The sequence below is a fragment of the Protopterus annectens genome, chromosome 2.part1, assembly GCF_019279795.1.
Source record: "Protopterus annectens isolate FY-2018-M chromosome 2.part1, PAN1.0, whole genome shotgun sequence".
In the NCBI taxonomy this organism is placed as follows: domain Eukaryota; kingdom Metazoa; phylum Chordata; order Ceratodontiformes; family Protopteridae; genus Protopterus; species Protopterus annectens.
This window is the reverse complement of record NC_056729.1, coordinates 894,490,935-894,635,113: the sequence shown is the minus strand read 5'-3', so window position 1 is coordinate 894,635,113 and position 144,179 is coordinate 894,490,935.

Genomic DNA, 144,179 nt, shown 5'->3' with positions numbered 1-144,179 from the left:
GTGTGTTGGATCTTTTTGAATGAAAAATGCAAAATGATTACATGTGACAAAATTAGCAAGATGTACATAAAGTAAAGGGAATTTATCTGTTTAAGCAAAGTGGTCAATTTCAGTAGAACATGTTCCTCTAGAACATGTATAACCAAATCTAGGTCCTAAGGTTAACTTCCTTATCTTAAGAATATCTCAAAAGAAAAAAAATGTATATCAGAGGAAATCTTCCCTCTCCCTTTATGTAAATGACAATTCATATCACCTGCTAAGATAATATCTAAAGTCAATACAATATAAATTCCAAATGTATCATATAATTCCAAATATCCCTTACACCTTGTAGGGGCATAACTAGAAATTAAACAGACAAGGACAAACCTTTACAAAAATCACACACAATTAACCAACCTGGCAATGGTACGGAAACATCTAATAGTTGCAAATAATGTACATAAAAATAGTAACACCATTACAAAGCTCCAAGGGAAAAAAAACAAAAACATTGTTGTTTCCATAAAACTTCTACTTGCATTTGTTGTAAATGAGTCAGTAATCTAATATCAAGTAAAATCAAGCAACGGAGTTCTGAAATCCAAGCCAACTATGAAAAGTACTCTGACATTTTCTTCAAAATATGAAAACATTATGTTGAGAGTGTCCAATGTCCCTGCATTGGGAACATGTATTTCTGGCACAGGATTGAACTAAATGTTGCAAAGACCCAAAATAAAAAGATGTCATTGGTTGCCCAAAATAATGTACATATGCGTGAATATTGTTCATATTTAGAACATGGTATATGTATAAAAAATCCACAGAAGTTATCAAAATTGCCACTACTTCTCAAGCTCCATTCCAAATTTTTCTGTCATCATAGACTTTCTTAACATTCAAAAGAGTATGACATAATTTAGAAAAATAATATTTAACCTGCATTGCATCAATACCTGCAGTACTTACATACAGGTAGTATATTTTGACCAATAATGTGATAATTTGCCAGTGACACACACATTTTTAATTCACATTGTAACATGAAGTGTACAACATATGTAAGAGATCCAAAAGACACTTGACAAAACAGTTATTTTCTGCAATGGATAAGTGAATGGACTTCCTTAGTAGAAAAGCCATGAGGTGAGATTGTATTGCCTTTACATCATACCTACTAATAGTTTATGTTTTTTTTTTTTTTGCAGAAAATTTCAAGTCCATGAAACAGAAAATTTCCATACTGAAACATTTTTGCTACATGAGTCACATAGGAAAACCATTGTGAAGATGCAGCATCAATCACTGATGCAAGAACAGCCAAAGACACAGCAGTTTGGAAAAAGAGTATAAGGATACTTCATGATATTTAATATCTATTGCCATTAGTTGATCAAAACAAACTATTTTGTACATATAGGAATTCACAATATTGCCCTAAGAAGCCACTATAAGCAGGCTCATATTCATCCATCAAACAAAATAGTTTATTAGTCAGTAAGCCATCATCATCTATACTCCTAATCTGAATATAAGTTTGCTCAGGAAAAGTTACAGTAATCTCTATATCACCTGGTATTGTGCATAATTACACTATAACCTGCCATAGCAACTGAAAAGAGTATTTTTTTTATTGATATATACATTGCATATTATTCACATCTATTTATAAATTTCCATATATTCCCCCCACTCTTTTCTCCACAACAAAAACATGATTTTCACTAGAATCTTTGTCAAAGTCTATTTTGCAGTGTATTTTTATTTTATTTTACATTTGTTGACCGGGATAGTCCAACTGGATGCATGTCCATTTTCAGTGGAGGCCCGGGGAGAAAAGCTCCAAGGGTAAGCAGATACAGCATTACATAATACCAACATTACATATTACAAACAGACTATTTACAGAGATTACATAAGTAAGCAAGTTAAACAAGTTCCACAGGTTACAGTTAATCCTGAGCACAAATCAGGATTAAATTAAATTACACAGTAAACTGGTTAACAGATTTTTACACATTCTAGACAAAGTTAGCCAGGCTTGATACATTGACATAGCCAGTTAAGTGACAAATGTTGTTTGAGTCTAGTTTTAAATTGACCTAATGTGGAAAGTAAGGTAATATCAGCTGGAAGAGAGTTCCAGGATCTACTTACAGAGTTTGCAAAGAGAGAATCACTGGCTGTGTTATTAATTTTGCTAGTCTGAATTAGTAGTTTGTTAGAGGATCGAAGTGGTCTAGGATTGTTATAGGGGGTGATAATATTTTTAAGTGCAGGAGTATTGTCCAGATTATAGAGGATTTTATAGGCCATAATCAGTTGGTTATACTGGATTAGGCTGGGTATTTGATTTAATTTAGTCTCTCATTCCATATAGTCCATGAAAAATAAAATATTACTCTGCCCATTTTCGGTATTTCTGTCTGTTTTCATGCACAATAATAACCAAGTTTTATTATGTCCATATTTATTTGCTCAAATTTTAAAACCTTTTTACCCTAATATGTTTACAAATTTCTTTCCACAAACTATTAAACACAAGCCTCCTTGCTCTTTTTTTTCATATATAGAATTCATCTCTTGACCAGATTCAGTCTAGAGCCCCATATAAAAGAAAATATAATCATTATTAGTTACTTTTCATACTTAATAGTAATTATATAGATGTTAGCAATATAAGCATTTTTTTCTTATTACCATGATTACCATAGTGTTCAACAAGTGTGCTTTTTTTCTATATGAAAATGTATGTGATTTCCAAAAAAAGTCATATCCTATACTTCTTTGAGTAGATTACCCCATTGCTTTTGTCTGTATTCATTCCTTCTAAATAGTATTCCTATTAAATATATATATATATATATATATATATATATATATATATATATATATATATATATATGTGGGAGCACTACATAATCTCAAGATGTTGGAATATTGAATTCCAAAATCTCGAGACTATATAGCCAAATCCCCTAAATACAGAAAGATCAGAAGCGCGAAATTCAAAATCCCGATGTTCGGAGATATTGAAGTAGCACTTCTGGTGTTGCAGTTTGTTGATGGATAGGTGGAAGTTCAGGTATGTCTGTATGTGTAAGTGTGTTGGTTAGGGGCTTTAGTTTGTGTCAGTGTGTGTTGTGACTGTGAAGTGTGTGTGTGAGGGACTGTAAAATGTGTGGGTGTAAGTTTCCCTTGTCTGTCTATTTGTGTGACCTCATAGTTAGTATATTTAAGTAGGGGGTGTGGGAGTGTAGCCCCCCACAAGGGGGCTGCAGGGCGGCTTGCTTATCTGTAGTGTAGGATGATATGTTTGACTCTGAGGGGAAGTTGTGTGTATGTGTATGTGTGTGATGTATGTGTGTTGTACGTTCAAGATTTTGAATTTCGCACTTCTGGTCTTTTTGCATTTAGGGGTTTCAGCTATATAGTCTCGAGATTTTGAAATTTGATATTTCAAAATTTTGAGATTATGTAGTGAACCTATATATATATATATATATATATATATATATATATATATATATATATATATATTTTTTTTTTTTTTTTTTAATTGAACTCAATACTTCCTATCACACCTTTAGAACCAAATCTTATTTTTCTCTTTATTTATACTTAAACCATTGTTTTTAAATTTAGACTTAATTTTTCATTTACTTCTTCCATCCATACTTTATTTTTAACAATTAGTATAATATCATCTGCATAATTATACATTATTGACAATTATACTTCCTTCATAATTTTGTATGCACCACTACTTGACATTTTATTAGTTTTCTTCACTATTCCATTCATAACTAATGAGAAAAGTACACTAATAGCAAGGCAGCCCTGCTTTATTCCCCATTCTATTGTTATTTTTTCCTCAAGAAAGCCATTTTACATTTAGTTTTACAGATTTCCTTTTATAAACAGATTTTATTACTTGTAATATTTTGTTTACATTATATGCCTGCAAAATTCCCCATAATTATTTATATAGAATATTATCATAGGCTTTGCTTATATCCCCTATCCAACCTCCACTTCTACATTTTTCTTTATGATATTATCAATTATTTCCTTATTATACATAATAACTCTTGACTTCCTTTTCTTTTACTTCTGAACACATTTTGGTCATATATTTGTTTCATTTTTTGTAATATTTCTGTTATTATTGGCAAAACTTAGTAACTTCACAGATAAAAACGAAAAAGGCTGGAACGCCAAACCAATTCCACATAAAAGCACAGACACCAAAAATAAGCTTTCATTCACTTTAATGACTGTGAACTTCTTCAGAAAAACTCCAACCACCCAAAGAAATCATTAAATACTCAATTATCATGTCACATGATCCAAAATAGTCACTTAATAGTTACATGAAATATATATATATCATATATATATATATATATATATATATATATATATATATATATATACATACATACATAAAAAATTCTACTTGGTCTAAGGAATATTATAAGTGTAAAAGTGAAATGGTTGTGTATGTTGCACAGTGCATTTCATGTCCAAGTTACTATATTGGAAAAACTGTTAGGTGTCTGAAAAGACGAATTTATGAATATCTGTTGGCAATTAAGAAGAGTGAACAGAATAATGCGTTGGCAAAACATGCTGCTGTTTGTACTAACTTCAAAAAGTTTGTATTTTCTGTCTTGGATAGTGTTAGTCAAGAAATGTTCTCTGGTGGTTATAAAACCTGGTTGGAATGTAAGGAAACTCTGTGGCAAATTCACCTGGTTGTGGATTGCACACCAGGTTTAAATGACATGATTAATATAAAATGCTTCTTGCAGCTCAAGTAGAATATTTTATGTATTGTATATATATATATATATATATATATATATATATATATATATATATATATATATATATATATATATATATATATATATATATATATACACACATATATATATATATATATATATATATATATATATATATATATATATACATATTATGTAACTATTAAGTGACTATTTTGTGTAGAAACATTTTTATATTATGACATGTTTAATATATGAAAATTAGAAAGTATTTGTTTAATGGACAAATCAAAGGTCATGTGACATGATAATTGAGTATTTAAATGATTTCTTTGGGTGGATGGAGTTTTTCTGAAGAAGTTCACAGTCGATAAAGTGAATGAAAGCTTATTTTGGTGTCCATGCTTTCGTGTGGAATTGGTTTGGCATTCCAGCCTTTTTTGTTTTTATTTTTGTTATTATTCTCATAAAAATGTTATAATCCAGATTAGTCAATGTTGTAGGCTCCATTTTTTTTATCTTCTTTTTATTATATTTTTTTCTGCATTATTCAATGTTATTGGTCTCTAGTTTTTATCTCCTCTGTATTACCTTTTTTAAATATAAAATGTATAACTCATGTACATATCTCCTTCCTGTAATTCCAGTTTCTAGTCATTTATTCATTCATAACTTCTGTAAAAAAATATATTTTTGCCAGTCTTTCATTTCTTTATGCATAGCATATTCAATTCCATCTAGTCCTGTTGCAGAATTCATGTTAATATCTTTTAGAATTTCATTCAATTCTTTCATAGTTATTTTTTTGTTCTAAATACTCATTATCTTTGTTATATAATTTTTCACCTTTATAAATTTGTTCAATGTTTTCTTCTCTTTTAACAAACAATTCCAACGTATATTCTTTAATTATTTCATATATTCCTTCTTGCTATCTCATTTGCTTACCTTCGTTACTCTTTAATTCTATTATTATTTTTCTTTCTTTTATTATTTTTACTCAAATATGGTGCTACTTTTTTCTTTTCTTGTAAACAATATTTTTGTTTATATAGCAAGTTGTTAATTTTAATTTGATTCATGTTATATATTTCTCTTTACTGCGGTGGTGGTGCTGCGGTAGCGTTGTCACCTCACAGATGTTGCACGTTCGATTCTCAGTTAGAGCATCTTCTGTGTGGCGACATGTGTGAATGGGCGTTCCTTTGTTGAAGGTTGTGCGTTAGGCCCGGCACGCCAGCAGATCAAAATCTACTGCCAATCATTAGCGGACTGGAGTTCCACTGTGGCGACCCCTAACCAGGAAAAGCCGAAATAAACTTTATATATTTCTCTTTCTTTTTCATTAAAGATTTTTTTTTTTCTAATATGTCTTTGAATGCTTCTTGACTTAATAGCTTATCTCTCTCTTTTTTTCTTCTTTTCTTCCTTATATATTCTAAAATGACTTTTTTTATATTTCTCTTTAAAATTAAGCCATCAAACAGTCAAATTCTCATTTTCCTTGTTACTTTCTTTAACTTCATGTGCAGCCTCTTTATCAGTCACACTTTTCGGACACTTTCTTGTATAACACATTCTTCTGTCTCCATCTACTGTGTAACTTTATTTTCTTCTCTTGCACAATAATTTCATATTCTACCCATGAATGGCCAGTATTGCCACATATTTTGCTCTTTAAATCATATTTGTTGCATTGTGTAATGTTTTACCACACAAATAGCATATTTTTATCATATTCATTGATTAAATGATCATTTATTCCATAAAAATAACAAGTCTTTGGTTAATCCCTGTATTTTACAAAACTCCTATTAATATTAGGTACATGCATATCATTATCATTTTTCATTTTCAGTATTACTCCACATCCCCAACTCCCAGCCCATAGTACTCTTTCATCATATATTTTTGTAGTGTCCATTATGTCTTTACATATAGTTAACAACTGTTCTTTCATTTCTTTTGTTTCAGCTTCAGTTCTAAACTAGATCATTATTCTCTTTTTGCTTGTTTGTTTGTTTATTTGTCTGTAAAATGCTTGCACAGCATCTTCTGACCAAGGATAAATATTTTTCTTTTGTTCATATGCACCCAAAATATTTCCCATGGCCTCTCCAGTCTCAAATATCAAGTCACAAAAAGTTTCTGTATTAGTTAAAATAAATGCTCTTACCTCTTTTGCTTTGACACCCAGAGGTGCTATGACAGAGTCCTAATCCTCATACCTGTCCAAACCTTATTCTTTTAACTGATCACATGTACTGTACACTTCTGTTTTTTTTTTTTCTTTTATTTCTTCTTTCTTCTTTGTTCCTTCTCTAACAGTTTGCACATAAGTTTTTGCATCTGGAACTTTCTCTGGAAAAGCCCCTCCTTGTCCTTTTTATTTTTCTATTTTTTCCATGGTGTCACTCCATGAAACTGCTGCCCCATTTTTTGGCTCACATTGGTTTACCATTTCTTCCAAATGTTCATTCTCCAGCATCCCACCTCCCAATTGGAGGGGTGCAATTATGCATTTTTCAGAGGTAACTGTCTCTCCTTCAAACAATCTCATCTGGACAATTTCCTCTGAATCCATCTCTGTTTCAGCTACCATCACCTTTTCCAAAATGCAAGTTTTTTGTGGTATAAAAAATGAGACCACAATAAATCATTTCAAAACTTTTCCCACCTTTAATGTGAACTATAACCTGTGCAATTCAATTGAAAAACAAATCTGTTAGGGGAAAAATTTAAATAATAAAAAAATGTACAATAAACTGGTTACATAAGAGTGCACACCCTTAAACTAATACTTTGTTGAAGCACTTTTTAATTTAATTACAGCATTCAGTCTTCTTGGGTACACACCTGCCATCAATTAAAAAGACTCTGATTAATCCCAAATAAAATTCATCTGTCCTAGTAGGATTTTCCTGACATTTACTCAGTTGCCTGCTACAGCAAAAGCCATGGTTTGCAGAGGGCTTACAAAGCATCAAAGGGATCTCATTATTGAAATGCATCAGTCAGGAGAAGGGTACAAAAAATTTTCACAGCATTGGAAGTATCATGAAACACAGTAAAAACAGTCATCAAAAAGTGGAGAAAATATGGGACAACAGTGCTGTTGCATACAACTGGACGTCCCTCCAAAATTGATGAAAAGACAAGACAAAAACTGGTCAGGGTGGCTGCCAAGAGACCTACTGCAACACTGCAGGAGCTGCAGGAATTTCTGGCAAGTATAGGTCGTGTACCAGCTAAAATTTGCAAAACAATACAGCAGGTCTCCCAAAAGCATGTGGGAAAATGTGTTATGGTCTGATGAGACCAAGGTTGAACTTTTTGGCCACAATTCCAAAAAGTACATTTGCCGCAAAAACAACAGTTTTCATCACCAAAAGAATACCATCCCTATGGTGAAGAATGGCTGTGGCAGTTTTATGCTTTGGGGTTGCTTTTCTTCAGCTGGAACTGAGGGTTTAGTCAAGGTGGTGAGAACTTTGAACAGTTCCAAATACCAGTCACTTTTGGCCCAAAACCTTCAGACGTCTGTTAGAAAGCTGAAGATGAAGAGGAATTTCACCTTTCAACATGACAACGACTCCAAGCATGCATCCAAATCAACAAAAAATGGCTTCACCAGAACAAAATTAAAGTTTTGGAATGGCCCAGCCAAAGCCCAAACCTAAGTCCAATAGAAACTCTGTGTGGTGACCTGAAGAGGGCTGTGCACAAGAGATGCCCTTGCAATCTGACAGATTTGGAGCACGTTTGCAAAGAAGAGTGGGCAAATATTACGAAGTCAAGATGTGCCATACTGACAAACTCCTACCCAAGAAGACTGAATGTTGTAATTAAATCAAAAGATGCTTCAACAAAGTATTATTTTAAGGGTGTGCTCACTTATGCAACCAGCTTATTGTATGTTTTTTTTTTTATATATATTTTTTCTCCTAACAGATTTGTTTTCCAATTGAATTGCACAGGTTATAGGTTACATTAAAGGTGGTAAAAATTTTGAAATGACTTATCGTGGTCTCATTTTTTTATATCACCAAAACCTGGCATTTTAACAGGGGTGTGTAAACTTTTTATATCCAATGTGTATATATATAGATATATATATATATATATATATATATATATATATATATAGATATATATATATATATATAGATAGATATATACCAACTAAATTTACACAAATATGCATCAAGGCCTCTTAATGGGCCTTTAAAATGCCAACTATAAGATACTACACAGCAAGTTTTCCATTGCAGGTTTTAAAATGAAGTCATTTTGTGGTTTTAAAACTACCTCACAAGATCAACTTTCAGACTTATGGAGGAAAAAACATAGTCTGAAGCAAAATAAACAAATCGCATATGCATGGGTTTGCCATATGGATCCGTTTCAAGCACTCTTTCATTCTCATTGTTCACTGATAACATGCCATGTGATCTTCCACAGCTAAATTGCCTATTATATGCAGGTGATACAGTATTCACTAAATCCAGGAAAGAGATAAATGTAATAACCAAAAATCTAAGGAAAGGTTTTGCTTTATTATGGAACTTTCTGACCGCAACTAAAGTGATTATAAATACTAAAAAGTTTGACTTTGCAGTAAAGATGGACTCATAGTAGTTAGACCAACATTTAAGCACTCTGTCTCTGAAAAATAACTTTTACCATAATAGCCCCAGTTTGCTGGAATGATACTAAGTGATACAAGTAGAAAAACTACTGTATCACATTCAAGGAGTCTCTTTTAGTCCGATGTAGCCAAGATGCATAATTGTTGCTTCTCTACAGATTCATGCTAATTTTCCATACACCTGTTCTGACACTGTCTTTTATGCTTAGTGTTGCTTACACTGTTGTATGGGCCTAAAACAGATCCTAGATTCAACCCATTCAGTAATCATTCCATGACAGTCTAAATGATATACTTCATAACTGCAGAAAAAAGTTCACTCCTGGGAAGATGAAGAATATTGGTTAGAGGTCTAGCTGTACTTCACTGACCCTTTCACACTCCGTGTTTCATTTATATTACACAAGCAGTCATCAACTCCAGTTTTGTTCTAAGACTCTTGGAAGCTGATTTGCTGTGCAACAGCTAAAGATAAAAACATGGTATTTTGACTCCATTTATCATCTAGTAAATAGGAGCGTTCATTTATTCTACTTCACTTAAAGTTAAATTTCTATTTAAATACATTTTAAGTGATTCCTGCATATTTTGCAGTTTGCTGTGTTTTTGTCTGAATCTGAAATTGAAGTATCAGTTGATGGCATTTAGGGTTATATGCTCTAACTACCTATTTAAATCAGTTTTCATTGGATTTTGTCATTTTTGTTGTTGTGATTTCTCTGAAGTTGAATTTATGTTACTAATTGAATTGATTTTAATGTTTTTATTGCTTTTCAAGTGACATCTTTACAGTAAAGTAGATTAATCTCTGCTGCTTATCTATTTGCTACATTTTAGCCACTTTTCAAACTTACAGAAAACAGCTAGTTTTAGTCAGTTGTGTGAGTCACCCAAAACTTACACTGGTTGTCTTGGCAGTGGGGTGGCTGGTGCAGTTCTGTTTTTCATTGCCTCTTTTATTTTCCCTGTTTAATTTATATAGAACAAGCAGCCAACCATTGTTGTCTTATCCTAAGACTCTTAAAAGAACAAATCAAGTGTTCAAACTAAAAACCAAACAAGTAACATTTTGACTCCATTTTATATCAAGTAAACAGGAATACACATTTCATGACATTTAATGTCACTCAGCTATTTGCATTTGTTTTGAGTAGTTTCTGTATTTTTTTATACATTACTACTGTGTTTCACTGAATAAAACATTATAGTTATTAATCAAAGGGATTTTACTGTTTGCATTGTTTTTTTTAAATGGCTGTTTGGCTGTGCTCAGCTATTTAATTCAATTTTGAGTGTGTTTTGAAATTTTCTGCATGTTCGCTGTGCTTTCTTTGAATTTGAAGTTACAGCTATTAAATTAATTGTTTTTTTCAGTTTGAACTGCTTTTTAACTTATTTTTATTCTGTTAAGTGGATTATCTTCACTGCTGAATGTATTCCTGTGTTTTGATTAACATTTCAAACTTAAAACAAAGAGCTAGCTTTGGTGACATAAGTTAACCATCCAGAGCTTGCAGCAATTAATCCTGGTGGCAGCAGGGTGATTGCTGCCATTCTGGGAAAATAAACACTATTGTTTAAATGTTTATCTGTTTTTCACTGGCACTTACATTTTCTCTGTTTAATTTATATTGTGCAGAGCTGTGCTTCGTGCAGGGGGTCTGCAAGATTTAGTCCAGAGATGCAAGAACTTTCACTTGTAGCTGTATCCAATATGGCCAAACTCACCCAAATCTAATCAGTAACTGTATTCCTGCTTCATAGATATTCAACAAACTATGCATAGCTGCATAACTTCCAGAGCCATGCAGCTAACACCATAACAGCACCTTGTAGCAGTTCCTGCTTTGCAACATTGTGCAAGTTAGCCCACCACTGCTAGAGATAGCTCAAGTGCTATTAAGTAAGGCTACCTAGCTGTGCTATCATGGGTCTATATTAAATCAGTGAAAACTCACTTCAGTGAATTGCATTTCATCGGAAATGCCATTCATTTAATTCCACTCTTGTGAGCGGGCTGTGCCCTCAACTCCCCTCGCTAATTATATATACCAACTCCAATATTGCATTACAGTGAGGAAAGGGCAAATTTTCCTATCTTCACTGCACTGCAATCTCAGTATGAACAGTTCAACGAATGGTATTTTCTATGTAAGTGCACCGAAAATGCTGTTCGCTGAAATGAATTTTCAGTGAACTAATAGGGACCCATGCTGTCATAGCTGCATACTCACTGAAGTTATGTGTTTACTTAAATAGGCACACAAACATAACTGCACCATCTAGTCCTTAACTAGGAAGTAGTTTAATATACTGTAAATCTCTATCTTATTTAAATTCTGCAGTTCTCTATAACACTGCACAATAATGAAGGTCAGCCTACTTGTTTCACCTCTGCAGCCAGCCTCATAGTATTAGGTGGTCAAAAGCATTGTAATAATGCCATATGCTCACAGATAAAGAACAACAAATAACTCTGTATTTGAGATGTGCAAATATTTAAGAGATATTAAGGCATAATTCTTACAAAAAAAAAAAAACACAAACAGTGAGCATTGCACTAACACACCACATGCTATGCACCCAACCCAACCCAGTGATTTCATGAAATGTCATATGTTGATGCTATGAAGAAATATTTGCCTAAGCCTCTTAGACTCAAATAGATTGTCAGCAAAAATCATAATCAAACATCACAGCATATAATAATCCACCTTTAAAAAAGAGTCAATGTGAACAAAGCTTCTCAGTTCAAATACACCAAACCAGTTTGAGTTATTTGTTGACCCATACATTACTCATTCACTAATTTGGACAAAGATAGTGAGTTTCCTTTCAGGTACTAGGACCTCAGACATGCCTTTGGTCCCTAGAAACCTTGCACCAGATAAATATAACTTCAATATAGGTTCATAGGTTCATAAGTAAGTTCTAGGCTAGCTGCCCTAATAGGTCATTTTAAACCTAGCCAGTTTCTCATTTTGTGCTTGAATTAACCTATCCCATTCAGTTACAGATTGGTTTTACATAACCCTGGTCAATTATAATATATCACCCCTAATGCTAATAACTGGGATCATACCATAGATAATTTGAGAGGACCCATGCATGGGATAAAACATTTAGTGGCTTCCTCTGTCCATTAGCAGTACAGGAAGTAGTGCTGGAGTAAGTTTTCTTTTCCCATCCATAGACCCGAGTTGCATTTAAGTATGGTCAGGGATGAGCTTTGCTTTATGTGGATGGGGAGTCTGTTCTGAAGTAGTGGTATCCTCTGCAAAACATACCTGTCTCTGTAAACTATTCTGTTGACATTGCAGAAGATGTTTAGGTCCCTATACCAAGTATTTAAAATGTTATTTAACCTGCTGATGTGCAGTAAATGCATCGGTACTGGGTTGGAGGTTTCTTCGTATGCCACACACAGGTCACCTCTTAGCAGTGTATAAGATATTGAGTAGAGTGACAGGGTTTTGAGCCAGTCCATGTTGGACATGTTGTTATGGTCTTATATCCTTTAAGTAAGGTATCTCCATGGATGTTCCAGTTGTTTCATGTGTCTGGACGGATACATGCCAAAGTGGGCATCATTATCAATGACTGGCCTAATGAGAGCTGAGTAAAGGGGGGCAATGACATCTCTAGAGTTAGGCACAAACCCTTTGTTTATAAGCTGTACAATATAGAAGGACTGTCTTACAACAATGGAAATATATTGGCTAAAATCTAGGTAGCTACTCCCAAAAGTTCTCAAACATGGTAGTTTTGCATCTGAGGGTGAAAGCTTTAAGGTGAAATCCCCTAATAGAGATGAAGAGAGACATGCCCATAGGTAGGTTCATAGACTCATAGGTAGGTACTAGGCTATCGGCCCTGGGGCCTATATAAGCCCAGCCAAAAATGTTCCCTGTCTTTTGCCACCCAAGAAAGTTATTTTCCTGTGCCCCTGTCCAGCAGAGCCACAGAAGTGATCTCTGGGGTGAATTTCGTATTTCCCATCCAATTGTCGAGATTTTTCTTAAAGAGGGCTAATGAGGAGCCTTGCTTGACATGAATTGGTAGTCTGTTCCAGAGCATGGGAAGTCTCTGGGACAGGAATCTATCCTTCCAGCATGTTCTGTTTATTGTGGTTGCAAGGTTTAGGTCCCTTGAGCATGTGGCTCGACGGAATTGGGGTTTCTTTAAGTGTTGCATGTCCAACAGATCTGGGTTTGACATGGCTTTGTATGTTAGGCAGAGATCGCCTCTGAGTAGGTGATAAGTGACAGAGTAGAGCTGGAGTTTTTTGAGATGGTCTGCGTATGGCATCTGTTTGAGACCAATAATCCTCTTAGTGAGGTATTTCTGTGGCCTTTCTAGTTGTAGATGTCTTGCAAGGTACATGCCAAATGGGGCATTGTACTCTATAATGGGTCTGATGAGGGATGAGTAGAGGGGAACAATGACCTCTTTTTTCTAGAGGTGAACCCCTTTGTGATGAGGTGTGCCATGTAGAAGGACTTCCTGACTACTGTGGTAATGTGATTATCAAAAGAGAGACTACTGTCCACCTGTATTCCAAGGTCTCTTATCACACTTTCAGTGTTTAGAAGGCTACCACCTATGTGGTAGTTCATGGAAATGGTGTTTTTTCCCAAAGGGGATGACAATGCACTTCTTGGCATTGAGCTTGAGGCCATGACTTTGAAACCAACTATCAGTCTCAGTGAGGCCCCTTTGTAGAATGTCCACATTATTAAGCAATTATTTTATGGCACCTAGTTTGCAGTAATCTGTGAACTTCATTAACCAAAGACCTGCTGTATTATCCTGGACTTCTGAGAAGTAGATGCCAAACAGGAGAGGACCCAGGACTGAGCCTTGTGGTACTCCACTTGTCACTGGTCTGAAGTTGGATTTGGAGTTGGCTACTTTCACTGTGTGGGGTCTGTCAGTGAGCCAGTTGGCCACCCATCTTGTGACATAGGAATTTATGCCCAGTCTAGTGAGTTTATCTATAATTCCAGAGTGGGGGATGGTGTTGAAAGCCTTGGCGAGGTCAAGATAGGCTGTGTACACCAACTTACCCTCGTTCACAGCTCTGGTGACTACTTCAAAGAAGTCAGCCAGGTTTACAAGACATGACCTATCTTTCACAAACCCAAGCTGAGTAGGGTAGAGAGTTTGGAGGTTACCTATGTCTTTGTTTATAAGCTCCAAGATGATATGTTCCATGGGTTTGCAGACCAGACTCATCAGGCTAATGGGATGGTAGTTCCTGGGATCTGTGGTGGCACCCTCTTTGTGGGGTGGGATAACCATTGCTGTGCGCCATTCAGTAGGCACAAAGACTGAAGAGAGGCTATGATTGAACATGACACTTAGGTGGGCTGCCAGTTCATTCTGTAGTTTGTGCAGAACGCAGCCTGGGATGTTGTCAGGTCCCATGGATGCTGTGTTCTTGGCTTTGGAGAGTGTGGTCTTTATTTGTGCAACCATGATTACAGGGGATTTGGATTCTTCTAGTATAGTGATGGGCCCTTTGGGGGTTGGGGGGGGATGAAGTTTGCACTGAACCTATCTGCCAGGATGTTGGCAATATCAGTTGATTCTGTATATCTAGTGCAACTATGCTGTAGCTCAGAGCAGATCTGAGTGTCACCATTGAGGTTCTTGACATAGCTGTAGAATGCTTTGTGGTTGTCTTTAGAATCAGTGGCAATTTTTTGTTTTTGTAACTAGCTTTGGAGGATTTTATGAGGGATCTCAGCTTCATACTGAGGTTGACCAGGGAGTTCCTGCAATCAGGGGATCTTACTCTTTTTTGCAACAGCTTCTTCCTTCTGTTGCAGAGTTTGTTTATGGCAGGGGACCACCAGACTGCCTTCCTTTTTCTGGAGGATAGCATCTTGGTTCTGCTGGGGATGGCATGATCCATGCAATCTTGTATGTGCTCATACATTACATTTGTATAGGATTCAGTAGTTGTACCTCTATTTTCCATCTCTATGGGTGTCGTGAAGCTTGCCACTTCTTTCTTAAGAAGCATGAAGTTGACTTTGGAGAAGTTTTTTACGGTAGCTTCCTTAATGGGAGATGGTGGGCGGGCTATTGATGTCTAGAGTGATTAGCTTGTGGTCGGATCTGACCAGCGAGGAGTTGACCTTAAGCATGGAACATCAGTTGCCCATATTGGTAATGACCAGGTCCAGGATATTGCTGTCCCTGGTGGGGGTATGGACAAGCTGATCCAGGACTTTGGAATTTATGAATTCCAGAAAGCGTTGAGCAAATGAGTTACTACATGAGTAGTTTTCCCAGTTGATGGTGGGGTAGTTGAAATCACCCATTATTAGGGCATTGGGCTGTACCTTAATATTACCCAGTATATCAAGAAATGTGGAGTGGGCATCCTGGGGCATGGTGGGGGATCTGTAATACGCTACAACCTGGATTGCAATAATTCCCAGTGTTAGTTGCACTTGGATAATTTCGGATGCATTATGTTGAGAAACTAGCCTGGAGGTGTGGATATCCGTAATGAATATGGACATGCCTCCTCCTTTAGTGTTTTGGTCCAGGTTAGGTGGCCGAAAGGTGAGGTATGAATCATAGCCTGGTAATGCAGGGGTGCTCTCTGGAGCCTTGAACCAGGTCTCCGGCACTGCACAGATGTCAGTGTTCTCCATTTTAAGGAGTGCCTCGAGTGAGTGCATTTTGAGGTTTAGACTTCTAGCACTGAGTAGCATTACCCTCAGATTTTGCTTGCTTATACCTGCTACAGTGATGAGTTTGTCATTTAAACCTTGCCTACAAAAGGCACTATAGGGGTGGCAAGAGCCTTAGCCAGTATCCAGAATCCCATGGGGTGACAGGTGCAGGCCATCTCTGGCAAAGCATCATGGTCTGTCGATCATGTCGTCCCAGCCAGACAGACACTGGATCCCCTTAGAATGACACCAGAAGCTTAGCCAATTGTTGAAGTCAATCATTTTGTCCTTGTATTGTGGTATCATTCTAGGCGATGGCAGGATGCTACTCAGGGCGAGGGTCATACCTGCCTGGGCTACATGATCCGAGAGCTCCACCATGTCTCTTTTCATGTGGTCCAGGGAGGTACATCTCAGGTCATTCACACCAACATGGACAATAGCAGAGTCATATTGTACTTGTTGTGGAGTGACCTGAGTGCTTGCATTATGTGGTGGATCCTGGCACCCGACAGGCAGCTGACAGTAACATTATCCTTGTTTAGCCAGGTAAGTGGGACATCAGTGTGCCTGACTATAGAGTCACCTGTGACTAGTGTGTTGGGTATGTTGTTTTGACTTATGGGCTGAGGTTGAGTGGCACACTGAATTTGTGGGATATGTGTCATTTGGGTAGTGTTGGGTGGTGGTGGTTGCTTGCATTTCAGCTTTGAAGGTCTGTATTGTTTGGGCAGATTTTTATTGAGAACCTCCATGAATGTAGGTGTGTATTTTGTGTTACTATGTGTGGGCTTAGGTGATGTAGGTTTTGATGGACTATGTGTTGAATGTGGTGTGGTGCAGGTGTTTATCTTCTCCTCTTGACTGTCTAGTACAGTCTTGGCTGGAGAGAGCTTGGCTTCCAGTTTGGCTATATAAGTGCATCTCTCACAGGATGCAGTGATGGTTGGTAGGAGGAGAGAGTTGTCAGTGTAAATGAGGCAATTGCTACATTGCCAGAAGATGATTCATCAGGTGGAAGGGTAAAAAATACTGTGAGCTGACCCTTAGACATGCTTGGATAGGTGCTTATTAATTTAAGTACTAAAAACTGTTTTCTTCCTATCAAGTGAGGAAAGTTGAGTGCTGCAGTAATTTGTAGATTATTTAGTGCTTGAAATGAGTTTTGAACAAGTGCTTTGCACAAGGAAACAGTTTTGAGTGCTAAAACTAGAAAAATGGCTAGTTCTAAGGGAAAATTAGAAGAGCAGACTTTCTGGCACCAGGAATAGTTTAACCCTAGTTAAATGGCACTGCACGATGCACAAAACCTCGCAAACACAGGTTTTTAAACCTAAAGTTGAAAGGGATCGAAATAGCCCAAAATAGCCAATAAAACTACAGATTCTGAGCTAAAACTACTCCTCCAGCGACAGATACACTGCTCAAAGCTCACCTCTCTCACTGATGAAAGAGAAGCTTTATTCTATCTTAGTAAGGTCTGGGCAACACAGAAACTACAAAACAGCCCAGAATTTAACAAAATGTTAATGCTATCTGCATTTCACAAGTGCAGGCAAGACCCTTGTCCTATGCAGAATCCTCACTTATTGACAAACAATGCCTAGGTATAAATAAAAGAGAACTAGTTTCACCAACTGGCTAGAAAACTGTTATCATTCTGGGGGAGTGCAGTATGTTGTCAGCACAGAAGAAGATACTTGACTATATACTTGCATTGGAAAGATATGCCTGCATCTCTTATTTAATGGTGTCTGAATGCTGACTGAAGCATTTGCTATCTCCATGGTGCATTTTTAGGAAAAGATCAATTCACGATCATAGTGGCTCTGCACAATACCAGAAGTCTATACTATAAAATGGCCTGACAGTAAGGAATTCTGCATTTGGAAGACATCTATATATGCGTAGTCACTGAACCCTGGTTTAAATGCCAGAAAAGCACTCCTTCCATACCTAGGTTTATTGCAAACCTCACATTCAGACCCAAAGGCAACTGCAATGGTGCATCCATGTTTGTCAGTGACCACAACATCACCAGACAGATTCTGATAGATCCAGTAATTGAAACTTATCAGGCTCCAAGTCACAATAAACAAAATCAACAATCAGTCTATTGCCTGTGAAAAGACAGTGTCAATGACCCTGGGAATCCATGTCAGGGTCCTAAACATCATAGGTAAACTCACCCTAAATAAGATCTTCATTATTCTGAGAGAATTAACTGCCAATTAACTGACTGGAGTACCAACACAACAAATGCAGGATATGCTAAGAAGTTTTTAGACCTAATAAATGAATAAAAAAATTAATGGATCAAATTGTTATCAGCTTAACTAGAGAAAAACATATTATTGAGCTACTACTGACATATGTACCATTATCAGGTACAACTCTCCTAGCCTCTTCTAAGATTAATCAGACCATAAGTTAGTAACATTTTCCTTCAAACTATCTAAGCCCCCTAAAACCAATACTTTAGAATTCAAAGACTTCAAGTGCATAAATGTTCTGAAATTTATGATGATGTCAAAAAATTCACTCATATCAGCATCACCAGAGATACTGCCTCGGCTGACAGATTAGCCAAAGAGTTTTATACCCACTGTCAAAGGAAAAAACTTCAAAGACCAATTCACGTAAGGTTCAGGTATGGCACCTTTTATTACTTGCAGCAAGGAGACAAAAACATGCAAATACAGGATTTTGCCTAATTACTAGCAAGCAGTATGCTTCTCTTATACTGTTCTATAAAATGTTACTTTCTATGGTTGACATAGTTAGACACAGCTTTCAGTATTGTTCTACAGCAAATGTTACTCAGATTTCCTGCTGATATGTTCAGATTTAAAACTCACTATGTGTTACACAGAAAATGTTACTTGGATTTCCTGCTGACATGACTTGATTTATGAAAAACATTTGAGAAAAACAACTTGACCTTGGGGGCTGTATTTTTAGCCCACTCAAAGCTTCAGTTGTGCAGCTCTAATACATATGTTACATTTCAAGGTACTTTTCTAGCTTAGGTACAAGTAAATGCTGATTGCAGTTCATATTTTCAAACAGCCTTTGTCTTCATTATCAATAGCTTCTGCAGCTGTGTATTACATAAGCAGAAAATCAATAACTCTTTCTTTAAATCTCATGACATTAATAGAAGTGAAACATCTATTATTATTTCCCTGACAATAGCAGAAATCGAATGCTTCCCTGTAAATTTCCAAAGCATAAGCAGACATCATAACTGCACATATTTCATAACATAACAGGATTGGAATGCTTCTGCAGTTCATGCAGATTTATGCAGTGTGAAATAGAATAAATGTGTTAACCCTTTTTAAACCTCGAATGCACTAAGCATATTATTAATACATATTTTTCTAACACTCACATAAGTAGCAGTATAGAATCAGCAGTCACATCCAATTCCAAATATAATGGGAGATTTCAAAGCAAGCCATCATGGTGGTCCGTAAAAGCTAAAGGAAATCTTTAGTGTATGCAACAGACCTAACCCCCAATCTCCTCAGTCACAGAAATATTAGGAATTTGATTCTGAATTTTTATATTAGATCTACTAATACAGGCCACAAACACAGGTTGGCATCTGAAATGAAAGAAAATTAAAAATCAATTTTAGCAAAGTTAGTAAAGTAAGACACAACACTCAAGATAGTACAGATTTTATGCTAAACGGCAAAAAATATTCAAACCCAGTGGACATTTCAAATATGCTTGCAATACATTTAGGGAGAATTTCACTCCTGACATGATTAACCAAACCCCTATGATCCCTGTACCTATTCTGATTAAAGGACATATACAGAAAGCGTTGTCCATGAATAATAACACTTTGTCCGTCAGACCAGATAACATATCTAGCTGTTTGATAAATAATAGCATACGTGTCTTGGTGGAACCTCTTCATAAGCTTCTGAACCTGAGACAGGCAACAATCTCAAGCCTGAGAAAATGCTGTACTGTTCTGGTGATGTTACTCCATAAAGATAGCCCTAAAACCAACCCCAGAAAATATAGGCCCACCAGTCCGGTGTGTCACACTTGTAAGGCCAATAAACACATTATAACAGACTTAATATTGACATTAAACATCTCATTGGGCTACATCTGCAGCAATTTGGTTTTGAAGAAGCTAGAACCATTCTAATGAATGTGGCTAATAAACTTCTTTGAGAAGATAACACAAACAGTTTATAATGGTCACATAATTCACACAGCTTACCTTGTTTTGGCCAAAGTATGTGATACCATCCCCCATGCTTATATAATTAGTAAACTAAATGCATAGCTGGAGAGTCAATTATGGCTCCCAGTTTGCAGTCATCGGTGAACTTGGTTAGCCACAGTCCTCTGCCGAAAATAGATAGGAAATTAGGTAAAATTAATCTACATGATGCAGTTAGCAGGGGCAATGTCTGACTACATGAAGATGAGCTGAGGTGTCCAACTGAGATCAGTGTCAGGGTAGCTTTTGTTCAGTAATTACTTGTATTACCCAGAGACTAAAAAAAAACAGACCCATGGCTAACCATGTTTGCATATGACTGCAAACTGGAAGATGTTTGGGGCTTTTCCCCTTGGGTCTCCACTGAAAATGGGTAATTTCTTACCCAGTTGGACTAACCCAATTAACAAATGTGAAATAAATAAATAAATAAATAAATAAATAAATCCTTCTCTAAACAAGAGGCCTCTGATAAACGCCTGCTGTTCTGAAAATAGGTTTAAATTAAATGCTAAAAAATGCAACATCGTCACACTTAAAAAATGAGCCACTGCCCCAGCATACAACATTGGCAATATCACTTTTCAAAATGAAAATGTAGTTAGAAACCTGGGAAACTGGGTTGATAACTCCCTGTCCTTTGACCACCATATAGAAATAGTTGCCAGGAAATCCTTCAACTAAGACTAGCTGATTACCAATAAAATATTATCTAGATACAAAGATGTAATTGTCTCCTTCTATTAGAGTACACTTTGAGTATTTGCAGAACTGTTGGATATGTGAAGGTAAAAGAGAACCTGGACAATAGGGACCTATGTTGCTCACAAGGCAAGGCATAGGTCTCTACCAAGGAGCCTATCAGACATGGAAAAGAGGGATAGTTCTTCTAGTCTTTTCTGGTAGCTTAGGAGCTTTAAGCCTATGATCCTCTTTGCTAGAAACATCAGAGGTCTTTCATATTGTTTGAATCCTCATCTTTCAGTCTGTAGTATTATTACCGCAGTGACACCATAATAATTTTACATGCTAATGAGGCATTCCAGAAGACTGGCATGTATCAATAAGCCGTGTGTTTTCTCCAGGAAATGCTTGTGAGAAGGTATTTAGACAGCCAAGTGATGAGAAAAGTGCTATCCTCCATTGTAGTCAATGGGGAGAGAACATAAAGGGTAAAATCAGGTAAGTGTCTGCAATGAGGCATTGATAGACAGTGTAAGAATGGGTGTACATGTGCGTCAGCATAGTTGAGTGTGTTTGCAGATGTATGAGTGCTCCTGTGTTAGAATGCACTTGTGTGTATGTGTGTGAGAGTGTATCTGCCTGAGTATTTATAGGAGGAGTGTTACTTAGGACAAAGGTAGACTAGTTGTGTGTGTGTGTGTGTGTGTGTGTGTGTGTGTGTGTGTGTGTGTGTGTGTGTGTGTGTGTGTGTGTGTGTGTGTGTGTGTATTTCTGTTTGTGTGTGAATGCTTGAGTGCATCCATGAGTGAGACTGATGAGTGTATACATGTATGCATGTGTGTGTGTAAGGGGGAGGGGGATGGCTGCCACACCTCTAAACTCCCCTAGACTAATGATAAAATCATGATATACTGTATAGGAAGATACCAGTGAACAGGGACATTTAAATACTACCATAAATCACTTCAAATTTTAAAAGAACAAGAGGCTTTACAGCACAAAAGACAAATCAGTGCACTAGACAATGGTGACACTCATTAAGTATTGCTGTAAGTCATCTTCAAATTTAATAGAACAATAGGATTTCAGCAAAAAAAGATGTAGGGTGGGTCACTACCAGAGACCCTTGCTAAATGTTATTCTAAGTCATTTACAAATTGCAACACAAAAGATGGAATATGTGCGGCAAAACACAAGACACCAGGGACACTGTATATTACACTAAGGCACTTAAGTTAACAAAACATGGGGTTGACATCACAAAGCATATTATGAACAATATGTTGTGTGGGGTAGAGCATTAGGAATCAGAGACAGCTTTTAAATATTAAACTAAGTCACACATAAAGTTAATAGAACAATAGGTGTTGTGATGAAATAGAAAGATTCAAACCCTTCACCCTTGGTATATGAAGAAGCTGATTAACAAACCAGAGCCTTAGTATTTTGCACTACGTGAGAACTTAACAAAATAACATATCTTGCATCAGGATGCATTTTCTGAAAACTATGAACTATGAAAGTCTAACGTTTGCTAATATTGACTGACAGATTGTACTGCTCTGTGATTTACAAGGCAAAAGGGCAGGTATAAGAGGTAAAAATCGCAGACATTCTGTAAAATTAAGGAGCGTTGTGAGGGATGGTGGTGTCAGTGTGTGTGTGTGTGTGTGTGTGTGTGTGTGTGTGTGTGTGTGTGTGTGTGTCTGTGTGTGAAAGTGAAAGAGAGGTGTGTGTCTGCCAGTGCAATGCAATGCAATCCATTGGCCACCATTGGTGATTACTGCAGAAAAGTGCTGATTAGCATTACAAGTAACAACATGAGAGTCAGAGACATGCAAACTAGCAGATTATATCTTTTCCCATTGCTGCTAACATGTCTCTGAATCGCATTTCTCATGTTCACAGAAACTGCTACTTTTTTCCACATCATTTTCAATGAGGTCAGGGGAATCTTTCTCAATCCTGGCTATTGTTTATTCCATTTAACAAAAATATTTTTAAAGAATCGTTGCAAAGGTTTAATGGAAATATAAATCTTAAAATAATTATTTCATTTGACATTTTTTTCTCAAAACTACACAACATCATGAGGAAACATGTTGATTTATATTCTTTTCCTGTGATAAATAATATTCTACAATATCTTACAGCTAAAAACTACAGAAAAGTGGGTGATGTGAATGCTTTTATAGTTCAGAATGGCTCAGTCCAAATCATAATTAAATATTCTTGAGTGCATTCATGATACGTTTATGTGCAATGACCAATTGAATTTAACCTTGCAGTGAGTAGATGAGTAGAAATCTAAGATGCGCAGAGGGCAAAATAGTAATGCCATTGTCAATAGAGGGAACATATATAATGGTATCATCCATAAATAATGACATGCAGCTGATTGTTGAGCAATAAAGCTACACAGTATTGAAGGGATGTCCTGAATATAAAGGCCCCATAGCTAGGCTACCATACAGCACGGTTAATGGACACTCACTTAATACCTTGGTTAATTAAGTAATTAAAAAAAAAAGTCAGGCTATCCTGATGATAGTATTGATAACTAGTAGGCCAAAACTACTGAATAAATTCATTAAAGAAAGGCTGTTGCTCAAAATGTAAAACAAATATGTCCACTCTTATTGTCTACTTCAGTATCAGTCCTGATGGCCACATAAAGTAATTTCAACTGACATGCAGCTGATTCAGAGATGAGAGAAAGCACCACTTACTGCAGACTAGAAGTTCTCAGTTTCAGCTGTATGCTTATGGCCTATTGATTTTCAAAAATCTCTACTGCTGTAACCACATGATACTAATTTCTACTCCCCGTGTAAGTATCACAATTAGTTTTAAGGGAAGACTGATTTCTTCTGATCGTAAAATAAATCTTACTGATAATTTTAGAAAATGGTGAGGAAAAATATATCAATTTTCCTTTTATTGATAACTATTTTAGAATTTGATTTCTCCAGTCTGATGTTATCTCGCTCAGCTATGAGGTCCCAGAAAGGACTTTCAAAGAGAAGCAGATTAGATGTTGACCCATAGACATGACATGGTCATCTTTTAATAATCTTTATGAAACAGCATACAATAGCAATTCCTGAAGGCTTTTTAGAATAATTTGAGTGTTTAAGTCCTATGATATATAAATTCAGGATACACTGTACTTTTTCCAACTTTTTTCAGGTAGATTATTTGAAGAAAAATGTAGCAATATGTCAATTAATATACCAGATCAGTGAGTTATCAAGTAGTACAATGTTCTCTTAGGAGTGAAAAGATGTGTTTTTTTAGAATTTGATAGTTAACATAAGATGCCATTTTATGTTTTCTGACTGACAGTTACACACTGGTCAATGTTTAAAATGCCTGCTACTGCTTTCCCAAGAGTTTTAATGTAGGTTCCATTTTTATGGCCTGAAATTGTTTGTTTATAGTCCTTTTTTCCAGATCTCATTATACTAAACACAGTGAAATTAAAGGAGAAGAGATAACTACTGTATCAGATTTGTATTTTGCTAAACTATCTTAAGTGGTTACATGGAAATTAAGTCATTTGTTTTATTTGCGGCAACATCATGCCAGATGCATTATTACAAATGTATGACTTGCATTTGCACAATAAAGCAACCCACATTCAGTTGACTGACTTAGGATGATATAGCAATAACCCACGCCTGGGTGTGGGTAATGCGGGATTTACCCACGGTTGGCGTGGTTTGGTCCCGAGGGCAAATCCCGAGGGACCAAACAAAGACAACCGTGGGTAAATCCCGCATTACCCACACCCAGAAGTGGTTTATTGCTATTATACTATGACATTATTTAAGAAAAGAAACAATTACTTTTCTTAAATAATGGCATTGTATAATGCCTCTTTGCTGCCCTTCCACAGCTGTCTGGTATCCGCGGCAGTTCTGATGTACTGCGCATGCCTACGCAGTACATCAGAGCTGTGGCCAAAAGCAACGGAGAAAGCAAGGTCTCTGTTGCTTTTTTACTGTTTCACTATGTTAAATGGGTTTAACATAGCAAGACAGTTTTAAAATAAGCAACGGAGATGTCCGTTGCTTATTTTAAAGCTGTCTCGCTATGTTAAACCCATTTAACATAGCGAAACAGTAAAAAGCAACGGAGATCTTACTTTCTCCGTTGCTTTTTTTTTTTTTAAACCTGTCTCGTTATGTTAAATGGGTTTAACATAGCGAGACAGCTTTAAAATAAGCAACGGAGATCTCCGTTGCTTATTTTAAAGCTGTCTCGCTATGTTAAACCCATTTAACATAGCAAGACAGGTTTTAAAAAAAAAAGCAACGGAAAAAGCAAGATCTCTGTTGCTTTTTACACACTGTGTCACTATGTTAAAGGAGTTTAACATAGCGAGACAGCTTTAAAAAAAGCAACAGAGATCTCTGTTGCTTTTTTTAAAACCTGTGTCGCTGTGTTAAACTCTTTTAACATAGCGAGACAGTGTTTTAAAAAAAGACTTATACTAATGGAAAAAGTCCGGGCGACCGGACCTTTTTCCATTAGTATAAGTCGATTTACAATGTGCATGTTTTGGAATATTAATAGGGGGCCATGGTATAATGTGGAATAAATCAGGTTACAGTACAGCCATGCAGCTCTTAAAGTCTATATTAATTAAGGCAATTTTAAACATAACGATTTTTGCACTGTCCTTCTGTGAATCAAAAGTAAGCAACTGAAAAATCAATGCTGCTACATAAAGTCAGAAAATGTATTTTAAAATTCTCATACTAAAACTCTAAAGGCAAATTATCTCATCATAGTTATTTTTGGCTTCTTAGTTTGGAGATTCCTCCAAAATATTCTGAGACAGAAAAAGTACAGCAACCTTTTTTTTTAAATCCAATAATACTGACAACTTGAAGTTAGCTAGAAATGAAAAAAAAATGACATTCCACATAGTCATTAATTTGCATAAACAACTGGAAAATATAGAATGAAAGGAATCGGACATTTTTGCCTTTTAAATTAAATGAAAAACAATGTATAAGTATACCTGTACTAAAGATAACTCAATGTTTCTCCCTAAAGGTTGCACAGACTGGTGCATTCATAATTAAGTAATCAACCTTTAGTTTACCAAGGTTTGCTATAGAACTGTAGTCTAAAATGATTTGCATTTTGTGTAAATTTGATGCTTAATAATCATTTGAATATTGAAGAAGTTTCATAAAGTCTCAAATCGAGTTTTATGAAAGCTACTCCTTTGACTCATATTGCATGCTTCAAGGTTCTTATTATGTATTCCATAAATTACAGAAATTAATATCAAATGTGTCACATACCAGCTTGAATTCATCTTGTCAGGACTTATGTTTTCCAGCAAACAAAAGTGGTACAAAAATGAAGAGGATAAGATATACAGCCTGAGTCTGGAAAATCTTATTTCATGGAGCATGTCAAACAAAACTGACCATCCATATGGGGTTGAAGAGACATTTTTGTAACCAACCTATTATCTCATAATTAAGCCTTAGCAACTATACCGGACATTGAATTGGCTGAAGGGTATGAGAAAAAATTGTATCCTCAAAAACAGTATGTTTGACAGCATGTGTGTTTGAGTACAGGTGTGTGTACATCTGTGTATGTGCATATGTGCATACACGCATATGTGTATGTATGTGTGTGCTTAAAGTTAGCAGCAGTGCTTTCTTTACATCTGTATGCTGCTGAGTTGACATGATTATTTCACATTTCATAGTGGGTAAACTGTACTCTACATTAAGAGGCGGCTAGCCCCCACCAACAGAGCAAACAGGCTTTTGTTTATATTTCAGCAATACGTAGCAGAGTGCTTTCCATTATGACAGTGTTTTAACAGCTTCTGACTAATAAATGAACCATGTCAGTATTTGTAAATATTAAGCTGTCTACCTTGAACTTCTCTGTGAACCAAGTCACCCATTAAATTATAAGTACTCTACAAGGGACTGAGGCAAATAAATGGAAACAGAAATGCACTCATGCAATTCATACAGCTCACTAATAATTTGCATAGGTAATTCACACCTGAGGTTTTATTCATCTGGCTTTTTTTTTATTCTGCCAGAGTACATAAAATCAAACCATACTTCCAAAAAGAAAATAACTTCATTGGGAAATGCATATTGACTGATTGTAAATGTTGGTTACATTAAATTAAATTAATAGCTAAGAGCAAAAATAACTGAATATGCAACAGTTAATTGTCAAAGTTAACTAATTTTGATAAGATGTCGCATTCTGCAGATTTTTGGCAAACATAAATGTTTCATGTACTCTGTATGCCACTACTGTATTATTTATAGTTATAATATATTGCATGTGTTATAACCATTTATCTTGTAAATGATGTCACTGATAGTTATTAAGACTAAGGGACATGTATCTCCTACTTTAATATATGTAGCTTATATATTAAACAAGAACTGGGTATGTGTTTATTATTATTATTATTATTATTAATATTAGTATTATTATTATTACTGTTATCACTATTATGATGATGATGTCACAGAACTGCACTGATGCTTTACTCTCAGTAATAATGGGGTAATTAAGATGTGATCGAGTCAGACAACACAAGTTTTGCAGGGTTTCTTGGGTTTTCAGATGTGTAGCAATATGCCACAGAGGATAGTCGTATAAGCAGTCAGTATATATACATATATACATACATATGTATAGAACGCTCACTTTAACATCACAGCAAAAGACAACACCACTATGCACCCAACAGAACACATCAAAGTGCTAGGAGTGGAAATAGACAATAAACTAAAATCTGACATTCACATATCCATGACCATAAAAAAATCCACAAAAAACTAGGAGCATTATACAGAAATAAGCAACTTCTCACCAAAGCAGCAACGATTTCAATAACAAACTCTCACCTTATCGTCACCCTACTTCATGCCTCTCCAATATATACCAACCTAAGACAATGCAGTCTAAACAACCTCGAGACCTGCTACAACAAAATCACCAAATTCACCACAGGGGCATCCTACCGTATTCACCACTGTCTCTCACTTGCTGAACTGGGCTGGCTTGAACTCCCTCACCTCTTTAAATAGTATCAACTTGCACTCGCCCTCAAATTATCCACTAAAAGTCCCATCCCTCCAGAATCTACTCCAACCCTATCGCACCACCAGACCACTAAGATCCAGCAACAAAAATCACTTGCAGGTTACTAAAGCCAATAACTCTGCTGGAGAAGCACAATTCTCTTGTGCCATAGCCAAATTATGGAACTCCCTCCCACCCACAATTACCTCCGTACCATCATGTACCCACTTCAAAACTTTACTAAAAGCACACCTAAAAACATGCTGGCTATGCCCTTGCAACTCCCCCTCTAATATCACCCACCCCATCTACCCACTACCTTTCTTTCCACCCCACTAGCTACCTTGATTATAGCAAGCTCGGATGCTCATAAGCCTAACTACTTATTATACAACAGGAACTTCTTATTGTAACAGTTGTTAATGTCTGTTATGTACTTCACAGATGATAAAGATTCTAGTTGTCTACTGATGTACTACGTTCTTCATCTGTTACTATGTTTGTAATTTTTAACTGCTATGTTGATCAAATTGTTAATTGCTATATAAATCCAGTGTAACTACTGTCTGTATATTTTAACTGTGGAGCTTTTCTCCCCGGACCTCTGCTGAAAATTGACCTACGTCTAGTCGGACACTACCAGTCAACAAATGTAAATACATAAATAAATAAATAATAAATAAATATATATATATATATATATATATATTCTATGTTATACTAAAAAAATAATGGATCAGATTTACAAAACAGGCATGGTGTATATCTGGATCAAACCAAAGTGCAGGCAAGGACAAGAAGACTATATAAACCAGAAAGTAAAATAAAGACAGCTTAAGGAAATGCATATATTAAAGCATTTATTACATGCACATATCAAAAGTACTAGCCTTTCATACTGATATAACATTTCCTAAAGCTATAATGGTGTTCTAACATAACTTTAATTTGTACATTTCTTGTTGGACAGATTGCTATTCTTAAAGCTCACAGCTATGCAAACCCATGTATGTATGTAGAATCAAAAAAAGTTAAATAAGGTACAGAACCATTTCCAACAGGAGAAAAAAATTCACATCTTTTGTATTACACCACCTTAACAAATTAGTGACCAAATATATATATATATATATATATATATATATAAAATTTTTTTTTTCCAGATATATCAGTCTCTCTCAAACATCTCTCTCCTTTCCCTGCCATCCAGTTAAGACAGAGCAATGCACTGAAAAAAAAAAACAAAACTTAAAGCCTGATCAGCCATCTATGGTACATGTTTTCTATGAAGGTGCTCTGCTCTATTCTCATCATACTGGAAACCTATACTTTATTTTAATATAAGAGGGAGTCTACCAGTCATGCCATTCCAAAGATTTCAATACAGAACGCTAGTCATGGTCATTATGCAGATATGTTGAGGATATCTGCGCTCTCTACAAATGAGCACAGCTAATCCACCTTTCATATAGGCTACTTACACTAATGTACAATAGTCATGAATGAGCACAAGCAAAATAACTCATGACGAGATGTAAATGAGGAGTGATGTAACCTACAGTATGCTAAGAAAACATTCTCTCACCTATGGATTAATAGTGGAATTTTTCTGCTTTTCTTCTCCATCTGCAGATGCATTATATAAAGAGGAGTCTCGCCAAACATAACTACTTTGCTAACTGCAAAAATGCAGTCACGTGCACCAAGCCTTGCTATTTCTAGGTGAGAATAGCTTGTCTTGGTCGAGCCAAAACCTCTTGCACACAGTGCTACTCACCAGCCAAGAAGGCAGAAGAAGAAGACAGAGATAAACACAGAGGTACCTTATGATAAACATTCCTAATCAGGAGGTACCTGCTAGCTTTAGAATGGGCAGGGACATTACAAGAGTCTTAGTCAGTAAGTAGGACCCCTATAAGGCTACTGGAGAAATATGTGGGCTTTTTGTCCATGTATAGCCCTTGTGACATAGACCTTTTAGAGACTGGCTGGAGACACATTTGGTATCTCACATGCTTCTGCCTCATGAATATTGCAGCAGTTCCTGGATGTACTTTTGGCACATGTGGAGCAGTATATCTATTCCCTAGTTTCACCTCAGGACTGAGCCAGAACTACACGTATCTTTTATGGGGTGGCACATTTCTGGTAGATTGCACCCATGTTGCAATTAGGGCCCCTTCTGATGAATGGAGCAGGGGAATGATACAGCACCAGGAAGGACTACAACTACATCAATTGCCAGGTAGTATGGAATACATGGGGATGCACCACCAACATCTCTGACCAGCATACTGTCCGTGCACTTGATTCCCATATCTGGCACACTAGCTCATTCTACTGCCACTTCCTGCATGGTGGGATGTCCAATCATTATATTGTTGGTAAGTGGAAAAAGTATATATTTTTTCTTTTTTCATATTGTATTTCAGAAGTTAGTCATGGTAAAATTTATTGCTGAATGCAATGCAATTTCTTTGTTTTGCCTCACCCCTTATCTCTTTCTCTCTTTCACTATCTTTTTTTTTCACATCTTTCAAGTTCTGCTGAGTATCCACTTGAGCCATGGCTCATGACACCAGAGAGAAATCTAAGTGGAGCTGGAAAATACACCTACAACATGTCTGTCCCAAATCCCTATCCCAAACCTGTATTGCCAGCAAGAGGGACATTGGGCTCCTAAAGAGTCAGGTTAGGTGACTGGATGAGTGTGGGGGTGCCTTCGATATGACTTAGGTATTGCATGCAGTATATTTATTGCATGTTGCATTCTGTACAATATGAATATGCACCAGTCTGGTGGTGAAGTGGCACATGCTGTGAATGCAGCTCCCAGTTCTAGTCACACTACAACTAATGATGACCAGCCAGCAGCCCTATGTGGCAGGCTTGTGCACATCATATGGCTGCATGAGTAAAGAGTTGGTGTCTAATCCAAAACTATGGACCATGACATTCAGGTTAGTGTTTCCTTTCTTGTAAAACACACATGAAGAACACTTGCTCTGTGCAGTGATAATTGTAGGCCATGCTGTTTGTTGCTTGGTCTGCTGTCACTGTTCACCTGACATTCCTTCTCATCTTTAAATAATATATATGTTTTTTCAGAACAGGTACTCACATAATTGTTTATTAAAGTTATGCCTGAGTGCTTACTAAATCCCGTTCAGTGATGTCGTAAGGCATCATAGAAGTAATAATCACTTTTTTTAACTGTTTTGCACAGTAATTTCCAGTTAGGTGGTTTAAAGAAGTGAGCTTGTACTGAATAAAGTAGTACAGTTAGGAAAAAATGGTTAATTCAGTGTTTAACAAGAGATCATTCCTTGCATTTCAATAAAAATGTATCATATTGTTTTTCATATTATGTACTGTTTTTTTTTTAGTCCGAAGTATGTTGTCTCTTCAGGTCCTGCACATCAAATTATTTTATTTTTAAATATATAATAATTTGTGTCTTCAGAGACAGAAATATCACTTGTGCACTGGCAGCGATGCTTGTTTAAATAGCAGAATATATATTTTAATCTGTAATTTTCTTATTGCTGTGTTTCCATGAAAACGTATGCATTAATACTTTTAAGTTGTAGATAACTGCTAACTATAAGAAGGGTAATGTATACTGCACTAGTGTTAATGACTGCAATCTCATGTTATGACATACAGATTTCTTTACATAGTTCCCTGGGGTTTTAAGCAGTAAAGAAATATATAAAGCTGAAAAGCTGAAAAGTATTCTAAGCATCCCTCTACTCTCCATTTTTTTATAACTTATTTCCATTTCTAGTTACACCTTGTCTCATGTTTGTATAGGATAAATTATAAGAAACAGAAAAGCCACACTTGAATCACAGTAGGTCAAGGTTAAATGTATCATTCACATCTCCTAAAGATAGTCTAGGTGATAGTGTAAGGGATTTTGAAGAAGGGCTGTCATGAGAGCTAGACGGTGAGTTGGTCTAATGTTGTGATCTACATGATAAGATGATCCTGTATATATCAATCTGACAGTACTGTGGGAACACGATCACAACCTCGAATGAGAGATTTTAATAACTGTAGATGAATGCTGACATGGCCTGCATGAAATCTGTTGTGAGTGTGCCCCTGACTAATTATAGTAATTTTGTGAGAAACACTTGTAGTGTCACATGATCTTTCCTATGTGCCTAGACAGTACCCTGTCCTCTTCCCCTTCCAAGGCTGATGTGCCATTATACTATGCATAAGTGTGATAATGGCATTATCTTTGCCATTTCCAAGTAAAGCTGGAAATCCTCACTTATACCCTGGAGGACTCTGACCATTTCCAGACAACTGTCTGTGGCATCACTCATAGCTCTAATGGTGTCATAGTACATTTGCTGCTGGGCAATCAATGCTTTGCATGTTTCCTGGGGAAGCTGTAACAAATTCCTGAACCTGGCTCACCTCTGTAAATGTGTCACTGTGGGCACTGTTACCTCTGAATGTCTGCCACCATACTCAAAGTATTCATCTATGTTTGGAGATACTGGTGTAGATGTCCATGGGTTCTCATCCTGTACATGTCTAAGTATAATGTCAGCATTTGTTTGATTTTGTAATACACTGTCACTTCCTGCAGAGTTACTGACATGCTATAGGGCAAGAGATCCTGCCACTAAACCTGGGTACTTTGTGACACTTTCCTCAGGCTGCCTCATAAGTATAATAATGTCATCATCATCTTCAACATCATCTTCAAATGCCATTCTGCTGCTGATATCCTCCAAATTTATTGAAATAGTGGAACTGTCTGTTTCTGTTGTTGAGGATATAAAAAAATATTTAAAATATCACTAATAAAGAAATAATACACTATTGTATGTCACTTACAGAGGTGTGGGGACACTTTACATGCATACTGGCATCATTGTCACTGTGAATAGATGTAAAAGGTTCATCTATTAATAGTAATTATCATGCGTTTAATGTAATTATTCCATGTCAGCATTCAATTTTTCATATAAATACATAATGCTGTTTTTAATCAAAGCTTTCTGAGCAGATGAGTGTTGCTGCTGCAGGTGTTAGTAAAAGCCAGAGTCCATATCACCTCTGATTATTTGAGTGCCGTCATCATCTGTTTCATAATCATCCCCATGGATGGAGAGGCGGTATTTCTCATCTGGTGTTAATGGAATAATTGTTGGATATACCACAGTACTAGTACACACAATTGCATTCTGCTTCGCCTTCCTTCAAGCATGTCCTACAACTTCATTTACCCACTTTTTGCACTGTGTTAAAGTGCAGTTTCTGTCACCCACTGCATTAATGTCCAAGACAACTAAATTTCAGGTTTTTGTCCTCTTAGCTTGCTTGGGCCCCCTTACCAAACAGATGTTTCTATATGTCATAAGGACTGCCATGCAAATGCAATTTTCCTCATGGCTGAAGCTGTCCTTTCTCTGCCTTGATCCCTTGTTTTGCATCATTATTACAGAAGAAAAAAGGCCACAGTCAAACACTCATATAAAAAAGTTAACACAAACCCAATAATTATATCCGCATGCAAAATCTCATTCCAGCCCAGTAAAGTTGTGCTATACTAATATTTGCAGTATCAAAAATATATTCTGAACAGTAAAGCGATCACTTTTTTTGACAAATTTTTCCTTCCTCTAGCCACAACCACTGTATCATATTCATAATGCTGTCATTTTTCATTCTTCAGTAACAATCAGAGAAATCTTCACGTAAGGACGCATGAATGTTCAGCCAACAACAAATCCATACTACTTCAGTAGTTCAAAATTTAAAAACATATGTATGCACTATCACTAAATGAAACAAAAGTAAATGATTTTTTCAGTTACTACTAATCATTTCACAATGCCGTTTTCCACTTAGAAATGACAGCTTTACACTATTCATTAAAGCCATGATAATATGCTCTTCATATCAGTAAAATAAATATCTTCATATCAGTAAAATAAATATCTCTAAGGTAACTCACTAATTTGGCATCACTTTTGAAGAGTTTTATATTAAATGTCAATATTTTTATTTATTTCCTTAATTTATAAAGTCTGCAGTTTCCTAAGTCATTTGTCATGTAACTTGAGTTATATTAATATGGTGGTGTTAAACTATTTGACATAAATTCAAGTCCTTTTACAGATTCTTTATGCAAATTAAACCCATTTACACTTAGCTCTAAGAGCTGCAGTCATATGTGAATAAGTAAGGCCACATACACATGTAAGTCATTCTTGGCTGCTCATGAACCTGATCTCAGGTTCATATGAACCCGCTATGGAAAGTGGAGGATTTATTTTGCATCAGTCCTCAGCATCCTCCACTCCAAATTAGTGAGATACCTTAGATATATTTATTTTACTGATATGAACAGTATATTATCATGGCTTTAATGAATAGTGTAAAGCTGTCATTTCTAAGTGGAAAATTATTCCAACAGCATTGGGAAATGATTAGTGGTAACTGAGAAAATCATTTACTTTCGTTTCATTTATGTCATGGTCCATAGTTTCGGATTAGACACCAACTCATGCAGACATATGATGTGCACAAGCCTGCCACATAGGGCTGCTGGCTGGTCATCATTAGTTGTAGTGGGACTGGAACAGGAAGCTGCATTCACAGCATGTGCCACTTCACCACCAGACTGGTGCATATTCATATTGTACAGAATGCAGTCTGGAGGTCCCCTGCCATAAACAAACTGTACAACAGAAGGAAGAAACTGTTGCTAAAGAGAGTAAAATCCCATGAGTGGAGGAACTCCCTGGTCAGCCTCAGTAAGAAACTGAGATCCCTTATAAGATCATCCAAAGCTAGCTACAAAAACAAAATTGCCACTAATTCCAAGGACAACCACAAAGCATTCTATAGCTATGTCAAGAATATCGATGGCAAGACCCAGATCTGCTCTGAATTACAGCACAAAGTCATGAAAATTACAGAACCAACTAATATTGCCAACATCCTGGCAGATAGGTTCAGTGCTAACTTTACCCCCCTCTCACCCCCTAAAGGGCCCATATATATACATGAAGAATGCAGAGTCCCTGTAATCACAACTACGCAGGTAAAAGCTGCACTCTCTAAAGCTAAAAACACAACATCCATGGGACCGGACAACATCCCAGGCTGCGTTTTACATGAACTTCAAAACAAACTGGCTCCCCAGTTAAACACCATGTTTAATAATAATCTCGCATCAGGCTTTGTGCCCACTGAATGGCACACAGCAAGTTATCCCACTCCACAAAGGGGGAGAAACCACTGATCCCGGGAACTATCGACCTATTAGCCCGATGAGCCTGGTCTGCAAGGCCATGGAACGTATCATCATGGAACTCATAAACAAAGACATTGGTAACCTACAAACTCTGGATCCCACCCAGTTCTGGTTTGTGAAAGGCAGATCATGCCTCCTAAACCTGATCGACTTCTTTGAGGCAGTCACCAAAGCTGCAGATGAGGGTAAGGTGTTTCACACAGCCTATCTTGACCTCGCCATGGCTTTCGACACCATCCCCCATTCTGGAATTATAGCTAAACTCATTAAACTAGGTATAAATCCCTACGTCACAAGATGGGTTGCCAGCTGGCTCACTGACAGAACCCACACTGTAAAAGTTGCAGACTCCAAATCTGACCTCAAAGCAGTGACAAGTGGAGTTACCACAAGGTTCTGTCCTGGGACCTCTCCTGTTTGGTATCTACTTCTCTGAAGAACAGGCTAACACAGAAGGCCTCTGGCTAACAAAGTTCACAGATGACTGCAAACTAGAAGCCATAGTCAAGTCCCCAAATGATGTGGACATCCTACAGAAGGGCCTCGCTGAGACAGATACCCGGTGTCAGAGCCATGGTCTCAAGCTCAATGTCAAAAATTGCAGTGTCATCCCCTTTGGTAAAAACGCTGCACCCATGAACTACCACATAGGCAGCAATCTACTTAACACCGAATGTGTGATAAGAGACCTTGGGACCCAGGTGGACAGCAGTCTCTCCTTTGATAGTCACATCGCCACAGTAGTCAGGAAGTCCTTCTACATGGCAAAACTCATCATAAAAGGGTTCTCATCTAGGAAAAAAGTGGTCATTGTTCCCCTCTACTTGACACTCATTAGATCCATTATAGAGTACAACGCCCCTTTTGGAATGTACCTCACAAGACATCTGCAGCAGCTGGAAAGGCCACAGAAGTACCTCACAAAGAGGATTACTGCCCTCAAACAAATGCCCTACACTGACCGCCTCAAAAAACTCCAGCTTTACTCCATAGCATATTGCCTACTCCAAGGTGATCTCTGCCTAACGTATAAAGTTATTTCAAACCCAGAGCTGTTTGACATGCTACACCTACTCTGGAACAAACTACCTATCTATATCAAACAAAGCTCCTCATTAGCCCTTTTCAAGAAAAATCTTGATGAGTGGATGGGAAATAGGAAATACACCCAGGGATCACTTCTGTGTCTCTGCTCGACTGGCACAGGAAAATAACTTTCTTGGGTGGCGTAAGCCAGGGAACCTTGTTGGCTAGGCTTATGTAGGCCTTTGGGCCAATAGATATAGATGTATACAGCTATAGATAGATTACTGCTGATCTAATGCAGGATGAAATGTCATTCAGGTGAAATACTTCAAAAACTTCAAAAAAGGTAGCTAAGACAATGTACAGCAGTAGTAGCAGTTTTAAATATTGTGGCAAAAGATGTAAGTACAGTGGGTTTAGAGATCAAAGACATCTGATGCATGGTTCAAATACACTTAAATGATAGTTTTACAGAGGGTTGTCAGAATACATATTTCATCACATTTTGTGATATAATTGTTTTGTTTAAAAAGCAACTGCTGTTACTATAGGTAAATGGTTCCATGGTGCAATGGTTAGCATTCAAGACTCTGAATCTAGTGATCGTAGTTCAAATCTCAGTAAAATTCTCTTCTTATCCCTTATGAACAGAGGTCGTTGATAAGAAAATTATTATCCTAACACCCCCTCTACAAATACTTAGCTATCTGCTTACTAACATGCCTCCTGTATGATACTTGGGACCGAAATGGTTTGGGGTGTGTGGCTAGGCTTTTAAGGGCCCTAGTGGTCACTGACCTAGTCGCAACCTGTGAATCTATTAATGCATACTATTTTATGCACCATATCAATTAAATGTGAATGCATTCTATTAAAAAATGTACATGACATAGCTTTTTGGTTAAACCAACAGTACAACAATATCTGGTGTAATATCCCTGATGGCTATTACGGTTTGGTAAAGGTAATGACAAATTCCAGAGTTAACGGTTCATTCCAAATGATATGTCACCTGTGAAGGCATGAGAACATGCTTCAAGTATTTGCAAAGGGTGTTTTCAGTACAACTTTGCAACAAATGCATATCAGGCCCAAATATGATCGTTATGTTTGTATAGTAGACAACAACATGTAAACCATAACTTGATAGCAAACACTCTCCTGTTAAGCTGGAATAAGCACTTCCCATAAAATTTCATCAACAAGTTTCTATAAGCACTTCCTGTGAATTCTGTTTTACTCCAATAAAGATTTATAAAATAAATGTGCTTTAAAGTAAGAAACTGAATGCTATATAATATGATATGAGAATTTACTATGTGTATTTTCCCTTTTGACTCCCTCTGTTCTCTTTTTTTTCCAATTTTAATTATGTATTCCTTTGTCCTTTATTATTTTATTTCACCTCCATTTATATTCATTTTGTACATGTACAAAATCCTCTGGAGTGGTTCAGACATGTACCTCCTAGAATAGGGTGCAATCATTCTGCGCCTCTCCAGGGACAGCTTCACAGAGTCAGGACAGTGGCACATTTCCTGATGCACCCCAGCACATGGCAGCCTGGCAAGTTTCTCTGAGTGGTGGCTTCAGGACTTGGTTGACTATTTAATGGAACATCTGCAGATGGATTCAGCCATGTCTAAGACTCTCTTCAACATGTTCAAGACATGCTAACCCAGTTGATGCCAACTATCACACCACCACAAGACCCCATCTCCAACATTGGGGTGCTCCACTGCATTAACATTTGGCAATAAACACATTCGTGGCTCTGTGGACTGGAACTCCTGCTGGCACTTCCTCAGCCTTTCTAACATTATCCTTTTTCCTACATCTGCTTTTCTGTTTTCTACCCCCAACTACCATTTTTTATAAAGGAATAGGGAGATCAGTCCCAAACACGTAGTACCCCCACCTCCTCTAGCACAACTCTTTGAATGCATTTTTTCTGTGTCTACATTTGTTGTTTTTCCCATTTTTCAGTCTTTCCTGTCTCACCCTTTGCATTTTTTAATCAAAACTTCAGGGTATCCAAATAAGGTTACCCTTTTATAAAACTATGAAATCCCTTTATTTTTAAAAAATATTAATTATAAAAGCTGCAGAGTCTGCTGCTTGCCTTAAGTGGTTCAAGCATGTCTGCACATAGCAGCTTCAATCTGCAATATCTGAGTATACACAAAGTTATATGAACCCAGTAGCTTTCATGTACTACTTAATATTTACTTAAAATGCCTGACTTTAGGTACTTTAATCCTCGATATACATCTAGCTAACACACATTGAAAGATCAACTTCCTCTTTTTCTGTGCACAAAAGATGCCTTCTTTTCTCTACAGCTCTAACAGATCAGCAATTATCAAAGACATTCTTCTCCAACATCTCGAATGTATTATCCCACTTGTTTCTGCAGCCTCTGTCAAAAGCCATAATACTACTATATCCTTCAAAACCTACAGATTTCTTATACTCACAAAAACTCCTAGACATGAACACTATTGCATTTCTGTGGAAAAAGAGAAATGACTTCCAGGCTAGCAAAGGGCTGACCTGCTTTTTGGATATCACTTGCTAAAATTCCCGCATAAGCACCCCCCGCCCCACAACTTCCAAACTACAAACTAATTAGTCAAGTCATCAGATAAAGCCTTAGAAATCCTAATCACTAATGTCATATTCAGCAAAACTCACAATCAAAACTATATACTTCTGACCATGTACTCTGTATGGTTTGTGAAAATCTCAGTCTCCAGAAATTAAAGGCACGCCATCTTGCTTTAAGTTCTATGTACTGCATAAATCTCCTGTAGTAAAACCAGCAAAGTGTATTTGAAACCCAACAAGTAATGTAGTGCAATCCAACCTTCAACTCTTCTGACATTCCATCTACTAGACACTAATCTAACTGCTCAATCTCACATGAATCACTACATAGTACTCTTATATAAACCAAAATTGCATTCATTTTTTTCTACACAGGTCATAATGATTCTTTGTATATCTTGTATTCTATTTTCATACTGTCATACCTTAATATCAGTTTTATTGTTTCTGTACTTTTTGTAATCATTGTAACTGTCACTGTATATTTTGTCACTTTATTTCAGTTTATTGCTTCTTTACTTTTCTGTAAATGTTGTATCTCTTCTACATTTCCGCCAGATGGAGGCTGAAATTGGAGACAACTATAGTCCAATAAGTAAATAAATGAACATGGCACACACAAAAAAATACATTTATGCACCTCTGATGAAGTCCACCTCTCTGCTTAGCAATGAACTGATAAAGGAAAGGAACAGCATAGTAAAATCAATGAGGAACACAACGACAAATGTTATGTGTGCAACTGTTTGAGCCAGAGACAATGAATAATTCTGAGCGTTCCCATCCCTTTAATTCCACACACTCAGTGTCTATCAATCAGAATACATACACAGGTGAAATAACTTGAGTATCTGCTGCACATTAATAAAATAAAAAAAAAAAAAAAAAAAAAAAAAAAAAGCCTAGGCTTTCCTGTAATGGAGTAGGGAGTATCAATCTGACCACTATGCATCTTTAAAACTCAGATAATTTTTTATGATGCATTGCCCATTATCCGCAGTTAGCTGATTTGGCCTCCATTGATTGATTGATTCATTCATTCATTCATTTCAGCAACTAAAATCAGGAGGGAATAATGGTACAGGTCAAATAATATCTAAAAAGTAACCAAAACAAAGTACAATGTATTGTCGGCTTTTAGTCCACATTTCCCCTTCATCCATTAACCACAAAATAGAACAAGGTTTGTAGCCACTTCACCACATCAGTGTTTCCAGGTTTTATGACATTATGCTATAGTTCTAATAGATGGTTAAATAAAATCTATGCTAAAGCAAACATTGTGCCTGGAATACAATTTAATGATTGGATGTAGTGTATGAAAGACTTTCACAAAACACTACATTTCATATTATCCACACATTCCTTGCCAGTGAATTTGTTCTCGTAAGGCAAAGCAATAATGCCAGGAAAAGAATGCAAGTGAAAATCTGCTGTACAGTGAGATTTAGTTATAGCCATCAGTAGTGACAGGAACTTTTTCAAACTGATTGCTGATGGTAATGCTAAATAAGCATTAACGAGTTTATTTTTTTTCTTCTGTATTTATTTATTTTATTTGTTTGTCAATAGTCCATAGTTTCTTTGCATAAATATTTCAATCTACACTTTCCTACTGTGCATAAATAAGATTCAGAGATTACTTTTCTCCTGGAATAGGTTGTTCTGTATATTATGTATAACCTAAGAGTCGGACCACATTATATTTCTAACGAGGTAGCACGGATATTTCCATGACTCTTTCATAATGTTATAGAACTGGCGTTTACATAATGCACTGTTAATGAAAGATCTAATGTCTTGGAAAACTGAGGTTTTTAAAAATTAAGGTTTATGTTTCCCATTGGTGATCTTCTTCTTTCATATACATGCAAAAGCACATTTTTTCTTGAAGTAACGCAATAATGAACATAAAAAATAAGTAAAAAAGGCAGTGCCCTGGTTCTTCACTGTCATAGTCCTTACATTTTGATCCATGTTGGGCTCTGAAACATGTTTGCTGAAGCTGAAAAATGATGCAAAGTTACTCATTGAAATAGTTTTATTAGAATTCCAGGATACAAAAGTAAAGTACTAAATATTACTTTTATAAAGCTCCCTCCTTGATTATATCAACAAACTGTAATCATATGTAAGTAGATCTCTATACATACAAATCATTTATGTGGGAGTTGTATGTTTTCCATGGTGGAGGCTTCATAATGAACATAAACATATTCAGTGTGGGCCTGCACACATCTGTAAGTCTTAAGCAACATGAGGTTAAGTTTGAGAGTATATTTTTATTATATTATTTTTTTCTCCTGAGGAGCTCTGTAATATTCTATACTAATCTTACTTCTGTATAGTGTATGCAAATTAACATATTTGGATAAAATTTGTACTCTACACAGCATTTTTATTTAAGTAAGATACTTTATCTGATGCTTCACTTAAGAATGATCAAGGCATGATTAATCTGAAAACTAATTTCTTTATCAGGCTTGATGAGCAGCACAATTCACTTACATACCGCTTGCATTTGTTTTAGCCCCCTCAGCACTTGGTTAAGTTGCTTCAGACCTTCTTACATCTATAAGCAAAGTCTATATCTGCACATCAGTGAAGAAAGAAAAAAATCACCAGCACACTGCAGATGGCTTTTTCTCAAACAGAAAATCCCACGCAACTGATATTTCAACAATTCAACTTATCAACAAATGTAAATTTAACCGTTTTCAGGAAATTAGAACATGATCAGATGGGCATTGATTCTTTGTATGGAAGTCTTAATATAAAAGTATGACACAGTACCAACAGACCCACTTATGTCTCAGTAGTTACTGAGGAAATGTATGTCTCATAACATGCTCAGTAGTTACTGAGGAAATGTATTTCAACACATGCTGTCTGCTCATATGATATTATAATATGTGGGTGACAAGGAATGGTAACTTTAGTTTGGGTGAGAAAAATAAGATAAAGGTTTATAAGTGTATGGATAATTTATATGTACTGTATATCTATATCTAAATCTATATCTATATATATGTCTATGTCTATTCTTAGGTTCATTGGTGTATGCTAGGCTAACAACCACTAGAGCCCTTATAAGCCTAGCTGTGCAACCCAAATGTAACTCACAAGTTTGATTTATTTAGGCAGTGATTTACTGACTGCTTCTGTCCATCAGAGGCATAGGTACCAATCAATGGGTGCTGCGAAAAGCACTTCTGGCTGACATCAAAGACTGAAACAATACTCATTTCATGAACTTTAATCATACTTTGACTTAGGAATGGGGTCCATTTCTGTCATGGTATTAGAAACCCAAAAGACTTGGAGAAATAAAAAAAAAAGAGTGACAGAAGTTTAGCAGAAACATATCGGCATCAAGTGGGAATTGAAATCAATCCAGAAGTAGATAAAAATCAGGCAGCAACTGAATGTGCCAAAAAAACAAAAGAAAGAATATAAGTTGAAGGATCAGATGAGAAGGAAGAAATGTAGAAAATATATAAATGTAGTTTGCAAGTATAGAAAACTCTTGGAACAACCTCATGTTGATCAGGACTCAATGCAGGAATGGTTAAGGAGAGGTGAATTTAAATCAAAAGATGAAAGGTAATATTGGCAGACCAAGACATTGGACTACAAACATGTTGGTTTACAAAGTCCATTGAATGCCTGGGAGAAACAGACAAACGTAGATTTTGTAAAACAGAATTGGAAAGAGCTGCACATCTTGTTGATTGTTGTGACATACTAATGGCAGAAGGACTGTATACTAAAAGGCATAATAATGTGGCAGGACTGTTGCATTGGGGACTGTGCAAACATTATAATAATGAGTTAGCTGAAAAACACTGGAAATGAGAGCCGCAAAGTATTACAAAAAATTATGAAGTTTATATCACAAGGGATCACCCATTACCAACAGTTCAAAAAATAGATGCGAGAAAACAAGATATAGTAGTCCATGAAAAGAAGACAAATGTATCATTGATCATTGAAATTGCTACACCCAGTGACTATAGTATCTTATGTACAGAGAGACACAAAGTCATAAAATGCCAGGATTTACAGGCAGAAACAAGGGCAATACAGAATAAGGATTCCCACAGAGTTCCAATAGTAGTAGGAGCAATGGGTGTTATAAAAAAATTTACAATTATGCTTAGATATGTCACCATAAAAAATAATTTACTTAGTTATGTCAGTGATACATGTAACTCTGTATGAATTGCAGAAGTAGTCAATACTGGGCACATTGTGGGTGCTGCGACGAGCACCTTTGGCTAACATCAAAGATGGAAACAATACTAATTTCATGAACTTAGATCATACTTTGAGTTAGGAATGGGGCCCATTCCCATCATGGTATTAGAAACCCAAAAGACTTGGAGACTTTAAAAAAGTGCATGTCTGATTACATAGCCATTGATCCAAGTTGTACTGAAAAAGGGTTAGCAAGGAACGGTGCTTCAGATGGATAGGGAGCCTGTTCCAGAGAATGAGAATTCTTTCAGAAATATATTTCTCTCTCATAGTTTCATAGTTTCATAGTATAGTACTAGGCTATCTGCCCTGGGGCATTTGTAAGCCTAGCCATAGTGATGTGGCATTTGCCACCCCATGAAATGGTACAAAAATGTACAGAATAAATTTAGAATACCGTGTCTAGTAGTGACACAATGAAGGTCCCCTTATATAATAGAATTAGTTTACTGTGCCCCTGTCTAGCAGTGACACAGATGTGACCCCTGGGGTAAACTTACGATCTCCCATCCACTCATCAAGATTTCTCTTGAAGAGAGTCAGTGAGGGGCTCTGCCTAATACAAACTGGGATCTTGTTCCAAAGCATGGGAAGCCTCTGGGTTATGAATCTATCCCTCCAGCATGTCCTATTCATACTTGTGCCGAGGTTTAAGTCTTTAGCTCTCGTGGTCCTGATGGACTTGGATTTTTTGAGGTGGAGCATGTCCATCAGATCCTGATTGGACATGGCCTTGTACGTCAGGCAGAGATCACCTCTGAGCAGGTGGTATGATACTGAATAGAGCTGAAGTTTCTTTAGTCTGGCAGAATAAGACATATGTTGGAGACCCTTGATCCTCTTGGTGAGGTACTTTTGTGGTCTCTCCAGCTGTTGCAAGTGCCGGGTGAGGTACATACCAAATGGGGCATTGTACTCAATCATGGGTCTGCTGAGGGAGGAATATAGGGGTACAATGACATCCTTGGATCTGGATGTGAATGCCTTCATGATGAGGTGTGCAAGGTAGAATGTTTTTCTAACCACTTTGGCAACGTGGGTATCAAATGAGAGGTCGCTGTCGACTTAGGTCCCTAGGTCTCTGATTACTTTTTCAGTACTCAGTGGGTTGCTGTCTATGTGATAATTTGTGGGTACTTTGTTTTTCCCAAAGGGGATGACTATACATTTTTTGGCATTTAGTTTAAGGCCGTGACTCCGGCACCAGTTGTCCGTTTCTGTGAGGCCTTTTTGTAGGATGTGTGTGTCTGCTGGTGTATCGACTATGGCACCTAGTTTGCAGTCATCTGTGAACTTTGTCAGCCACAGCCCTCCCGTGTTTGCTTTAACATCTGAGAAATAAATGCCGAACAAGTGGGGTCCCAGGACAGATCCCTGTGGGACACCACTTGTGACTGGCTTTGAGTCTGATATTGCTCCAATGATTTTAACTTTATGGGTTCTGTCCTTTAGCCAGTTTGCAACCCATCTAGTGACATAAGGGTTTACATTTAAGCTGTTGAGCTTATCTATGATGCCTGAGTGGGGTATTGTGTCGAAGGCCTTAGCCAAGTCCAGGTATGCTGTATGGACTGCTTTGCCCTCGTCAATGGCTCTAGTGACTGTTTCGAAAAAGTCAACCAGGTTTAAAAGGCAAGATCTGCCCTTTACAAACCCGAACTGGGTGGGGTCAAGTGTCTGTAGGTCCCCTATGTCTCTGTTTATGAGTTCCATAATGTTTCTTTCCATAGCTTTGCAGACCAGGCTGGTTAAGCTTATGGGGCGGTAGTTTCTAGGGTCTGTAGAGGCACCCTCCTTGTGGAGTGGGACCACTGTTGCTGTACGCCAGTGTTCAGGTACATATCCCGAAGTAAGGCTAAGGTTAAATAGCATTTTTATGTGTGGGTTTAGCTCCTCTTGGAGTTCACGTAACACACAACCCGGGATACCGTCAGGTCCTATTGATGCTGTGTTTTTTGCTTTGTTTAGGGCGGTTCTCACTTGGACATCTGAGATGACAGGGAGATTACATTCAGCTGGGGTAAGTATTTCTTCTTTTGGGGGTGAAGGAGGGGAGAAATTTGCACTGAACCTGTCAGCCAGAATGTTGGCAATATCTGTGGGTTCAGTGTATTTTTTATTGTTGTGAACCAACTCTGAGCATATCTGAGGGTTTCTGCCCAGGTTTCTAACACAGCTGAAGAAGGCTTTGTGGTTATCTTTAGTGTCCTTAGCGATTTTTCTCTCAAAGTTGGCCTTGGATGTTTTTATGAGAGAATGTAGTTTTCTGCTAATGTTGATTAGAGATGTCTTCCCTTCATGGGATTTTGCTCTGACGTGCAGTAGCTTCCTTCTTTTGTTATACAATTTGTTTATGGCTGAGGTCCACCAGACAGGACGCTTACCTTTGGTGGAGAGGGACTTGGATTTGTTTGGGATTGCATGATCCATGCATTCTTGGAGATGTCCATAGAAAGCATTTGTGAAGGATTCGGCATTGTGGGATGTGGTATCCACTGGCACAGTGGGCTTAAAGGATACCATCTCAGTCTTAAGAAGAGTGAAGTCTGCTTTTGAGAAGTTTTTCACTGTGGTCTTTTGTGCTGGGGGTGGAGGTGGGATATGTATATCCAGGGTGATTAGTTTGTGGTCAGATCTCACTAGTGAGGGGTATACTTCCGGTGTGGAGCATTTTGTCCCCATGTTTGTGATGATCAGGTCTAGTATATTATCTCCCCTAGTGGGAGAGGTGACTAAATGTTCCAGTGCATTTGAATTTATGAATTCTAAGAACATTTGGGCTAGGGTATTAGGGCTAGAATAATGTACCCAATCTATGTTTGGGTAGTTGAAGTCTCCCAGTATGATGGTATTTTGTGATACATTCATATCCTCCAATGTCTTCAGGAAGGCTGAGTGGAGTTCTTGAGATTGGGAGGGTGGTCTGTAACATGCTACCAGTTGTATAGCAGTTTTGTCTATGGTTAGTTGCACCTGTATGGTCTCTGATGCTTCATGTGTTGCTACTAACCTGGAGGTGTGGGTGTCCTTGATGAATATGGACACTCCCCCTCCCTTTGTGGTTCGGCCCGGGTTTTAGGGCTGAAAAGCATGATACGAGGTATAGCCTGGTAGCGCTGGGGTGCTCTCAGAAGCCTTGAACCAGGTTTCAGTCACTGCACAGACGTCGATGTTCTCCATGCTGAGGAGTGCATCAAGTGCCTACATCTTGAGATTTAGACTTCTGGCATTGAGCAGCATTACCCTTAGTTTTTTTCCATTATTGTTTTCTAAGGAGGTGGGTTTGTCTTTTGAGCCTTGCCTAAAAAAGGCACTATGGGGGTGGCAAGAGCCTTAGCCAATATCCGGAAGCCCAGTGGTGACAGGTGTAAGCCATCCCTTGCGAAGCAGCGTGGCTTGTCCAACATGTCATCCCAGGCAAACAGACATTGGATCCCCTTAGAATGACACCAGTACTTGAGCCAATTGTTAAAGCTGATCATCTTGTCTTTGTATTGTGGTATCATTCTTGGTGAGGGCAATATGCTGCTCTGTATCAGGGTCATACCAGCCTGGACTACATAATCCGAGAGCTCCTCTATGTCTCTTTTCATGTAGTCCAGGGAGGTACGTCTCAGGTCATTCACACCAGCATGGACAATGACGGAGTCATATTTGTACTTGCTTTGGAGTGACTTGAGTGCGTGTGTTATGTGGCGGATCCTAGCTCCCGATAGACAGCTTAGAGTCACCTTCTCCTTGTTCAGCCTGGTCAGCGGGACATCAGTATGTCTGACTATAGAGTCACCTATTACTAGTGTATCAGGCAAGGTGTTTGGCCTTAAGGGCTGTGATTGGTTGACACACGGATTTATTGAAGTATGTGTTGCATGTGTTTTGTTTTGAGGTGGTGGATTTTTGGGTGTCTGCTTAGGGAGCCTCTGTTGTTTTGGTAAGTTTTTTATTAGAGCCTCCGAGTATGTCTTTGTGTTTTTATGTGTTTGGTTTGCAGTTGTGGTAGGTCTATGTGGGACTGGGATTGTTGTGTGTGTGGTTGCCATCTCCTCCTGTCTGGTCATGCCAGCCCTGAGTTGAGAGAGTTCAGCCTCCAGTTTGGCTATATAGTTGCACCTCTCACATGTATTTGTGTTTGTTGGGAGGAGGAGAGGGTTGTCTGTGTACATGAGACAATTGTAGCATTGTCTCAAGATATCCAGATTGACCAGCTGAACTGGAGACGATGCCAGTAATCTACCACTCGACATGCTAGAACTGTATAAGGGAGTGCTGTACCTTTAAGGGAAGTGGATATTCACAGGGGTGGTAAGCAGATGTAGTGCTTTACTTAGTACGAGAGTGCTTACTTAGTAGAGAAGTATTGAGAACAAGTGCTAGGCTTATAATATAGTAAGTAGTCTGGTTATACTAAGAGTAGAGCTTCCTTAAGGGAAAATTTGAAGAGCAGACTTGGCGGAGCCAGAAAAAGTTTAACCTTGTCTAACCGTCGCTGCGCTATGCTTCAACTTGTAAAAGCCGTGCAAACACGGATTTTAAACAGTGAACTACAAAAGAGCTAGAAATGGTCCAATGCAACCAATTACTACAGCTTCTTGTGCTGAGGTCACTTCCTACAGGGACAGGTAGGCTGCTCAAGGCTCCCCACTCCCACTGGTGAGCAAAGAAACTTCCTTCTATCCGAGTAAGGTAATGGACAATACAGGAACTACACCACAGCCCAGAATACAGCAATGCCTGTAAACTGGTCTAAACTAGTCGAGGAAGGCGGGAAAACAAGGATTATTTTTTTGTTTTGTTTGGTAGAAACACACAGAAAATGCAGAAACAGTGATAAATTAGTTACACAGGCTAGCACACTTTAGTGGGCAACCTCCACAGTTAAATTAAACAAACAAACAACAAACATTCGATCAAATTCGACTAAAATTTAACTTTAAGTGCAGATTTTAAAATAATGCAGCAAACAGTTAAAAAAACAGTTCAAGCTAGTTCAGGGTAAGCTACAGAAGCTATTCCAAGTGAAAAAAAAGCAAAGATACTTAAATCCAGAAAGTAGTCGCTTTTCTGAGTTCCCTGCTGCTAGGACCACTCTGCAGACCCACGAGGAGCTTGTCTGAGTAGTATAGCCAGGAAAAAATGCCCAGAGGTGGATTTTAAACAGTGAACTACAAAAGAGCGAGAAATGGTCCAAAACAACCAATTACTAAAGCTTCTTGTGCTGAGGTCACTTCCTACAGGGACAGGTAGGCTGCTCAAGGCTCCCCACTCCCACTGGTGAGCAAAGAAACATCCTTCTATCCAAGTAAGGTAATGGACAACACAGGAACTACACCACTGCCCAGAATACAGCAATGCCTGTAAACTGGTCTAAACTAGTCGAGGAAGGCGGGAAAACAAGGATTATTTTTTTGTTTTTTTGGTAGAAACACACAGAAAATGCAGAAACAGTGATAAATTAGTTACACAGGCTAGCACACTTTAGTGGGCAACCTCCACAGTTAAATTAAACAAACAAACAACAAACTTTCGATCAAATTCGACTAAAATGTAACTTTAAGTGCAGATTTTAAAATAATGCAGCAAACAGTTAAAAAACAGTTCAAGCTAGTTCAGGGTAAGCTACAGAAACTATTCAAAGTGAAAAAAAAGCAAAGATGCTTAAATCCAGAAAGTAGTCGCTTTTCTGATTTCCCTGCTGCTAGGACCACTCTGCAGACCCACGAGGAGCTTGTCTGAGTAGTATAGCCAGAAAAAAACACCCAGAGGCGGATTTTAAACAGTGAACTACAAAAGAGCTAGAAATGGTTCAAAACAACCAATTACTACAGCTTCTTGTGCTGAGGTCACTTCCTACAGGGACAGGTAGGCTGCTCAAGGCTCCCCACTCCCACTGGTGAGCAAAGAAACTTCCTTCTATCCAAGTAAGGTAATGGACAACACAGGAACTACACCACAGCCCAGAATACAGCAATGCCTGTAAACTGGTCTAAAGTAGTCGAGGAAGGCGGGAAAACAAGGATTATTTTTTTGTTTTTTTGGTAGAAACACACAGAAAATGCAGAAACAGTGATAAATGAGTTATACAGGCTAGCACACTTTAGTGGGCAGCCTCCACAGTTAAATTAAACAAACAACAAACTTTCGATCAAATTCGACTAAAATGTAACTTTAAGTGCAGATTTTAAAATAATGCAGCAAACAGTTAAAAAACAGTTCAAGCTAGTTCAGGGTAAGCTACAGAAGCTATTCCAAGTGAAAAAAAAGCAAAGATACTTAAATCCAGAAAGTAGTCGCTTTTCTGAGTTCCCTGCTGCTAGGACCACTCTGCAGACCCTCGAGGAGCTTGTCTGAGTAGTACAGCCAGAAAAAAACGCCCAGAGGCGGATTTTAAACAGTGAACTACAAAAGAGCTAGAAATGGTCCAAAACAACCAATTACAACAGCTTCTTGTGCTGAGGTCACTTCCTACAGGGACAGGTAGGCTGCTCAAGGCTCCCCACTCCCACTGGTGAGCAAAGAAACTTCCTTCTATCCAAGTAAGGTAATGGACAACACAGGAACTACACCACAGCCCAGAATCCAGCAATGCCTGTAAACTGGTCTAAACTAGTCGAGGAAGGCGGGAAAACAAGGATTATTTTTTTGTTTTTTTTTGGTAGAAACACACAGAAAATGCAGAAACAGTGATAAATTAGTTACACAGGCTAGCACACTTTAGTGGGCAGCCTCCACAGTTAAATTAAAAAAACAAACAACAAACTTTCGATCAAATTCGACTAAAATGTTACTTTAACTGCAGATTTTAAAATAATGCAGCAAACAGTTAAAAAACAGTTCAAGCTAGTTCAGGGTAAGCTGCAGAAGCTATTCCAAGTGAAAAAAAAAGCAAAGATACTTAAATCCAGAAAGTAGTCACTTTTCTGAGTTCCCTGCTGCTAGGACCACTCTGCAGACCCACGAGGACCTTGTCTGAGTAGTACAGCCCAACATGTCTTATTTATGTCACAAGCTTATGTAATTATTTTAATCTAGTACTCCTGATCCTGCTTGTTTTATGCATGTGCAAAAAGTTTAGCAAAACAGGGTCAAGGGATGTAATGTACACTAGGGAAAGATCACCTCTCAGAAGTCTGTATTATATTGATTGAAGAGATAGGCTTTGAGGTGATCAGTATAGGAAATTGTGTTTAATCCCTGTATTCTTTTTGTAAGCAACTTTTGTGGATGTTCAAGTTGCTGCATGTGTCTGGTTAGATATTTGCCTATGGTGGTATTAGACTCTGTCATAGGTCTGATGAGGCCTAACTGCAGTTGTGAGATGACACCTCAGGACCGAGATGCCATGCATTTACTTATAAGTTGAGCAGCACAGAAGGACTTTTTACACCCTTGGACACATGGTGGTCAAAGGCTAGGTTACTATCTATATGAGTTTTCAGACCCCTGATTAGTGAATCAACTTTTTGAGGTATTTTATTGATGATGTAGTTAGGCTGACTTCACAAAAACTACTTTAATGCATTTCTTGGCAGTGGTTATTAAACCATGGTTTTTGGCAACAAAGTGTATGTCTGTCTGTCTCTGTTAGCACTTCCTGAAGAGTATTCTTATCTTGGGGAGATTCAATGACTATTCCTAGTTTGTAATCTTCTATGAATGCGGTCAGCCAGAAGCCTTTGACATTGACTTTGACCTCCAAGAAGTAGATGCCAAACAGCAGTGGGCCTAGCACAGAGCCCTGAGGGACTCCACTTGTGACTAGCATCTTTGTGGAAATGAACTCACTGATCTAAACCTCGCAAGTCCTTTATGTGAACCAGCTAGCTATCCACAGTGTTATAAATGGGCTTATGCCTACTTCCATAAGTATGTTGACAATTCTCGTCTCAGGAAATTTATCAAATGTTTCAGTCAGATCTAAGTAGGCAGTATGCGCTACTCATCTCTCATACATTAATAGGTTAATAGGTAGGTACAAGGCTATTGGCCCAAGGGCCTATATAAGCCTAGCCAAAAGGTACCCTGGCTTTTGCCACTCAAGAAACTTATTTTTCTGTTCCCCTGTTGAGCAGAGCCACAGACTTAATCCCCGGGGTGAATTTCCTATCGACCATTCAATCATCAAGATTTTTCTTGAAAAGTGCTAATGAGGAGCTTTGTTTGATATAGATAGGTAGTTTGTTCCAGAGTATGGGAGGTCTCTGGGACAGGAACCTATCCCTCCAGCATGCTCTGTTTATATTTGTGACAAGGTTTAGGTCCCTAGAGCGTGTAGCTCAGAGGGATTGGGATTTCTTTAAGTGGAACATGTCCAACAGCTCTGGGTTTGACATAGCTTTGTAGGTTAGGCAGAGATCACCTCTGAGTAGGCGATATGCGAGGGAGTAAAGCTGGAGTTTTTTGAGACAGTCTGCATAGGGCATCTGTTTGAGGCTGGTAATCCTCTTTGTGGGGTATTTCTGCTGGCTTTCCAGTTGTTGTAGATGTCTTGTGAGGTACATACCAAAAGGGGAGTTATATTCTATAATGGGTCTAATGAGTGACGAGTAGAGGGGAACAATGACCTCTTTTATCCTGAATAAGAAACCTTTTATGATGAGGTGTGCCACATAGAAAGATTTCCTGACTACTGTGGTGATGTGATTATCAAAGGAGAGACTACTGTCCACCTGTGTCCCAAGGTCTCTTATCACACGTTCAGTGTTAAGTAGACTACTGCCTATGTGGTAGTTCATGGGTACAGAGTTTTTACCAAAAGGGATGACAATGCACTTTTTGGCATTGAGCTTGAGGCCATGGCTTTGACTCCAGGCATCTGTCTCAGTGCGGCCATATTGTAGGATGCCCACATCGTTAGGAGTTTTGATTATGGCTCCTAGTTTGCAGTCATCTGCAAGCTTCATTAGCCAAAGACCTTCTTTGTTAGCCTGTACTTCAGAGAAGTAGATACCAAACAGGAGAGGCCCCAGGACTGAACCCTGTGGTACTTCACTTGTCACGGGTCTGAAGTTAGATTTGGAGTCTGCTACTTTCATAGTGTGAGTTCTCTCAGTGAGCCAGTTGGCAACATATCTTGTGGCATAGGGATTTATACCTAGTTTAGTGAGTTTATCTATAATTCCAGAGTGGGGGATGGTGTTGAAAGCCTTGGCGAGATATAGATAGGCTCTGTGAACCACCTTACTCTCATCTACAGCTTTGGTGACCACTTCAAAGAAGTCTATCAGGTTTAGGAGACATGATCTGGCTTTTACAAACCTGAACAGGGTGGGGTCTAGAGTTTGGAGATTACCAATGTCATTGTTTATAAGTTCCATGACGATACATTTCATTTCCTTGCAGACCAGGCTCATCAGGCTAATGAGGTGGTAGTTCCCGTGGTCTGTGGTGGCTCCCCCTTTGTGGAGTGGGATAACCGTCGCTGTGCGGCACTCAGTGGGCACAAAGCCTGAGTTGAGGCTATGATTGAACATGGTACTTAGGTGGGGTGCCAGTTCGGTCTGTAGTTCATGTAGAATGCAGCCTGGGATGTTGTCATGTCCCATGGATGCTGTGTTCTTGACTTTGGAAAGTGTGTTTTTTACCTCTGCAGCTATGTTTACAGGAACTTTACATTCTTCCAGTATAGAGATGGGCCCCTTAGGGGATGAGAGGGGGGTAAAGTTAACACTGAACCTATCTGCCAGGATGTTGGCAATATCAGTTGGTTCTGTATATTTTTTAGTGCCATTGTGCTGTAACTCAGAGCAGATCTGAGTGTTGCCATTGAGATTCTTGACATAGCTATAAAATGCATTGTGGTTGTCTTTAGAATCAGTGGCGATTTTGTTTTCATAACTAGTTTTGGAGAATTTTATGAGGGATTTCAGCTTCTTATTGAGGCTGACCAGGGAGTTCCTCCAATCATGGAATTTTACTCTTTTTTGCAACAGTTTCTTTCTTCTGTTGTAGAGTTTGTTTATGGCAGGGGACCACCAGATTGGCTTCCTTTTTTTGGAGGATAGCATCTTGGTTTTTTTAGGGATTGCACGATCCGTGCACTCGTGTAAGTGCTTAGAAAGTGCATTTGTGTAGAATTCAGCAGTCGTACCTCTGTTGTCCATCAGCATGGGTGTTGTAAAGTTTGCCACTTCTGTCTTAAGAAGCGTGAAGTTGGCTTTGGAGAATTTTGTTTACGGTGGCTTCCCTAATGGGGGTGGGATGTGGATGCCTAGGGTGATTAGCTTGTGGTTGGATCTGACCAACGAGGAATTGACCTCTGCTGTGGAACACCGGTCGCCCATGAGGGTAATGACCAGGTCTAGGATATTGCTGCCCCTGGTGGGGCGGTGTGGATAAGTTGATCCAAGGCATTGGAATTTATGAATTTCAGAAAACGTTGAGCACAAGAGTTGGTACATCAGTAGTTTTCCCAGTTAATGATGGGGTAATTGAAATTGCCCATTATTAGGGTGTTAGGTTGTACCCTAATATTTTCCAGTGTATCAAGAAATGAGGAGTGGGAATCCTGGGGCATGGTGGGGGATCTGTAGCAAGCTACAATTTGGATTGTGGCCTTGCCCAGAGTTAGTTGCACTTGGATAATCTTGGATGTATTATGCTGAGCAACTAGCCTGGAGTTGTGGATATCCTTAATGAATATGGACACGTTCCACCTTTAGTGTTTTGGTCCAGGTTAGGTGACAGAAAGGTGTGGCATGAATTATAGCTTGGTAATGCAAGGGTGCTCCCTGGAGCCTTGAATCAGGTCTCTGTCACTGCGCAGATGTCGATGTTCTCCATTTTAAGGAGTGCCTCGAGTGAGTGCATTTTGAGGTTTAGACTTCTAGCACTGAGCAGCATTACCCTCAGATTTTGCTTGCTTGTACCTGTTACAGTGGTGAATTTGTCATTTGAACCTTGCCTAAAAAAAGGCACTATGGATGTGGCAAAAGCCTTAGCCAGTATCCGGAATCCCAAGGGTGACAGGTGCAGGCCATCTCTGGCAAAGCATTGTGGTTTGTTGATCATGTCATCCTAGACAGACAGATACTGGATCCCCTTAGAATTACACCAGAAGCTTAGCCAATTGTTGAAGTCAATCATTTTTTCCTTGTACTGTGGTATCATTCTGGGTGATGGCAGGATGCTACTCAGAGTTAGGGTCATACCTACCTGGGCTACAAGATCAGACAGCTCCTCCATGTCTCTTTTCATGTAGTCCAAGGAGGTACGTCTCAGGTTATTCACACCAACATGGACAATGACAGAGTCATATTTCTACTTGCTGTGGAGTGACCTGAGTGCGTGCATTATGTGACAGATCCTGGCACCCAACAGGCAGCTGACAGTAAATTTCTCCTTGTTTAGCCTGGTGAGTGGAACATCAGTGTGTCTGACTATAGAGTCACCTATGATAAGAGTGTTGGGTACGTTGTTATGCCTTAGTGACTGTGGTTGAGTTCCACACTGAGTTTGTGGGCAATGTGTCATTTGGGTTGTGTTGGTGGGAGGAGGTTGCTTGCATTTCTGCTTTGGAGGTCCCTGTTGCTTGGGCAGATTTTTATTGAGAGCTTCCATGAATGTAGGTGTGTGTTTTGTGTTTCTATGTGTGTGTTTTGGTGGTGTAGGTTTTGAGGGACTATGTGATGAGTGTGGTCTGGTGCAAGTGTTTACCTTCTCCTCTTGAGTGTCTAGTCCAGTCTTGGGTGAAGAGTGCTTTGCTTCCAGTTTGGCTATATAATTGCATCTCTCACAGGTTGTAGTATTGGGAGGAGAGGGTTGTCTGTGTACATGAGGGAATTGCTGCATTGCCCCAAGATGCCCATATTCATCAGGTAGAGAGGAGAAAACACTGGGAGCTGACCCTTAGACATGCCTGGATAGGTGCTTATTTATTAAGTACTAAAAACTGTTTTCCTCTAGACAAGTGAGTTAAGTTGAGTGCTGTAGTAATTTGCAGCTTATTTAGTGCATACAATGAGTTCTGAACAAGTGCTGAGCTCAAAGAAACACATTTGTGTGCTGAAACTAAAAAACTGGCTAGTTCTAAGAAACAAAATTAAGCTAGAAGGCTTCCCTCCAATAGTGAAAGACTTGGGGGCTCAAGTTTGCAAAATGTCTTGGATACAGAAAATCTGTATCTGGACTAGACTACTTACAGGAAAGGCAGTAAACAAGCTTAGAATTTTTTATTTTTTTGTAAAGTGGAAAGGGGCAAGGAGGAGCAGAAACTAAGTGGGTTGGCCTTCTCAAATGTTCATCCTGGATTGCCTTAGTGACCTTTTCAAAGAAGTCCACCAGGTTAATAAGCATGAACTTCCTTTGACAAAGTCAAACTGAGATGGATCCAGGATCTGGAGCTCTCCAATGTTTTTGTTGATAATGTCCATGGTAATTTTTTCCATGACTTTGCAAATAAGTCTAGTCAGACTAATGGATACATAGTCTCTAGGATTTTTTGAAGATCATCCCTTATGAAAGGAAGATGACTGTTGCAGTCCTCCATTCTTATAGCAAACAAACTGTTTTAAGATTTATGGTTAAATAGTGACTCCAGGGGGTCCTGGGATGTTATTAGGGCCCTTTGATGCAGTGCTCTTGATTTTAGCCAATGGAATTTGATGCCATCATTTTATTAGGTTCATAGGCAAGTACTATGTTACTTGCCTTTCTAAGCCATTTCAAACCTGTTCAATTTCTACTCAAGGGTGAGAATCAAACCCTCAACCCTGTGTCTGTCAGGGAAACACCTTAACCATTATGCCAACCCATTCTATCACCGTATCTTTATAAACAAATATATCCATGCCAATATCTGGAATTCTTCCTTCTGGTTATTCATCATGTCAGTTGACAACAACATGATGAATGCAGGTTTGATCTAAAGGCATGGTAACTGAAATGGTGCAGTGAAATATAGCACACTATATTTAAACAGAATGGTAGTGGTGTGGGCTTGCAGTACAATTTAGCTCCATTATTATCATGTCACCACCAAAAACACATTTTTTTTTACAATTACTGCATTTTTAGTATGAATCTTTGTCAATGTTTTAGGACTGAAAAAATGTCATCTGATTACAGTATGTTTTTATTGGTTGACATATAATGCTATATCTTAGTACCTGAATCTATATAACTCTAAGAAGACAAAACTATATAAATAATAAATAGATCTCTAGATATGCCTAGATAGAAGCAATACTTTATTTCATCATGAGAATCTGCACTTGTTTTCTTCAATTGCATGGTCTACCATTTTACACTCTGGCTAGTTTTCTAAGTACAGCAAGAATGTGAATTAGTTAGAATATATTGGTGCTCTACAAAAGTTATTTTCCTATATCAGCATTAAGAATATGAAACTGGATTTGATGTAAGAATAACAAGTTTAATATAATTCACCATGTTAGCAAGAAAATGATATTTGCATATACATCCTGCTTTATCATTATTTCCTATAGGAGCTAACCCTACTATAATTAGTACCAGAAATTATTTTTAATGCATTAATTTGCATATGCATACAGGTCATGTTCTGCAGGCCTTGGAAAATGCTTCCCTGAAAAATAAGGTGAAAATTATTGCCAGCTACTCGGATTAAAAAATATTCAGTAGATAGCCAGGTTTGTAGTATACCATAATTTATGAAACCTGCATTGCAAATCCATGAAAGACTAGCTATGTTTAAAATTTCAAATGTTGTTTATTCAATTTCATCTAGAAATGGCTCAGAACTAACATATGCATATCATTTTATCTATCACTGTCAAACATCTTCTTTGCAGCATTAGACACAAATGGTTATTATTTCTAATGAAGGAAACAGATTTAGTGATTTGTATTTTGTTTCTTACATAAGTACTTTATGGTATAGTCTCTACTCTATAATCAGAATAATGTTAACGATCACAATAAAACTCTGAAACTGCATTTGCTTAATACACACCAGCTCAGTAGTAAGATCATACAAATATTCAAACAATGCACAACTGTCTTCTCTTATTTTTTTATTTTTTTTTTATTTTTTTTATTTTTTTTTTCTTATTTTTTAGCAACAGGCCACATACAACAGTGATTTCATCTCTTCTTCAGCTTTACTTTATTTACTATAACTTGCTTTTCAGATCTCCTAGACTATTCAGTACTCATTTATTGCAGCCTTTCTAGCCTTTACACTATATATTCTGTGTTCCATAATAAACTGTACATAAATGTATGGTACATATTGTCTGTGTAATGTCTATACAATAATGCTTTAAATTGTAACTGAACGTATTAATCTGTAGTGGTCATTTATAACTGTTTATAATTCAAAATGTGATGTGATCTCAAAAATGCATGTTACTGTATCTATACATTGACAATTTGTATGCTATATCTCTTGGTCTTTTTCCCTCAACAGTTCTCTTCTGAAAACATTCTGCTCAGTAAAACATTCTTTGGGAAATAATGTACGAATTAAAGAATAAAAAAAAACAGTAATTATGTTATAAGTATGAAGCAGCCCATTATTATAAATTACATAATGATAAAGCTTTAAATAAATAAACATTTCTTAATTTTCTTATCTTCTTCTTCCGGCTGCTCCCATTAGGGGTAGCCACAGTGGATCATCAGTTTCCATTTCTTCCTGTCCTCTGCATCCTACTCTGTCACACCAACCACCTGCATGTCCTCCCTCACCACATCCATAAACCTTATCTTAGGCCTTCCTCTTTTCCAGTTACCTGGCAGCTTCATCCTTAGCATCTTTTCCCCAATATACTCTGCATCCCTCCTCAGCACATGTCCAAACCAACGTAATCTTGTCTCTCTAGCTTTGTCTCTAAACCTTCCAACCTGGGCTGACCTTCTAATATACTTATTCCTAATCCTGTCCACCCTCGTCGCACCCAGTGCAAATCTTAACATCTTTAACTCTGCCATGTCCAGCTCTGACTCCTGCCTTTTTGTCATTGCCACTCTCTCCAACCCATATAACATAGCTGTTCTCACTATCCTCTTGTATACCTTCCCTTTCATTCTTACTGGTACTCGTCTGTCACAAATCACTCCTGACACTCTTCTTCATCCACTCCATCCTGCCTGTACTCTCTTCTTCACCTCTCTTCCACACTCACCATTACTCTGAACTATTGATCCTAAGTATTTAAACTCATCCACCTTCAGCATCTCTACTCCCTGCATCCTCACCATTCCTCTATCCTCCCTCTCATTCACACACATATAGTCTGTCTTAGTCCTGCTGACCTTCATTCCTCATCTTTCTAGAGCATATCTCCACCTCTCCAGGGTCTCCTCCATCTGTTCTCTACTCTCACTACAGATCACAATGCCATCTGCAAACATCATAGTCCATGGGGACTCCTGTCTGATCTCATCTGTCAACCTGTCCATCACCTTTGCAAATAAGAAAGGGCTCAGAGCTGATCCTTGATGTAATCATACCTCCTCCTTAAACGCATCCATCACTCCCACCGCAGACCTCACCGCTGTCACACTACCCTCGTACTTCTCTGACACTCCAGACTTCCTCATACAATACCAGAACTCCTCTCTGGGCACCCTGTCATGTGCTTTCTCTAAGTCTACAAAAAAACAATGCAACTCCTTCTGACCATCTCTGTACTTCTCCATCAACAGTCTCTGAGGAAACATCGCATCTGTAGTGCTCTTTTCTGGCATGAAGCCATACTGCTGATCACCAATCATCACGTCCCTTCTTAACCTAGCTTCCACTACTCTTTCCCATAACTTCATGCTGTGACTGATCAATTTAATTCCTCTGTAGTTACTACAGTTCTGCACATCACCCTTATTCTTAAAAATCGGTACCAAAACACTTTTTCTCCATTCCTCAGGCATCCTCTCACTTTCCAAGATTTCATTAAACAATCTAGTTAAAAACTCCACTGCCATTTCACCTAAACACCTTCTTAATTTTCTTAGAATGGTCCCTTATTAAATGTCTAAGAACATCTGAAGTTACATACCTTTGCTTGCTGTTCATATTTTGCAACTGCTCATGCCATGTTCACATGGAATTTAAACAATACTCAGGAGGAAAATATATTTTGCTAGTTTGATTTATCAACAAGAGACAGTAAAATAGTTCAGAAATAACCCCTAGGCTTTTACACTTTGGCCTACTTTGGGAAAGACCTACAGTATCTTATTTATTTTGTCTGAGGAGAGGACATTGGGCAACACAGATCTTAAGAAATACAAGCAGACTCAGTTTTTCAAGAATACACACCTTGGCAGTACTCACTTGTAAACCACAGCCTTTCTTTTAAGGAGGGCTAGGCTGCGTTGAATTTATAATTACCCATCCAATCCTCCAGCTCCCATATGAAGGAAGACAGTATACCGCCCTGCCTAATCTGCAAGGGGTGTTTGCTCCACATATAGGGATGTCACCATGTCATGAACCAGTTCTCTGCTTCATTCATCTACAGCTGAGGATTTAGATCCCTGGTTCTGGTATTTGTGGGGCAAATTGACTTGTGGAGATACAAAAGATCCAGGACCACTGGGACTGTAATGGCACAGAAGACATAGCATATATCACTCCTCAGAAATCTCTAAGATACTGAATAAATAGAAAGTGTTTCCTATCTTTCCTTTTAGCTTAGGAGTTTTAGGTCAGCAATCTTCTTAGTTAGGGTTCTTTCTACATGTCTGATAAGCATATTGAGGTACATTCCAAAGGAGGTCTTGTACCTAACAATTAATGCTAAACGTGAGGCATCAATGACTAATTTAGATGTGGATAATGAACATCTGCTCTGCAATGGCTTTTATTAAGTACATATAACAAAGTGTTAACAAATAACATGCCAACGATATGGTAAATGAAAAGTTTGAGCTATATTAAGGTATTTCCATTCTAAAAACGATTTCTTCTTTTGAATGTTATGAAAACAGATTGACACTTACCTTCATTTGTTATGAATATCAGACAACGATGACGTTAATTTCCAGAACTGTGTCATATGAAAAATGACAGTAAGCTAAAAAAAAAATAAGTAGCAATGAATAAAGATATTATATCACTTGTCTGTTTTGCAATATTTATAAGAAAACTGCATTAAGTTCAGGCTATTGCAACTTGACACTATTTTCGTTTCACAAAGGGCTTCCACATTTTAATATACAGTGTTATCCTTGCATGTGCTGATGTAATCAATATCCTATGCATGAGCAGAAATGAGTGTACTGGACAGACAGTTTTATTTAAAGCTTCTAGAGGATGTCAGAAACACTAGGATGTAGCATGACAGCATCTGTAATTTCTGTATAATTCAGAGAGCACAGCACATGAGCATATTTTCTACATGCATTGAATTCTTTGCACCACACACTGTAAAAGAGTAAACACATGACAAACCATTCCATGGCTTTATTTCCATGTTCTGTGCAGAATCTATCAGCAAACTGTAAGACATTTATTAAAAGTCTCTGGTTTCTGCAAGTGTTATTTCTAATTCATTTTCATCAGCCTTGGATGTGATATTATGTTGCAATAGATGTTTCAAAATGCATCTTTTTGAACTTAATTTAAAACGCTCGTCATAAAAAATCTAGAATTCTAACTGACACGATGACATTGAGAGAAATGACTAGTAATGACATTAATACATGAAGGAAGGAATTGGTTCAAGACATCAGAGGCTGGTCAGAGAAAAACATGATTTGCTCTGCTAACAGCTCTCGTACTTTAAGGCAAAGGTCTTGCTGAAGTTCAGTACATCATTAACCTTTTGTGTACATCAGAGGCTCAGCAGGAAATGGCCTGGTAACTCTAGAAACCCTACTGCAGTTGTCACATTTTTCTGTGATCATAACTGTATACACTGTTTTTGATTTTATATGATAATACAAGAAAACACTGGAGTAAGAAGACAAACTGAAGCATGCATGAACTGTAAGAAGCAATTGTACATATCTCTTGCCAAGGTTATATTTGAAGAAGGCAAACAAACGATTACTACTTTTCAGTTAAGTATTACATCTCATCTCTTTCAAAAAAGAATTAAAACACTCTAAAACCACAATGGCCATTACACAAGCAGTAAAATGAGGTGAGAAGTTGTGCTTTATACAAATAAATGAAGTAAGGATATTTTTTTTTAACTTGAACTGTGCTTACTTTTTACAACTGAGGGGTATGTCCAAGGTGCATGCTTTGAACAGGTGTCATGATAAATATACTGTTGCATCAAGGATGTCATTTCTGTGCCCACTTTTTACAACTAAGGGGTATGTGCAAGGTGCATGCTTTGAATAGGTGTCATAATAAATATATTGTTGCATCAAGGATGTCATTTAGTTCTACTCAGAATGAACGTCATGATACAGAATGCCAGTGATGAAGGGATTCTGTATCATGGCATACATTCTGTGCTCAGTCAGCATCGTGGACTCTGAAGGGGTGCACTTGGGTGGATAAGAATGAACAGTAATTACAGTCTAGTCCCTCTCTGAGTAACATATGAGATTCTGGTTCACAACTTGATGACGACAACATGGAAAAGTGGGTTGTACACCAGTGGAGGACGGGCCTGATGTGCACATGCTGCTAGAATAGTTTAAGTGCAAATTCCAGTAAGTCTATTAGCTTAAGCAAGGTAACAATATCAATAGGGACTGGGGACTGATTGTCTATGGGTTCAAATCTCATTACAGCATTAATATGCAGATTAGTTATGAAATAGTTATATAGTTAAAAACAAACACCGCTGAGCAAAACAATGGAGGATTGCAGTCTCATTTAAATCACAAGTAGCTCCTAAATCCAATAGCCAATGATGTAAATAATCCAAGTGCAGGCGAGGTATGTAAAAAGCAGGTTTATTAATAAAAAGAGGTGAGCGCTTTCGCATGAGCTTCTTCAGACCTATACAACTAAACTGTCTGTAAACATCAGTTTAAAAAGCCAAAATGGCGCCAAAATCCTGTCCATTATTTAAAGGTACATGGCTCATTAAAAATATCATGTAAAAAAGTTATATATAAAATTCCTATACACCATCATAAAACAGTACGGCATTTCAAAACAAAGCCATTCATATTCATATCCATTATTGGAATAAATAAATCAAAAGTATGTGTGACAGATGGGGGGGGGGGAATTTTAGTAACATAACTATCAAAACATTGACAGAGCATCTATGCATATAAAGGTTCAATAAGACCCTACTGGCCAAAGTAAAAACTCTTCATAGCCTCTTAACATCTTTTGGACAATAACCTTCTTGATTTCAGCAGAGGTCGCAGGGGAACCCTTCCATTGAGACCTGGGGTGATATCTGCCCTAAACTTAATAATCCAATGGATTTCCCTGGTCTCTGTATAATTGTTAATGTCCCTCTCCTGTATGTCCTTGAGATCTGTTCCAAGATCCTGAACTTAAAACGATGCTCTTGACCTTTGTCATTAGTGTGTTTGGATAGTGCATTATGTGTAGTACCTCTCCTTGTGTGGTATACATGCTCACGAATCCTATCCCTCAGTGTCCTATTGGTCTTGCCTACATAGTAGGCTGGACAGACTGTGCAGCAGGCTAGGTAAACTACATCTCTGGACATACAATTGCTCCTCGTCCTGATGTAGTAAATACCCGAACCATATGGATATCGGAAGGCAGGGTCGGTTTCTATATATGGACAAAAATTGCATTTGTCGCATGTGGTCATGTAGGGACCCAACTAAGCAGGTGGATCATTATGGACCCTTGGGTAGCAGAGCAAACTCTTTAAGTTCTTTTATTCCGTAACAATCTAGGTCGAGTACCTGTAAGGCTCTTAATAGTTGGGTCAACTGATAAACGTGCCAATGCTTAGAGAAAATATCTTTAAGTGTACCTACATCCCTGGTGTAAAAAATGGGAAATGCAATTCCATTGTCCATATTTGAACCGCCCTCTTGGCTATCCAAGCCATCACTGGCCTCTCCCGCGTATATTTCAACAGCACCATCTGAGAAATATGGTTTCGCTTTGTCTATCCTCAGATCTGCAATGCCCGCCATCCCTCTGGAGATATCTAAGTGGTCATAGCCACGTTCCCTCAATTTGCTGCTAAGGTCTCCTAATTCACTTGCCAGATGACTGTCTAGGGGTGTATATCTAGACATCCGCATTGATTGTCCCTTCACTATGTTCTTGTATACATAGCCAGGATGCATGCTCGAACGATGCAGCAGTGTATTCCTATAGCAGGTCTTGCGATAAACACCCGTGTTGACTATCCCACAGGGTAATTTATCAACAAAGACATATAAAAAAGGAATAGTGGTCTTCGACCAATCCATAGTAAACTTCAGAAAGGTGACAGACATGTTGATCTGTGTAAAAAAGGACTCTAATTGTATTGTAGAGCCACTCCATACAAGGAAGAGATCATCCACAAAACGCCTATAGAATGGTACTGACTCCTGAAACAAACTATTCTGAAACAAGAAGCTATGTTCCCACTCTGCCATCACCAAGTTGGCGTAGCTATTGGCACAGGAAGTGCCCATAGCTACGCCATCCTTCTGCAGAAAAATCTTGTCATGGAAACAAAAAAGATTGGATTCTAAAATAATAGCCAACAACATAAGAATCAAATCAACATCATACTTCAGAGGGAGGTCGGTTCTCCTTAGATATGCACCTACCATTGCTCTACCTTCCTCATTGGGTATAACCGTAAATAAGGACTGAACGTCCATGGTGACCCATATGAGGTCTTCGATTCCAGAACAAGTGTTGATATATTGGTAGAAATCCAACAAAAACTGTCTGGTATCCTTAAGAATGAACCTATTGGCATCAACCAATGGTCTGAGTTGTGCCTCAACAAAAAGTGACAGGGGTTCAGTTGACCACCCTCTCCCTGCAACTATGGGTCTAAGAGGTGGATGTAGTGAATCTTTATGGATCTTTGGGAGACCCTGAATGGTAGGTAATAGGGGATGAACCACATTGAAAAATTCATATAGAGAAGTATCAATAACACCATTATCAAAAGACCAAATAATATGGAGCGTATGCTCTCAATGATGCTGTCCACCCTATCATTGGTAATAGGAACATAAAACTTGTCATCAGCCAACATTAGTAGCATATCATTATTATACCTGTCCATGTCAAAACTACAATCCCACCTCCTTTGTCTGCGGTCGGATAATAATCTCCCTGTTGTTACGTAGGGAGTCCAAGGCCCTACGTTGTATAAGGCTGAGGTTATATTTCCTTCTCCTGTTGCCAGATTCTGACCCATTCAACCTATATATCTCATCTTCTACCAGTTTGCTATATGCCGCAACCAGAGGGTGTATCGGAGGGAGGAATGTACTAGGTGTCCTAAACACAGTGGTATTAGCCTTCATCTCTGTGCTGTTGAAGAAAACCTTCAGGGACAAATTCCTGACAAAAAGTTTAAAGTCTCTTAAAGTCTCTTCGTATCTACTATCTGAGGTTGGAATAAAAAAATTTATTCTTTATTCATTATAGATTCTTAGAGCTTATCTGAACCAGTGGAGGCATGATTGGAGGAGATTCGACCTCTATTGAGCTGCCGTATACTCCATCTAGCACCAAGGAAGTACCGATGACATCATGCCCGTCTTTGGACCGTTTTGCAGACTGCTTGCGCACTGGAATGACTCCCTACGTAACAACAGGGAGATTATTATCCGACCCGCAGACAAAGGAGGTGGGATTGTAGTTTTTGACATGGACAGGTATAATAATGATATGCTACTAATGTTGGCTGATGACAAGTTTTATGTTCCTATTACCAATGATAGGGTGGACAGCATCACTGAGAGCATACGCTCCATATTATTTGGTCTTTTTGATAATGGTGTTATTGATACTTCTCTATATGAATTTTTCAATGTGGTTCATCCCCTATTACCTACCATTCAGGGTCTCCCAAAGATCCATAAGGATTCACTACATCCACCTCTTAGACCCATAGTTGCAGGGAGAGGGTGGTCAACTGAACCCCTGTCACTTTTGTTGAGGCACAACTCAGACCATTGGTTGATGCCAATAGGTTCATTCTTAAGGATACCAGACAGTTTTTGTTGGATTTCTACCAATATATCAACACTTGTTCTGGAATCGAAGACCTCATATGGGTCACCATGGACGTTCAGTCCTTATTTACGGTTATACCCAATGAGGAAGGTAGAGCAATGGTAGGTGCATATCTAAGGAGAACCGACCTCCCTCTGAAGTATGATGTTGATTTGATTCTTATGTTGTTGGCTATTATTTTAGAATCCAATCTTTTTTGTTTCCATGACAAGATTTTTCTGCAGAAGGATGGCGTAGCTATGGGCACTTCCTGTGCCAATAGCTACGCCAACTTGGTGATGGCAGAGTGGGAACATAGCTTCTTGTTTCAGAATAGTTTGTTTCAGGAGTCAGTACCATTCTATAGGCGTTTTGTGGATGATCTCTTCCTTGTGTGGAGTGGCTCTACAATACAATTAGAGTCCTTTTTTACACAGATCAACATGTCTGTCACCTTTCTGAAGTTTACTATGGATTGGTCGAAGACCACTATTCCTTTTTTAGATGTCTTTGTTGATAAATTACCCTGTGGGATAGTCAACACGGGTGTTTATCGCAAGACCTGCTATAGGAATACACTGCTGCATCGTTCGAGCATGCATCCTGGCTATGTATACAAGAACATAGTGAAGGGACAATCAATGCGGATGTCTAGATATACACCCCTAGACAGTCATCTGGCAAGTGAATTAGGAGACCTTAGCAGCAAATTGAGGGAACGTGGCTATGACCACTTAGATATCTCCAGAGGGATGGCGGGCATTGCAGATCTGAGGATAGACAGAGCGAAACCATATTTCTCAGATGGTGCTGTTGAAATATACGCGGGAGAGGCCAGTGATGGCTTGGATAGCCAAGAGGGCGGTTCAAATATGGACAATGGAATTGCATTTCCCATTTTTTACACCAGGGATGTAGGTACACTTAAAGATATTTTCTCTAAGCATTGGCACGTTTTATCAGTTGACCCAACTATTAAGAGCCTTACAGGTACTCGACCTAGATTCGTTTACCGGAATAAAAAGAACTTAAAGAGTTTGCTCTGCTACCCAAGGGTCCATAATGATCCACCTGCTTTGTTGGGTCCCTACATGACCACATGCGACAAATGCAATTTTTGTCCATATATAGAAACCGACCCTGCCTTCCGATATCCATATGGTTCGGGTATTTACTACATCAGGACGAGGGGCAATTGTATGTCCAGAGATGTAGTTTACCTAGCCTGCTGCACAGTCTGTCCAGCCTACTATGTAGGCAAGACCAATAGGACACTGAGGGATAGGATTCGTGAGCATGTATACCACACAAGGAGAGGTACTACACATAATGCACTATCCAAACACACTAATGACAAAGGTCAAGAGCATCGTTTTAAGTTCAGGATCTTGGAACAGATCTCAAGGACATACAGGAGAGGGACATTAACAATTATACAGAGACCAGGGAAATCCATTGGATTATTAAGTTTAGGGCAGATATCACCCCAGGTCTCAATGGAAGGGTTCCCCTGCAACCTCTGCTGAAATCAAGAAGGTTATTGTCCAAAAGATGTTAAGAGGCTATGAAGAGTTTTTTACTTTGTGGCCAGTAGGGTCTTTTTGAACCTTTATATGCATAGATGCTCTGTCAATGTTTTGATAGTTATGTTACTAAAATTTTTTCCTTCCCCATCTGTCACACATACTTTTGATTTATTTATTCCAATAATGGATATGAATATGAATGGCTTTGTTTTGAAATGCCGTACTGTTTTATGATGGTGTATAGGAATTTTATATATAACTTTTTTACATGATATTTTTAATGAGCCATGTACCTTTAAATAATGGACAGGATTTTGGCCATTTTGGCTTTTTAAACTGATGTTTACAGACAGTCTAGTTGTATAGGTCTGAAGAAGCTCATGAAAGCGCCACCTCTTTTATTAATAAACCTGCTTTTTACATACCTCGCCTGCACTTGGATTATTTACATCATTGGCTATTGGATTTAGGAGCTACTTGTGATTTAAATGAGACTGCAATCCTCCATTGTTTTGCTCAGCGGTGTTTGTTTTTAACTATTTATCTTTGAGCTTGTTGTTCCGTTGAGCATTCACTCCACTGGTCCTCTTTATTCATTATGAAATAGTTATAGACTTGCTTGTGACACATGTGGTTAATACACATTTCATTAACCTGTAGACATATACAGGTGGCTAAAATAAAACCAAACAGCACTCCAAAGGATAAATGCCTCGTTGAATGAAAAGAAACTTAAATAAAATAATCCAGTGTGTACAATGAAGCAAACATGTAGAAGGACCATAAAAGTAAACTTTTATGGTTGTTCTATGTGTTTGCTTCATTGTATACACTGTTGGATTATTTTATTTAATACACAGGTGGCTGTTCAAGTCCAGCAATGGTCAATATCAGTTGATTGATGGTTGTAATTGTTAAGGTGTTTGCTTCACAGTCATAAGATACAGGGTCTGATTCTCACCTTGAAATGGAAATTTGATAGGTTTAAAATGGTTCACAAGGGCAGCTAGCATAGTACTTACCTATGAATCTATGAACCCATGTTTGGTAACACACATTCACCTCCTTCAGATATGGTGCAACTCATTCAGATATGGTGCAACTCAGTTGCTCTGCCATTGAGGGGTAAGGGCTTCATGACTGTGGGTTGGACTACCTGATGAGCTATTCTGCCCACTCTTTGCCTTCTAACTCTTGCCATCAGTCTCTAATCATGGCGTGGGATTGGAAAATCTAACTTGTGGAATGAATGAACAATAGGGTTCTCACACCAGGTGAAAGGGCCCAGCACTCACAGCAATGGCATTTACAAGGTGAGCCCCTGAGCAAGAAATAAACACATCTTAGGACACTTGCCCTACCAGGGAGGGACCTAGTTACTTCTTCTTAGTTAGATTATTTTAAGGACACAGTTACTACTTGAGTTGTGAAGACAGGTGAACCCACAAAGGTTCAGTACTGATTTGTCAGGGCAAGGAATGAATGAATCATTTAGTCACAAGTAGAAGAGCCATTTTGACAGTCAAGAGGACAGAGACATTGAAAAAGACCATATTTTGTTTTGACTGAAAATTATTGAAAACCGACTGACATTTTTTTTTTTTCTGGGCCAAGCTTCATACTGAAAATCCATGCTATGGGAAAGGGATTACACCTTCAATGCTACCTATGATATAGATCCACTTCATGGTTACCCAACCTTGTAACATGCAAAATATACTAGCTTTTGCACAGAAAAGATAGTATATGTGTATTATATATATATATATATATATATATATATATATATATATATATATATATATATATACCCATATTGTCAGAGCCCCCTGAATGAAGATGCTGATTCATATGAGCAACATTCTTATGAATAGCTTTACTCACATTGAAATGGAACACTGATAATCATATGAAATACATCCCCATTAATGCTAAGTCCATATCTTCCTGTTCAGGTTATATGCACCATGTGTCTGCAGGTGTGTGTGTGTGTTTGTGTGTGTGTGTGTGTGTGTGTGTGTGTGTGTGTGTGTGTGTGTGTGTATGTGTGTGTGTGTGTGTGTGTGTGTGTGTGTGTGTGTGTGTGTGTGTGTGTGTGTGTGTGTGTGTGTATATATATATATATATATATATATATATATATAAATATAAAAATACATCACTAATATATATCACTATATGGATCCTTTTCAGTTGACTGAGTTTTCAGAAACTTTTAATTCATATTGGCAAGAAACATGATCGAATTTCTGAAAATCTGAACCTTTTCAATGGAGACTGTGGTACAGTGAGGATTGGGAAATTTACCGTTTTCCTCAATGTAGTGCAATCTTGGAGTTGGTACATATAATTTGCAGGGGGTATTGAGGGAGCAGCCCTCACATGGGGGGGGGGGTGCAGGGGAGCTTTCCCCCTGCAAGACCATAATAAAATAGATATTTGTGTTTTTTTTAAATATTCAAGTTTTCAGAAATTTGATCATATTGCCTCACCGATAGAAATTTCAAGCTTTTGAAAACTCAATCAACTAACACAGATCCATATATATATATATATATATATATATATATATATATATATATATATATATTACTGTGTTATTATTGATGTAAATGAGCTTTGCAAACTTGTCTACCTAATGTAATTTTGTATTATATATTTTAAAAAATGGAATGTAGCCTATATTAATGCAGGCTACATATATGCTGCTTCACTTTTATTTAAAATGAAAAGTTGTAATACATAAACAATGGCATATTTAAAATTATGTACATCAGACTAAAATATATAATATAAATTTACCATAAGACAACTAATATGCCATGATCATTTAAATCAATTTGTCAATAAGAGCACTTATTTTAAGTTATAATTCAGCAGTTTACATATGGATATTTATATAGGAATTCTAGCATTACTTCTTGACTCATTACACTAGTTCCTAGATGGCTGGTGTTTGGTGACTAACTGTACATCAATAAATGAGTTCATCAGGATTTGATTTTCTACATCTGACTGGAAACTCAAGAAAAAAGGTCCAGGCTTTCTCTTTTTTTAACTACAACTGTGACAATACAATTTGGTAAATAAAACTTGTTAATAATAACGCTTCTATGTCTAAAGCGGGTCTATATAATTTAATTGAAAACTCATTTCATTTAAGCTTAATTCATTGACACATATTCACTAAAAGTTCAATTCACTGAAAAAACAATTCACTGAAAGCTCACTTCACTGAAAACCCATTTCACTGAAACTCATTTCGTTGAAAGATATATATGGCATTTTCCCCACTGTTGTGCGATCCTGGAGTTAGTATATAAAGTAAGGGGGGGTGAGGGACATAGCCCCCCACATATTGTAAATATTTTAAAGCATATAGATGGATACTTACAAGTGTAATGAAAGAATTCTTCCAGAATACAACATATAACTAATTTATGTGGGGGGCTTTGCCCCCCCCCCACACACACACACACACACACCTCCCCTTACTTTATATACATATTCCTCCTTCTTTAACTATACAATTATATCACATATTTTGAAACCAAGTAAAATTGCAAAGGAATGTTCAACTTACAGACCCATAGCTTTACTAAATGCTGATTATAAAATGTTTATGGCAATACATGCAGCTAGGATCAAACAACTACTTCCATTAATAACAGATGAAGATGAAACTGGCTTTATAAATTTCAGAAATGCAGATGATAATATTAAAATAATTATATCTTTACTAGATTAAATTATTCATACAAAAATGACATGAATATAGTCAGTTTAGGCATAAATACCACCTTTCATTCTGTGCACTGGGATTATGTATTGTCAGTTCTAGAAGAATATGGATTTTCTCAAAAATTCACACTATTGATTAAATCAATTTATGAAAAGTCCTTAGCATATATAATGACTGGATCATGCTTTGCTAAATCTTTAGAAATTACTAAAGGTACAAAACAGGGATGACCCTTGTCTCCATTATTATTTGCTTTAGTAATTGAACCTTGTGCAATTTGTATTCAAATGGCTAAGTACATTAAGGGTGTAAAAACTGACAATAGTCTGGAAATGAAGGTTCAGTCATTTGCAGATGATATACTGTTAACCTTAAAGGATGATAACACCTTTTTAAAAACTCTATTAAATTTAATTGAACAGTTTCAGGAACTCTAGGGACTTAAAATTAATGAAAATAAGACATTACTTATAAATTTTAATAAGAATGCCACATATAAGGATTTTTCTAACTATATTGCTGTTCACAATAAAATAAAATATTCAGGGATTACAGTAACAGATGAACTAGATAAAACCATAGCAATAACCTACTCTAATATTCTAAATGACATTAAACACTCATTCAGAAATGGAATAAATACTTTTTTTTGCAATGGAGGACAGGCATTATATAATTAAATGATTATTTTTCCAAAATTATTATAATTCATGGAAACCTTTGTTATATCTCCTCCTAAATCTTACATAAAACAATTTAAAAAACTAATGCTAAACTTCTTTTTGTACCCCAATAAACCCAGAATAGCTCTGAAACATCACTAAATGACTGGAAGCAGGAAGAACCAGTCTTTCAGATATAGAAATATATGTACTATCATCTAATATAAAAACAATATGATTATGGGCAAATAATGCTTATTCTGCCAGATGGAAACACATACATGAAAATATATGGCTAAAATCAGGTTTTACATTACCATCACGATATACTGAGTTGGTATCAAATGATTTTCTTTGGATGATGAGAAAACATTTTACAGAAAACAAACAAAAGCACATAAGTTCTAAGTTTATAAAAAAAAAAAACATATTAAAATGATATGAAAAAGTTATGAATGGGATATCCCAACATAAAAGCTTGGTCATTCTATATCCTATTTTGTGCACAAAAATAACATTAAAACTTTTGATATAGATATAATCAAGATTCTTAGAAAGCATGGACTGACTTATTGGCATCAGTTACTAGACGCTGGAAGCATTTTAACAATGGAACAAGTAAGAAACAAATTTGATTTAGGTAATTATCGACGGATGCAGGATATAAGACAGTACATTTTTAACAGAATAGAGACAATGCAATTATGGCAAATGTTACTTATCAAACATCTATAAAATAATTAAGAAAATAAAATTATAACATACAAAGAATCTTTGGGACTACTATAAAACAATAAATAATCAAATGCCAACTGATAATGACAAGAAACCATTATCCCAAACTGGAAAAGTGAGGCTTTGCATGCAAAACCATTATCACACATTGGAAAAGTGAGACTTCAGCTACATTTAAAGACTAGAGAAACATTATATTGAATATATTATGAATAGAAATAAGAACCATTATAATGAGAACAGAAAGAATCACATCTTATTAAACTCATGGAAGAAAGGGAACAAAATAATGGAGAGACATGACTGTAATACCTCACGAAATGAAGTTTTAAATGTAGAAATGTGTAATATCTTTTAATCTTAGACACCTTTGTAAATAGTTTTAGATTTTATAGTTTCTGACTGTATATAGTTGTTAACCTGTGCAAATTATGTTTATATTGCATGATGCTACATTCATTTTGTAAAATCACCAAAAACATTTAAGCAAAAAAAGAAACATAGCATGAGTTAAAGCTAGTTATGTATACCGCATTATGGCACAATGATGTGTGTGTGAGTGTGTGTGTGTGTGTGTGTGTGTGTGTGTGTGTGTGTGTGTGTGTGTGTGTGTGTGTGTGTGTGTGTGTGTATATATATATATATATATATATATATATATATATATATATATATATATATATATATATTCTTCTTCTTCTTTCTGCTGCTCCCATTAGGGGTTGCCACAGCAGATCAACTGTTTCCATTTCTTCCTGTCCTCTGCATCTTGCTCTGTCACACCAACCACCTGCATATCCTCTCTCACCACATCCATAAACCATATCTTAGGCCATCCTCTTTTCCTCTTACCTGGTAGCTTCATCCTTATCATCCTTTTCCCATTATACTCAGCATTCCTCTTTAGCACATGTCCAAACCAATGTAATCTTGCCTCTCTGGCTTTGACTCCAAACCTTCCAACCTGGGCTGACCCTTTAATATACTTATTCCTAATCCTGTCCATCCTCATCACACCCAGTGCAAATCTTAACATCTTCAACTCTGCCACGTCAAGCTCTGACTCCTGCCTTTTTGTCAATGCCACTGTCTCCAACCCATATAATATAGCTGGTCTCATTACCCTCTTTTAGACCTTCCCTTTCACTCTTACTGGTACTCATCTGTCACAAATCACTCGTAACACTCTTTTTCACCCACTCCATCCTGCCTGTACTCTCTTCTTCACCTCTCCTCCACACTTACCAATCCTCTAAACTGTTGATCCCAAGTATTTAAACTCATCCACCTTCGCCACCTCTACTCCCTGCATCATCACCATTCCTCTATCCTCCCTCTCATTCACACACATATATTCTGTCTTAGTCCTGCTGACCTTCATTCATCTTCTCTCTAGAGCATATCTCCACCTCTCCAGGGTCTCCTCCACCTGTTTCCTACTCTCACTACAGATCACAATGTCATCTGCAAACATCATAGTCCACGGGGACTCCTGTCTGATCTTGTCTGTCAACCTGTCCATCACCATTGCAAATAAGAAAGGGCTCAGAGCTGATCCTTGATGTAATCCCACCTCCACCTTAAATGCTTCCGTCACTCCCACCGCAGACCTCATCGCTGTCCCACTACCCTCGTACATATACTGTACCACCCTTACATACTTCTCTGACACTCCCTCCTTCCTCATACAATACCACAACTCCTCTCTAGGCATCCTGTCATATGCTTTCTCTAAATCCACAAACACACAATGCAACTCCTTCTGAACTTCTCTGTACTTCTCCATCAACACTCTCAGAGCAAACATTGCATCTGTAGTGCTCTTTCCTGGCATGAAACCATACTACTGATCACTAATCATCACCTCCCTTCTTAACCTAGCTTTAACTACTCTTTCCCATAACTTCATGCTGTGACTGATCAATTTAATCCCTCTGTAGTTACTACAGCTCTGCACATCACCCTTATTCTTAAAAATCGGTACCAAAACACTTTTTCTCCATTCCTCAGGCATCCTCTCACTTTCCAAGATTTCATTAAACAATCTTGTTAAAAACTCCACTGCCATTTCACCTTAACAACTCTATGCTTCCACAGGTATGTCATCTGGACCAACAGCCTTTCCGTTCTTCATCCTCTTCATAGCTATCCTTACTTACTCCTTGCTAATCCATTGTACTTCATGATTCACTATCCCTACATCATTCAACCTTCTCTCCCTCTCATTCTCTTCATTCATCAGCCCCTCAAAGTGCTCTTTTCATCTGCTCAACACACTCTCCTCACATGTTAGTATGTTTCCCTCATTATCCTTTATCACCCTTATCTGGTGCACATCTTTACTAGCTCGGTCCCTCTGTCTAGCCAATCGGTACAGGTCCTTTACTCCCTCCTTAGTGTCCACCCTTTTATACAACTCTTCATACACCTTATCATTAGCCTTTGTCACTTCTCTCTTTGCCATGCACCTCATCTCCTTATACTCCTGTCTACTTTCTTCCTCTCTCTGACAATCCCACTTCTTCTTCGCCAACCTCTTTCTCTGTATACTCGCCTGTACTTCTTCATTCCACCAACAGGTCTCCTTGCCCTCCTTCCTCTTTCCAGATGTCACACCAAGCACCTTTCTAGCCATCTCTCTTACTAGCTCTGCGGTAGGTACCCAGCTATTTGGTAACTCCTCACTGCTACCCAGTGCCTGTCTTAACTCTTCCCTGAACATCACCTCATAATTACCCTTTTTCAATTTCCACCATTTGAACCTTGGTGCTGCCCACACACTCATCCTCCTCTTCTTGATCACCAATGCCATCCTACAAACCACCATTCTATGTTGCCTAACTACACTTTCCCCTGCCACCACTTTACAGTCTCCAATCTCCTTCAGACTGGCCCTTCTACATATGATAAAATCCAACTGTGTGCATCTTCCTCCACTCTTATATGTCACCCTATGCTCCTCCCTCTTGTTAAAATACGTATTCATCACAGCCATGTCCATCCTTTTCACAAAATCCATTGCCATCTGACCTTCTGCATTCCTTTGCTTAACACCATACCTACCCATCACTTCCTCACCCCTCTGTTCCCTTCACCAACATGCCCATTGAAATCTGCTCCAACCACCAGTCTCTAACCCTTGGGTACAGTCATCACCACTTCATCCAACTCACTCCAAAATTTTTCTTTCTCATGCATCGCAAACCCAACTGTGGAGCATATGCACTAACAACATTCATCATTACACCATCAATTTCCAGCTTCATAAACATCACTCTATCTGACACTCGATTCACCTCCAAAACACTCTTAGCATACTATTCCTTCAGGATAATGCCTACGCCATTTCTCCTCCCATCCACACCATGATAAAACAATTTGAAACCGCCTCCGATACATCTAGCCTTGTTCGCCTTCCATCTGGTCTCTTGCACACACTATATACCAACCTTCCTTTGGTCCATCATATCAGCTAGCTCTCTCTCTATACCAGTCATACTGCCAACATTCAAAGTACCGACCCTCACTATCACAGTCCTAGCCTTTACCTGCCTTCAAGGCATGCCTTCCCCTCTTCTCATCCTTCGGGCAACAGTAGCCCAATTTCCACCAGTACCCTGTTGGCCAACAGTACTGGTGGCGGTCGTTGTTAACCTGGGCCTCGTCCGGTCCGGTATGTATATCTGTACTGTTGTCTGCATGTATAATTTGGCAAAGTTTTATGCCGGATGCCCTTCCTGATGCAACCCTCCCCATTTATCCGGGCTTGGGACCAGCACAAAGAAATGCACTGGCTTGTGCATCCCCAGTGTCTGGGTTTTATATATATATATATATATATATATATATATATATATATATGTATATAAAAGGTTCGCACATGGGGTAATTGGCTAAACTTAAAATGACCCACAAGGGCAATTAGCTTAGTATTAACCTATAAACCTAGTATAAGATTAAAAACAGATAAAAACATTCCACTTTTACCTTACCAAAAAAAAAAAAAAAGAAAGAAAAAAAAATTGGCACCTGTCCCAAAAAAAAAAAAAAAAATTATCCCATACACAGCTCTCTATTTTGCATGTGATTGGTCCAGTTGGCTTGACAATGTTGTTATGTTGTCCTCAACCCACTCTGTGGGGGTGGCAGTCCAAATTCATCTACAAATTCTGTCAAAGTGCACAGTTGTTGCTGTGCAATAAAATAGATAGCTACGGTTCTTTTGTAGACCCATTTTGCACATACCTAACTGACTTTCACTATGTATTCCCCCTGCTTGCATACCATTTCACCACTGTCCTATCTCCCCATTTTTATTTTATTTCTTTAAAGATGTGTTTGTGTGACTGTCCCTAAGCTAAGCTAAATGGAGTTATATCGATATATGTGTTTTAAATGATAATAAACATATACACCTGCCCCCTATTTCAAACAAACGACCCTTGCACCTACAGAACACTGCATTAACCTGCCACACCACACAACTGTTAATTAACAAAGGTGTTGTAAGCAAAACATAGTAACTGAAAGTTACCATTATTAAGCATGTGCAAACAGAGCTGCACATTGTGCTGCACTGTGCAAACTTGCTGAAAGAGTAATGGAAAAACTGGGAATGTAACTTGGAGTTTAGTACAGGACTGCATCGCGAGAAAGCCAGACACAGAATAATGGATGTAAGTGAGGTCTAGAACAGCAGGTGAATGTGCACTTTTATCAGGGACATATAGAAATACACCTGCTAAAACATTAATGCAAGATACATGTTCATCTGGGACTCTGGTATATAAAACCAGGCGCATAATAATGGATGTAATGGAGGCATGTCACAGCCTGTATGTGTGCAATTATATCTTAACAAATAGACATGCTGTGACAGTGACTCAGTAGCTCAGTCTGCTAAATGCTTTCCACACAGTAATTATGGCCACACATGGTTCTGGGTTCAAATCCAGTGGTGTGTAGCATTTAAATTATATTATTGTGAAGCCATCAATGAATGCCATGCACTCTTCATCCACACAATGCATTTCAAATCAAATGTCTGCTTTTCACTGATGGAAGTCACAGGCCTGCAGATAGGAACACACTTGACATACCTCTATAGCAACACTATAACTGCATATAGTGACAGGTCATGATTAATATGCATTCACAGAGGATTTTAATTTAGGGAATGCAAATGAGGTCCACTAATATCAGAGTGCAGCACAAAATCATTTCATAATGATATTACAGATTAGCTCAGCTGCACAACTAATGTACACATACAGAGGTCCTGCTAGTAAGAAAAATTGCCAGCACACATGTTCCAAATGACTGTAATAATATAACACATGCCTGGCAGTTGCCCAAATGGTTGACATAATAGTATTTTTATCCCTGTGTTGCTCAAGAACACAACAAACATGTTGCCTAGTACTCTGTTAATGATACCATTGCCTAAAGTTCTTAACTTAAACAGATGTGTTAATTTGCAGTGGAATGGGTACCCTAAATCTGGCTCTGCCTCTACAACAAGGCTGCTAACAGGTCCCACAGTTACTCTTACAGCTTTTTGTCCTCCAAAGTGTTCACACTCTCTGTCATTGCCTATTGCCTGCAGCATCAGCTGCAGCCTGTAGCCCACACATCTGTATGTAAAAGTAGCTTCTACAGATGTGCTCTCTGCAGTGACATAGCATCTTGACCCCACTAATGTCCAGGACAACATATCAGAAAGGTCTTCTAATCTACATGAAGGCCTTGTATCTAGTTCAGTGGTTGCATGTCATTGGCTAATTATACTGCAGATCAGCCATGTTGGCTGCAATTAGCATTTCAGAACCAGAGATTGGTTAAGAGGCAATCACCTGGTAATGAGAACCATGTTAAAATGGCAAACATCTGGCTAGGATAACCATCCTGTATGAGACTTTCTTCACACAGTAAATGAGTTGCCAAAATCTTTATATATCTGCACATATTGTACTCCATCAGGTATGTAATCTTTTTGTTAACAGCATGATGCATATGTGTAAATACACTTGGGGGGGTGAGGATTACAGCATTAATCCTTTCTTAGAACTGTAATGATGACATGTCATTGACTGCCAGATTTATTGTACCTACAGAGAATGTACAATAGATCGAGGGTGGAATGTTTTTTGTCAATGTGGTACACTGGTGTCATGGCAATGTACCTTTATAGTGGTTGTAATATCAGACTGCTATTTGTTTGGCACTGTTGTTTTGACATATTGTCAAGGGGTTGCCCCTAGGGCCACACTACAATGGACTCCTGTGTTTGGTGTGTGATCATACAGCAATATCTGTCATGGCACAAACAGGAATAGCTGACTATTTCTAGTATTGTATCCACACCCTTAATATGTTTGCACGCTGTGGAATATGACCTGTGTGATCAAGCAGTGGATACTGCCAGCCGTTCTGTTCTTTCTGCATCTCTACATAATGTACTCCCATATATGTGATCCTAACATGTGTTCCCATTTTGTTGTCTTTCAGAAAACGTGTACAAAAGACACTGTGGTGCTTTTATGGATGCCGAGAACAATATGATCCTGGAAGGCCTCTGTTAACACCATGAACTGCTACTTTCCAGAGGGAGGCAAAACAGGGAGCAATGGGCAGCATTGTGGGCTGACCTTTCCATGATGTTAATGCCACAGTTCACCACAACAGAACATATAAGCAGGTTCAACACTGTGTGACAGATAAGATAAAGGCTGCATGCAGAACAGCATCAGATGTGGCCAGGGATCATGGTGTTACAGATGGAAGATGTGCAGTGGAGCAATCACTGTCAGCCACTGAGGAATTCCTTGCTAACCTAGGAACACACGGCAGCTCCCAGGCATCCATCACACTGCATATCTTGGATGTGGGTGCCACAGTTTCCACACCAGAGGAACATCCAGGCTTAGTTTGATCAGCCTTGGAATATTGTAGCATTCAGTGTATCAGGGTGTACTTACTTTTATGTGGGTGTCAGGTGTTTTTTTGGGGGGGGAGATTAACTGCAGTTTGAATTACATGCTCATATTTTGAGCAACATAACAATTAACAAAGTAGCGACTGTAAATATGAGATACAAGGACATATTGCCCTGTTATACTGCAACATGCAGTGGTGTTTACATTACCTCTCCCTCAACTTTTCACAGGTCCGTCAGGATTCAGACAAGGCTATGGTCTTGCTTCTGGTAAGCACACACTCTTTTGTTACACATGTAGATTTACTGCAGTGCATTTGCTAGAGTGTCATCACAGGCCTGCTTGCTGGATTGCTATATAGTTGGCATGATTGCCAAATGCACAGATATTTTCTGACTGTACACACTTTTGAGTTATACCTATTCCTTGTAGGTATGACCACACTGATAGATGTGACAGTATTGTCAGGACTTTACAGATTGCCATGTAAGTCAACTGTGCAGAATCTTCACAAATGTCAAGAGTGTACCTCATTGTTGCTGATGAGATTGCTTCTAAAGAGCTTTTATTTACAAGTAGCTACATATGTTTGTGGGAAAAGTAATCTCCTCATGTCTTACTATATAAGGTTGGGGGTTAAACAGGTCCATAATAGTGACAACAGTGTATACAGCTTTACATATACTGCAGCATAGTACTGCAAAGCATAATAGTGCTGGTATTAATGTACTGCTTTTCCCTTTTTTTATCACAGTTGACCAGGGGGGTTGGTCTCTGTCCCCTACACAACCTGATGTCAATGTCTCTTCAGACTCTAATGATGATGGTGTCAAATAAGGCACAGGTGGGGGTCTTGGGGGCTGAATCTGTCCCAGAGGTTTACATCCCTCTTATGCCCTTATTATCAATGCACACGGTCAGTATGCCTACACTTACCCAGTTCCCAGAGGCCACAGATATTAGACAGTCAGACAGTGGGGACATTGAACAGGAAAGTGTGGCAACTATGTCTGCAGTGACTGTCAAGAATGGCCACAGCCAAAGAGCTGGCGAGATTCCATACAGATAGATTAATATGATTGATCATAGGAGGCCTGCTGTCATTCCACCACCTGCTGCTGGTGTGTCATCACAGGTCACAAAGAGTATGTTTTGGGCCATCATAATGACACAGGCACATTCTGAAAGAACTCAAAATGAATGCTAAGGGTAATGGATGCAGCACAGTCTGACATCTGTGACTGCCTACACCACATTGCTGATACCCTGGATTGGTTAACTGATGCAGTGGGAAGATGTTTGTCTGTGACAGATCACAGAATATCCTGTATCTTATAACATTTGTTTGGAGTTAAGCATAAGACTCATGGACATAGGTCAGCAACTCCATCTGCTGAGAGTCCACATGGCCATGCACAGTCATGCTCCCATAGTGGCATTACATCCAGCACTTCAGAAGGGAGTATGCTGTCCACACCAAGATGTGACAGGCCATGGGCTCATGGTCCTGGGCATTCGCATGGAGGAGATGGTCCCAGCAGACAGCAGTCACTGTCAGGTACTAGCACCGCTTCTAACCTTGGCTATTGATGTTCCAGTGCAACTCTTGGGCAGAGCTAATTCCCATGTTTGGGGACAGAGACAGTGAACTGTCAGCTCTACCATGCATGGTTCAAAGCTGTCCAACATACATACATACATGTAGGGCTAGCACTGAGCTTGACTGTGTTCATGCATACACTCACACACCGCTGTCAAAATCAGGTCACCTACAGACACAATCAGCACAGTTCCATCGTCTGTCTTGCCTGATTCCCTTCTTGACTCACACACATGCTTTCAACCTATTGGGTCAGCCGAGGCCTCCTGCATCCCCACACAACACCCTGTGCAGGTGATGATATCTGTGCTGCATCACGGTCATCCTCGCCATTGATGCAGAGAAATAAAGCTATATGTCTGACACACAGTGTGTCTACATAAATTATTATTTAATTGTGTAATCCATTGTTGCCCTTGCCATGCTCTTGTACTGGCCACTGACAAATACTGTATGCTGACATTTGTAATGAGTAAACCACATTATTTTGTGTACCTTAAGTTGCATGATGTTGTAATGGCTGTATACGTACACAATGAAAGGTGTGTCATGGACCTGTTTATGTTTCATTTTCTGGAGTCTTTGGGGGGCACCTATGGATTCACAGTGGCAATAAACCTATAAATGTTACAGCACAGGATGGAATGTCAACACAGAGGAAATATGTCTTCAGAAAGGTACAGCACCATAGTTGCATGGCTCCATAGGTTCATATCTGCATAATGGGCTAACAAGGACAATGGCGTCATTCAGCCTACTCATGCATCTCTAATCTCTGAAAAGATCTGATACCCTTAATAAGTGTCACCAGGGTTTCAGGAGCTAACATATCTACAGTCTGTGGTGATGGACATGACCCACCTACAAATTTCATGCGTCCATTACACACATTTGTTCTACACTAGTTATGATTGTCTTGTTCTGCATCCCATTGTGTAACTTGCACATGATGTACATTAGAGTGGGCATGGGCTTTACATGCATGAGGAGCCTGTTACATATAGGGTGGAGAGTCTAGATTACACACCTGTTTCTCCAGCATGTACTATTTATACCAGAGTGAAGGTATAGGTGTGTAGAACAGGAAATGTATGTGCTAGTCCTGTCTTAGATAAGCAGGAGGTACACAGTGGTGTCTGACACCTCCCTGTATGGCAGCCATACACACCCCCTGCAAAGCATGTAGGAGACACACTACACATGTATGGACTTAACACAGTCTGCATAGGACATGGTATCTACAATATGTATTAGTTAGCCATGGAACCTGTGTGGCTGTTACAGTTGCAAGATATGCCTGTGTAGTGACATAGCAAAGGTGCCATTGCACTCATTGATAGGTGCGATGAGTGTCAAATACAGTATAACAATGACAGTCTGGTATTTACATGATATACCTTTCTCTATAGGTTGTGCAGAATTGAATCGATCTCCACATCTTAATGATCAGAGAAAGTCAAAGTCTACATTACTCTCTGTGTCCGTAAGTCTCTGAGTAATGGCTCAACTGTATGCAGTGTGCAGACACTACTATATTTTCCAACGGTGGATGACTTCCAAAGGATAGTATTGTGTGGTCCTTGGCATTTACTATTTGTCAGTGGCTCTGACAACTGAACAGGTATCTCAGGCCATCCTGGATAATTGTTGGTTTTGTGTGGGATTCAGTCACAGCTCCTAATTTGCAATCACCTGCTAAGGTAGTCAGTCAGAGGTCACTGACAGTGGCTGTGACTGCAGAGAAGGGAATGACTAGAAGGAATACTCCATTATTGATGTCTGAGGGAAGTCCACTGGTGACTGGCATAATTGTAGCATTGGTCTACCTAATGCTATCTCCCCAGATTATCAGACACTTGGCTATCTACCAGCTGACATACTACTTTGTAAATAACCTACACAGTTTTCAGCAAGGCCCGATGGCCTAATATTTTCAAACATCTTTTCAGGCCATGGTAGGTAGAGTGAGTCATATTCCCCTCATCCATTGCATAGTTTAACCTTCAATGAGTTCCACATGTTAGGGTAGGCATGATCTTCCCCTGAGCAAAACAAACTGTGTTTGATCCAATGTCAGTAGATGTAAGCATCGTTACTGATCATTTCCATACAAACTCCCTTCCTGGCTTTACATTTCGGATGACTGAAAGATCTGGGGATACTGCATGGCACTGCATGCTAGATGTGTTCTGTGCAACTAAGTATTGCAGTTACTTCCATCATGTTCCAAGAAAATAGTCATCCAAGGTGTCTTTACAGAGCACAGACAAACAATGGAGGGAAGTGTAATATGTATACCCTGTGAAGGTAAGGCGGGAGGCTTTACACAGGAATTCTGCAGTTGGACAGACTCAAGCAGTTTGTACTGAAAGGACACAATTACCTTGTGATGAATGTGGAAAGCAGGGGATTACCTGAATTGCTGGTGCCTGGCTACTACTAATGCCAGTATCACCACAACTCCTCTCTCCTGGGATACCATGCTCTGATACTTTTTCTGTCATCACACAATACATTACTACAAAGCTCATGATGAGAAGCAGAACACAGCCAGTTTGTTTATCCACATAGTTTTCCCACATCATGAAAGGCTCTGTAGGCTTTACATACCCTTCCTCAGGTAGATGCCTTCATTAGCACGCTGAACAATCAGTTGGCTTTTGCATATATTTTGCCTTCTGTTCCAGGGTTGGTGGTATGTCACTAGAGAACTGAGCAGATAGTGATTAGGAGCACAGCTGCAGCATCACAATATAATATGCAATGTCCAGTGACACAATTTCCAAGCTTGCTGAAACAAGCAGCACACCTGTGGTGATCCATGTTAGGAGACAATGTCACAGCATTTCATGCATCCTGCCCTTCAACAGCTTAATGGTGGATATCTCCATGACATGGCTCTGATGCCTACTGCAGAGGACTGGCCACCTTTGCCCAAAGTGCGTCCACCTGCCACATGTCCTAGGTATGTCATACTGTACAGTTATGTACCCGGAACACATGTCTGTGTTCCCACTTCATGTCACACAACAACCAGTTTGCTGTCTTTTTGCTTGATAGGCATTGTATGCTTGCAAGGCCAATGTAATGTCAGCAAAGTTTAACAAGTCCTCTGTGCATGCACAGACATCCACATTATCACTACAAGGAATGTCTACAAACACTGTGTTTCAGGCTGTCAACCCCAAGGAAGTGGCAGCATGACCCTAACTTTGCTGGACTAGCACAGTGTCACATTTGTAGGTATAGTATTGTGTCCAAGCCTAATAACAGGAGTATTGTCAATCTAAGGGCCACATGGCTGGCAAAGCACTGTATGACACACTCTCAGGTGCAGAGTTACCTTATGGGACCTCCATAAAGGTAACATGTTGCATTTTACCATCTGTCATGGCACAGCCTAATGTTGGCATGATGTGATGTGCACACAAGCATGACTGCATTGCTAATGTTACTGTCAATGACTGCTAATGAGATGTGGAAAGTGTCTACACCCCTCTACTGCTATGCCACACAAATAAAATGTGTGACAGATTTGACTATATTTCAAACCTTGATTCCATGGTGTCTCAAACAACAGTCAGTAAATATGGCAATGAGCATTTTGCCAATGTGTCCATTTCACCTTCTGCTCCACCCACACCCACATCACACACATTTGCATGTGTGGAACTCCTTATCAGACACATTTCCAAACAACAGACAACTCAGAAAACCATATGCAAGCTCATTACACATAATCATACCTCTGGAGAGCACAGTACACATAATAGTTCATGCACCAGTGTCTCACAGGTGAAACACCTGAGGCAAATCAGAAAATCAAATCTATTATTCATAGATGACTACATCATGAGACACATCGATGTCTGTGTCACCAGGGTACATTTGGAAGAGGTCACAGTTTACTGTCTGTGGGTTGACATATTATGCAATACCACACATTGCCATAACTCAAGGAATATGAGGTAATGTAACAATGACATCATAGTTGCTGCAGGTCTGTATGACTAAGGACATATGTCACCGGACAGTATGCAGACACATGACTGACCTTAGACACTCTGTGTCTCTCGTGGGTATGCCCATAGCTTTCAGCTGCATTTGACTCTCACCTAGGATGATGGCTCAGTACATATAGAAAATGATGGACGTCAACAATTGCCTTAGCATGTGGTGTCATTGTAAGAGGATCCACTACATGTCTGCCTTGGGTGACTTGCTCAACAGACATCAATGCTATGTCAGAGATGGTCTTCATGTCTCACCCCTGGGATACTGAGTACTGGCCAAGGCTGCTGACACCCCCACAGTGCATCTTATAATCACTGTCTGGAGGGAAAACTTTCCAATGAGAATGCCATTTTCATACAACATCACAGTTATGCTGCTACACACTGAGAATGACAAGACTGAACTCCACTCTGTGGAAGGTGTCCCCACCTTAGAATATGTAGATATTTTTACAGTCAAAGACACATGGTTCAAGGCTGTGGACAGCACCACAGCCATACTAGACTATATGTCCTTCCACATGTTTAGACCTCAAACTGACAGTGTGCAGGGTAATGCAGGTGGTGTATACATATTCATTAAGGAAAGATACATTCCAGATTTGGTGAAACACTGAGATTTCCTGGAGACAGTGCAGGTGTTAATCACTGCTGGAAGGGCACATAATCAGCCATTGCTAGCTACAGGACCAACTCTATGAATCTAGACATCCATTGTGCTTATTTGAATGTACTTGTGTCTATCAAGATATATCAGTACACCATGGTTTGAGGTGACATTAAGTAACCACCAAATGTCTTGATTAGTCATGCTGAAACTCACTTGCCCAAAGTTTAGTACACATCCTTAACTACAGTACCCTGGACCAGTGGTTTTACATCTCCACAATGGGTGCTAATGTGCATCATGTGTTTTCCAATATAGGTAACCACTGCAGCTTCCCCACTGTGAGGTCTCCCTAGTGAGATCTGACCACAGATCAGTCTCATTAAAACTAAGTAACAGAACTAAACCCTACCATTGCACAACATATAGAAATATACTTCAACAAAGAAATGCATTATCTCCTATGGGATGGTTTACATAACTTGACTTTACCTCCTCCCTCAGATGGGACAGGCAAGTATACAGAGCTGTGCACCCATGCTTTATGTAAGATGCAGTATAACTGCATAGAACTGACAGGAGGAAACTGAGCTCCTCATGGCACAGCATACCTGCCCAGTGGGCAACTGCCATTAGGTGGCTGTACAGTAAGAGGTGGACATTGCTGTGTGGCAGTTGGAGTGAGGGTGCCCCCCTAAAATGGAGGCACACCCACTTCAGCTAAAACAAGCATATAGTGTTGTTATGATGTTGTGCAGAAACAGTATGTGATAAAATTAGCTTACCCCACAAAGCAGAGCCACAGCGCACAGTGTAGTTACATGTGTAACCTCAGAGGAAAGGCCCAGATTGTCAGTGAACTTGTACTTAATGTTACCACATATAATGGCTCTGTAATCATAGCTAACCTGTTGTCCCACAGGTTCTACATCAACTTCACTCTCCTGTCCCCACCACATGTTCCACATGACATTCCTACAACCCATCCCATACCTTCTATATCTACAGTTCATAACTGGTCTCTCTATGGGGGATACACAGAATCAAAAATCCAAAAACGGCTTCAGGTATACTGGGGTGCCCAAAATAACTAATGATCGAAAATGAAGAATAAAGGCACTGAAGTTACACACTGAGAGCTATATTCAATGACTTTATTACAAAAATAAGAACAGAGAGGTGAGCGCTTTCACAACTTGACGTTACTTCATCAGACAATGTTAGTGCAGGTGATACCTGATTAAATATTTAAGCAATTAGTATAACAGGATATAAATAAGGAATTCTACCATTCAAAGGTTTCCACCCGAAAAACCAAAAATATATGAAAAAACAGCCAGATGGAGACCACCACGATGTAGGATAAGGCTAATTTATTGTATAACAAGCGCTTTCACGTGCATTCAAGGCACGCTTCCTCAGGTTTATACAACTTTACTCCATTAGATAGCTTTTATATGCTTCTAAATCATCCATTAATTAATTAGTCAACTTTAATTCAATCAACTAATAAAATCATCAATTAAACTGCTAAAACAAATAAAGCAGTTTAACAAACATAAGTAAAAATGTATATTCAGTTATTTAAAGCACAAGACAATGTTAATAAAATGCATTCATAAATATGTATTCATAACATGACATCTTAAAAATCTTATAACATCCTAGTCGAAGTTCAATGAGTATAAAAAACAATTATAAATAAAAAATGAAAATAATAAGAATGAAAATATAAATGAAAATAAAATAAACTATTGTATCATGAAATATGTATAAAAATAGAACATATATGTGATATACATTAATATAAAAATATGAGTAAAATAACTCTGATGAAAACAATAATGAAATAAAATAAAATAAACATAATGAAATAGCCCTAGTATATCATATCCCAAAATTAATCTGGAATTTTAATCACGTGCAATTAGAACAGGTTTAATACTGATATATTGATTCAAGCCTGGTTCAATATGCGCCATCAGTCTTAGAATCCATCTTAGCTCAACTGTTTCTAAATAGTTCATCCTGTCACCACTTCTCTTATTAGAACCTACCACCTGTATAACTCTAAACCTAAAGCTATGACTAGGTTGAGTAGCAACATGCTTGGCTAGGGCATTGTTCAAATTTAACTTCTTAATATCATATATATGGTTATACATTCGATCCCTTAGCCTTCTTGAGGTCATGCCCACATAAAATGCTGGGCATTCTGTACATGTTGCTAAGTAAATCAGGTTGGTGGTTTCACAAGTAGCATAAAAGCTAGGTGTATAAATATAGTTAAGAGAGGGATGAACAAACTGATTGTCACTAGCTATATATTTTCACATGCTGCATCTGTTGCATGGAAATGTGTCATGTCTCAAAATTCGCTTATCTATACTACTAGTTAGTAAATCAATTTTATCAATACATAAAAGCCTTTTTAGGTTCTTACTGTTTTTATACCTAAAATTAGGTTTTACCCCTACTAATTTAAGACATCTGTTGTCTACAAGTAAAATATTCCAATTTTTCTTAATAATATCAGTAATATAACTTATATCACTGGTATACCTTATTGTAAAAAATACCTTGTTTAGATCATAATATGTCCTATGATTATATCTAGTATTAGAATATCTTGAAACAACAGAAGCCTCTACATCCATAGGCATAACATCCATGACAAAACAATTCGACATACATTGTGAAACATTATAACCTCTCTCTTGGAATAACTCTCTTAAATAATCTAGCTGTAGGCTCCTATCCCTATCGTTCCTACATAAACTGGAGATCCTCTTACTTTGGCCCCTAACAATATTGGGGAACATATAGCGTGGATACATACTATCATAGTGTCTAAGTCCTTAAAGCAATAACATCAAATAAAGACTATTAAAGACAATGCCTTAACTAAATACATAACTAAGGCAATTCTTAAACTGCTCCAATACTTATTCAAGAGATGGACATACATTATTCTGCTTCTATAAAAACACATATATCCTTAAATTATTTCAAATCATTTTAAAAAAGGTAAAAGTTTTTAAAACCACCTACATAGAGGCATACATATATATCTTAAAAAACATATATAGACCATAGTAAGGCATTAGAGCTATATACAATATTAATGTTTCAGGCAAGGAATCAATGAGGTACAACCATTTAAACCAGGATATCTATCTGCATTCAACTTGATAATCCATTTTTGTTCTAGTTCTTCAGTATAATTTTCTATATCTCCTCCCCTATTCGTCCTTTGTATTTGTTGTATGATTAAAAATTTAAAAAGATGAGTGCAATCTGTGTTTAAAACATGATTAGCGAAAGCATTCAACTGCTTCTGATTCCATATATCCCTTATGTGCTCTAATATTCTAGCTTTAAAAATCCTATTTGTCTTACCTACATAATAGGCATGACATACTTGACAGAAACAGAAATAAATAACATCAGTGCTCTTACAGTCATAATAGTTATTTGTATACAATTTAAACTGTCTAATAGGATGAATATATTTATTCTTGGTATAAATATATTGGCAAGCTGTACAATTCGTACAAGGAAAAGTACCTTGTCTACTAGAAAAAAAAATTCTCATAGGCTTGTATTCTTTATTACAAAGATGTTGCTTCAGTGATACATTATTTTTAAAGCTAAAATTGGAAGTAACACCAATGGTAGAAACAAGGCCTGGTATTTCCTGTAATAGATGCCAATTTTTCTTTATAATGTCTGTGTATTTATTTATATCACTTGCAAATCGAAAAACAACTCTAAACTTATTCCTATTAATATCTATTTAATCAGATATTTTGATACCAGAAACTTCAGAACTCATATAAGGTTTGCATCTCTTTGACCTAAGTTTCCATGCATCTGATATCACCTTTGTGATTTCCAAACTAGAATAACATCTTGTTAAAAATTCTGTTTGTAATTTATCTAAAGCAATTGCAGCGTCTTCATCACTATTATGCAGACGTATATCCTTAAATTATTTCAAATCATTTTAAATCATCCTTTTTATGATCATATTTTATGGTATGTATGGTTTGTGGACGACGTTTTTGTCTTGTGGAAAGGGCCAGGTTTAAATATTAGCAGTTTATTGACTATTTGCACAGTACTACAGATTTTTTGAGATTTACTTTTTCCTTCTTTGACACTTGTATTGATTTCTTGGACGTTAGCGTCTCTAAAACTGACTTGAAGGAGATAAAGACAAATATTTACTATAAGCCCACAAGAACTAATGCTTGCCTCCACAAACCAAGCATGCATCCCAGACACATACCCAGAAATGTCCTCAAAGGACAAGTATATAGAACTCTACGTCTGCATAATAGTGATGAAGACGCTGCAATTGCTTTAGATAAATTACAAACAGAATTTTTAACAAGAGGTTATTCTGGTTTGGAAATCACAAAGGTGATATCAGATGCATGGAAACTTAGGTCAACGAGATACAAACCTTATATGAGTTCTGAAGTTTCTGGCATCAAAATATCTGATTAAATAGATATTAATAGGAATAAGTTTAGAGTTGTTTTTCAATTTGCAAGTGATATAAATAAATACACAGACATTATAAAGAAAAATTGGCATCTATTACACGAAATACCAGGCCTTGTTTCTACCATTGGTGTTACTCCCAATTTTAGCTTTAAAAATAATGTATCACTGAAGCAACATCTTTGTAATAAAGAATACAAGCCTATGAGAAAATGTTTTTCTAGTAGACAAGGTACTTTTCCATTAAACCTGGTGGACATGTCTGAGGCAGTCACTAAGGACCTGAGTGAGGGGACATCAGGACATACAATCTCCTGGACTTAGCCATGTGACTGTATCCCCCACTCAGCCATCATTGACAAAAGTATCCACTTAGGCATCCATGGTAACATACTTATAGGGGTCACTAAGTGGCTCACTGATGGAATACATACTCAAAATAGGGGAATTCACCTCCAATAGCTGATCTGTAAGCAGCAGTGTTCAATGAGGCTCAGACCTAGGTCCTCTACTGCTTGAAATCTATTTAACCATGGTACACGCTATACCTGAATGTCTGTGGTTGACAGCTTGGCTGATGCCCGCAAACTGTGAGTGGTCATAGAGTCTGTGAGACATGTCAGTATCCTACAATAATGTATTGCTGACATACTAATGCCCATAAACTCCATAAAAATATCTATGTAGTATCATCTCCATCATTATCTAGTCTAATCCTATCTAGTCCTGCCACCCTTCACAGGCACTTCATTTTCATCACCTCCAGCTTCTTCAGCTGTTCTGCCTTTACTGCTCAGGTTTCTGTACCATACAGTAGTACTGGTCATACCACTGTCTTGTACACTTTACTTTTCAGCTTCTTTGGCATTCTTCTGTCATAGACTACACCTGATACTCTATGCCAGTTGGCTGCAGCCCCTCTGATTCTAGCTATGACCTCTTCATTCAGACTTCCCTTCTCCTCAATCACCCCCAATACTTGAAGTTCTTTACCTGTTCCACTATTTTCTGTTCTATCTCTATTCTTAGCTTTTTTTGATTTCCCCAATTTGCTGCCATTGCCACCATTTTATATGTGCTTACTTTCATCCCATGTGCCTTGAGTTCTGCATTCCATTCTCCTATACTTTGCTGAAGTTCTTGCTCAGAGTCTGCCTGTACTGCCACATTGTCTGCATACAGCAACTTTGTTGATCTGTCCCCTTCCGACCTTTGTGCTAATGAAGTCCATATGAACAGCAGTGGGCTCAAAGCAGAACCCTGGTGTATCCCCACTCCCACTGGGAGCTCCTCTGTGAGGTGGAACACTGTTAGTACTTGACTCATTTGGTGCTTGTACATAGCCTGCACTAGTTTTACCAATGTTTCTGAGACTTCAAAATACTGCAGTACTGCCCAGATCAGTTTTCTTGGGACCTTATTATATGCTTTTTTCAAGTCTAGCAATGGCCAGTTGGACTCTTTCCTCATCTCTAACTTCTTGTCAAGTATCTGTCTCACTGCAAACATCGTGTCAATTGTACTACATCCTGATCTGAATCTGAGCTGCTCATCTCCCATCTTACGTTCTACTACTCTGTGTATTTGTTTATCATTCACCCTCTCCAGAACTTTCATGCAGTATGACAGGAGTTTGATATCTCTGTACTGCCCACAGTTGTGGATGTCCCCTTTGTTCTTGTACACTGGCACAAGTATGCTTATTCTCCAGTCATCTGGAATATTCCTTTCTCTCCGCACTGCTATGAGTACCCTCAGGAGCCATTTCTCCACTATCGCACCCAGCATCATTATCATATCTGCTGTGACCTCATCTGAGCCTGCTGCTTTCCCTGACTTCATTTTCCTTAGTTCTGTTCTTCCTTTTTCTAGGGTAGGCTCCTCTTCTTCGCTCATCGTAGGCTGCTTCTGGGACAGTACAACGTCTGTGGAATTTTCTTCATTCAGAAGCTGCTGGAAATACTCCTTCCATCTGCCATTGCTGTTCTGTGGACTGGTACGCAGGTTGTTGCTGGCATCCCTTATGAAGGGTGTCTGACTATCTTCTTTATCCTTCTGTCTTTGCCTTGCAGCCTGATATAGATTATTTGTGCCACTTACTGGGTCACTTTCCAGAAGTTGGTAGAGTGCCTCCAATGCCCTATTCCTTGTTATTGCAACTTCTTTCTTAGCTTCTTTGTTAGCTAACCAGTAGTCCTTCCTATTCTGGTCAGTCTTTTCTATCTCCCACTTCTTCCTGCAATCCTTCTTTCTTTTTATGACATCCTGGACTTCTGCATTCCACCACCAGCTTTCCTTATCTACTTTATTTCCATACCTGGCTTGGTCACATATCTTTTATGTAGTCCTAACACATATTGTTCTTAGGTGCTGCCATTCTTGCTCAACTACACCTATTTCCTCCTCTTCCTGGGGTGCTAGAGGCCTGAGTAATTCCTTGAACTGCTGTACATTCTTTCCAATCAACTTCTAGGTCTTCAGGCTGGTCTCTATTCACCTTAGACTATTAATGACATTACAACTATCTTATCTCTACTCAGTTTCATCCCATATGCAATCAGTTTTCCATTCCATTTCCCTATCCTTTGCAGAGTTCTTGCTCAGAGTCCATCACCTGTATGAACAGCACTGGGCTCAGAGCTGAACCTTTATTGTGTATCCACTCTCATTGGCAACCCATCTTTGAGTCAGAACACTGTTCGTATTTGAGTCATCAGGTGCTTCTATAAAGCCTGCACTAATTCTATCAGTCTTTCTGGGATTTCAAACAACTGCAGGACTATGCAAATCAGCTTTCTTTGGATCTTATCATATGTTTTCTCCAAGTTTGAGAATGCCCATTTTGGACTCTTTCCTCATCTCCGGATTCTTTTTAACTATATGTCTCCCTACAAATGCTGCATCCTGATCTGAACTCAAACTGCTCATTTCCCATCTTACTTTGTAATATGCTGCATATTTGTTTATCAGTCATGCTCTCTAGGAGTGTCATGTACTGTGATAGGAGTTTGATACCTCTATACTGCCCAGAATTGTGAATGCCCTCTTTGTTCTTCTTAAATTCTGGCACTAGTATGCTTATTCTCCACTCATCTGGGATACACCTTTCTCTCCACACTGCTATGAGTACCCACAGCAGCCATTATCCCCATGTCACACAATATCTTTATCATATTTGCTGAGTCCTCATCTGAGCCTCCTGCTTTCCCTGACTTCATTTTCCTTAGTGCTGCTCTTACTTAGTCTATAGCAAATTCCTCCTCTTCTTTCTTTATAGGCTGTGTCTGGGGCAGTAAAGCTTCTTTGGGAATTTCTTCATTCAGAAGCTGCTGAAAGTACTCCTTCCATCTGCCTTTAATATCCTGTGGACTGGAGATAAGGTTGTTGCTGGCATCCCTTATGAACGGTGTCTGATTATCTCCTTTTTCTTTCTGTCTTTGCCTTGCAACCTGATAGAGTTTCATTGTGCTATCTACCGAGTCACTTTCTAGCAGATGGTAGACTGCCTCTGATGCCTTGTTCTTTGCTATTGTGACTCATCTTTTAGCTGCTTTGTTAGCCGGTCAGTATTCCTTCCTATCCTGGTCCATCCTTTCTATCTTCAATTTTTTTCCTGCACTCCTTTCTTTTGATGACTTTGTGGACTTTTGCATTCGACCACCAGCTTTCCGTATGTACCTTAGGCTTGACCACACATTTGTTTTGTAGTCCTCACAATTGCTTTGAGGTGCTGCCATTCTTCTTCAATTCCATCTATTTCTTATTCTTCTTGAGGTCCTAGAGCCCTGAGTAATTCCTTCAACTGTTGTATTGTCTTTCTAGTAAACTTCCAGGTCTTCAGCTTGGTGTCTTTTGACCTTAGAGCCTTTTTTGACCACTGCTTGCAGCTGAATGGGGCAAACAGTGGTTTATTCTGTGGGTCAACTGTTTCACTGAGTATGACTTTGCAATCACTGATTCAAACATATTGTCATTTCCTTATTTGGAGAAAGTCTACCTCAGTTCCATGTCGACCACTCTTGTAAGTGATCTTGTGAATGTCTGTCTTGCTGAACCATTTGTTTATCACCATCAAGCCATTTGCCAGACAGAAGACTAGAATGATCTCTCCTTCTTTATTTCTATTGCTCCACTGATGTGGACCCAGGCAGTCCTCATATCCTGTTCTGTCTGTCCCGATATGCGCATTCAGGTCACCCATTATCAACACCAATTCAAGTCATCCTACTTTGTCTAGTAGATCCTTCAATTGCTGTCTGAATCCACACTTTTCCTCACTATGGCAACCCTGCTGTGGGGTATAAGCTGTGATTATGAATACTGCCCTATCATTGCACTGGAGTCTGATTGCCATGAGTCTGTGACTAACTCTAATGACATCCCTCACTGTCTTTTGAAGCCTTTCCCTCACCATCATTCCTACAACATTTCTAGCCTGTCATCCTCCTAAGATTAGACTCTGGATCCCAAGACAAGTGGTTTGCTGAATTGCCCTTCCCTGTTGTCTCTTGAATATTGAGGATATCCTTTCTCCTCCTTACCATCATTTCATCCAGTTTCAAGCACTCTCCTGTCAGAAACATTGAGTGAAGCAATTCTCAGTTAATGTTTGGCAGGTTGATTGGTTTTATGTCCAGCTGTCGCTCAACAGAGCTATCCCAAGTAACTCAAACTGGGCAACTGAACACTGACCGTCCAGTAGCTTACTGACCTATAAATGTTGGCCTTTATAGCAGGTACTCATTGGCCAAAAGGGGAGCATACAGCCCTCCACAGACAAGTGTCCCTGGAGTAGGTCAGAGTTGATTCGGTTGTCAAACTAATTATTACCAGCAAATATCCATGCCCGTTTGGAGACTTTAATGAACCTGACCAAATCACCTAGATTCTATAGCATTAAATGGCTAGCTCTGCCACAGTGCACAGTCTGTGATTCAAGGTCTCCTATCTTGTGGATGCTGCACAGCACAATAAATACTCAAACTGGATGGTCCGTACTACTATCCCTCCATAGGGTGCCATATACAGTCTGTGCTACTTCTCACAACTCCATTCTTGGGAAAATTTGAGACGGAAACACTCAGCATGTTTTTGTGAGTTGGGGGGTACTCACAAAAAAAAAAGCAGGAAATACATGCAAACTCCATACAAGTTTTGGCCAGAGGTAAGGATTGAACTTTGAATCTTGAACCTTGTGCATGAAAGGTGAAGACCTTAGCTATTAAGCCACACAAGTGTCCTATATCAATGTTTTCTGAGGGGGAACTTCATGACAAATATGCCCTGTCCTTTGTACATTGTTACCTGGTTTGCCTATGTCTGATGCACAGCATGGTCACCCTATGTATGGGAAGTATGGACTGGTGTTTTTGTATGCAACAAATTTATAATTTTATTTATCTGCATAGGTTTTGTATAGTTGTGGATAACTGTGCCTTGTCCTTTGCACAGAGATACTTGGGTTGCCTATGTATGATGTACATTGTGGCCAGACTATACAAGGGTATGCATCGTATTTACTCTATGTATATGCTTAAATTTTGCATAGTTATGGAATTCCTTTTCCATCTATGAAAATGATGAAAATTTGTACATTGCTACTTGAGTTGTATCTGATTCACAGTGTGGCCAGACTATTCATAGGTAAGCATGTTCTTTTGTTCATATCTCATAGTTAACTACTAGGCTAGCTGACCTTGTGGTCCATTTTATGCCTAGCCCATTTCCCTTTCAAAGGTGACAATCAAACCCTGCACATTGTGCCTCTGAGGTAAACACCTTAATGATTATGCCAAACCCTGATTCCCCCTTAAAGGTGAGAATCAAACCTTGTAACTTGTCAATGTAAGGTAAATATCTTAACCGTTACTCAAATCCCCAGCCCTTTTTATAGCATAGGTGCTTTGGAATCTTTTATATACACTTGAGCTACCACCAACTCAGGCTGATGCAACCACAGTTTAACATCTCATCTGAAGGGCAGCACAATTAAGAGTAGTAGCAGATCCCATTTATGCTGTGCTGCAGGGTAGCAATCCATCTAATGGATGTAGGAATAGAATCCACAGATGTTTGCATTAGTGTGCTACCTGTTGTGACACTGACATTGTATTAATCCTTTTTGTTAACTGAATTTGCTTAGCTCTTGTATAGTTATGTAGTAAAACTATGCACAATCTGGTGCTTCATTTGTTAGTGCCATGGCCTACTGGGCCCACCTCCATTTGGCATGTTCTTCCCCTAGTACTGCCGTCTCCTCTGATTCTTTGTCTGTCTCATCTGCCACTGCTTGTGGTGCTGGGCACTGTAGTCTCTCTAAGATGCCACTCTGCTCTAACTGCATCCTAAATATAATACTCTGTAACACTGCACACATGGTAAGTATTTTTCCAAACATGGTTGGATCATATTGTAGGGTGCCCTGGAAGCATCTAGGCAGTGAAAGTGACTTCAAAAGCCCAAACCCATGTTCTATGATGCTTTGGTTTGTGATGGGGCATGGTTGTAACCATGCTCAGTTTGGTTATGAGGATTTCTAATTAGTATTATTAGCCTGGGTTTTAGAGCATTATTTATTTACTTAACACTTGTCTACTAGGATGGTCTGGCTGGACAACTAGTGTCCGTTTTAAGTGGAGTTCTGGGTAGAAAAGCTCCAAACATTACAGAGTATAAACAATGTAAAATAAAAAATAAAAGACACTCAAGATGACAAAGTTTAGGATACATGTGTAGAAAGGTTAACAAGCTAATAATATAGAGATAAAGTACAGTTGTGTGGCCTTACACTTACGTCTTTTGACATTACATTATTATTATTATTATTTGGTATAGCATAGGTGTACATAAAACAATATTTACAGTATGTACAAGGGGGAAAGAGAAGGAGTTTAATACAGTATTATGTGTTGACTAAAGCATAAATTGCAGCTTCATTCAGCAGGGTGGGAGTTCAGGGATGTCCATTGCAGGTACATAACTTGTTGGTATATAGATGAGATTTTAGGCGGGTTTTGAAGGTGGATGTACATTTTTGTAGCCTGAAGTCAGAAAGTAGGGTATTCCATATTTTTGCAACTTTGTGACTGAAGAGAGATTCCCCAGAACTGTTTTTACAGTGGATATTTTCTATCAGAGCTTTGTTACTGGGTCATAACTGCCTGTTTGAATTGAAGAAATTTAGGAGGCCTATCAGGACAGGTTTTTTTCAGGATAATATAATATCTGGTGTTCCAGGTAAAGTTGGTGATACCTTAGTAGGTTTGGGAATTCAGACCAGTGGAGTGCATGTAGGGATTGGCAGTGGTGGTAGGATGATCTAACATTGGTAACGAATCTGGCAATTTTGTTATAGCATGTGGAGGGTTTATTAAGGTTGGTTTTATTTAGGTTTGTTAGTACAGAGCATGTATACAGTAGTGTTGATAGCAGATGGGTTCTGGCTAAGGCGACTTTAGCTTTGGAAGTTTGGAACTGTTTGCAGTGATAGAGGGTCTGTAGTTTCTTATGCACTTTGGAGACAGTAAGAGATATATATTTGCTGTATTTTAGTTGTTGGTCAATGATAAATCCTAGTAACTTGGCTTCTGGGACTGGGGTAATAAGGGTGTTGCTGGCTGAGGATATGTAGAAGGTAGTATCATGGGTTTTTGTAGCATGGAACAACATAAGTTGTGTTTTCTTTGGGTTTAATATTAATTGGGAATTGTATAGCCAATTTTCTATTTCAGTGAAGGATTGTTGGGTTTTGTGATGAGGAGTTGAATGCTGGATGCGAAGCAGATAAGAGGTGTATCATCAGCATGTTGGACTATTTTGGCTTTTGTAGTTGCAGAATGAAGTTGATTTGTAAAGATGTTAAATAGGAGGGGGCCAAGGATGGAGCCGTGCGGTACACTGACCATGACTGGGAGTTGGAGGGATAGGGAGTTAAGCCATTTAACAGATTGTTAGTGGTTGTCTAGATATCCCATAAACTAGAATAGGGTGGGGCTGTCAAGGCTGAGATCTGAGAGGCAGGTTAGGAGTTTATTGTGGAAACTGTATTGAAAGCTTTGGATAAGTCTAGAAAGGTGGCAGAGACAGATTACCTTGGTTCCTGTATGTGTCTATGATGTTGGTGAAGTTAATTAGGGCTGTAGTGGTGCTGTGGAATGGGCGGAAGCCATGTTGTGAGGTGAATTGGAGGGTGGAGGAGAGAAGGTGGGTTAACATGTCCAGCATCATCCACAAGATGCCCCTGTGGAAAGTCCCTTTTGCAAACCATTGAAAGAAGTCACTTGTGTGCTATATGTGGGAGTCACAGAAACTGCCAAAGTGGCCTGCACACACATTGTTGATGATACCCGGAAAATTACAGACCACCTGATATTTAATGAAGTGATACCCTATACCTTCTTCTCTGTTCAACAGGTGGGGGTCTTTATTTCAATGTGTCCACAGACTAAAGCTCCCTAGTACCTCAGTGAATTAGGCTATAGTATAGATGTCCTGCATGGTGTTTGTTCTCTTCTCTGTGGTATGTGTGACGCTATATACTCCCCACATGCTGAAGCATGGTATCAAGGAACTGGAGGAATATTTTCAAAGTAGATGCCTGAAATACCCCCACTCCCCAGTGGGTCAGTGAAAGTTTCCTTTAGCTAACATATGTAAAGTTACTTTGTTCCACTGGGATAGGTACGCCATAATTCTTACAGGGCTGCAGATGAGACTGACACATGTCCACTATTTGTTGCATGACATTCCTCTCCTAATGATAGCGATGCAACATGCCAGTGTAATCAAGGGCATGAAATGATAAGTACGGTTTGAAGATGCAGCACCTCCAGGGGTGGTGATGTGCATCGTCTGCTGCAGTGGCTGCTATAAGAGACTCCTGCAGATAAAATTTACAATCACTGCAGAAACCGCTAATATTGTTCACTACTGTACACATCTTAAACATGAGCATCTGGTCATGTATAAACCAAAGGCAGGCACATCAATGCTACATGACATTTCAGTTTTTCCCACTCACTCTGCCACATTTTTTTTCACCTCACTAGCATCCAGTGTTTTTTGTCATGCAGTTATTTGTATATAACATGGATAGTAATGGTATTTTGGCTCGCTGTGTTTTATTGACTGATTTACTAAATTGCAGGTGCCTTGTGTCTGACCCCTCATGCACAAATTAGCTTACAAAGATTCAGCAAACTTTTATAAATTCAGCCCTTTGTCTGTCCTCTAATGTTTGTAATATATCACTAACCCAGCTTTTGTTATCATCAGTCTGCTGTTTATATGAGAAGTCTAAATCTTGAATACTTGCAGTTTATTTATAAATTAAATAAACAAATAGTCTCCTATGGTTTAGATTTATTTTTATTTATATTTGGATACTATTTTGTTTCAAGCTCATGCCTCCAAATGTGGTAATAATATAATCTTAATCCATGCATCAATGTGATAAAAAGATATAATGTTTTATGTGATTAATAGAGATATAAACAGTAACTGTGTCCAACAATATCATTAGCAAAAAGGAAATGCAAGTGATATGCGTTACCTTAACCCACTCCTATATAACATCCATTAGTCCTAGTACACTACTGTCAGTAAACCGTGACCTAATTCAGTCACTTTGCACCATTTCTAGCCCTTTTGTCTAAGCAAAATGAACTTACAGTTATTTTTATTTTATGGCGTTAAAACAAAATAACTGCAACATGGGGAAAAGCAGATATTTAAGAATAAAATCACGCACACAGGTAATAACATCAAAATAATCTAGAGTATAAAATAAGCATGCAGTGTAACCTGCAGGTGACCTGTTTCTTTTTGAAAATACAATTTACAGTAAAGCATACCTTCCTAAATTATAATGAGTTATTTGCACTGACTGCAGCAATAAATCACAGAAAATTATATATAAAGGTGAGGTTTAATGACAGGACTCAGAAGGAGATTGACTCCATGGTATATGTTATGAACTTCAACAATGTCTGTTAATAACCTTGTCTCTAGTTGTATGAAGCAAGGGTTGCAATGCCCTATGAAGGACCTGTGCTGTGGGTGTTGACATTGAGAAGCCTCCTAATTTGATATATTCAAACAAATGATATTTTCCTTGCATTCCATCTTGTGTTTTTTTTTTTCTTCTGAAGTATTGCAATGTGTTTGCCCCTTAAAACAACGTGTAATTGGGTCCACCAGAGGGTGCAACATTCTACACCTTTCTCCTTCACAAACTAGACACCATCTGTAGCAGGCCCACACTTTTCACATTACGGGAAACACTAGATTCAGACTGGATATCTTTTCCTTTTAACCCAAAAATCTACCCCAGAGCCATAACTAGCTGCTACTTGTGATTTACATGTTTACTCCCACTTGGAAAATTACTTCAACCAAACATGCCTTATGAGAAACAAATGTACTATGATGTTTAAAAGCAAACCACTATGGTGGTCAAGTGGCATCAACAAGCTCTATAAAAGAAGAAAGCAACTCCTAAAATCCTACGGTAAATACAAATTCACCCACTTTAAGTACAGTGTAAAAGTGAGCAGCAAAAAAACAAACTCTGCCATTTATGACTAAACTTGAACATTAAATGAAATTAGTTTCTGAGGCCAAGGACAATTATAAATCCTTCTTAAATCTCATTAGTAGTCTAAGAAACAATACCCAGCAGTGCTTTGAACTAATCTAAAATGTTGTCACCCACTCTGACCGAAAGGATATAACTAATAAACTGCCATAAAATTTACTGCAAATTTCACCCCAGAGACAGACTTCGAAACTCTGCCAGTCCATGAATCCTTAGAACCACCTAAGATTTAAAGGAACAAGTTCTAAATGCACTCTCAGTAGCCAAACATATGTTTCAAGTCAATGCAAAGGAAGCAACATATGCTGACCAGGGCCACTCACCCAGACACCATACCTGGATGTATAATAAACAGTGTCAGCCATGTCCTTACAGAACTACACCAAAACATACATTTAGCCACAGTCCAAAATGAAAGAGCCACACCTGACCCAGGGAGCTATAGTCCAGTCAATATGATGGCAAAGCTATGGAGTGCATTATAAATGACTTCATAACCTGCAACATAAAAACTCTTACACAACCTGACCCACTGATATTTGGTTTTGTAAAGGGAAGATCATGTCTACTCAACTTAGTGAATTTTTGATAAGGTCATGGAAGTTTTGGATGGTGGTCACAGTCCAGGCCAACTGATACCATCCCCATTTCAGCTATCATTAGTAAATAAAAAGCATCTAAATATAGACCCATAAATTAGAGGATGGATTAGGGACTAAATAAAATATAAAGCCCTTAAAGTTGCAGTTGCAGGTATTACCTTGGAAAGCAGAATGGTAACTATTGCTATACTTCTGGGATCAGCGCTTGGACCAGTACTATTTGGGCTATACTTTTTTGACCTCTATAATCTAACTCTCACCTGTGTATAATGAAATCTGATGATGATGCAAGCTGGGCATTACTACCCTTGATATGTCAGCCTTGCAACTAGAAGTAAAACTTACAAACAAATGCTGTACTGAAAATGGACTAAAACTAAATACTAAAAAGTGTGGCGTTTTAGTATTAGGCAACATCTTCCATGAAAGCCTATAACAAACCAGTACCCACTCTAAAGTGATACAACAATTAGGGATCTTGACACCTTGGACAAGAGCTCTGTCTCCTTTGGCCACCAAAATCAATAATCAGAACATCCTTCTGTTTAGCTTGACTGATAACTAAAGGCATCGCATTCAGGTCAACAGATGTTAATGAATGTGCAAAATGCAGATCTACACCCTAATTGGAGAACAAATGTTCTCCAGCAGGGTGTTAATCTACAGGTAATGCCCGCTGAAAAACGAGTCCACCACTTCATGGCAGCATATTAAGCTATTGTGGAGCTCTGACTGAAAGTTACTTAATGGTCACCATTATTTTACGGTCACTAAGCTTTTGCTGTTTAGCATGCATAAAACAAAAAGAAAATTTAAAAAATTAATAAAAAAGCAGTCCCAGCCTCTGCACGGCATGCAGTAATAGCGCAAGAGCTGCTGGAGGCAATATGGCCACCGAGAGATACAGGAACAAGCTCCCGGGATGTGCATGAGCACTCCTGCACTATTCCTGCATGGAACATCTTATGCTAATTACCCCATATGCAGGTGAAAACCATTCAAATAAGGTGAATTAGCAATCCAGGAAGTTGGCAGCTGTTCGTGCAGGAATAGTGTAACCTGCAGAAATGTATTCGACTAGTAACCAAGTACATTTCTGCAAACTACAAAACAGAGCCATGACAGCTCCAAATAAAGGGTGTATATAATGTGGAAGGCATGCCAGTGGCCAAATATATAGTCACTGGCATGCAAAATAGGTTCAAAATAACAAAAAATAACTTTTATTATTTTGGCCGATTTCGGCCGTTTAAGCATAGGGCAGCGGTGCGCAAATGGGAATGGTCCGAAAATAAAAATAAAACCTTGAAAAAAGCTTTTTAGTCCAAACCGCAATTTTGCCATTATATTCAATGGGAGGCAGAAGACAACAAGGCCACTGAATAGTGGTTACTAAGGGGGAAGGCTCAGTGTCAGACTTGTAACTAGGGATTAGCAGCAAATTCTATTCAAATGAGGGGAATGATAATGAATCACAGATTTCCCCTCATTGCTAACCAGCACCCAACCATGTAGGTGCAGGAAAACCATGGTATAAACCTAAGAGTTAGCTGACATCATAAAGGGGTGTGTCAGGCATACTGTAAGCTTATTTGAGCTCTGTGGCTCGGGTTTGACTAGCAGTCTTTATATTGCCCAAATGGGGATGAGCACTGCGCATTGGGTTTTAAACAAAGAAAAGAAAAATTAAACAGGGAAATAGCAGCTCCATTCACATCTGAGCACTGGGTTTGCGCGGCGCACCCCTGGGCTTAAACAGGAAGGCAATGGGGAGGGAAAACAGCAGTAGGAAGATAATCAAGGAGAACTAGCATAGCTGACAGGTGAAATGTATCAGAATCAGCCAATTACACAGGCAGCATACAAGTGCAACCCAGCACACTACTATAAACTATGCAAACACCTTTCCCTCTGGTTTTTCCCACAAGCTCTACACCACCGGTGTACACAAACGGGGAAATTTTGCCTAACAAAAGCAACAAAATGATAGGAGTTACTTTTGCTCTCATAAATCAACATGTGGAAGAGGCTGAGGGTGGTGAGGATGAAAATGCTGACAACCAACCCACAGTGAGGAGAAGGAGAAGAGTGTACAGACCCAGGATAACCTACCAGGGGCTACATGAGCTGGAGATAGTGGAGCACTATAGGGTGGACAGGGACCTCCTACAGCAAATTGTTGAGCTCTGCTGGCCACATCTCACACACAGAGCCAACAGACATGAACCCATCTCAGTGTATACCAAGGTATGTGTAGGCTTAAGAACACTAGACATAGGTGCCTTCCAAAGGCCAACTGGGGATATCATGGTGATCTCACAGGCATCAGCATCCAGGGTACTCCACCAGTTCTTGGATGCCATGTCAGCACATGCTGGTGAGCACATATTTTTCCTCAACACCCGTGAGGCATTGACCAGCAATATGCATCACTTCCACCAAATAGCAGGATACTCTGAGGTAGTGGGTGCTATAGACTGCATGCACATACACATCAAAGCAAAACCTGGTGACCGGGGTAGAGTCTACATAAACCGCAAGGGCTTCCCCTCCATTAACTGCCAGGTCATGTGCAATGCCCAGGGCATTATACTGAATGTGTGTGCTGGCAGCCCTGGATCTATCACGACTCCCACATTTGGTATATGACGCAGCTTTACCAGAGATTTGCCAATAGGGACATCCCATATGGCCATCTAGTGGGGGATGCTGGTTACGCACTGGAGCCATGGCTGATGACACCCATCAAAAATGCACACACACCTGAACAAGAACTCCATAATGAAGCACATTCACAGAGCAGAATCATAATAGAGAATGTGTACGGGATGCTTAAGTCACGGTTCCGGTGCCTAGACATATCCGGTGGACCTTGCAGTACTCACCTGCTACACGTACCCAAATTGCCATTGTATGTGCCATGCTACACAATATGATCCATTGGAAAGAGCTGCAGCAGGAACAGCACAGGACAGGACCACCCAGCCCTCAACCATTGCCAAGGCCAGCACAGGCACAGAGAGACTTGGAGGAGGAACAACCTGAACCTGCCTCAGTAGGCAGAAGGAGGCATACCCAATATGCCTAGGCCTTGGCAAAGAGGAAACGGATAGCACATACACTGACAGGAACCCAGGGAATGACACCTCACTCTGACTCACACATACAGTAAAAGAGATGCCAAACATGACACTACCTGTGCTTAACCATGTACAGGGAGTATACTATGTGCATCCGACATAGTCAGCCCTCCAGCATCATCCTCAAAACTGGCAGAGCCATAAGGTAAGTCATGCTTACTATCAATTGCTGAATGTAGTAGTATATTCTGCTACCTGTATCTCTGGCATGGATGTAAGCATATTGATAAGGAATCCAAACACAAAAACAAACTAGAAAAAGAACTGAGACAAATGAACACGCCCTCACTGCACCACTTCTATTAAAACAATGCAAATGGTATTCGTATCCACCTTCAATGGACCAAGCTAAACATAAATGTTCATTTGTCTCAGTTCTTTTTCTAGTATGGATGTAAGCATGTTAGGGAATCGGGTGGCTGAATGGGATGGCAGCAGATAATAGACACCTATATCGGCAGCATGAAATCCTTAACAAATACTGGTGTCAGCATAGTAGGCAGTACTAGACAGGGTGACAAAACCCACTGCAGGACATGTGGTGGGCCAAATGTGTGTCCATAGATGCATGTCAGTGAGGCTCATATACCCAACAACAGTCTCAGCCAGCAAGACAGGTGTAGAGAAACACAAAGAAAGGTTGTGACAAGGCCTTTGATTGATGGCTATGGAGAACAGCCCCCCTCCAGACCTACTCAGATAGACTACAACAGGTCAAGCAGTGGGATGTTAGTTCTGAAGGGTAAGAAGTCTGAAATTGAAATGTAGGTCAATAAAACCTAATAACTGTAGTACACTGGTATGCCTCTAGTCTGCATGATAGGTCAGAATACAGAATGAAATGGAGTACCTGAAATAACAGTACAGTCATAGCAAATGTTTACAGTTGTCAGGTGTACCCACCAATCCTATGTAGAAATGTAGTAACATGTAAGTGTAGGTATAATAACAGTGGAGCACAGATTACCTGAGCTGGCCAAAGTAGCAGGATAGATTGTAGCACGTGTACAATATGCAGGGCTGTGTGCATTTGGTTGTTGTGTTTTGTATATTATGTGAAAGTGACCAGCATGTAGGCATGGAGGGTTGTGTCCTGGAGGCCAATGGCCAGTACTGTTGATGACAGGGCCAAGTACTCACAACTGCAGTGCCAAACACAATGCATCCCAGCAAGACACAATCTAGCAGTAATCCATACTAATAGTTCGGAGGTAATATCTGTCACCATCTGAAAGATGGACATGTTGTGAATGTGGGCCCAGACATACAAACAGTACACAGGTGGAAGTACCCTAGACAGAGAGTGTATAAACTGTTACTGTGAAATGGACATACCTTTGGAATTGTACATACAGGTTAGCAGCAGATTAGTTGGCTGCGTAGTATGGAATACTGATGTAGTCTTGCCAAATTTTGGCAGACCACAAAAGGCACAGGTATGAAGTACTGAGAAACTGCTGATGTCCCCGCACAAGCCAGCATAAGTGGAATGCCCCACGTATATCTGTGAGTCAGCTGCCAGTAGCTTCCATAGCACACAAGCACCCAGCTCACCCCACCATCAGCCACAGGTACCTCACAGATCTTAGCCCTGCTGTTGGAAATGAGTACAAAATGACCCCCACCTCTGTATAGGAATAGATATAGAATGAAGCATGCTGAAGAGGTATCCCATGCAGGTGTGTCCTTAGCTGTAAGCAGCACCCTGCCAGCCTCCACACTAATGGATCAATAAGGATAGAAGCTATTAACATTAACACTTTGCACACCTACCTTGTCACCCCAGAGGAATATAGTGGCTTGCAGCCTGGGACTGTAGGAGTGACACGATGCACCAGCTTGCTACAGATGACCTGCATCAATACCAAATGCCCTACAGGCCTCTGTCAAAGGCCTGTGTCTCACCAATAATGCCAATGCATGTTATCTCATGGACTCCCAAATAACAACATAACACAGTCCACCGAACACAAATGTAAGGCCATGTTGACAAATCCCAGCAGCATGCCCACCATGTCCTACTGCATGAACTGTGGAGCAACTCCTAACTACTACTGGGATGAAGTGATAACTATAGTGACACTTATCAGATAACATTTGCATAATTTTCGGAAGAGGATAGAATAACGGGGGGGGGGGTAGAAGCATGGACGCCATGGAGTGTGTGAAGTCTGAAACTCAGATGTGTGCACATACTATCCCTGCCTGCAAACACAGGAATTGGTGGCCACAAACCTGCTCGTATACCACAATGTGAAGGGGTAATGACCAGAAATATGAATCATGCCTCTGGGTACCTTGTGTGAATCTGTACAGCTGTGAGGTATGGCCACAGCAGGATATGGCCATACTGTCAGGACTATGAATGTACAAGCATGGGATCCTCAGCCACCACAGTACTAAGGTGATGAAACATTTACACAGACCCATCAGCAAGTGTCTGCAGCTCCCCCTCCAGAATGGCATGATTGTGCAAAAATATGTAGGCTGCAGACCACAATACTGGACACGGCTTCATTCATCTTGTGTTCCCCAGGAAGTTACTGCAAGCAAATATGTATACCTGTCAGTAGCTGATGACATAAACATCACAGTGTAAAACAGTACATGATGAAATGTTAAAGAATAAATTACTTTTTAAGGAATCTGTATTTATTTTAAAGTATAATACTTTGTCTCCACATGGCCTTAACTGTGAAATTAATTGGAAATACTTGATTTAATTATTTGATTGCTGCTATAATTGTTTGATTAACGTGGGGTATTTAAGGGGAATGTTTTGTCATTTGTATTGTATACTTTTTGAAGACTGGTTAAGTTGAGACGCTAAAGAAGAATAAATATTTTTTGGATCCTGTTTCCTGTTTGTTTGTGGTATTCTGTCTTTGTTTTCTGCTGTTTGGTGGTTTTGTAAAACAGTGTATATGCCTGAATATCTCTGCTAACATCCAAACCATGTAGCAGAAGCAGCACAGACACAATTAGTAACAGTATCCCACTATCCTTTGCCCATTGTTGATCTACAAATATCCTGCAGAAACAGGTTGCTAGCTGTATGTGTAGAACACAAATCCCTGCACTGGAGTACAACCTACCTGGAATGGATTCACACATCCAATACAAAAGGTCATACTGGGCATGCTCTCACACTTAGAGAAATGAAGCCCATGTCTGACAACAAAATGCTGAAAGGTCATACTGGGCATGAACGCACACTTACAGAAATGAAGCCCATGTCTGGTAACAACAGTGGACTATACATATCTGTCAGTTGCAGATGTTTGTGCACACACTCCACATTGCACACCAGTCATGCTTTGCATACACATTGGATAGGAAAACACACATATATCCAAGGACAACACACTATAATAGGCCAAACATACACATCACATACATAGATGTGTGGAAGAGAGTGACAGACAGTGACATCTTCCATCATGAGGCCTGTCGCACCCAGCACACATCCAATTGGCCAATATCACATTATGTGCAAACATCTATCACTGTAGATATTTGCTTCTGGTATCCCTCAGCACTATAGTGTCTGTGGTGCTTGTGATAACTGTGTAACATGACTGTACAAGTCATTATTCATCTAGCAGTTGTATAGACATTCCTGTTAAATGTAAACCTGTGTGTGACTGAGTGTTGTGTGTGTGGATCCTGAAGAATTGTTTATGGCTCATTCACACACACTGCACTCCCCATTGCCCTACTTTGGCAAGCCTGCTGATGTCATTCATCTTGAAATACACGTTTGCAGAAGGGCTAACCTTATAATCTCTGTGGCACGTGCTATAACTGCATAATGCTATAGTGTGATATACTAATTATGTAGGAGTTCTAATCACAGACATGGCAACTGTGAGACTTTGTGTGTGTGTGTGTGTGTGTGTGTGTGTGTGTGTGTGTGTGTGTGTGTGTGTGTGTGTGTAGGGATCAATGCTTTTGAGGCCATTCACAGTCACTACACTTTCCATTGCCCTACTTTGGCAAGCCTGCTGATGTCATTCACCTTGAAATACACCTTTGCAGAAGAGCTACCTCCATAACCTCCGTGGCACGTGCTATAACTGCGTAATGCTATAGTGTGATGTACTAGTTAGGTAAGAGTTCTATTCCCAGACATGGTAACTGTGAGACTCTGTGTGTGTGTGTGTGTGTGTGTGTGTGTGTGTGTGTGTGTGTGTGTGTGTGTGTGTGTGTGTGTGTGTGTGTGTGTGTGTGCGCGCGTGTAGGGATCAATGCTTTTGAGGCCATTCACAGTCACTACATTTTCCATTGCCTTACTTTGGCAAGCCTGCTGATGTCATTCACCTTGATATACACCTTTGCAGAAGAGCTACCTCCATAACCTCCGTGTCACGTGCTATAACTGAGTAATGCTATAGTGCGATGTACTAGTTAGGTAGAAGTTCTAATCCCAGACATGGCCATTCACAGTCACTACATTTTCCATTGCCCTACTTTGGCAAGCCTGCTGATGTCACTCACCTTGAAATAAACCTTTGCAGAAAAGCTAAGCCTATAAGCTCCATGGCGCATGCTATAAATGTGTACTGTTATAGTGTGATATACTAGTTAGGTAGGAGTTGTAATTCCAGACATGGCAACTGTGAAATTCTGTGTGTGTGTTCATTTGCCCATGTAGGGATCAATGCTTTCAAGGCCATTCACATTCACTACACTTTCCATTGCCCAAATTTGGAAAGCTTGCTGATGTCATTCACCTTGGAATACACCTTTGGGGAACGATTTTCCCTAGAAGCTCTGTGGCACGTGTGGTAATTGCAGTACACTGTAGTAGCAATACATAGCTAGGTAGGGGTTTGAATCTCAGCACTGTAAAGTATGTGTTTGTATGTCATCTGTATCCTGTGTGGAGGTAACTGTGATTGTGTAATAACAGGACTCATTGTGGGCTGGATTTTGCAACTTTCTTATATTGAGGACCTACTATATGTCACAATGTCCACCTTACAAGGACAACAGATGTCAAACAGCAGACAGGCTGTTTGACATCCATATACCTACATGTGACATTATGGATTGGGGAACAACATAGGCAACCCTTATATTACCCAGAAAACACACTCCACCCATGTCTCATAGACAAACACACTTTTCTAGGCAACAACCTCTATGCTGGTATTGCCCTACATATATCGCACAGATAGTAACCACAGTGTGATTGCAGTAGACTACAGAGGACATGGCACCCTGTCTCATCCCTACAATAGGCAAATAACTGCTTACAGTGGTCCTATGCTATGTTTCCCACTGGATGCCTGCAACAACTGTACAGTCAGCAAATGTAACCCACAAAGGAAATACCATGCCTTATACACATGCACTGTATGGACAGATGCCACTAACACCAGTGAATACTTGTTTCATGCTGTCAATGTAGGTGCAGGATCAACCTCAGTTCCATAGCCAGTTCTCACCACATGAGGTCAGGAATTCCACATCAGATGATAACAATCTGTCCACACAACATGCCCCAGACACCCAAGGTACACATCCACATGTCACAGAGCATGCATGTGGGACATGTGCACATCCCAGACACCGTCCATGCTATGGAATATAGAACACATACATGGCAAGCATTGCACAGCACTGACCACCCACAACAGTAACTCAGATGAGTGGATGGTGAATATAATACCCACCTGTGTGGGCCGATCCAGGGACTACACCCCTCAGCCACACTGCAGACCATTGTCATGTGGCCTGATACCAAGGTATACCCCTTGCTTAGCCCTGTACAGCCTTCTGGTACAGTCACCTACTACACACCTGTGAAGCAATGAATCCATGCATGTCAGCATTGGCAAATCTGGGTCTGTGTGTGTGTGGCGATTAATGATTTGGAAGCCATTCATACTCCCTACACCTCCCATTGCCCTACTGAAGAATACCTTCTGATGTCAGTCACCTTGACATACCCTTTGCCCATATATCAGCCTGATAACCTCTGTGGTGCATGTGATACCTGCGTAAAGATGTAATGCAGCAAACTAGTTAGTTAGGAATTTTAATCCTGATCCTGCTGACTATGATAATGTGTGTGAGTCCCTGAGAGAGTGTGGTTGTGTCTTCCTTGACACCTGCTTTTGTGGACAGGCACATGTACTACACTTACCCTATCCCTCCATTATCACTGTTGCTGATGGCACTCATCTTCAAAGATACCTTTGGATAGCTCTCCAACATGTAAGCTCTGTGGCGCATGCAATAACTGCATAAAAATGTAATAGCAATACATAGTCAGGCAGGGGTTTCAAACCACGTACTGGTAAGTGTGTGACACAATCATGCTTAGTGCTTACTCTGCTACCCCCTTCCTTTCTTACTTTGTCTCTGTCTGCCTTTCTCACTCCCTCTCTTGTGGATGTGGAAAAGTACATCTGCTTTGCTTAGGCAGCAGCTTGTGTTTTTTAAGTGATGCTCATGATCGGCTGATGGCCTGTGTACAAATTGCAGTCCCCCACTAGCTGATTGCATGTGGAACAGCTGTGATAACATTCCCATAGCCATCTGCATGGAATCATACTCCTACAACTAGGAGCATCATGTGAGTGTTGGCCCTTCTCATTCACTGTGAGCAAGACTTCATGTCAGTGTTTGGCAAACAGCATCACAGAGGGTAGTGGGATATACCTCTTACAACAAACACTGTGAAGACAGGCCATCGAACAGGAGAGGGATGCTCCAGACATGAGGACAGAATGTAAATCTTGCTCTTCTATGTTCGAAGTAATGTTGGTTTAACAGGGTTTGTGTGGATATGGCTGGTCTACATGATTTAATACCTGTCATGACAATGTTGTGTGGTTGAGGAAACTTTCACTTGTATGGCTGGCTGCAGACTGGCCAGTGTCTGGAGTCTTACATGTGTTGTGTTACTCACAGATGTCCTGTCTTTAGAAATGCAGTAGCATACTCTGAGGATTGCAGTCAGTACATGATGACAGCCATGTGAGTTACTGACGTCATATCCCTCAGAAGACATATGTCACAGCAAACCCTGTTACACCAGTAAATGTATGAGTTTATCACAGCAACATGTCAATATTGGCCCTGTGTTTGTGTCTCCAGCCACAACTCTGTCAACCTTTGTACATATGTCATGCAGTAAGTGGTGCATATGTTCAGTACACCATTATTTACTGACATCATACCTGATAACAAGCCAGTGAGATATCAGACTGCCAGACATTCTAGGAATAGTAGGGCTTATATTTGAGGACAAAACCTGGACATTCTGTTGTAGTGTGTACAGTAGTGAGGTCTGTGTATTTATGGTGATTGCCGACAGAGAGTGTATTGTGAATATGTACCTTGGCCTGTGTACAGACTGTGGTAGATGTCATTGTTCTTGGTCCTGTTCTATCTGAGGTTGCATGCTGCTCCAGTGTATGGTACCCTATCGGCGTACATGTTTGTAGGGCCAAACCGACACATGTCGCATACCTCAGTCAGGCATCAGAATACACTGTGTATTTGCCCAGTTTATGTAGGGTTAGTGTGTGAGTGGCACATATGAGGATGGTGTTGATCACACAGTCCATATACTGTAATATTAAGCACGCTTACCATATGTGACTGTGGCTGTGTTCAGATTGGTTGTGGGAATGCGCTTTCACACAGGTGTCTGTTACTCCATGCTGTAACATGCCTGTAGAGCCTGCTATACTTGCAGGTACATGTGTATTCCCCCATATGAAAAGTAGGCCAGTGTTGTGGCAGTCTGCCTGTAGTTTGCACAGTGCTTTGTGACATGCCTAGCAGCTCAGTGTACTTACCCAGTGTGATGTCATGTCCAGATATTTGTCAGAAGTACTGTTGCCGGGCCAACATAACTGTTGTGTATTTCTGACAAAGCAGTGGGATGCTGTACAGATGTATGTCACTAACTAGTGGGTAGTATGTGGGCTTGTGACCTCTGCTCCTCCGGTAATTATTTGTCAGGACAGACAGGAGTGTGTGAATGCATAAACTGTGTGAGCTTATCTATTCCAGTATTTCCATGATATCCCCATTTACATGGCTGAAAACATACACTTCGACAGCCTTGGTCCACACGTCTTGCACTAAGGGGTTCTGTGTATACTGCCGGAATGACCAGAGTGTATCAGACTGTCCAAATGTATTGGTCATATATCTACTATATTCCAAAGGATCATTACTGTGATATCTGTGGTACTGCACTATGATGATCTTATGATGTCTGTCAGTAACTGATGGCATGCATGTCAGTAATAGATGTGTCTTCCCACATAAAACATTTCTGTTAAGACAACCTCTGTTACAGTAGCAACACTCTACATTTATACCTGCAATACGTACATGAAATCCACTTGCACTATCAGGTTGCGACTATTGGTGTTGAAGTATGACTCCACTACATGTTATGGACATGTGTTTAACATGTATATGTATATATCTATATCTATATTTTATATATATATATATATATATATATATATATATATATATATATATATATATATATATATATATATATATATATATATATACATATATATATATATATATATATATATCTATATATATATATCTATATATATATATATATATATATATAGAGAGAGAGAGAGATGCACATACATACATACACACACAAACACACACACACACATATATATATATATATATCTATATATATAGACACACATATATATATGTTTACACATATACAGATATATATATATATATATATATATATATATATATATATATATATATATATATATATATATATATATATATATATATATATATATATATATATATATATATATATATATATATATATATATATATATATATTTATACACAGATATATATATATGTATATATATATTTATATATATATATATATATATATATATATATATATATATATATATATATATATATATATATATACACACACACATTTATTTATAGATGTATATACACACACATATACACACACATATATATATATATATATATGCATACATATATGGATCTAGGACTATTTAACGAAAGTTCAATAGTCCGAATCCACAATAACCGAACACACTTAAATGAAAGTGTTTTCACTGAAAAAGCGCTTTCGTTAAAGTGCGTTCGAAGAAAAGACAAAAACAATAAATCTTCTTTTATGCAGGGGGGCAAGCCCCCCTCCACCTCACCCGTGTGGGGGGCTGTGCCTCCCACCCTCCCCACTTTTATATTCTCACTCTGAGGTTGCACTACAGTGGGAAAAAGGGAATTTTCCCTTAACCACACCGTAGTGCGACTGGCACGACGAGCATATATATCCGAAAGTGCTGCTTTGGTGAACAGCACTTTCGGTTAAGTATGTTCGGTGATGTCTGCTTCAGCATGCCGTCGGGGATCTGTAGGGATCCCACACACATATATATATATATATATATATATATATATATATATATATATATATATCTACAGGTGGATCTATATATGACCATATATATAACGCAATATACAGATGTATATAAATACATATATATGAATATGTGTATGCACATGCACACACACATATATGTATATATATATATATATATATATATATATATATATATATATAGAGAGAGAGAGAGAGAGAGAGAGAGAGTTATCCTTGTTATGTGTAAACATAACTGTTGTATATACAGGTGGATCTATATATGACCATATATATAACACAATATACAGATGTATATAAATACATATATATGAATATGTGTATGCACATGTACATATATATATATATATATATATATATATATATATATATATATATATATATCCATATCCTTATGTGTAAACATGACTGTTATATATATCTTCCCAGATGTATGACACCGTATTTATCTGATATGTGTATATTTAGATATAACAACATACATGATTCAACAGTAATATCACTAACAAGCAGTACACACTTGTAGAAGTCATAGCAGTTGTTCAATACTATTCAGAATGTGTACTGACAGATAAATTGGAAAAAAACAACTGTCTTCACAGCTGTGATGGCTTAGTGGTTAAGTGCTCTGACGATAGTGTATAGGGTCATGGGTTCAAGTCCTGCAAGGGCTGTTTATTTTTTTGCTGGGCAGAACAAGGGCTGTTGGATACAGGGTGGTTAAGGCAGTTTTGAGCAGCTTTAAGTGGGTTTGCACGGGTTTGCTCAATGGTAAGCATTGCTAACATAAGGTTAAATGTATAGGTGCTTACATCTTTTCAGCTTCACTTACCAGTGTGCAAATCTGCTTAGCATTCATATTGCAGTAATGCTGCAACCTGTTAAGCATGGCAAAACCCTAGTAACCAGTGCTCACATTCCAGTTTGATAACATAGCAGGGTAATGACATCTCTAATACATGTATTTAATTCGATATACATAACATGTGTCTATGTGCTGTCATTACAGTAGCAAGGGGTGTGAGTCTACTATCTGGGACACCTGGGTATATATGGCTTGTACAACACTCTTTTCCATTTGAATGTCTTTCATACATGGGTAGTATCCCAGGTTATATGCAGTCACACTGGCATGTAGTGTATCATTACATTACTATTGTTGACAGTGCATTCCCAAGTAAGACTAGATTGCAGATTGTAGTCCTGGAACCAAACACCCCTGCATGCAAAGATGGACTCTGAGTCCTGACTATATTGTTCTTGGTGTATGAGCTGTGTGTCATTAAGTATTTGCTACTGGATATTGATTTGACATGTGGATATTAACTGTAGACTACCGTGTGTATAGGACATGTCACTGAGGGCCACTGTCATGTAGTAATGGCATACCTATCAGTGTCAGACATCTGTTAACACAGTCATCCTACTACATAATCAGTTGGATAGCTGATGTCTGTCTATCCTCTGTACAGATGTGCAGATGGGACCCCATCTTGGCTGCATACAGGCAATCTATGTTTGAGTGAGACTGACATGTCTGCCCAGCTGTGTTATGAATGCCACAGCTAGGAATCCACTTCCTGTATGCACCACATAGGTTCATAGGTTCATAGGTTCATACTAGGCTATCTGCCCTAGGGCATTTATAAGCCTAGCCAGAATGTGTTTGGCTTTCACCACCCATTTTAAATTTATTTTGCTATGCCCTTTTTCGAGGTTAGTATATTGTGCCTCTGTCTAACAGTGACACAGAAGTGATACCCGGGGTAAACCTATGATCTCCCATCCACTCATCAAGATTCCTCTTGAAGAGAGTCAATGAGGGACTCTGCCTAACCTGGACTGGGATTTTATTCCAGAGTGAAGGGAGCCTCTGGGTTATGAATCTGTCCCTCCAGCATGTCCTGTTTATTTCAGTGCTGAGGTTCAAGTCTCTCGAGCACGTAGCTCGATGGGATTTGGATTTTCCTGAGGTGCAGCATGTCCATTAATGCCATGGATACCTCAACTGCACTACCACAGTCAACAGAACATGCTTGGGTACAGTTCTCCAAGACAGACACTGACCATGTTATATAATACATGTTGCATACATGTCAACTGGAGCCCCTCACTGGCCCTCTGCAAGAAGCAACCAGATGATCGGATGTTGCATGTAACTCTCACCTTGAGGATCACCCCTGTGGTATCTGTTGATAAATGGCCTGCTGACACATTTCAGGTGGCATGATACCACTGTACATACATCCCCTACACTTCCCATCTCTCCATGGACAATAGCCTGGTACACACCTGTGAACACCTACACTGATGGACCCCAGTACTGACAAATGTATACATGTGCATTACTGAGAATAAGTGTCTGTGTGTTTGTAGACCTGTAGTTGATAATACCCTAAGGCCCATTACACCCACCACACCCCCCCATTGCCATAGTTAGATTTGGCCGCTGCTGTACCTGACATTACATGTGCCTTATTACACTCTTCACCCTAAGGGCTTCCTGGGACTTCCAGTACCAGCACAACACTGTTGTACAAATGGGTTGATAGGCATGGAATGCCCTCTGAGTTCTGGCAAGTGTATGTATGTGTGCATGTGTGTATATTTGTAGAATACAACATTCTGAGGCCACATTCTTGTAATACAATATGCCTTGCCACGCAGTATTACGGATAGTGATGTTGCTGACTGTAGGAGAGCCATGACAATGCATCACACTACTAACCCTTTGGCATGTGCATTAGATGCATATCCCTGTAGTAGCACTCTTGGGATAGACAAGGGGTTGCATTGCAGTCCTAGTTAATGTGTGATAGTGGCTATGTCAGAGTATTATCATGGGTTTCAGTGTGTACAATAACCACTGTGGGGTGGGGGGTACTGAGAATACTGTCTTTACACCATGGTACTCCCAGTACATGTCCCATGTTCCACTGTATGGGGACCACTGTCACTATCAGCCATACAGGTAACTGATAGCACTATCCAGCCCAGTTATGCATGTGCTGTGTGCAACTTGTCTGTAACAGAATGGACACACTGACAAGGTAATTAGCACCGATAAGCTCATGTCTCCCATATGTGTGTATGACTGTTATGTGTTTGTCAGTGTGTATATGGCAGTATGTCATACTATGCATTTTCCATAAACAACCAGTACATCCCCCATTACCATACTGTACAGGCCTGGGGATGTTCTTCACGTAACATGTAACCTGGAACACACCTCATCCTAAAAGCTGAGTGGTGTGTGCAATTAAGGCCATACACATCAGTAGCACTACATACCTTGGTAGGGGTTCTAGTCCCAGTTTTGCAAAGTAAGAATGTGTGTATGTGAAGGAATCTACTTCCATTTGCAGAATATACATGTCCCAGGAGGTCATCTGTCCAGGAGCTGCCTGTCAAATGTTAAAATTTCACAGGTATCATCCTGTGGAAATACATTCCATCACAACTAGTGGTAGATGTGTAAATGCACTCTTTCCCACTGTATAGGTGTACAGCGATACTGGGGTTGGTATGTATAGCTGGGTGTGGCTCTTGTGGACAGAGCCACCATCATTGCAGTTACTGTTGAGTGTATCCCCCTGCTTAGCTGGCTGTAATACTGTAAAGTTCATGTTAACAGGTTAAGTGGTTTTCTATCACATTATCTGCAGTTCTACAGTACCTCACATCCTCCAAAGGGTAAGACTATACCACCCACACCAGCACACCTATGTTAACTGAGTTGAGGTTTCCACTACATTCGGGAAGGGGACATATACCCTGCCTGTACCATCGTCAATGACATTAAACTAGCAGACTGCTTATTTCACAATGAGTTGTTGTGCCTATTCTGCCTTGGTGGAATTACATAGGCTAAAACGGGTTCATTGCACAGGTACATACATCCATGTGTACAGTATTCTCTGTGTATTGCATCAACACCAAAGCCTCTGTGTATGTTATACGCAAACATGTAGTGTGTACCACCCAATACACTTAACATTGTCCACTGTAGAAGGGCAACTGACATCAGCCACAATGCGCTCACCTGTATACACCACCCCAGACCTATCTGCCATGTGGCACATGCAGTAACTGTTATACAGACCTGTGACTTGTGTTCACCTGTACCCAGGATATGGCACAGCCATGGTGTCACCACAGTGCGATACTCCTTGTAGGATACAACAGCAGACCATCATCCTGCTGACACATGTACACTTACAACACAAATGGAATACATTATGAAGACCACAATCACTCAGTGTTAATAACAGCTATAATGTATCAGGGCTGGACAGCTACACTTCCTGACATGTAAGCATTAAACTTTACTGCTGACAACATGTTACACAACATTACATTGGTACACCATAGTGCAGTCATCCCGTGCATCAGAACCATATTAGACTGTCCCTGCATCGATGTTATGGATGACAGGGATGTGGCACAGGTATCATCATATGCACAGGCTTTGTTGTTGGTTTGCCAGAGACCTAGGCTGACCCATACATTTGACACCATGTGTGTGAGTGAGGGGGATTAATTGGGCTGTTGTGATGTGGTGTGTGTAGATATGGGGTTTCCCTAGCTGTGTTGGTAATGTGTATGCACACAGTTCTGCCATGTGGCTGCCCTATATAGGGGTTTGTTGGACAGCTGCCGACCATACCTGCCAGGGTGTGCAGTCCACTGTCTCTGGCCACGGACATGAGAACTGTGTCTGCCTGGTGTTCCATGGGCACCACCAGTTACAAGCCATGATATGGTACTCTCCCCTGATGATAACATATGTCCACTGGATCCAGGTCCCTCTTGGGATCAGCCAGGGCATGTGCATGTGGTCTGCATGGTGTGGTGTGGACAGTGCCCCCTCTGCAGTGCTGGGGCTGGTACTGCCACTACAGGAGCATCTCTGTGTTCTGGCACATCCACGTCAACCTCCAGCTCTTGGTGTTGCTGGTCTATGTCCATGTGGTCATTGCACCACTCCCATCATATGCTCAAGCACAGACATTCCATGGTAAAGGATTCCCACCATCTCACCCAACTGTCTACCCATGACCTCTGAAAAATAATGGAGGGCACCTGCAAGATCACGGATGTCAGTAACAGCTGAATGAGTTGCCCTCTGCAACCTCAGAGCCCATCTGATGTAGCATTCCATATGTGCCTGTGCCTCCATGACAGCCTGAAACATGCATCTCATGGCACCAGATGTGGCAATTCTGCCAGGGGCATGATGAATAGCAGCCCCCCTGATGAGCACCCCTGTACATCTGACTATGCGGTACCTCAGAGGACATCCAGCTATGGCAGCTGTCTCCAGACATATGTGCCATAGATACAACACTGTCCTGTCCCACGCCACCAACCGCCAACTGTCCCTCAGCTATGGCCACTGGTGATGGGGTTTGTATAGGCAATGTAACTGTGTGTGGGGATGGGTGGTTAACAGTAGGATGTCAAACGATGGCACAACTACAGACCCTGACAACCCCACCTGTGTCTCATCACACCTATCATCATTTTCAGTGTCTGTATGGACACCAACATCAGATTGTCTAGAGGAGGAATCCAGACCCACCTCGCCACCTGTGAGGGGAAAACAAGAAATTCACTTTAAGACGTGTACATCATTGCTTAACGGCACACGCACACACACACACACACACACACACACACACACACACACACACACACACACACACACACACACCCTGACATTCCACCATACTACTTACCTATCCCTGTGTTTACAGAATGTCCCCAGTTTTTTTCTCTTATTTTTCCCATCCTGCATCAGTCTTGCATAATTAAAGGCAATAATACGAATCATTAACATATCATTTATTTTATTTATTTTTTATTTTACATTTGTTGACCGGGATAGTCCAACTGGATGTATGTCCATTTTCAGTGGAGGCCCAGGGTGAAAAGCTCCACATTAAGACAATTTACAAGACAGAAATCTTGACCATATACAATACAGAAAATGTCAGACAGGTAAAACATTTCAAATACAGGAACATTTATATAGTACTGTTAAAGTAACATACCAACATACCCGACTAAATAAGTTAAAAATTTTGAGTAAAAGGATTAATGAAACAATTTTGTTTTAAGGTAACATTGTTTATAAAGTTTACCAAACCTTAGGAGGTGAGCTACTACAGTAGCAATTCATAGAGAATATCAGAGCACCTGAAATAGCATGTTAAAGAAAGATAGTAAAGAATGGTCCTGCTAGGGGAGAAAGTGTCAGTCAGGATTTGTGCAAGGGCAAAGCCATTGGGCTTTAAGGAAGAATCTTAATTGCTTCTTGAAAAGTGGGGTAGAAGAAAGGACTGTTAGTTCAGTTGGAAGAGTGTTCCAAGATTTTCCAATCATTCTTCTAATTGCTCAGAAAAGTGATCAGAAAACATGACCTGTTACTCCATTAACTCTTTAACTTGATTGGAGTCATTTTATCAAAGACTCCCTGATGTCATTAAGTGTTCACCCTGGTTTTGTCCAGACATCTTGAGCATGGCCCCCATATGTTATGGGCTACTACATTCAGTCAATAATGTCACGCACTGGAGTTTCATACTTAACTATTGTCCAGTAGATGCAAGATATGTTGCTCTATTAACTTTTTATGTGGACTACAGTAATATTTGGAAAGACTCTCTAGTGTTGTCTAGTAATTCCCCAATGCATCTTTAGTGCTACATTCTTGGGTATTCTTTCATCTTTCTGCTTATTGAAATTAAAAAAATATCCCTGGTGTCTAGTTTTCCCTCCCAGTGCATCTTTCATGCTGCCGACTTTATTATTCTATCAGCTTTCCTGTGATTACATTTCAGAAAAGTATTCTGGTGTCTAATGTGTCTGTCCATGTCCATCTACTGCACTATTTCTAACAGAGGTTGAGCGGTATGAACAACCCCACACTCACACATGTGCATACATGGACACACACACAAACATACACACACATACACACACGCATTCTACATACATCAACCCCCCTCCACTCCACCAGTTAGCACTTACAGACAAACTCACCCTCCCACACACGCACACACACACACACACACACACACACACACACACACACACACACACACACACACATACAGGTGAAGATGCACAAAGATATTACACACAGACCTCTCATTAAAACCCATCTGTCAATATGCATGACATACGGCACTCAACAGCATGCAGTGCAGCTACAGTCACTCCCTGTTACCAACATTATACATCTCTGTGATGCATGGGTTGTGTTAGTAGGTGATGCCCCTTCCCCTGGTACACACTGCACCCATGTACACCGTATTGCCATGCACCTGTTTGGCACCTTGGCATGTACTGTGCACCATAACTCACAGGTGTACACACCATTACTGAATGTGTATATGTATGTCAGTTATGTTTGCTCTGCTGTTCACAGCCCCTATATGTTTGTCCAACACATACCTGGGATGATATGTGGACAGATGTCATTTGTGAATGCCTGATGCCTGATTTACCGATCTCATCATCAGTAGTGCAAGTATGGCCAATAAAATACAATTAGATTGACAACCTTCAAACCTTACCATGGCTATGAGGAGTGTACACACACTTATTGATATGGCACCCTCTTCCCTGATATGTCATGGAGCCACATTACTGTAGATGTTAACATTATATGAACCTGATATGTAACATATGACCTGTGCAATCAAATGCAGTATCAAGCAAATGTGTTAGTTGTTCAGATGCTGATTGAAATGCATACAATTTATGGATGCATATGTGTGCACACCCTTATCATGATGGTTTGTTGCACCAACTATGTGTACTACAGCACTCACTATTCCTAGAAGTGGTATACTAGCATGGGCCATCTGCAATTGATAGAATTTGGTCACTCTGCTCTACAAACTGCAAAGTCAACTTATGTGCATAGCCCTTGGAGGTCACACAGTGCTGTCACTATTGATGTGGAGTCATGGTTATGTCTGCCACAATTCATGACCTTGACTGTGTGTAGATACAGCCATTCTTAGTAAGCTTTGGAGCTCTGCTTCAGTACACTGGTGTGTTTTGGGATGAAATCCCCTCCCCATCCCCAGCCTTTTTGCAGATGCTTGACAACTATGGCCTACACGTGTCATTTTGTAGTGTCCCAGACTCTGAACACCATGTGTACCGTCATAGTCCCTGCTAATGAATGGCTAACATACAGGTGTAAACTGGCTCTAGTAAGGTACAGATGTGGATGATGAGCCTGAGAGAAGGTGAGGTGTTGGTTGTGCAGCACATATATCTTAATTGACACTGTCTGTAGGTTTCCAGCTTGGTCTTTGTACTCCTGTACACATTGCAACACATACCATTGGGGGACTTTTGCTGGTATGCATATGCTACTTGTAGAGAGCCCTGGCTGATTTTTCCTGTGGTACAACTGTCCCATCTGATTACCCTAACCCATGGGTCACACTTAAGCAGAGTCCAGGCAATTGCTGACACAGGTACTGCACAGCCAGTACTTTCTGTATATTCCTGCAACTCCCTCAGTGTTGTGGCATGTTACTAGGCAGCCTGCATGACCAGTTTGCAACATGTGTCATCATCTGTCTTAGATGGCTATCTGTTTATTTTCTAAATTAATCATGTCCCATACAGGATGTCTGCACTGTTTGCCATGGTATATGCAATGGTGAGGTAAGGCTACATGTCCAACTCCTGGGTGCTACCTGTTTGGTATGGGATCCATTCCATAGCTTGTAAGATGTGTGCAAGCTATGGTTGCCTCTATTGCAGGTAACTGGGCACATTTGATGGCCAAACATCTTGGACAGCAGACCATTTCTTGGTGTGAAATTGAGGATCTGTACTTGCTAGAAGATCCATACTCATGAAGAGTACATGCTGTTAGTACCCCAAAAGCTGCTTCCACAATAATGTATTTGGAGTGTATGCACACATATGCTTCCAGTGTTTGTGAAGGTATGTATTCCCCATATTTGCTGTCCCAACATAGGATTCCATGTTACACATTCATTGCTCATGTTAGTACCACATTATATGTTGTAAGGGTTGTGGAATGCAGTATTGTGATATGCCGTAGTGTAGATCTGTAACAGTTGCCATTGTAGTAGTGGTATATACACTGCTGTAGCACTGTATAAGGGTGATGTTTCAGACATGTCCCTACTCTTGGCCATTTGTCCCACTATTGTGTTCATCTCTGTGCTCACATCTTGCAATGACAGGTTGTTAATTATATTGCAAGACTCTTACATACCCTTAAGATACACTACCATGGTGACCACTGTGATGCAGTGCAGTTAACAGCAACAATAAGTGAACATGTACAGCATGCATTATGGGTAGGTGTGTTAAATGTATGCATGGAATATACCATGACCATAACATGACAGGTGTATTGGCAAACCTGAACAAACACCATACTCACCAGCTACAGGCTACTGTCCTGGAGGTATATCAGAAGGACCTACTTAGTTGTGTTAGAGATGTGATGTCAGTAGCCACACCTGTGGCATTGGTACAGAGTGGTAGCAGCATTACAGTACATCAACAGTACACATCCACAATACTACAGATTATGCACATCTGTTTATTATTACAACACAGCAATAGACTATATATATTTCATCTCACATATGCATGATTAAACGGTACAGATGCAGATGGATACACAACAGTGGTCTACTGATGTGCCCTGTGGCCTAACCTGCACACTCCTAGCCATTGTGTGGGTAGCACCCAACTCCACTATCCTCTCCACCGGGTCTTATGTTTGCGGGTGGGCAGGGGCCCCGAGGCTGGCAAGGAGCTCCTCAGCATGTGTCAGGGGGTCCTGGATGACATGAACCCCCGTGGCAAGCTGGTCTCTCCTAACTGCAGCAGCACTCCGATGGGCATGGTGGAGCAGATAAGTGCACCAATGTCAGACCTGCTCATAACTGTAGTTACGCAGGCTATTGTTTAGCCTGTGGACAAGATCGTTCCACAGGGTGGTCCTCTCCTGCAGATCATGGGTTGTACACCCAAACAGGGTGGGGTAGTGCTGCACCAGCTATGTAATGATTACATCATTCTCCTGGGTGCGTAGATCAGAAGTCTCTCCAGAGACATTGTGCCTGAAAGACATGAAGAGGAAACAGGTCTGAGGACCTCATACTGCAAGGATACAATAGTTGTTAATACACATTCTGTCTCCCCCCAACTATATCTGCAACAACAATCTGATCACACAACTTAACAGGTATGTCTACAGCAGACCTACTGTTGGGGCATACATTGATTTGTACAACAATTTGTGCAATGTGTTTCTAATCATGTTCCATGTTGAAACACTATCATTGATGGCCTGTTATAAATAATGTCATCTACATGCCATTGTAAGTGCTGCTATGGCTCCATATATGCATGTGTTCTGTTTGCTATGAGACTGCTGCACATCTGTTGTTTTGTGTTAATGGGGATATCTATGCATGCTGTTAGACATAATCCTGGAATGTGTGGACTATTACTACCCACATATTTTCTATAACAGTGATACAATAGCATGTTTGGGAAGTCAGTTACCAGCAGAACCACTTCTCCCACCTAATCTGGCCATATTACCAGGCTACATCACATCTGGGACTCACCCCAGGACCTCATCTTCTACTGGTCCTGTACTACCTTCAGGTGGAACCACCTCAGGTGATGGTGTTCACCCCCCAAAGGGAGCACACACAGACAAGATTCTGTCACCAAAAGTCAGGTCCATGGTCTGGTGCATAATGAGCTCCACAGAAACTTGGGGATGTGCTACTCCACCTTGAGGCCCTCAGTACAAAATCACAGGGTCTGCATGCTCCTCCTGCTCAGTCCCAGCCCAGGCGCCTTCAAGGCCGTGAAGCTGCTGTTGTGACTGCGAGTGGATGGGGATCTTGGACCCACTGTTTCCATATGGGGGCTCATGGGATTCCACATTCCAAACAACACTCCCCATCCAAGGTGTTTACCCACCATATGTGTCATATACCGCCAATGTATGCTGTCTTGTCTGTCTTCCAACCAAACCTACCTCCCAAATATGCCTACTATCCTTCCCCAAAATACCAATCCCACCTTCACAAACAAGGGCAATGTATTCCTAACATGGATTTCACACCAGACAAAACTGTCCATTTTGCACCCAACCTGTCAGATTGACAAAACCACACTTCCCCAATGACCAGATCACAGAGCCCACATCACCAATGGAGGAGATCACCGACAATGGTGAGTAGTGCATAACGGCATGTATTCCCATTTCTGCAATGTGGTGCAATCTCGGAATTGGTATATTTAAGTAGGGGGGTGTGGGGGCTTAGCCCCCCACATGGGGGGTGCAGGGGGGCTTGCCCCCTGCTATACATGTTACTTTTTGTTTTTTAGTTGTATTGCGGAAACATGAATACATTCCGTTCCGTAATAATTATACTTAAAGTTGTCGGGGATGTGTGGTGTTGGGGATGTAGTCTTGGTGATTTGGTCAGAGGGGAAGTGTGGTTTCATGGATCTGATATGGATCCTTATATATATATATATATATATATATATATATATATATATATATATATACATACATATATATATATATATATATATATAAATATGTGCGTGTGTGTTTGTATATATGTAAACATACATGTATATATATATATATATATATATATATATATATATATATATATATATATATATATGTGTGTGTGTGTGTGTGTTGTGTGTGTGTGTGTGTGTGTGTGTGTGTGTGTGTGTGTGTGTGTGTGTGTGTAGATAAATATTTTGAGTTGTGTATATATGTGTGTCTGTATATCTGTAGACATACATTATGGGAAAGAGTAGTGGAAGCTAGGTTAAGAATGGACGCGATGATTAGTGATCAGCAGTATGGTTTCATGCCGGGAAAGAGCACTACAGATGCAATGTTTGCTCTGAGAGTATTGATGGGGAAGTACAGAGAATGTCAGAAGGAGTTGCATTGTGTTTTTTTAGACTTAGAGAAAGAATAAAACAGAGTGGTTTAAGTTAAGCATTTTTATGTAACAGATACATCTTCATTGTGACAACTTAATTCTTTTCCCCCTAGGTGTTGAATACAGAGTGTAATTGGAGGCTGCTGAACTACATTTGCATTACTTGCTGTTGATTGATTCTTATCTTCTGGGCCAGTGTTTCTTTACTGTTGTACTACTTGAAGGCCTTGGCCTGGACAGCAACAAATTTTATACTTTCAGATTACTGTATAAAATATTTTGCTTGAGACTTGCATTACTCAGTTAGTATGTATTTCAAACATCTACCAGCTATATGAAATGCCATATACAACTGAAATAGTACACAAATAAACATTTCTTATGTATGCAAACATTTGTGTGGTGTCATATCCTTTGACTTCTCTGTGGGTATATGTTTCATGGAATAATTGTCTTTTGTATGAGAGAATCAAACACTGTCCATTTTAAAAGGTGGCAGCTGTAGGAATACTGGCTGTTCAGTATGCTGTGCACCCTCTAAATATGTATCTTCCTATACATATCTATACGTAGTAATATATGTATATGTGCGTGTATGTGTATATAAACATATACATCAATATATATGCCTATATATATATATATATATATATATATATATATATATATATATGTATCTGCAAAAACTGAGAGTAATGCTACTCAATGCCAGAAGTCTAACTCTCAAAATGCACGCACTCGAGGCACTCCTCAGTATGGAGAAAATCGATATATGTGCAGTAACAGAAACCTGGTTTAAGGCTCCAGAGAGCAACCCAGCACTACCAGGCTACAACTCATACCATGAATTTCGGCCACAAAACCCGGACCGAAATACAAAATGTGGGGGAGTATCCATATTCATCAAGGATACCCACACCTCCAGGTTAGTGGCACAGCACGGTGCTTCAGAGATCATCCAGGTACAGCTAACAATGGACAAAACTGCTATTCAAATTATAGCTTGCTACAGATCACCCACCATGTACCAGGACCCCAACTCCACATTCCTGGAAACACTGGGAAAGATAAAGGTCCTACGAAACACCCTGATACTGGGAGAACTACTCAAGTACAAATTCCCTTGCCCAACATTTCCTAGAATTTATAAACTCAAATGCCCTGCATCAACTGGTTAACACCCCCACCTGAGGTGACAACATATTGGACCTGGTCATGACCAATATGGGCGACCAGTGTTCCACACCATTGGTCAATCCCTCACTGGTTAGATCTGACCATAAACTAATCACTCTGGATATCCGCATTCCGCCACCACCCCTGGTCAAAGAAACCACCGTGAAAAACTTTTCAAAAGCAAACTTCACGTTACTTATGACCGAGGTGGGAAGTTTCAAAGCCCCAATGCTAAAGGATAACACTGTCCCAGCTGCAAAATCCTTTACTAATGCACTCTACGGGCACCTCCAAGAATGCATGGATCGTGCTATCCCAAACAAAACCAAGACTCACTCCTCCAAGAAAAGGAAGCCAGTCTGGTGGACCCCTGCCATAAACAAGCTATACAATAGAAGGAGGAAACTAGTACAGAGTAAAATCCCAAGAAGGGAAGACAGCTCTGATCAGTTTGAGCAAGAAACTACATTCCCTTTATAAAATCATCCAAGGCTAGCTTTGAAAGAAAAATTGCCATGGACTGCAAAGATAACAAAAATGCCTTCTTTAGCTATGTCAAGAATCTAAGTGGCAATGCTCAGATCTGCTCGGAGTCAGTGCAGAATGGCACAAAATACACTGAGCCGACTGATACAGCCAACATCCTGGTAGACAGGTTCAGTGCAAACTTCACCCCCTCTCACCCCCAAAAGGGCCCATAACTATATCAGAAGAATGTAGTGCCCCTGAAATCACAGACACTCAGGTTAGAACAGCCCTCTCCAAAGCCAAAAACACAGCATCAATGGGACAGGACGGTGTCCCAGACTGAGTCCTACACGAGTTAAAAGATGAACTAACCCCCTCACTTAAACACACTGTTTAAACTCAGCCTCTCCACAGGCTACATGCCCACAGAGTGGTGCACAGCAACAGTTATTCTACTCCACAAAGGTGGAGCCACAATGGACCCCGGGAACTATCGCCCTATAAACCGGACTAGCTTGGTCTACAAAGCTATGGAGCGCATCATCATGGATATCATTAACAGAGACATTGGAAACCTCCAAACACTGGACTTTACCCAGTTCAGCTTTGTTAATGGCAGATAATGCCTCCTAAACCTGGTGGACTTCTTTGAGACAGTTAACAAGGCTATAGACGAGGGAAAGGTGGTCCACACAGCCTACCTAGACTTTGCAAAGGCCTTCAACACCATTCCCCACTCAGGTATTATAGACAAGCTCACCAGCCTGAACATAAACCCCTATGTCACGAGATGGGTTGCCAACTGGCTCACGGACAGAACCCACATGGTAAGAGTTGCGGGAGCTAGGTCTGACTCTAAACTGGTTACAAGTGGCATTCCCCAGGGCTCAGTCCTAGGACCCCTCCTGTTCGGCATATACTTCTTAGAAGTACAGGAAAGCACAGGAGGACTATATCTGACCAAGTTGGCAGACAACTGCAAACTAGGGGCTATAACTGACTCTCTGGCTGACACAGACATCCTCTAAAAGGGTCTCACTGAGACAGATACCTGGTGTCAAAACCATGGCCTCAAGCTAAATGCCAAAAAGTGCATAGTCATCCCCTTTGGGTAAAACAAACTACCCACAAACTACCACATAGGTGGTAGCCCCCTAAATACGGTAGACATAATATGGGATCTGGGGACCCAAGTAGATAGTAACCTCTCCTTTGCTAATCACATTGCCAAAGTGGTTAAAAAATCATTCTATGTGGCCCACCTAATCACAAAAGGGTTTGCATCCAGATCGAAAGAGGTCATTGGGCCCCTCTAGGCATCACTCATCAGACCCATCATATAGTACAATGCCCCATTTGGGATGTATCTTACAAGACACCTGCAACAAATGGAAAGACCACAGAAGTACCTCACCAAGAGGATCACTGGCCTCAAACAGATGCCCTATGCAGCTCGAATGAAGAAATTCCAGCAGTACTCGGTTGCATACCGCCTACTCAGAGGTGATCTCTGCCTGACATACAAGGCCACGTCCGACCCAGAATTGATGGACATGCTCCAGCTAAAGAAAACCATATCCCCTTCTGCCACATGCTCCAGGGATCTAAACCTTACCACAACAATAAATAGGATGTGCTGGAAGGATAGATTCCTGTCCCAGAGACTTCCCATGCTCTGGAACAAGATTCCAATATACATTAGGCAGAATTCCTCACTAACGCTCTTCAAGAGAAACCTTGACGAGTAGATGGGAAGCAGAAAGTTTACCCCAGGGATCATGTCAATGGCTCTGCTGGACAGAGGCACATGGAACTAATCTAAGGGGGTGGTGAAAGCCAACACATTCCAGCTAGGCTTATAAATGCCTTTGGGCAGATAGCCTAGTACTTACCTATGAACCTATGAACCTATGAACCTATGTGTGTATGTATATGTATCATTGGAATGTTTACTGCTTCCACATTGTACATTCCATATGGTAGACAGACTGTTCTACATGATATCTTATTGATACCATCCTGACATCTTACAGGTGAAATGGATTACTGGTAAATTCTTGTGGCTATGTTGTGTAGGGTCCTGGGTATGAGACTTGCAAGTGTTCGTACTGGGTTGCAAGATTGATCTGTTTGGCTGTGGAGGAGGGGATGATATCAATAAATACAAGAGGTACTTAAATTGAGGAGGGCAAAACTAAGTGGTTTAAAAGCCATCTCTCTGTTGCTGTTTCAAGATACAGTGTCACTTCATGTACAGATAATGTTCTAACATTAAAAGCAGGTAAATATCTCACTCACAGCAGTTTAAACTGCCTCTAAGCTGGTTACTGTCTGATGAACTGTTAAGCAATTTCAGCAAAATAGCAGTCATTACCTTTGAAATAAAAGAGAGGCTAAAAGGCACTGCAGTTTTCCAAATAACTGCCCCACTGAAACACCACTATTATTAAGGCCCAACATCAGACATATATGGCAGTGTTGCTTGACACCGTTTCTCATTATGAAGGATTAGAGACTTGAACATCTTAGACTAAGATACAAACTCCTGCCTCCCAAACTATGAAGCTAACAATGCCTTGGTTTAATATTTCCCCAGAATCAGAATATTCCTTCAACCGGTAACCATCAGCTCACTATAGTCATTCTACAGCACAAACCTGCAACAAATGTATTGTCAGTGAAATCACTTTTTCTCATCTTTCTTTCAGGTCAGAGACCACTGTTGCACTTTGCTATAAAATATGGGTTCCTGGTGATAGCAAGCCCAACATTACCACTGCTTCTCTGATGTCCAAGCATTTGTACCTAGTCTAGAGTAATCTCACTGAATACCTGCCATCTGCTTATGACAGCCAGTCCTTCAGATATAATACTTAAACTCAGTCCTAATCCTGACCAACAGCAAGAATGATAACACATACCTCTATGTGTTACAACTGCAATAGTGACTGTCTGCTTATATATATATCTGTTGCAAATGTGTTTATATAGAGACAAAAACACAATCATGTCTTTAAATAGTTCCCTATGTATCATATACTCTGAATTACTGGATTCTAATTTTAATGCCCCTGTTGGGTTGCAGTTTATGTTTCAGAAGTAAATAAACAAACACAGTTATTTATTGGCAATTATTACCTGGAAAGTCTGCCTGGATAATATTATCTGTTTTCAGTGAAAGCCTGGGGAGAAGGGCTCCACAAATATAAGAACAGAAGATACATAGACACGGGTGAAAACAGACATCATATTACAATATATTGTGAATACACAGGCTAATATAAATATTAATACTCATGTAGCATATAGAATAATAGAAATATGCCATCAGTAAAACAAGATAAAAACAATATCATAGTATGATGCTATCATTCTAGAATATTAGGCCATCGACCCAAGTGACCTTTTTAAGCCTAACAATGCTTTCAATAAAATGACAGGTATTGGTTCCCAAGGGTTTTGCTGGGATATGTAAACTTGGCATGGGTGACTGGCCATTTACAAGCTTACTCTGTATAATAGAGACATAGGTGCAAGACCAGGGGTAAATTTACAGTTCCTTATCCAACTTTCATTTAAATAAGTGCAGGGATGCACTCTGCATAACATGGAAAAGAAGCCTGTTCTAAAGAAAATGCAACTTCTGAGACACACATCTGTCCATCCAGATGTCCTATTTATATTGCAGACAAGATTTAGAGCCTGGATTGGGTGTTACATGATGCTACTTTTTTTTTTTTATGGAAGGGCAAGAGGTAAATTAGGGCTTGATCAGACAATGCTTTACGGATCAGGAATAGCTCACCTCTGAGCAACATGTGGGAGATTGAATATAATGGCAAGACTTTGAGGCTGTCCACAAAGACTTGTTTTCCACACCATGTATTCCTTTTGTAATCTTTGAGTACACTCCAGTTCAAAATCAAAGACAAAGTCAAAGAAACTATTGTCATTCAGAACTACACAGCAGTGTAGCTGAACGAAATTACAATGCTTAATTCTCATTGCAGGAAACAGTTGCACATATAGATAGAGAAAAATTAATAAAAAAATCACAGTAGAAATTTAATAAGTAGCAATTTGTAAGAAAAGTAGGACAGCAGTGACCCACACCCATCCCAGAACAGCACACAAGGAAGACAAGGAATAATATGAAGGTAATATTGTCAAAGTAAAATTGAAACAATAGCAGCATATCTATGATTAGACTGAATTTTTGCACAGTTTGTATATTGCACTTTACAGTCCTTCAGTGTGTAGGCGAGCCACCTTAGTATTGCACTTAGTTATTGCACATCCATAAAATAAGCACCTTGATAGGCTAGTTATATAACAGACGTAATGGTTTGTTTTTCCAAAGAGTTCAACAGTCTAACAGAGAGCGGAAAGAAACTGTTTTTTAGTCTGGCGGTCTTACAATGCAGGCTTCTGTATCAGTTGCTGCATATGCCTGGCCAGGTACATAACAGAAGGGGCATTCTACTGAATCATTGGTCTTATGAGAGCAGAGTTGAATGGCACCATGACATGTTTGGATGTAGATGCCATACTCCTACATATAAGTTGGGCAAAATAAAATGATTTCCTCAATACAGTAGACACATGATGGTCAAATGTCAAATCATTGTCTACATGTGTTCTCAAATCATTTACTTCAACCTTCTAGTTTAAAAGCCCATGTTTGCACTTGTTTCCCCCATTTCCTGTAACTAGTCTAGTCCAGATACAGATTTGCTGTATCCAGGACTGTTTGTAAGTTCTGAGCAGTGCCAAAAAGTCTGCTCATCAATTGTTCCCTTAGATCTGCTAGTTGTCTACTCTCCTGCACTTTTACTAGCTTATTAGTCTAGCACTTTACCAGACATCTTGTAGCAATTATTGTAACACACAAAAATGCTACTAGCATTAAATGTTTTACAAGGAAGCACTTCCAGTACTTATTATTAATGCCCACCCCTTCAGGTATGTCTAAAAGTCAGTTCCCTGTGCTTTCTCCTATTAACCTGGTGAACTTCGGCATCCTAAGGCAATGTTGCAAATTCCTTATGTACACTGACAACCCTCTCCTCTTACCTCCCAACACTTAGAAATGCGAGAGATGCACTTATATATCCAAACTGGAAGTCACTCACTTTCTAGCCAAGACCGAAATAGCTGGTCAAGAGGAGAAGGTCAACACTTGTACCACACAACATGAAACACATAGCCCTCCAGAACACACACCAGCACTACCTTCACATAAAAACACAAGCCGCACACCCACCTTTGTGGAGGTTCTCAATAAAAATCTACCCAAACAGCAGAGGCCTCCAAGGCAGAAATGCACTCAACCACCACAACACAACACTAATCATGAGACACATAACTCTCCTAAACAGTGTGCCACTCAACCAAAGCCCCTAAGGCAAAACAGCATGCAGAACACACTAGTCATAGGTGACTCGATAGTGAGGCACACTGATGTCCCACTCACTAGGTTGAATAAGGAGAAAGTAACAGTCAGCTGCCTGTCAGGTGCCAGGATCCACCACTTAACCCATGCACTCAGGTCCCTCAACAACAGGTACAAATATGTCTCTGTCATTGAATATGTGGGTGTGAATGACCTGAGATGTACCTCATTGGACTACATAAAAAGAGGCATGGCAAAGCTCTTGGATTATGAAGCCCAGGCAGGTAAGACCCTAGCCCTGAGCAGCATCCTACCATCACCTAGAAGTTTACCACAGTACAAGCAGAAAATGATTGCTTTCAACAATTGGCTAATTTTCTGGTGTCACTCCAAGGGGATCCAGTATCTGTCTGTCTGGGATGACATGATTGACAGACCTCGATGCTTTGCCAGAGATGGCCTTCATCTGTCATGCCTGGGCTTTAGGATACTGGCCAAGGCTCTTGCCACCCCTATAGTACCTTTTTTAAGCTGTATTCCAAAGCCCAAATTACCACAGTAACAGCTACAAACAAATGCAAGCTGAGAGTCATGGTGCTCAATGCTGGAAGTCTAAATCTCAAAATGCACTCGCTCAAAGCACTCCTTAAAATGGAAAACATAGACATTTGTGCTATAACAGACCTGGTTCAAAGCAGCAAAAAGCAACTCTGCACTACCAGTCTATAACTCATTCCACCCCTTTCGACCCCAGAACGTGAACCAAAGCTCCAAAGGCAGTGTTGTTTCCATATTCATAATGGATGTGCACACCTCCAGACTGGTAGCCCAACATAAAGCATCAGAGATACTTCAGGTGCAGCTAACATTGGGTAAGACAGCGATTCAGGTCGTAGCCTGCTATAGGACCCCAACCAAGTCCCAAGACTCACACTCCACTTTCCTAAGCACCCTGGAGAATATTAGGGTTCAGCTTAACACTCTCATAATGGGCACCCTCAACTACCCCTCCATTAACTGGGAAAACTACTCATGTACCAATACACTTGCCCAACATTTTCTGGAATTGATTAATGCCAATGTCCTGGACCAGCTCATTCTTACACCCACTAGAGGTAGCAAAATCCTTGACCTAGTCCTTACTAACATGGGCAACTGATGCTCTACACCAATAGTCAACTCCTCCCTGGTTAGATCCAACCACAAACTAATCACATTGGAAATACACATCCCTCCCACCCCCCCCCCCCCCTGCAAAGGTAACAACCAAGAAAAACTTCTCCAAAGCTAACTTTGGGCTCCTAAAACAGAGGTGGCTAACATCACAGCACCCATGCAAATGCAGAATAGTTGCATGACCGCCGAGTCATACACCAATGCACTGTATGAACACATACAAAAATGCATGGATCTCGCCAAACCCAATAGAACCAAGGCACTCTCCACAAAAAAAAGGAAATCAATCTGGTGGTCCTCTGCCATAAACAAACTCTACAACAAATGGAAGAAACTGATGCAGAATAAGGTGAAGTCCCCAGACTGGAAAAACTCCCTTATCAGCCTCAACAAAACGTTAATATCCCTCATCAAATACTCTAAAGCTAGCCATGAAAACACAATTGCAGCAGATAGTAAAGACAATCACTTGCTGTCTATAGTTATGTAAAGAATCTCCACGGCAATACCCAGATTTGCTCTGAGCTACTGCACAATGGTACCTCCTATACCAAGCCAACAGATATTGCCAATATACAAGCCGACAGATTCAGTGCTAACTTTACCCCCCCCCCCCAAAGGACCAATCATAATACTAGTAGATTGCCAGGCACACAGTATTATTGCTGCACAGGTTAAGAAAGCACTGTCCAAGGCCAGGAATACAGCTTCAGTGGGACCTGACAATATCCCTGTCTGTGTTCTACATGAACTACAGAGTGAACTGGCACCACACCTGTGTGTCCTGTTCAATCACAGTCTCACCTCAGGCTTGGTCCCTACCAATTGGCACACTGCTACAGTCACCCCTTTCCACAAAGAAGGACTGACTACAGACCCTGGGAACTATCGCTCCATTAGCCTGACGAGTCTGAAATGCAAAGCTATGGAATGCATGGACCTAATAAACAGGATATAGGGAATCTCCAAACTCTGGATCCCACACAGTTTGGTTTTGTGAAGGGTAGATCATGCCTGCTCAACCTGGTCGACTTCTTTGAGTCAGTCACCAGAGCTGTGGATGAAGGCAAGGTGGTTCATACAGTCTACCTTGATCTGGCCAAGGCCTTTGATACCATTCCCAACTCAGGAATCATAGAAAAACTCACCAAGCTAGGCATCGACCCCTATATCACTAGGTGGGTTTCAAACTGGCTCACAGAACCCACAGTGTCAACGTAGCTGACTCCAAGTCAGACTGCCGACGAGCCACTAATGGAATCCCACTGGGTTCAGTCCTGGTTCCTCTCCTGTTTGGTATTTACTTCTCTGAGGTCCAGGCCAACACAAAGGGATTCTGGCAAACAAAGTTCGCAGATTATTGCAAGTTGGGAGCTATTATTAACTCCCCAAGTGATGTTGACATCCTGCAGAAAGGCCTCATTGAGACCAATGACTGGTGTCAGAACCATGGCCTTAAGCTCAATGCCAAAAAATGTGTCGTCTTCCCCTTTGGGGAAAAACTCAGTTCCCATGGATTGCTACATTGATGGTAGTCCACTGAACACAGAAGGCATTATAAGAGATCTGGGAACACAGGTTGACAGCAGCCTCTCTTTTGACCACCACATTGCCACTGTGTTCAGAAAGTCCTTCTATGTGGCACATCTCATTACTAAGGGTTTTGCATCCAGGAAGAAAGAGGTCATTGTTTCCCTCTATTCTTCCCTCATTAGGCCAGGCATCGAGTACAATGCCCCATTTGGCATGTACCTCACTAGACACCTGCATCAACTGGAGAGGATGCAAAAGTACCTCACAATGATGATCCTAGGCCTTAAACAGTTGTCCTATATGGGCAGATTAAAAAAACTCAAACTATTCTGTCTCACATCACCTACTTACTGGCTATCTTTGCTTGACTTACAAAGTCATGTCTGAACCAGCTCTTTTAGAAATGCTACATCTAAGGAAATTCCAATTCCTCTGGCTGACTTCAGAGTTGTGCAATGTTATTTTTGCTTCACTGTATAGTTTTTCATATCTCTGTTGAAGGTGTTGTTTTTCCCCTACCTATTCCTGTTTTGTTGTTTAAATTTGGAGGCTTTTGCAGTTGCCCGCCCCCACTGTAGATTTGATCTGGGACACTCCCCCCAGTCCCATCTCTTTACCTCATTCTACCTAACAGACTCCTTTTGCACTTGTTTTTAGTCATTTTTAATTTAATTGCATTTTTTTAAACTGTTTGATCTAACCTTCTCTTACTCAAGTGTGCTAGCTTGCACTGCATTTGAATTGTTTTTACTGCTGTTTTAGCTACTTTTATGTATTAAAAAAAAATAAATAAATCTAAGCCTGTTTCCTACCTTTCCTGTAACTAGTGTAATCCAGATTCAGATTTGCTGTATCCAGGACTGTATGTAAGCTTCTGCGCCCACCCAAGCCTTCTGTGTTGGAGGGAAGCCTTCTAGCTTATCAGTGGGAATGGTAAACACTAGGTAACCTATCTACCACATAAGGAGTGGTTCTGGCCCAGAATTTGTAGTTAATGGCCGTTTGGGCAGTTTTTCCATCTCTCTCAACTTTCTGATTTAAAAAGCCTGCACTTGCACTTATTTCCTCCCTTTCCTGTTAACTAGTTTAGTCCAGATAAAGATTGTTAGTTTTAGCACTTGAATTTGCTTATTCATGATCAGCGCTTGTTCAGAACTTGTTGTAAGCACTAAATAAGCTACTAATTACTACAGCAATCAACCTTCCTCATTACCTAAAGGAAAACAGTTTTGGTACTTACTTTCCTCACTTGCTTAGAGAAAAACAGCTCTTGTATTCACTTTCCTCACTTATCTAGAGGAAAATAGTTTTTTATTCAGGCATGTGCAAGGGTCAGCTCCCAGTGTTCTCTCCTGTCTATCTGATGAATCTGGGCATCTTGGGGCAATGTAGAAATTGCCTCATGTACACAGTCAACCCTCTCCTCCTAACATCCAACACTACAACCTGTGAGAGGTGCACTTATCTAGCCAACCTGGAGGTAAAGCTCCCTCTAACCAAGACTGAACTTGACAGTCAAGAGGAGAAGATAAACACTTGCACCACACCACACTCATCACATAGTCTCACTAAATCTACACCTCCAAAATCCACACATAGAAACACAAAAACATTCAGGGAGGCTCTCAATATCAATCTGCTCAAGCAACAGAGACCTCCAAAGTAGAAATGCAAGCAACCTCCACCACCCAACACAAACCAAATGACACATAGCCCGCAGACTCAGTGTGCCATTCAACCACAGCCAATAAGGCAAAACAACATACCCAACACACAAGTCATAGGTGACTCTATAGTCAGGCACACTGATGTCTCACTCACCAGGTTAAATAAGGAAAAAGTTACTGTCAGCTGCCTGTCAGGTGCCAGGATCTGCCACATAACCCACGCACTCAGGTCACTCCACAGCAAGTACAAATATGACTCTGTCATTGTCCATGTTGGTGTGAACGACCTGAGATGTACCTCCCTGGACTACATGAAAAGAGACATGGAATAGCTCTCCGATCTTGTAATCCAGGCAGGTATGACCCTAGCCCTGAGTAGCATTCTGCCATCACCCAGAAGGTTATCGCAGTACAAGGACAAAATAATTGACTTCAACAATTGGCTAAGCTTCTGGTGTCATTCTAAAGGGATCCAGTATCTGTCTGCCTGGGATGACATTGGCGACAGACCATGATGCTTTGCCAGAGATGGCCTGCACCTGTCACCCCTGGGATTTCGGATACTGGCTAAGGTTCTTGCCGGCCGTATAGTGCCTTTTTTAGGCAAGGTTCAAATGACAAATTCACCACCATAACAGGAACAGGCAAGCAAAAACTGAGGGTGATGCTACTCAATGCTAGAAGTCTAAATCTCAAAATGCACTCACTCAAGGCACTCCTTAAAATGGAAAACATCGATATCTGTGCAGTGACTGAGACCTGGTTCAAGGCAGCAGAGACCACCCCTGCACTACCAGGCTATAACTTATACCACACTTTTCGGCCATGTAACCTGGACTGGAACACCAAAGGCAGACGTGTGTCCATATTCATTAAGGATATCCACACCTCCAGGCTAGTTGCTAAGCATAATGCATCCGAGGTTATCCAAGTGCAACTAACTCTGGGCAAAACTGCAATCCAAACTGTAGCTTGATACAGATCCCCCACCATGTCCCAGGATTCCCACTTCTCTTTTCTTGATGTACTGGAAAATATTAGGGTTCAACCAAACACCCTACTAATGGGTGATTTCAACTGCTCCACCAATAACTGGGAAAACTGCTCATGTACCAACTCCTTTGCTCAACGCTTTCTGGAATTCATAAACTCCAATGCCCTGGATCAACTTATCCACACCCCCACCAGGGGCAACAATATTTTAGATCTAGTCATTACCAACATGGGTGACCGGTGTTCCACACCTGAAGTCAACGCCTCATGGGTCTGATCCGACCATAAGCAAATCACCCTAGATATCCACATCCTGCCCCCACTCCCCATTAAGGAAACCATGGTAACACATTTCTCCAAAGCCAACGTCATGCTTCTTAAGACAGAAGTGGTGAACTTCATGACACCCATGCAGATGGACAATACAGTTACGACTACTGAATCCTACACAATTGCACTTTATAAGTACTTACACTAGTGCATGGATCATGCTATCCCAAACAGAACCAAGATGCTATCCTCCAAAAAAAGGAAGCCAATCTGGTGGTCCCCTGCCATAAACAAACTGTACAACAGAAGGAAGAAACTGTTGCAAAAGAGAGTAAAATCCCATGAGTGGAGGAGCTCCCTGGTCACCCTCAGTAATAAGCTGCGATCCCTGAGAAAATCCTCCAAAGCTAGTTATGAAAACAAAATTGCAACTGTTTCTAAAGACAACCACAAAGCATTTTATAGCTATGTCAAGAATCTCAATGGCAACACTCAGATCTGCTCTGAGTTACAGCACAATGGCACTAAATATACAGATCCAACTGATATTGCCAACATCCTGGCAGATAGGTTCAGTGCTAACTTTACCCCCCTCTCACCCCTTAAAGGGCCCATCTCTATACCGGAATAATGCAAAGTTCCTGTAATCATGGCTGCACAGGTAAAAAACACACTCTCCAAAGCCAAGAACACAGCATCCATGGGACTAGACAACATCCCAGGCTGCATTCTACATGAACTACAGAATGAACTGGCACCCCACCTAAGTACCATGTTCAATCATAGCCTCACCTCAGGCTTTGTGCTCGCTGAATGGTGCACAATGACGGTTATCCCTCTTCACAAAGGGGGAGCCACCACAGACCCCGGGAACTACCGCCCCATTAGCCTGATGAGCCTGGTCTGCAAAGCCATGGAACTTATAAACAAAGACATTGGTAATCTCCAAACTCTGGACACCACCCAGTTTGGGTTTGTAAAAAGCAGATCATGTCTCCTAAACCTGATAGACTTTTTTGAAGCAGTCACCAAAGCCGTAGACGAGGGTAAGGTAGGTCACAGAGCCTATCTAGATCTTGCCAAGGTTTTTGACACCATCTCCCACTCTAACATTATAGATAAACTCACTAAACTAGGTATAAATCCCTATGTCACAAGATGGGTTGCCAACTGTCTCACTGATAGAATCCACACTGTGAAAGTAGCAAACGCCAAATCCATCTTCAGACCAGTGACAACTGGAGGACCACAGGGTTCATTCCTGGGTCCTCTCCAGTTTGGTATCTATTTCTCTGAAGTACAGGCTAACACAGAAGGTCTTTAGCTAATGAAGTTCGCAGATGACTGCAAACTAGGAGCCATAATCGAAATTCCTAACGATGTGGACATCCTACAAAAGGGCCTCACTGAGACAGATGCCTGGTGTCAAAGCCATGGCCTCAAGCTCAATGCCAAAAAGTGCATTGTCATCCCCTTTGGTAAAAACTCTGTACCCATGAACTACAACATAGGCGGTAGTATACTTAACACCAAAAATGTGATAAGAGACCTTGGGACACAGGTGGACAGTAGTCTCTCCTTTGATAATCACATCACCACAGTAGTCAGGAAATCCTTCTATGTGGCACACCTCATCACAAAAGGTTTCTCATCCAGAAAAAAAAAGGTCATTGTTCCCCTCTACTCATCACTCATTAGACCCATTATAGAGTACAATGCCTCTTTTTGTATGTATCTCATAAGACATCTACAACAACTGGAAAGGCCGCAGAAATACCTCTCAAAGAGGATTACCGGCCTCAAACAGATGCCCTACGCAGACCGTCTCAAAAAACTTCTGCTTTACTCCATCTCATATCGCCTACTCAGGGGTGATCTCTGCCTGATATACAAAGCTATGTCAAATCCAGAGCTGTTGGACATGCTCCACTTAAAGAAATCCCAATCCCTCTAAGCTACACATTCTAGGGACCTAAACCTTGTCACCACAATAAACAGAACATGCCGGAGGGATAGATTCCTGTCCGAGAGACGTCCCATACTCTGGAATAAACTACCTATCTATATCAAACAAAGCTCCTCATTAGCACTCTTCAAGAAAACTCTTGGTGATTGGATGGGAAATAGAAAATTCACCCCGGGGATCACTTCTGTGGCTCTGCTTGACAGTGGCACAGGAATATATTTTTCTTGGGTGGCAAAAGCCAGGGTACCTTTTTGGCTGGGCTTGTATAGGCCCTAGGGCCAATAGCCTAGTACCTACCTATGACCCACATGTTCCAGAGACCTCAAACTCATTACCACAATCAACAGAACATGCTGGAGGGACAGGTTCATCATAATATATATTTACAGTGACATCAGAATTCAAAACCACAGGAAATCTTTAAAACAACTTGGAGAACAGTCTCAGATAAATAAAGAAAAATATCTAAACTAAGCTTCACTATATTCCTGACTGAATCTAAGAGAATTATATTATAATCTAAGAACTTACTAATAGAGCAAGGCAGATGTGGTGAGTGGATCCTGTTGTTGTTGTCAGGTCCAAGATATAATGCAGAATGATCTCTCACTAAGAGAATTCTCAAATTAATATCTAACATATTACTGCTGAAATAGCTTGCATAAGGACATAATTTCTTTTCATCTAACTTTTAGTTCCTAGGCTAAAACCTCCATTGCTAGAAGCTGGCAGCATTTAGCATCTACTTGTTAAAATATACAGACAAGGGCTTTTCCTCAGATCTTTGGCAGATGTTGGAAGTCATAAAGCAATTGTATTCCTTCATGTTTTGAAGACTAGTAATTAGTTCACCCTAAAGACAATACAGAAAGCTTCCTAGCACAGATTTTATGTATCTTGCTGTACTGAGAACTGAAAGATACAATCTTTTATGGCCTAACCTATAAATTAATTTAATTTCAGATATTTTCCTAAAGTTTACTAGGCTGAGGTTAACCTCCTGTATCTCAGTTCCTACTGTTAAAATATATACGTTTAAACAGTTACAACACTGCATGTACATTTATGTTCTATTCCAGTAGGGCACACTCTGGATACATTTCAAAAACACTTTGGAAATACATTTTCAACACACACATCTCTAAAACCAGTTTGATATAACATGACATACGATTTTAATACATTTGTAACAAAAGCATCATGTATAAATCATTTTGAAATTCACCAATGACATATAATTATTTACAAAACTATTTACAGAATTCCAGCTAGCTCTGCTGGCAATATCTCCTTTTTTCATAGTGATGATTAGGGAGGAAGTGGTGGATAACTACACTTATAGATTTGCAGGAAGTGGGATTAAATATAATTGTATATGCTAAAAGAAGGTGGGTATAATTTAACTGGTGGGATCATTCTAGCCAATTTAGCGCATTTAGAACAGAAAAGAGATATGTTCTGTACTTGTTTTAGCTGCAAATTTACCTTCCTTGTAAAACTGTTCTACTTTAGATTTTAGGGTGGCCAGAAGGTTATTCAAGATAGGAGCACCATGTAATAGAAAAAGGAGTAGGAATGTAGTGGTAAGAATGATTCTGGTGGATGTAATAAGGAATTGTTTGGCTCTACTTAGCATTCCTATTTTTTTGCAAGTTTTTTTTTATTGCTCTGTATGTGTAAGTCATATTTGATGCTGTCATCTCCAGTAAGCACCAGCAGTTTTGTATTGGTTACTAAATAGATTGGAGTCTTGTTTAGGGATGTCATTTTAAATTTAAGTTTCTGATGGGTAAGTGATTTAGGGAAAAGAAGTAGTTTGGATTGCTCATATGAAAAGGAGTTGTGGCTGCAAAGCCAGTTTTCAATAGTTAAAGGCTTGTTGTGCAATTTTTTCTACGCTTTCCAGATTTTCTGAGAGGCAAATAAAGTTGGAACCATCTACATACCATAAAAGATTGTTAATAAAGATATTAAATATAATGGACCAACAAGAGAGTCTGATGGAACAACTGTATCAATGGGTAGATAAGTGAAAAGTGAAAAGTTACATTTGTTATACCACTGAAATGTATGTTTTGAGACACATATTCTGGGCAGTTGCAGAGGGAATTTTTTTAAGAGACTCACTGTCAAAATCATTTTATGAGTCTGCAAATAAGGAAAATACAATTTTGCCTCTGTCCCTGGCTTTATTTAAGTTATCTGTAGAAGTTAGGAGAGCAGTTGTGTTATGGGGAGGTCTGAAACTACGCTGAGTATTGGTTAGTAACTGTTCCTTTAAGAGAGGCTGGATTAATTGATTATGGATATATTTTTCAATATTTTTGAGAGAGTGCGTAAGATGAAAATGGGTATGAAATTAGATATCTCAGTGGAAGTGCCATGTATTTTTTTAGGATATAGGAATTCCTGCATTGACCTATTTATAAGGATGGAGATTGGGTATGAAATGGCCTTATCAGTAATTTTGATGTATTCTGTCTTGGCAAAAGATGAGCTAGGTATAAATTTAGATAATAATTTTTTATGAAGTTTGGGAGTTCCTGGTTTTAGTGTGAGAATGGGGTTAGTAGTGGATGAGGGTAGATATAAGTCAGGGGAGGGGGCCCAGAAAGGATTCATTGCTGAAGATAGCTATGCTGTCAAGGTTAAACTAGTTGTCTGTTTCTGACTGGGAGTTATTGGGAAAAGGGTTAGGGACATTGTTAGTAGAGGGACAGGGCTTTTAGCCTATCTTTGTAGAGTAGATGTTTGAGGCCTTGGATTCTCCTCGTGAGGAACCTCTGTGGTCTCTCCAGCTGATGCATGTGCTTTGCGAGGTACATACCAAAGGGGTTGTTGTACTCAATAACTGGCCTTATAAGGGAAGAATACAGGGATATTGTGACCTCTTTGTCCCTGGATGAGATACCCTTACTTATGAGGTGGGATATGTAGAAAGCTTTCCATACAATGGAAGCAACATGGTGGACAAAAATCAGGTTACTATCAACCTAGGTGCCCAAATTCCTCACTACTGATTGTGTACTTAGGACATTGTTATAAATATGATAATATGTGGGGATGTCACTCTCCCAAAAGGGGATGATGATGCATTTTTTGACATTTAGCTTGAGGCCATGTTTCTGGCACCAGTCATTTTTTGGGATGAGAACCTCTTGGACGACGTCCACATCACTAGGGGAGTTGATGACTGTGCCCAGCTTGCAGTCATCTGCAAACTTGGTCACCCATAGCCCACTGGTTTTGGCCTTTACCTCAGAGAAGTATATCCCAAATAACAGAGGCCCCAAGACCAATCCCTGAGTTACACTGCTCATCATGGGTCTACTGCTTCAGGTGGCTTCTCCTATTTTGATTAGATGGGTTCTATCAGTGAGCCATTTTGCTACCCATCTGGTAACATATGGAATGATGCCTAGTTGCGAGAGTTAATCTACTATGCCTGATTGGGGAATAGTGTTGAAAGCTTTGGCCAGATCAGGGTAGGTGGTGTGTATCGTCTTACCCTTGTGCATGGCTTTGGTGACTGTCTCAAAGAAGTCAACCAGATTCAACAGACATGACCTCCCCTTGACAAAGCCAAACTGTGTGGGGTTGAGTGTTTGGAGGTTGCCAATGTCCCTGTTAATGAGGTCCATGATAATCCATTCCATGGCCTTGCAGATCGGACTAGTTAGGCTGATGGGTCTTTAATTTCCTGGATCGGTGGATGCTCCACCTTTGTGTAAAGGGATGGCAGTGGCTGTCCTCCACTCAGCTGGGACAAGGCCGATACTCAGGCTTTGATTGAATAGGGTGCCTAATGGTGCTGCAAGTTCATGTCTGAGTTCATGTAGGATGCAGCCTGGGATGTTATCGTGTTCCATGGAGGCTGTACTTTTACCTTTGAGAGGGCACTGATGACATGTTCCCTAGAGATAAGGGGTGGGGGGCAGGTGCTGAGGATGCCCTGATTTACTGATGGGCAGGCAGAGGAGAGAAGTTTTGGCTAAATCTGTCAGCCAGTAGATTGGCTATATCTGCAGCATTTGTGTATGTGGTGTCCTTGACCACCTGT